The sequence below is a fragment of the Myxocyprinus asiaticus genome, chromosome 1, assembly GCF_019703515.2.
Source record: "Myxocyprinus asiaticus isolate MX2 ecotype Aquarium Trade chromosome 1, UBuf_Myxa_2, whole genome shotgun sequence".
In the NCBI taxonomy this organism is placed as follows: Eukaryota; Metazoa; Chordata; class Actinopteri; order Cypriniformes; family Catostomidae; genus Myxocyprinus; species Myxocyprinus asiaticus.
This window is the reverse complement of record NC_059344.1, coordinates 6590847-6694061: the sequence shown is the minus strand read 5'-3', so window position 1 is coordinate 6694061 and position 103215 is coordinate 6590847. Positions and strand designations below refer to the sequence as shown.

The following is a 103215-nucleotide window of genomic DNA, read 5'->3' as shown; positions in this document are numbered from 1 at the left end:
ACAGAAAGAAGTGAACTATGAGTACCCGGATAATGCACTTCTTCAACCGTCAAAACAGGGTGGATGTTGTTGGACACTTCATGCACTGAGCACTGGAGGCTTACCATCTGTAGTAAATAATGGTGAATGTGGCAACTAGCAAAACTTCAGTAAAGACAGCACCTTACATATGTTAGCTGAATGCTTTACCATCGCCCTGCGCTTAACGAATATGATGATTATTTGAGATATAAGTGTTGAAATGAGGTTTGGCTAACGCGCTAAAGCTAACACATCATGTGCGTTTGAAATGCCATTTCAGTCAGCTGTTAAAAATGCTTCTGTGAAGTAAAAAAAAAAAAAAGTGTACCAACTGGGATGATACACTTTGAAAGTGTATACACTGCATGGCTGAGTGTATTGTGTAAGTGCATAGTGTATAGTGCGTCATTTGGAACACAGCATGCAGCCTTTGGTGTGCTTGGCTCAGTTAATGGCAATATTTGTAAAATATGTGACATGCTATTAATTTCTTTAGGTGTAAACATTTAAGTGGTAAAATTACTTGGGTCACTTGTAAGACTAAGATTATTTGGCGCATTTATGCACGTTTTTACATAGAGGACCGTATGTACTTGTGAGGACATTTTCAAAAATGTGGCCCTCACACATACACACAAAAACACTCCACGCTCTGTTTAGGAGGGCGGGTGTGGTGATGTCAGCGCGCAGGGCTTTCGATTCTGGGAGTAAAACACACACAAACATCAGCCATTTTCAGTTTGCTGTGGTCATCGTCTCTCACTTTTAACACAAAGATCCCACAACTATAGTGCTGAAAGACACAATAATGATGGACGAAGAGAAAGCGGCTCATCGCGCACGCGGGCGTTTGTTTTGTTGAGCGCGTCTCAGACACAAAGGCGCATCATCCGATCAATACTGCGATGCGTCTCCGAGATATCACCTGATTAACGTTTGAAAATTAATTTTATTGGTCGGAATCTTGATTTTTGGACGTGTCCCAAACCATAACGGTAAATTTATAGTCATATATGCACGCTTGGAAGTAAACCAACCCCCAAAACATCCCGAACCGGCATCTGCGGACTAAAAAGGTATATTTCCAGTTTTCGAAAGCAAGTTGCAAGCTATGCAGTATTATCTTAGTTTTTTACACGTTGTTTTTGCATCTAAAAGATACAGTTAAAATAGGCGGATAAATTGATGCCAGCTCCAGTGGAGGAAAGTTTAGCTCATTTGCTAAAAACAGTAGCTGATCAAAGCAGATTTTTTTGTTGTCTTTGAATCGTGTTGAAATGTATTCATGTTATTTTGAAGCATGATCAGATTATGCATTGTTTTGAGCACGTCAGCGAAATAGAAGATGCATGATGGATTTGTGATGCACTTGGTGATATTTGTCCCCTATCCAGACAGTGTTGCATTACAACATATCTGCAATCATAGGGGTTATGAATCTAATGTACATTATTCATACTGCGACATTTTTTCATGAGAATACCAAATGAAGAATGGATGGCACGTTGCATTGTGAAATTAAAGTTTGTGCTATTTTTTACAACTATTTTCTGTTTCATATTGACATCCTTTAAACCAAGGTCTCTCTTTATCTACCAACCAGTGTAGAATAATATCTTAATATATTATTATCTTGTTGTTCTCAAACAGTAAACAGTCATGATGCAGTGCTTGTCCGGCGGATCACCTTAATTAATATTTCCAAGAATTACGTGATTACTCTTTGCAGCTGTCCGTCACTTTGAAAGATGGAATAATCTTGTCCAGGCTTGTGGACATCAGGACGCCGTTTGTGGCTCTTGATCAGATACATTCAGAAACTGAGCATGTCAGTTGGCTTGATGTGGGACATGCTGCTGTTGCTGCATTGCAGTCAGTAGGTGATGATGAATGCTGCAGAGCGCCCTCAGCTGGATGCAGGTGGAAATCCAGGTGCCATACGACTCCAGTGTTTTAATCCAAATCTTCAGAAGCTAAATAATAGGTGTGGGTAAGAAACAGATCCATGTTTAAGTCCTTTTTTTCTATAAATCTCCACCTTCGACCAGCCCTGACCTGTAGGTGGCGAAATGCACGAAGAAAGCAATCACCAAAAATCAAAAGATTTATAGTAATAAAATACTTAAATATTGACCTGTTTCTCACCCACACCTATCATATTGCTTCTGAAGATGTGGATTTAACCACTGAAGATAGGCCTGTCACAATTATTAAATAACCATGTTATCGCAGTTATTTGATCTAACCGCGGTTATTTGAGACAACCGCGATTATTGGGCATTCTAAATCCAATCACATTTTAATGCCCAAATAAGGGAATTTTAAGCAAATATATTGTATAAATGCCATGAGTGTTCCTGGTTCATATACGCTGTGTTAATGACAAGCAGTGATAAAGAGGAGACGCACGCATTAATTCTGTGGGGTGATAAAATGATGAAACTAAATCTCAAAGGTTTGGCTTCATGAGAAACAAGGGCTCGTGGGTTTAATCAAAGAGCATTAAAATAACGTGTGAAAGTGAAGAAATTAGGACAGAAATATTTTACTATTGTATAATATAATAAAATATGTAAATATAATAATTTATATATATTATTATTATTTTTACAAATATATATAATGTAAAATACATGAGTTCAAAAAAGAACAGTGTAAATGTAAAATTGACCGAAACTAGTGACAAATTTTAAGTATTTAGAAATATTTTGATATTTAAAACATTGTTTTTCATGTCATTCATAAGTGAAATCACGTATCCACATTTTATTATTTGTTTTTTTATGTTTCAAGTTAAATGTGTAAAAATGACTTCTTAAGGTGTATGAAGTACACATGCAGAAAAAGCACACCTTATGAAATATGACAATCGTGAAAACTCTTCAAGAGACAATTAATTGTCATAGCCCTAAAATGGACAATTAATCATAATAATCTCAATTAATTGTTTGACAGTTAATCGTCAACCAAATTTCATAATTGTGACATCCCTAACTTGAGAGCTATGAATTACTTTTATGCTGACTTTGTAATTTTTGGGAATTAAAAGTTCTGGTCACCATTCACTTGCATTGTATGGACCTACAGAACTGAGATATTCTAAAAATCCTCATTTGTGTTCTGCAGAAGAAAGAAAGTCATACACATCTGGCTTGAGGATGAGTAAATGATGAGAGAATTGTAATTTTTGGGTGAACTGGGGGCCTGAGTAGCTCAGCGAGTATTGACGTTGACTACCACCACTGGAGTCACGAGTTCAAATCCAGGGTGTGCTGAGTGACTCCAGCCAGGTCTCCTAAGCAACCAAATTGGCCTGGTTGCTAGGGAGGGTAGAGTCACATGGGGTAACCTCGTGGTCACGATTAAGTGGTTCTCGCTCTCACTGTGGCGTGTGGTAAGTTGTGAGTGGATCACGGAGAGTAGCATGAGCCTCCACATGTTGTGAGTCTCCGTGGTGTTATGCACAGCAAGACACGTGATAAGATGCGTGGATTGATTGTCTCACAAGCAGAGGCAACTGAGACTTGTCCTCCGCCACCCGGATTGAGGTGAGTAACTGCGCCACCACGAGGACCTAGTAAGTAGTGGGAATTGGGCATTCCAAATTGGGTGAAAAAAGGGGATAAAAATAAATAAATAATTTTGTTTGAGTGAACTAGCCCTTTAAATACTCCCCCTAATATGTCTTAGGCAAGAAAAAGAAAGACAAAATACTTAAGGTAGTTTGTTGCACCAAAAGCAGCTTGAAAAGAAAACACATTAAATAAAGCTATGTACAGATTTCTTGGAATACAACAGGAGTGCAATGAGCCGATTAAATATTTTAGAGCCAAGCATAACTACAAAAGTATTCCATATTTCAATATAACAATTCCATTATTATTATTATTATTTTAATTAATTTGCATGACTTTTACAGGTCTGGAAAACACTGTTTTAAAATTCCCTGAAATGTCCAGGTTTTCCATGAACAAGGGAACCCTGAATCACTAAAACAATCCAAATATTACATTATTAAAGTAACATCATATGAATACATTCAGTTTCCTCAAGACATCATATACAAATAAGGAAACAAGAAAAACAATACTGACTGATGACTTCAACTTAAATGTTTTTGCCAAGTCCCCAACTAAACAACAATACCAGAAAATGGCACTATTTATCTTATAGAAAATAACTAAGTTTTAGCGCAATGACAGAATTTTATTTCATTAGTGGCTATGCAAAACTTTCTGCCTAATCAGTTAACGGCTTAACCAACAGCGTTTTGAATGAATGGAGCTCTTAAAGAAACTGGTCTCAGCACAGTTTGAAAAGCATCTTATTTTCATCCTACCTGTATACAGCCTCCAAAAGCAGCATTTTCCAGTTTTTGGATACAGCCCATGAGTTGGCATGCTGTACATTGCTTTGAGTGCATTTAACTTGAGACAAGAGCACGAGCTGTCAATTGCTCATGTGATAGTCAGTGGCGCTCGAAAGCTGCTCGGAAAAGGTTTTAATGAGAGTTAAGGCCCAAACATACTCTACGTAATACGTGAATGCAGACGCATCTTGCTACGCAAGCACGATTTCACGTGTTGTTGCATTGCGAAATGTGTCAGAACGCAGTTCATAACATAACGCAAGTACGCACTGTATTCCGAGGGTTGCCACAAGGGGCGCTACAGCAGATTTTCTTTTTTCAATCAACAACTGTCAGCAATTTGAGGAGAGTCTTGCTGAACAAGTTAGAATATACAAACATATTTTTCCGTCGTCTTTTTAGCAAATACAAAAGCGCACTCCTCAACTGTCAACATGTTGACTCCACCACCTAAAAAACTTTTTCGCCCCCTTGTGGTCCAAGGTTTGTAACCGCCAGAGCAACGCACGAGCGCAAGTAATGTATGTACAACGGGACCACGCATTGGCCATGCGTTGACGAAGCGCTCGCGTCTGCGTTTGTGTAATTGCGTGAAGTATGTTTGGGCCCTTACGATCAGGACTGAGAGCGGGCGTTATTCCTATGAAGGCGATAGAAGAGTTCAGCGCACATCTGTGAGGGAGAGTTATGAAGGCGCGCTGGAGAACGATGCCGCATATGTCTCCATTAAAGGGTTAGTTCACCCAAAAAAATTAAGAAAAATAGAAAAATATCTCCGCTCAGGAGGTCCTTAAAATGTAAGTGGATGGAGATTTCTTTTTTGAAGCTCCAGAAATCACAGACAGTCAGCATAAACGTCATCCATCAGATTTTTACTTGCCCTGCCAAAATTTTCACTGCCCCCAACACAAAAATGTACAATAGTTGTTTTTACCATCATGACTTAAAAAAAAATGTGTTCGAAGTTAAATATTTTTTATATATATTTTAAAGTTTTTAAGACAATTTCCCCCAAAATTGTATCACATTTATAATTTGAAAGATAATAATATAATATAAAACATGTAAGCGCTTTATACTGTAGATATACATTCATAAATGTATATTAACCTCAGCTGTCCTGCCATTTACATGTGTTTTTAAGCAAAGAGTTCTGTGGAGCAAATGATGGGTTTTCAGATTTAGTTTGTGTTCTTTACACATTAGTGTGGATTACTAATTTTCACCAACATGTTAAAAACTAAATATAATCATGCTCGCTCATATCTGAGCGCTCGGTTTGGAGACCGTGTTCGCTCCAAGTAATTTTTGTGCTCTATCGCTTGTTGTCTGCTTGCACTAATGTTATAAATGGAGCACTGGCCCGATCAGGCAAGTGACAGTTCTAGCAACTGGCCTGAATTTCTCTCAAACTGGCCCCGGGCCATCGGGCAGTCCTTATTGTCGAGCCCTGTGTTAAATCAGTGTCTTCTAAAGCGACACTATCACTTTTGGTGCGAAAAAGATAAATATTTAAGTACTTTTTTACTCTAAATCATGCTTCCATTCTGCAGCTATATGTGCGTGTGACGTAATCGCATTGTCATTTGAAACACGTGAGAACTGACGCACGTGTGTCACAGCTGGAAGAGCAGCACTGTTTACAAGTGAGGAGGAGGAACGCTGTACAGTAGCTTGGTTGGGTTTTGGTTTATCTGTTTCATTACCCACAATGGTGCATTTGTATGTGTAACGAGCAAGATGGGCAAGGAAGTGGGATACGCCTGAGCAGTCAACGTAAACTTTAATGGTACAAAGGAACTTAAACATAACAAAACACAAAGCGCCCGTGTGTGTCTTGTGAGCTGTGTCTCGTTTCGAAGGCTGCATGCTAGATAGGATGCGTCCTTTGAAGGCTGCAGTATACCGAGTGTCGTCCTTTAAACAAGTCTTGTTTAACGAGATGGCCTTCGTAGGACAAACGGAAACGGAACGTAACATGGTTGCTATGACAGCACGCCACTCTTTGACAAGCGCTAGTGCTTTGAGTGAGAAGGAAACATGCTGAGTGACTCCAGCCAGGTCTCCTTAGCAACCAAATTGGCCCGGTTGCTAGGGAGGGTAGAGTCACATGGGGTAACCTCCTCGTGGCCGCGATTAGGGGTTCTCGCTCTCAGTGGGGCACGTGGTAAGTTGTGCGTTGATTGCGGAGAATAGCACGAGCCTCCCGTGCTGTGAGTCTCCGCGGTGTCATGCACAGCGAGCCACGTGATAAGATGCACGGGTTGTCTCAGAAGCGGAGGCAACTGAGACTTGTCCTCCTCCACCCGGATTGAGGTGAGTAACTGCGCCACCACATGGACCTACTAAATAGTGGGAATTGGGCATTCCAAATTGGGAGAAAAGGGGATAAAATAAACAAAAACTAAATATTTTTTAAGATTCTTTTTATTTTAGTTTTTCAGAGCTATGAAAATGTAGTTTAGTTACAGTTTTTCCAATTATGTTTATTTTTATTTTTATTTCAGTTTTTAAAAATGTTTTTTTACATTTAGTTTTCGTTTTAGTTTAAGATAATAACCTTGATTCAAACTAAACCTCAACAATGTCTTGTTCCTAAATCTGCAGCTTTCTGACATCATTAATTGTGCAACTACTTGTCAGTAAAATCAATAATCACTAGTGAAACTAGTCTGAAATTAATTTAATTATCGATCAGTCGAGTCTATGCACAGAAAACCTACGTAAGGGACTTTACTGTACAGTAGCGAAAATTTGTTTCAATAAAAATGTGGAGCCTGTTATATTAAACGCTTCTAAAAAAAAAAAAAAAAAAAAAACCTGTAACACCAAACCTGTAACATAAGTAATGATATGTTTATAACTTGGGATACAAATGTGCGAAGTCCCATTAACAGGTAGGAAGGAATTACAGTAACATGTTAATATGATCAGAGGAGGGAATATGCTTGTTCCCACCATTTTTTGGTATTCATGGAACAATGTATAGCATAGTCTGTATTAATATATTTATTTGGTTATTCAGTGTCAAATCAAATCAAACAAATTTTTAAAACTTTCCCGGCGTAATTTATTTATTTATTTATTCCTTAGGAAAAATTAACATAAAGATTGATAAAATATCAAATATAGGCTAGTAATCCAATATTTTGTACGTAGAGGTGGGTCAAAAAACCTTTTTGCCTATGTTTTTGCATTATGTAGGCTAGTGTGGTGTGAGTCCAGAAATGGAGTGTTGCACTGTTCAGTTGCAATATCTAGTTTTTGTAGTATCTGCAAAGCTCTTGAATGCATCATTAAAATTTCTGATTTCTGAAATCCAAAAACATAAAAAACTAGGTAGTGCACTAAATGAAGAGCCACATGTGTTGCATAGTCTGAAAAAAAATTGTATATTTGGACCCTTGAAAATCAAGACTTTAACATTATTGTTTAAATGTTAATAAATAAAGCTACCAGAACATTTCTAGTTTTAACATTATACATATTTCAGACATTTGATTTGTTGGACAAAAAAACTAGCTTCACACCATGTGACCCACAATTGGTTTTCAACCTTTGAAAATTGTTCAAATCTAACAAATTAGAGCCAATTTGAGATCCCCATATCTCTAGGATATAACTAGTAGGGCCTTAAAAACAGAGACACAAAAAGAAAATTTTGTTCTGAACTCAAATCTAAAAGCATATTAACCGTATTGGTATTCACGGTCATTTTTGACTGTAAGTGTCAGATGTAGGGGTGGGCGATGTACATGATAAACTGGTAGAAATTTGGCATCCGGTTTACATTTTGGATTATTGTCTGTATTGCGGTTACGCAAAACTGCCACCGCGTGGCAAGAAATGCGCACCTCATTCTATTCACGTAACACGTATGAGGTACACATTCTGTCTGAGAAATGATTACCACTTTTTGAAAACAATCAATGTTTATTTGTTTGTTTGTTTTTTTTACTCTGACCATGTTTTCAAGTTCCAAATAAAGAGGAAGTAGTTTTAATTTATAAAGTATTTAATTCAGTGACTAGATAAAATAAAAAAAAAGGCATTACAACATGGTTATTTTTATATATATATATATATATATATATATATATATATATATATATATATATATATATATATATATATAGTTATCGTGGTAAAAATTGGTGATATCGTGATATAATATTTTGGTCATATTGCCCACCCCTAGTCAGATGTGTAACTCTTTTTTTTCTTATGATGATAATGATAACATTTCTTCTTCCCTGAAGTAAGAACAATAACATTTTGGGATTTTATGCTATTTTGATCTTATTTAAAAGTAAATTTCAAAATTGTACTATTAATTTGCATATACAAATAAGCAAATTGAACAAAAACAAAAAATTCAGAACCTTCACTTCTATAATGTGACATAAACTGGAGACAGATTGCTGCTATCTGGTGAACAAAATATAAATAACATGACTTGAAAACCATTCCATGCCAGTATGAGCAAGCAGATGGCTGAAGCAACCTTATGTGTAGTGTGATGGCTTGTTGTAACCTAATTTTATATTTTATCACAAAATGTGCATTTGGATATACACCGATCAGCCACAACATTAAAACCACCTGCCTAATGTTGTGTAGGTCCCCCTCGTGCCGCCAAAACAGTGCCATCCCGCATCTCAGAATTCTTCTCACCACGATTGTACAGAGCGGTTATCTGAGTTACCGTAGATTTTCAGTTCGAACCAGTCTGGCCATTCTCTGTTGACCTCTCTCATCAACAAGGCATTTTGGTCCACAGAACTGCCACTAACTGGATGTTTTGTGTTTTTGGCACCATTCGGAGTAAATTCTAGAGACTGTTGTGCGTGAAAATCCCAGGAGATCAGCAGTTACAGAAATACTCAAACCAGCCCATCTGGCACCAACAATAATCCATGCAATTATCTTATCAGCCAATCGTGTGGCAGCAGTGCAGTGCATAAAATCATGCAGATATGGGTCAGGAGCTTCAGTTAATGTTCACATCAATTTCAGTGATTTGGACCGTGGCATGATTGTTGATGCCAGATGGGCTGGTGATGGCTGTTGAGCTCCACTGATTGATGCCCTGTGTGTGTGTGTGTGTGTGTGTGTGTGTGTTCTGTTTTGACATGTAAAAAAAAAAAAAAAAATATATATATATATATATATATATATATATATATATATATATATATGTGTGTGTGTGTGTGTGTGTGTGTGTTTGTGTTATAGTCTCACCAGTTCAGTTTTGTGTTTGTGTAGTAGGGCTGGGCGATAGGTCTTAAATTGTATTTCAATATTTTTCAGCCTATTGACGATATTCAATATATATCTCGATAATTATGTATTTGCTCTAAAATGGCTCAAAAGTGTTTTTCTTTTCTTTTTTCTTTTTTTATTAGAGGATCCATCATTTCATCCAAACAGCCATTGTAGCCAAGTAGATTAAATATTTTAAAGACATTAAAAAAAAATCTAATAATTAGCTTTTCATTAAATAAACACAAGGGAGAATTCAATTCAATACTTTTCATTTATATGCACATGCACTTTATATTTATATTTCATACACAATGATACTTAGTAGCTTAATAAAAAGCATTATTTACCTTCAAAAGTTTTTACTGTGCAAAGCTACTTCACTGACTTTTTTTTTAAACCCCTGTTGAACATTGCATAATACTAAATTATTACTGTGGGACACGTTAGGTTGATTATTATAATATAATGCTTCATTATAATTATTATTTTGATTATTAGATTTGCATTATACAAAAGTTATATATTTCTGTCCTGGTTACTTCATCTTCACCTGGGGGCTTTTATTTTGACACCGAAAGTGCTGTCGTATTTACTTCAACTTCACAAGGAGCTTTTAGAATCAGAATCAGCTTTATTGTCAAGTATGCTTACACATACAAGGAATTTGTCTTGGTGACAGGAGCTTCCAGTGTACAATACAAAAACAATACAAAAACAGCAGCAAGACATAGACAATAATAATAAATAGTTATACACATACGTACATACACACATACACATATGTAGTGCACTCTAATATAAATCTGTTATCTGTTATGTACAGTGCAAATACAAATCTGTTATGTACAGTGCAAATGTTTTTTTTTTTTCTTTGTTTTTTTTTTCAGAGGAATGAAATGGCAGAAGAGGTCAGATAAATATAAAAAAGACTAAACTGTGTATTGCACATAGTTATTGCTCAGTGGGGCAATTTAACGGTTCATGAGATGGATAGCCTGAGGGAAAAAAACTGTTCCTGTGCCTGACGGTTCTGGTGCTCAGAGCTCTGAATCGCCGGCCAGAAGGCAACAGTTCAAAAAGGTAACGGGCAGGGTGAGTGGGGTCCAGAGTGATTTTTCCAGCCTTTTTCCTCATTCTGGAAGTGTATAGTTCTTGAACGGGGAACAAGGGGCAACCAATAATCCTCTCAGCAGTCTGAACTGTCTTTTGTAGTCTTCTGATGTCTGATTTCGTAGCTGAACCAAACCAGACAGTTATTGAAGTGCAGAGGACAGACTCAATGACTGCTGAGTAGAACTGTATCAGCAGCACCTGTGGCAGGTTGAACTTCCTAAACTGGTGAAGGAAGTACAACCTCTGCTGGGCCTTTTTCACAATGGAGTCAATGTGTGTCTCCCACTTTAGGTCCTGTGAGATGGTAGTGCCCAGGAACCTGAACGACTCCACTGCTGCCACAGTGCTGTTTAGAATGGTGAGGGGGGTCAGTGTTGGGGTGTTCCTCCTAAAGTCCACAATCATCTCCACCATTTTGAGCATGTTCAGCTCAAGGTTGTTTTGACTGCACCAGACAGCCAGCTGTTCAACCTCCCTTCTGTATGCAGACTCATCGTCATCAGTGGTGTCGTCTGCAAACTTCAGGAGCTTGACAGAGGGGTCCTTGGTGATGCAGTCATTGGTGTAGAGGGAGAAGAGTAGTGGGGAGAGCACACATCCCTGGGGAGCACCAGTGCTGATTGTACAGGTGCTGGAAGTGAGTTTCCCCTGTCTAACAAGCTGCTGCCTGTCTGTCAGAAAGCTGGTATTCCACTGACAGATAGACATGGGAACAGAGAGTTGGTGTAATTTATTCTGGAGTATAGCTGGGATGATGGTGTTGAAAGCCGAACTGAAGTCCACAAAAAGGATCCTTGCATATGTCCCTGGTCTGTCCAGATGTTGCAGGATATGATGCAATCCCATGTTGGCTGCATCATCCACAGACCTGTTTGCTCGATAAGCAAATTGAAAGGGATGTAGAAAGGGTCTAGTGATGTTCTTCAGGTGGGCCAACACCAGTCTCTCAAATGATTTCATGACCACAGACATCAGGGCGACAGGTCTGTAGTCATTAAGTACTGTGATTTTTGGTTTCTATGGAACAGGAATAATGATTGAGCATTTGAAGCAGCATGGGACTTCACACTGCTCCAGTGAGCTGTTGAAGATCTGTGTGAAGATGGGGGCCAGCTGGTTAGCACAGGATCGAAGACACACTGGTGAGACGCCATCTGGGCCTGAAGCTTTCCTCGTCTTTTGTTTCCAAAAGACGCGGCTCACATCATCTTCACAGATCTTAAGTGCAGGTTGAGTAGCAGGAGGGGGGTTGCAGGAGATGTTGGTGTTTGTGTGAAGGTCAGAGTGGGTGTGGGGTGTGAAATTGGGCCTTTCAAATCTGCAGTAGAACACATTCAGGTCATCAGCCAGTTGTTGGTCCACCACAGGGTTGGGGGTAGGAGTCCTGTAATTTGTGAGTTGTTTCATGCCACTCCACACTGATGCAAGGTCGTTAGCTGAAAACTTGTTTTTCAGCTTCTCAGAGTATCTTCTTTTAGCCACTCTGATTTCCTTGTTCAGTGTGTTCCTGGCCTGATTGTACAAGACTTTATCCCCTTGTAAGCATCCTCTCTGGCCTGACAAAGCTGCCTGAGCTCTGCTGTAAACCACGGTTTGTCGTTGTTGAACTTCAAATAAGTCTGAGTAGGAATGCACATATCCTTACAGAAACTTATATATGATGTAACAGTATCTGTGAGCTCATCTAAGTCTGTTGATGCAGCCTCAAAAACACTCCAATCTGTGCAATCGAAGCAGGTTTGTAGTTCCCGCTCTGCCACTTTACAGTCCTTACTACTGGCTTGGTTGATTTTAATTTCTGCCTGTAGGTTGGAAGAAGATGAACCAGACAGTGATCAGAGAGTCCCAAAGCTTCTCTAGGGACAAAGTGATATGCATCCTTTATTGTTGTGTAGCAGTGATCCAATATGTTCCTGTCTCTGGTGGGGCATGTAATGTGCTGTTTGTATTTGGGCAGTTCACGTGTGAGATTTGCTTTGTTAAAATCCCCAAGAATAATAATAACCGAGTCCAGGTATTGTTGTTCCGTGTCTGTGATTTGCAGTGCTGCGTTCATGCACGCTCTTGGCGCGATATACGCACCATAATAAATTAGGAAAACTCCCGCAGCGAGTAGAAAGGCTTACAGTTAATAAAGAGCGCTTCCAAATTTGGACAGCACATCCTCTTTAACGTTGTTACATCTGTACACCAACTTTCATTGATGTAAAAGCATGTTCCACCACCTCTCATTTTCCCCGTTAGCTCCGCAATGCGATCCGCTCTGAACAGCTGAAAGCCCGGCAGATGTAATGCGCTGTCCGGAATGGCTTCACTCAGCCAGGTTTCTGTGAAGCACAAGGCAGCAGAAGTTGAAAAGTCTTTGTGCGGGTGAGGAGATGTAGTTCGTCCGTTTTGTTAGGAAGAGAGCGGAGATTCGCAAGATGAATGCTCGGCAGCGCTGTTCGAAAGCCGCGCCGACGGAGTATGACCATCACACCGGCTCGTCTCCCTCGCCTGTGTCTCCTGAACAACAAAGCCACACCTCCAACTAAAATGTCCAGAAAAATGTCTGAATATTCAAAAACTGGGAGAAGACTGTCTGGTATAAGCTGTTGAATGTTCAGCAGTTCGTCTCTGGTAAAACTGACTGGAAAAAGATTACTAAACACAGGACAAACAAACAGGACAAACAAACAAAAACAACAAAACAATAGGAGCGCTCCACACCGAGGCAGCCATCCGCGGCGCCATCAAGATGTCATTTTTTTTGTGACAGAAAAGGCAATGTGTCAGTTTACAATGTTCTGCATTTCCTGAAAAGCTGTAATCTTCTCATTTTCTGTTATTTTGTGCCATATTTGTAGATTTGTATAATAACTTGTAACTGTTACTAATGTTTGGAATTGCTTGAATGCTTGAACCTGCATTACTTTGATTTCACAATGCACGTGAACTGATCTGAGAGCGCCGCCATGCACGTGCACAGATCAGCGCGCCACTGGTTTGTTCCGAGTCACACACAGACCATGTTTATCTGTCTTTAAATCACAGCCTTTTGTGGATTAATAATCACATATGACCAACTTGCCATTTTTATGTTATTTTGTTTAATTGTGCAGCCCCGAAGGATCGTGAAATTAGTCTACTAATGCGCTCTTTATGAAACTTAATGGCCAAAGTAAAGCACATTAAAATCATCATGATATTTATATATATATCATGATTTTGGTCAATTTTACATCGTCAGCAAAATTATCTAGATTATATTGTTAATATTCGATATATCGCCGAGCCCTATTGTGTAGTAGGTGTTTATGTTTTGCACTGAGGATGTTTTAGAGTCTCACCCTGTATTTTTTTTTGTCTGCTTTTTCTGCATTGTGGCTGATTTATTGATTGTAGTTGACAAAAAAAACAAAAAAACATTAGCTCTGTTTTTTTGATCTTTCCCATTCATTTTCAATTGTCGGTCAATTTTGACCACTGATACCAAAGATGTCGCTTTTTTTTTTTTACGACCACTTAGGCTCAATGAATCAAGCCCAATTTTTTTGTATGTTCAGATGGCAAATGGAGTAAAGTCACCCAGTCATGTACTGCTTAGATAAAGAAAACCATTTTTATTAAATGAGGAAAATGTATTTTGTTAAAAAATGATGGAATACCATAGGAAGTTTAAGGTGTGATTTGAAACCCTAAAAATTAAAACTACTGATAGCAGATGTCCCCAACACTACGGTAAAAAGACAAATCCAAGTATTATTGAAAATAGAGTAACTTTAATAGTGCTGGAGACGGTACCATCTTAATTTTATTTATTTTTTTCATTGTGTTTTTTCTGATTCTTTTATTCTCATCTCTGTCAGTGAGTGCTGTGTCCCGTGGGTGATGTCCACCATGGTGTACCCACAAGAGGAGGCCCTGGAACGGCTTACGCAGGATGAGATCGTGCTGAACACTAAAGCAGTGATGCAGGGTTTGGAGACGTTGCGTGGGGAGCACACCCAGCTCCTCAGCTCCATATTGGACAGCAACCAACCGCCCGTCGCCCAGGAGAAATCAACATTGCTCCGTAAGAGCCTGGAAGATATTGAGCTGGGACTGGGAGAGGCACAGGTATCCACTTATTCGCCATTTTACACTTGCTCTGGAGTCTGAATAACATCAAAGTCCTTTTAAATCTAGTCAGGACACTCAGGGGCCATCTTGGCTGCACCAGTGAGTGCTTTCCCATTTTGTCTTGAATGGGAAAAACTGAAATCTCCAAAACTCAAATAATTAAGTCATTACCCTTACTTAATTGAATTTTAAAAAGTTTTATCAGTAATTTGATGTCTTTCGTTCAGATTGTCAGTTTCATTGAGCCAACATTATTTAGTTGGATTAGGTCAAATGTATGTACTCTAGTAGTTTTAACTCCACTTCATTAGGTTTTTCAAACTCAGTTTACAAAGGTTTATTTAATTAACTTTCTTATGCTGGTCCAACTTAATTTATTTAGTATATGCAGGTGAACGAGTATAAGGACAGTGAAACTGTTGCACTGTCGATTTAATATCAACTGCTTATAGAGCTAAGCAGCACTCAAATCAAATGTCACTTGAAAGTGAAAGTCCATCCTTTACCTAAGCTCAAGTGTCATACTTCATTACAAGATTAACCCCCAAAACTCCAGCAAAACAGACACTATTTTTAAATACCAATAAACAGAATATTAAACATTAACAAATTTGCACCTATTCTCATCTTGCTCAAAAATGCATAAAATAACACTTCATTTCAACACTTGTTCTCCCTATCCAGTCCCATGCAAAGCATGCTGGAAAATGGAAACCCCTGAGCAATTTCATCAATGATACATTAACACCACAAAAAGTGTTCATATAGACCCAACTCAAATGGATTAATTAAACTTCCTTTTTTTTTCACAACTTCCACCCTAATGTTCAAACTGCCCCCTCTGCCCCACCAACCCCCCAAAGTTCTCATAATGCCCCCACCCCAAAAATCTCGTCTTTGTACCGGCCCTGTTATATGTCAATGCTTCCATATGCGCTCGTAGTTAAGAGTATACTTTTGGGAGCCTGGGTATCTCAGCGAATATTGACGCTGACTACCACCCCTGGAGTCGTGAGTTCGAATCCAGGGCGTGTTGAGTGACTCCAGCCAGGTCTCCTAAGCAACCAAATTGGCCCGGTTGCTAGGGAGGGTGGAGTCACATGGGGTAACCTCTTCGTGGTCACGATTAGTGGTTCTCGCTCTCAATGGGGCACGTGGTAAGTTGTGCGTGGATTGTGGAGAGTAGCGTGAGCCTCCACATGCGGAGTCTCCGCGGTGTCATGCACAAAGAGCCACTTGATAAGATGTGCGGATTGACTGTCTCAGAAGCGGAGGCAACTGAGACTTGTCCTCCACCACCTGGATTGAGGTGAGTAACCGCACCACCACGAGGACCTACTAAGTAGTGGGAATTGGGCATTCCAAATTGGGAGAAAAAGGGATAAAAAGAGTATACTTTTGCAAGACAGAACAGCACACGGAAAAAGTATATCCTATGTTATTACCTTATAGTGTTATAGTTACAACTTTGGCTTGGATTGGATCTAACATTATAGTTAAAGCTAAATCGAGGTCTAACATTAAATTTACCGCTAAGGTTTAAGTCTAAATTTGAGGGCATACGCAATGAAAATGTAAAGTCTATGACCAAAGCAAAAGCTCGGGTTAGGGTCTAGGCTTAGTACTAAGGCCGATTTATAAGGCCGTCGAACCTGCGGCGTAGCTTGACGTGCACCTCTTCAAAAATCTAACTGCACGTAGCATCAACATGGACCACAACAACTGTGATTGGTCCAATTTAACCAGAGACCACCCCCCAGGACGATAACAAGGATATCTGAGGTAGTGTTGCATTTTAGCCAAGATTATTTTAATATCTATGCATTATATTACATTGTGTTTGGACTTGGGACCATTAAAATAATTGTCTTAATCTGGAGCACCTGCTGTTTTCTTATTCTGTTTGTGTTTAATGAAGTTACAAGTGACGCGTGCCAAAAGATATCTGTTTACAGCTTATAAACTCAAAAAAGCATTTTTTCTCCAGGCCTTTACTTGATATTAATTTGATATATGAGTGAAATAATGTTTTGTATTCTACTCGCAAACTTTCTGATCGGCGCAATGATTTGACCGTATGTTTGACAGTACAGTAAATAATCATATTTCATAAATTATGTAAATGGAACCCTTCTAATTTGTCAACTAATTAAAAAGCACCTGGGAAGAGTTGGTTGTAAATGACACCCATTTTGTGTTGTTCAGGCGTGTAGTTATTAAATAATTGTATTTCATTTTCAGCATGGAACGTCAAAAGTATAACAAATATTTATGTATTATTATTTAAGCGACTCAAGAGCAAGAATACATTAATTTCCTCATTTATATTCTGCTTGCAATGCAGACAACATGTATAATAAATAATATGTACCTAAATTTCAACATGTTCATATACTTTGAGCTCATTTTTGATGCTACAGTAATTTAATAAATACTTTTGGATCCAGAAATTACATTGTTTGCATGGCTTTTTTTTATGAAACATATTGTTAGCATTTTGGCTATGTACTCACAGAACAACACCGACACACCAATGCAGAACTATAAATGCAAACAAACGCATTGGTCACTGTGGAGCCTACGCCATAGTTTGGACGCATAAGGATAAATCAGCCTTTAGAGTTGCTTTGGATTGAATATAACATTAGTGTAGAGTTGAGAAGGGCGGGGCCGGGCTGGAATGACGCACGCCCAGTCCCCAATCAGCCTGATAGGGCGCGCGAGGGATAAAGGCAGCCGTGGACGATAGTTCAAGAGAGAGAGAATTACAGGCAGCTGCCCTGCGTTTGTTTATGTTTGTGTGTTTTTGTTTAAGTTTATTATTAAACTATTATTTATATTCTCAAGCCGGTTCTCGCCGCCTCCTTTCCCTCCTTTCCCTATATGATTTGTCTTTTTACTTAACTGATTGATCGGACTTATTGTTTTCACCTGGTGGATGACAAAGTGTTCAAAAAACGGGGTGTGGTCTCTTTTGACTTGGGCCAGTAGCAATGCCCTGGCAACCATCCCCAACACCCTAGCATCATGGCAGTGAGTTTTGCACAGGCAAGCAAAGCAGAAAATGTAAAAATCTAGTCTCGAATTGTAATTTGGAAACTTCTTGAAACTAGTTACCGAAGCCACATGTAACATATGTTATGAAGTTGGGTATATCCACATATGAAGCCACATGTAACATGTTATGAACTTTGCTATATCCACATATGAACCTAAAGGTAAAGGAAGACTAACATCATCTGTCTTTTCTCAGGTGATCATCGCTCTGTCTGGTCATCTGAGCGCTGTGGAATCTGAAAAGCAGAAGTTGCGTGCACAGGTGCGTCGGCTCTGTCAAGAGAACCAGTGGTTGCGGGATGAGCTGGCCAGCACTCAGCACAAGCTGCAGAAGAGCGAGCAGAGCGTCGCGCAGCTGGAGGAGGAAAAGAAACATCTGGAGTTCATGAATCAGATCCGCAAGCTGGATGAGGACACCTCGCCCTCAGAGGAGAAACCTGGAGAGAAGGAGAAGGACAATCTCGATGATCTTTTCCCTAATAATGATGACCAGGGGCCAGGTGAGAGACAGAGATACCTTTATCAGGATACATTTGAAAAATGATTATGAAATACAGTATATTTGAGTGCTCTACATGTGGCATGCATGCATTCACAGAGAAAAATAAATAAAAAAGAGGCTTTGTACCAATCCCTATTAAGCTGGCTAGACAGCATTTGAAGACATCGGTGTGCTCTGATGATTTTAGCTCAGTGCTTACATTTACATTTAAATGCAAATAGTACTTTACAAAAGACTTTGTGGTATCAAGATGCAATTGATCTTAAAGCTCAAAGTAACTTAAGTTTTTATGTGTGTGGTAGCGTATGCATACAGTCGAACTCTAGCTTTCAAAGTATTCTCCATTTGACCGTGCGTGCAAACAAAAGCAGTTGATACATGCATGCCAAGACTGCCATGATATACTATTTCTCTTCAGGAGCTAGAGCCATAAAGATGTCTTTATAGTCTTTCAGACTCGAGTTAAACAAAAGTATGTACTTTCTCACCACCAGTGAAGTACATACTTGTAGTGCATAGTAGAAGTATGCAAGGAAGCAGCTATTCATCCTAAAGCATTTTTAATCCAATTTGGAACAAAGCCCTATAGCCATGTTACAGTTGCATCTGAACTTTAACCTCTACATTTAATCCTACCACTCCAGCTCAGCCCAGCGGTGAAGTGGCGGCGCAGCAGGGAGGGTACGAAATCCCAGCTCGCCTCCGAACTCTCCACAACCTGGTGATCCAGTACGCCTCTCAGGGCCGGTACGAGGTGGCTGTGCCACTCTGCAAACAGGCTCTGGAAGACCTGGAGAAAACATCTGGACACGACCACCCAGATGTGGCCACCATGCTCAACATTCTCGCCCTGGTGTACAGGTTAGAGATTACTGCCTGGAAGACACTACAAATAGTTTCAGTAATAAATGATTATGGCTGTCAACTGATTAAAACCTTAATCGAATGGATTACATTATGTGCCAATTTAATAATCAAATTAATCACATATATCAATAATTACTGAGAAAGACCTTAAAGACAATTTAGCATATAATAATTAAATATAATAATTTAAATACATTGCATTATTATAGGAGTATACAAGTAAAGCATTTATTATAAGATAATACAGAAAGGGTCTTTAGCATTTTATTTATTGTTTCTTTTATTCCATATCATTAAACATAAGCAAGTTATTGGCCTACTCTAGAAAGCTATCCATTTTGCAATTGAGTTTGTAAATCTCTCACAGGACATGCGCCGTCTACATCAGAGAGATGCTTTTGGATCGTCTCAATTTGGTTGCATTGCGTCTCACTTGTTTTCATCATCTTGTGGCTTAAATCCCACATTTTAGGACACTGTGTCAAGTTAAACGTAGCTTGAAACTTTGAAAAAAATGTCTCTGGATCCCTGCATTTTGTTGTGCTTGGTCCATCTGCATTTGAGTGCTGTAGGGTCAAATGGGTCTTCCGCTGCCCAGTGCCCAACTCTGCTCCTCTCATTGGTTTGACGAGGCACGTTGTCATTATAACCCTAAGCTATGGCTGCACTGACTGCCCCTTACTGCTCTGGATTCGTAGAAACATCAAGGTGGTACTTCATTTAAATTGCTCAAATGGTTAGAGAATTCCTTATTACGTAATTTACGTACAGTCAGGGGACATTATTAATTGTGTTGATTTTTATTTAATTATCTGCACAGAGTTAACATTTTAAATTGATGCCGTAGTTGTAATATTTAAAGTAACAAGTATTACTATATATATATATATATATATATATATATATATATATATATATATATATATATATACAAACATACACACTACCGTTCAAAAGTTTGGGGTCACTTGTCTGAAATGTTTCTCATGATCTTAAAAACCTTTTGATCTGAAGGCGTATGCTTAAATGTTTGAAATTAGTTTTGTTGCAAAAATATAATTGTGCCAACATAAAACTAAAATTGTATTTAAAAAAAAATGTTTTTGAAATGGATGACTTGAACCGAATAATTAAGAAAAGCAGCCAATAAGTGCCCAGCATATAGATGGGAACTCCTTCAATACTGTTTAAAAAGCATCCCAGGGTGATACCTCAAGAAGCTGGTTAATAAAATGCCAAGAGTACATTTCTGCAAAATCTAGGCAAAGTGTGGCCACTTTGAAGATGCTAAAATATAACACAGTTTTGATTTATTTTGGATTTTTTTATTCACAACATAATTCCCATATTTCCATTTCTATTATTCCATAGTTGTGATGACTTTACTATTATTCTAAAATGTGAAAAAATAAAAATAACGGTAGTGTGTGTGTGTGTGTGTGTGTGTGTGTGTGTGTGTGTATATATATATATATATATATATATATATATATATATATATATATATATATATATATATATATATATACATTAATAATACTTGTTACTTAAATATTACAACTACGGCATCAATTTAAAATGTTATCTCTGTGCAGATAATTAAATAAAAATCAACACACTGGTGGCCAAAAGTTTGGAATAATGTACAGATTTTGCTGTTTTGGAAAGAAATTGGTACTTTAATTCACCAAAGTGGCATTCAACTGATCACAAAGTATAGTCAGGACATCACTGATGTAAAAAAACAGCACCATCACTATTTGAAAAAAGTCATTTTTGATCAAATCTAGACAGGCCCCATTTCCAGCAGCCATCACTCCAACACCTTATCCTTGAGTAATCATGCTAAATTGCAAATTTGGTACTAGAAAATCACATGCCATTATATCAAACACTACTGAAAGCTATTTGGTCCATTAAATGAAGCTTAACATTGTCTTTGTGTTTGTTTTTGAGTTGCCACAGTATGCAATAGACTGGCATGTCTTAAGGTCAATATTAGGTCAAAAAATGCAAAGAAGAAACCGCTTTCTCTAGAAACTCGTCAGTCAATCATTGTTTTGAGGAATGAAGGCTATACAATGCTTGAAATTGCCAAACAATTTCATACAAAGGTGTACACTACAGTCTTCAAAGACAAAGGACAACTGGCTCTAACAAGGACAGAAAGAGATGTGGAAGACCAGATGTACAACTAAACAAGAGGATAAGTATATCAGTGTCTCTAGATTGAGAAATAGATGCCTCACATGTCCTCAGCTGACAGCTTCATTGAATTCTTCCCTTTTAACATCAGTTTCATGTACAACAGTAAAGAGAAGACTCAGGGGTGCAGGCCTTATGGTAAGAATTGCAAAGAAAAAGCCACTTTTGAAACAGAAAAACAAAAGAAAAGGTAAGAGTGGGCAAAGAAACACAGACATTGGACAACAGATAATTGGAAAAGAGTGTTATGGATCTTAACCCCATTGAGCTTTTGTGGGATCAGCAAGACTGTAAGGTGCATGAGAAGTGCCCGACAAGACAGCCACATCTATGGCAAAGTGCTACAGGAAGCGTGGGGTGAAATGTCACCTGAGTATCTGGACAAACTGACAGCTAGAATGCCAAGGATCTGCAAAGATGTCATTGCTGCACATGGAGGATTTTGTGATGAGAACTCTTTGAAGTATTTTTCTAGTGAAGTAAGTTCTGAATTTTTTTTCAAACTGTAATAGTAATTTTTTCACATTATTAATGTACTGACATTGATATCAGTGTATACATTGTGATCAGTTGAATGACACTTTGGTGAATAAAAGTACCAATTTCATTCCATAAGAGCAAAATCTGTACATTATTCCAAACTTTTGGCCGCCAGTGTATATATAAATACAGTTGAAGTCAGAAGATTACATACACTTAGATTGAAGTCATTAAAAATATTTTTTTAACCACTCCACAGATTTAATATTACCAAACTATTGTTTTGGCAAGTCGTTTAGGACATCTACTTTGTGCATGACTCGAGGTAATTTTTCCAACAATTGTTTACAGACAGATTGTTTCACTTTGGGTCAGAAGTTTACATACATGAGGTTAATTGTGCCTTTAAGCATCTTGGAAAATTCCAGAAAATGATGTCAAGCCTTTGGACAATTAGCCAATTAGCTTCTGATAGGAGGTTTACTGAATTGGAGGTGTACCTGTGGATGTATTTTAAGGCCTACCTTCAAAGTCAGTGCCTCTTTGCTTGACATCATGGGAAAATCAAAAGAAATCAGCCAAGACTTCAGAAAAAAATTGTGGACCTCCACAAGTCTGGATCATCCACGCAGCCGTCATACCGCTCAAGAGGGAGACGCGTTCTGTTTCCTAGATATTAACGTAGTTTGGTGCGAAAAGTGCAAATCAATCCCATAACTACAGCAAAGGAGCTTGTGAAGATGCTTGGGGAAACAGGTAGACAAGTATCTACAGTGCATCCGGAAAGTATTCACAGCGCTTCACTTTTTCCACATTTTGTTATGTTACAGCCTTATTCCAAAATGGATTAAATTCATTATTTTCCTCAAAATTCTACAAACAATACCCCATAATGACAATGTGAAAGAAGTTTGTTTGAAATCTTTGCAAATTTATTAAAAATAAAAAACGAAAAAAATCATATGTACATAAGTATTCACAGCCTTTGCCATGACACTCAAAATTGAGCTCAGGTGCATCCTGTTTCCACTGATCATCCTTGAGATGTTTCTACAACTTGATTGGAGTTCACCTGTAGTAAATTCAGTGGATTGGACATGATTTGGAAAGGCACACACCTGTCTATATAAGGTCCCACAGTTAACAGTGCATGTCAGAGCACAAACCAAGCCATGAAGTCCAAGGAATTGTCTGTAGACCTCCGAGACAGGATTGTATCGAGGCACAAATCTGGGGAAGGGTACAGAAAAATGTCTGCAGCATTGAAGGTCCCAATGAGCACAGTGACCTCCATCATCCGTAAATGGAAGAAGTTTGGAACCACCAGGACTCTTCCTAGAGCTGGCCGCCTGGCCAAACTGAGAGATCGGGGGAGAAGGGCCTTGGCCAGGGTCACTCTGACAGAGCTCCAGCATTTCTCTGTGGAGAGAGGAGAACCTTCCAGAAGAACAACCATCTCTGCAGCACTCCACCAATCAGGCCTGTATGGTAGAGTGGCTAGACGGAAGCCACTCCTCAGTAAAAGGCACATGACAGCCCGCCTGGAGTTTGCCAAAAGGCACCTGAAGGACTCTCAGACCATGAGAAACAAAGATTGAACGCTTTGGCCTGAATGGCAAGCGTCATGTCTGGAGGAAACCAGGCACCACTCATCACCTGGCCAATACCATCCCTACAGTGAAGCATGGTGGTGGCAGCATCATGCTGTGGGGATGTTTTTCAGTGGCAGGAACTGGGAGACTAGTCAGGATCGAGGGAAAGATGAATGCAGCAATGTACAGAGATATCCTTGATGAAAACCTGCTCCAGAACACTCTGGACCTCAGACTGGGGTGAAGGTTCATCTTCCAACAGGACAATGACCCTAAGCACACAGCCAAGATAACAAAGGAGTGGCTCCGGGACAACTCTGTGAATGTCCTTGAGTGGCCCAGCCAGAGCCCAGACTTGAACCCGATTGAACATCTCTGGAGACATCTGAAAATGGCTGTGCACTGACGCTCCCCATCTAACTTGATGGAGCTTGAGAGGTCCTGCAAAGAAGAATGGGAGAAACTGCCCAAAAATAGGTGTGCCAAGCTTGTAGCATCATACTCAAAAAGACTTGAGGCTGTATTTGGTGCCAAAGGTGCTTCAACAAAGTATTGAGCAAAGGCTGTGAATACTTATGTAAATGTGATTTTATTCTTTTTTTTTTTTTTTTAAATACATTTGCAAAGATTTCAAACAAACTTCTTTCACGTTGTCATTATGGGGTATTGTTTGTAGAATTTTGAGGAAAATAATGAATTTAATCCATTTTGGAATAAGGCTGTAACATAACAAAATGTGGAAAAAGTGAAGCGCTGTGAATACTTTCCGGATGCACTGTATATCCACAGTAAAACGAGTCCTATAACGACATAGCCTGAAAGGCTGCTCAGTAATGAAGAAGCCACTGCTCCAAAACTGCCATAAAAAGCCAGACTACAGTTTGCAAGTGCACATGGGGACATAGATCTTACTTTTTGGAGAAAAGTCCTCTGGTCTGATGAAACAAAATGGCCATAATGACCTTCATTATGTTTGGAGGAAAAAGGGTGAGGCTTTCAAGCCGAAGAACACCATCCCAACCATGAAGCTTGGGGGTGGCAGCATCATGTTGTGGGGGTGCTTTGCTGCAGGAGGGACTGGTGCACTTGGCAAAATAGATGGCATCATGAGGAAGGGAAATTATGTGGATTTATTGAAGCAAAATCTCAAGACATCAGCCAAGAAGTTAAAGCTCAGTTGCAAATGGGTCTTCCAAATGGACAATAACCCCAGGCATAGCTACAAAGTTGTGGCAAAATGGCTTAAGGACAACAAAGTTAAGGTATTGGAGTGGCCATCACAAAGCCCTGACCTCAATCTGATAGAAAATTTGTGGGCAGAACTGAAAAGGGGTGTGCGTGCAAGGAGGCCTACAAACCTGACTCAGTTACACCAGTTCTGTCTGGAGGAATGGGCCAAAATTCCAGCAACTTATTGTGAAAAGCTTGTGGAAGGCTACCCAAAACATTTGACCCAAGTTAAACAATTTAAAGGCAATGCTACCAAATACTAACAAAGTGTACGTAAACTCCTTACCCACTCGAAATGTGATGAAAGAAATAAAAGCTGAAATAAATCATTCTCTCTACTATTATCCTGACATTTCACATTCTTAAAATAAAGTAGTGATCCTGACTGACCTAAGACAGGGAATGTTTTCTACGATTAAATGTCAGGACTTGTGAAAAACTGAGTTTAAATGTATTTGGCTAAGGTGTATGTAAACTTCTGACTTCAACTGTACATACATTATAGTAACTTTTAGTTTTACATTTATGCAATTGGCTTTATGGATACAGTGCATTTGGGATATACATTTACATTAGTCCATGCGTTCCCTGGGAATTGAATCCATGTCCTTGGCGTTACCACCACCACAGACTACCAGATGTTTTTTGAGACATTGTACTAACATAGTTTTTATATGGTATTCTTATACTAAACTGTTGTATTCTGTGAAGTACCTGGTGAGTACCATGTAAATACCATGCTCCATAACTATGGTTATCATTCCGTATTATGTTATATCATATACCGTTACTGTTCCATGGTACGGCCACACCATTTTTGAATGGAATAGCAGCTGAAATGTGCTAGTGCTCTTATTACATAAAGTGGAGTGAAATTTCTGTTCTTTCTTGCAGGGATCAGAATAAGTATAAAGAAGCGGCGCACCTGTTGAATGACGCTCTGGCCATCAGAGAGAAGACTCTGGGTAAAGATCATCCCGCTGTGGCTGCTACGCTTAATAACCTCGCTGTGCTGTACGGCAAACGTGGAAAACACAAGGAGGCGGAGCCGCTGTGCAAGAGAGCGCTGGAGATCAGAGAGAAGGTTTGCAGACCCTACACCTCAAGCACACTTTAAAAAGAAATGACTTAACATGATTTTCATAGAAATTCAACAGCCTGTGTATGGGTGAATCTCACAAGCCCTGTCAAAAATATATCCAGATCATATAGCACTTCAAAATCATATTGAGAAATCAAATATTTAAGAAATTATATTTTCAATAAAGCAGCCCTTGCATACAGCCCTCGCACCATCTTTTGCGGCCCGCGTTATGATTTCATCATCAGAAAAATTTATCAATAGCCTGTCAAATGCGTATTAATTGAGGTATGCATTTTCAAGACTATTTACAGTAGTTCTCTGTATTGCTGAATCACAGCACAGTTAGAGAGGGAAATAACTGCAAAAGGATGTAACGAATGAAATAAACAACAATGAATATCTGATCGTAGCTGATGTTACATGAGAGCGATGGTAGAAACTATTTAGCAGAGATGGGTCACTTCTATTAAAATGAATGGGAGAAATTGGAATGCACAATGGTTGTAGAAAAGGAAGTCCTGCCTTACAGGTAAAAGAGCCAATCACCTTTTAGATACAGATGTCACCTGTCAATCAACTGGAGAACGCGTATGCGTATTAGTTATACAAGCTGGGAAAATTTTGTTTTTTAGTGTAATCTGAGGTAAAGCATTTAATGGTAAAGTATTTATATACAGTACTGTGCAAAAGTTTTAGGCACTTGTGAAAAATGTTGCATAGTGAGGATGTCTCAAAAATAATTACATAAATAGTTTTCATTTATCACTTAATGTCATACAAAGTCCAGTAAACATAAAAAAGCTAAATCAATATTCGGCGTGACCACCTTTGCCTTTAAAACAGCACCAATTCTCCTAGGTACACCTGGACACAGTTTTTGTTGGTTGTTGGCAGATACGATGTTCCAAGCTTCTTGGAGAATTTGCCGCAGTTCTTCTATCTATATAGGCTGTCTCAATTGCTTCTGTCTCTTCATGTAATCTCACACACTGACACAATGTTTAGTGGGGGGCTTTGTGGGGGCCATGACATCTGTTGCAGGGCTCCCTGTCCTTCTATTCTAATCTTTTCTATTTGCAAAAGTAATGTTTGGGAGTCTAACATTTATATTTCCTATTAACACACTAAAGCTGAAGATATAAATAACCATCTTAAGACAAATGCTTTTGTGAAACATCTTATGTGCCTAAGACTTTTGCACAATAATGTATATCCTGCCAGTATTTGTTTTACTGCCTTTAATTCATACTTATATTAATAATAATAATAAAATGGATTTAAATAAAATACAGTTTAAAAATGTATGTATTACAGTAATAATAATCATCATTAAGAATACTGGGAACTACAAAAAAACTCAAATACTCTTTGGATGTGTAACAGTAATGCAGATATGGAGGGAAATGTGCTTAATTGGCATGATAATAACATCAGAAACTGCAAAAAATCTTTAGGACATGTTTTTTCGAGATTCGCCCATATGATCTTTTAGTACAGACAATATTTTTTATATAGTTTGTGTGTGTGCGTGTGTTTGCAGGTCTTGGGTAAATTCCACCCTGATGTGGCGAAGCAGCTCAATAATCTGGCTCTGTTGTGTCAGAATCAGGGGAAGTATGAGGAAGTGGAATATTATTACCGCAGGGCCCTCGAGATTTATGAGAACAAACTGGGTGCTGACGACCCCAATGTGGCCAAAACCAAAAACAACCTGGTAAGGGGAGATAAACTCACCAGATTCTGTTTATACAACCAATGAAAGAACAACTATGAAGAACAATATATTGGATATTGGTGATTTTGTTGCAGATATACAAAGATTGTGAATATCACAATAGTTTTAAGGGATTCTTTTTTTTTTCCCGCTTGTATAAAGACTGTGCCAGTGGGCTATTTTCACACTAGTTGGCTGTTTTCCTTGTCTTGCTGTCCATGAGTATAAGAGCGTGTTAAGAAAGGGATATTTTAAGAGTTTCTGGAGCAAAAATAACAATAGAGATTTGTTTTCACAAATTAGTTTCATACAACAGTCAAGTTTTTCTTTTATCGTTTAGCAAAAACCAGTCAGTGGAAAACATGCCTTGATTTAAAAAAATAAATAAATGTATGGTATTTTGTTACTTGCATTATGCTTTTAATCTACAGTAGCTTATTGGTGGAAATGGTGGTTTCTTTGACTGGAAAAAAACAATCTTTAAGCCAGTTCAAAGTAATTACATAAATATTTATTTACATTTAGTCATTTAGCAGATGATTTTATCCAAAGAGACTTATGCTGATGCTTTTATCCAAAGCAACTTATAAATGAGCAACATAAGCAGTTTGTCGTACAAAAGTCAACAATATCTGCAGTATCGCACTGCCAAATTCCAAGAGTAGCTAGAATATTATTGAGCTAGCATGTAAGAAAGACAAATACAAGAGAAGTGTATTTTTTATAATTATTAAATAATTGCATTATTGTGGATAGGGTAAGTGCTCGCGATATAAATAAGTTCTCAGCTGTGTCTTGAATGTTGAGATGGTTTCCACAGATCGGGTTATTGGGAGTGGATTTCCCTACAGAGGAACAGAGAAAGTCAGTGACTGTGTAACGGACTTTGTGCCTCATTGTGATTTGACCACCAGGCACTGCTTTTTCACTGATCGTAAAGAGCGAGTGAGGACAGAGCAGGAGGAGTGAGTTGAAGTATGAGAGTCCTGTTTCATTGGCTGTCCTGAAGGCCAAAGTCAAAGCCTTGAATATGTTGCTGGCAGCTACAGGTTGCCAGTGGAATAAAATTCAGAGGGGTGGTGACATGAGTGCTCCTTTATTGAATACCAGATGCGCCACCATGTTGTGAACCATCAGTAGCGGCTAAATCGTGCTAGCTAGGAAGCTGGTCAGCAGAGCATTGCAGTAGTCCAGTCTTGAAATGACAAGAGCTTGGACCATGAGCTGCGGGACCAGGAGCTGTGCAGCATATTCAGACAGGAAAGTTCTGTTTTTCCTGATGTTGTAAAGTGTGAACCTGCAAGACCGGGCTGTTGACTAGATGTGGGCTAGACAGGTCAAGGAGGATGAGGACAGATGATTTGAAGTTAGCTCTTGCCAGTCGCAGGGTTTCAGCGACTGACAGGAGGGCTGTCTCTGTTGAGTGTCCTTTTTTGATGCCAAACTGATTTCTTTTTTTTTTCTTTTATCCCCTTTTCTCCCCAATTTGTCATGCCCCATTCCCACTGCTTACTAAGTCCTCACGGTGGCACGGTTACTCACCTCAATCCGGGTGGCGGAGAACAACTCTCAGTTGCCTTCGCTTCTGAGATAGTCAGCCCACGCATCTTGTCACATGTTTCACTGTGCATGACACCGTGGAGACTCATAGCATGTGGAGGCTCATGCTATTCTCCGCGATCCACGCACAACTTACCATGTGCCTCACTGAGAGCGAGAACCACTAATCGCAACCACGAGGAGGTTACTAGGGGTGTAATGATTCATCGATCTGGATCGATGCATTGATCCAATAACCAACGATCCAGTGTTATCGATACAACGCGTAAATATCGCTATAGAACTTTTTTTAAGATGTACCTTTTATTTAATACTCTCATGCCAGCAACGTCCCTACGCATTTCCGTCAGGCGATGAAGCAACCTTATTACATTAATTTCACTTTATGAGCGCTAAATACGCTTTTCATGTGGGACATGGATGTGCGCGGGGTCTTTGAAGCCAAATTGTGCTCTGCTATCCATGCGGCGTGCACAAGCATCAACTGGGCTTCCCCTGAAATGCGAGCTCCAGTGACGGGATCAGTGTGAGCACATCAACCGGGTGCTCCTTAAAATGCGAGCTCTCGTGACAGACGCAGAGCGGCTCACATGCACGATTAATTCGGGCTTCCATCGATATCGTTGTGCATGCGACCCATTTAAATTTTACATGAGAATTTGCTATTTTAAAGTACTATGGAGCAGTTCAACCATCATGTGAAATGTCTTGACAACGACGACCTTCTGAACAGGACTAACGAGGGAAAGAGAAATCACCTGCTCAGCACTAGCATCAGTTACAAGACTTTACACATCTACACATCAACACTCTTAATAACATTTATCCTAGTTAACTGTAACAGAATTTTTCATTACAACTGTGGAAGCTGTAGCTAAGAAAACCGCAGATACGTAGCAGCGATAGTTGGAAACAAGTCATGGGTATGTAAGTACTTCGAATGGGATTAACTGGAAAAATAAACTGTAATCAGAATCAGCTTTATTGTCAAGTATGCTTACACACACAAGGAATTTGTCTTGGTGACAGGAGCTTCCAGTGTACAACAATACAAAAACAATACAAAAACAGCAAGACATAGATAATCATAAAAAATAAAACGAATTATACACATACGTACAGATACACACATACATACATACACACATACACATGGGTAGTGCAAATCTAATACAATCTGTTATGTACAGTGCAAATACAAATCTGTTATGAACAGTGCAAACTTTTTTTTTTTTTTTTTGCAGAGGAATGAAATGACAGAAGAGGCTGGATGTGTTGGATAAATATAAGAAAGACTAAACTGTGTATTGCTCATAGTTATTGCTCAATGGGGCAATTTAACTGTTCATGAGATGGATAGCCTGAGGGAAAAACTGTTCCTGTGCCTGATGGTTCTGGTGCTCAGAGCTCTGAAGCGTCGGCCAGAAGGCAACAGTTCAAAAAGGTAGTGGGCAGGGTGAGTGGGGTCCAGAGTGATTTTTCCAGCCTTTTTCCTCACTCTGGAAGTGTATAGTTCTTGTAGGGGGGGCAGGGGGCAACCAATAATCCTCTCAGCAGTCCGAACTGTCCTTTGTAGTCATCAGATTTCGTAGCTGAACCAAACCAGACAGTTATTGAAGTGCAGAGGACAGACTCAATGACTGCTGAGTAGAACTGTATCAGCAGCGCCTGTGGCAGGTTGAATTTCCTCAGCTGGCGAAGGAAGTACAACCTCTGCTGGGCCTTTTTCACAGTGGAGTCAATATGGGTCTCCCACTTCAGGTTCTGTGAGATGGTAGTGCCCAGGAACATGAATGACTCCACTGCTGCCACAGTGCTGTTTAGAATGGTGAGGGGGGTCAGTGTTGGGGTGTTCTCCACCGTTTTGAGCGTGTTCAGCTCAAGGTTGTTTTGACTGCACCAGACAGCCAGCTGTTCAACCTCCCTTCTGTATGCAGACTCATCGTCATCTTGGATGAGGCCGATGACAGTGGTGTCATCTGCAAACTTCAGGAGCTTGACAGAGGGGTCCTTGGCGATGCAGTCATTGGTGTAGAATTAGAAGTGTAGAAGATTGGTGGAGAAGAGTAGTGGGGAGAGCACACATCCCTGGGGGGCACCATTGCTGATTGTACAGGTGCTAGAAGTGAGTTTTCTCTGTCTCACAAGCTGCTGCCTGTCTGTCAGAAAGCTGGTAATCCATTGACAGATAGACATGGGAACAGAGAATTGGTGTAATTTATTCTGGAGTATAGCTGGGATGATGGTGTTGAAAGCTGAACTGAAGTCCACAAAAAGGATCCTTGCATATGTCCCTGGTCTGTCCAGATGTTGCAGGATATGATGCAATCCTATGTTGACTGCATCATCCACAGACCTGTTTGCTCGATAAGCAAATTGAAGGGGATTCAGGGTGACAGGTCTGTAGTCATTAAGTCCTGTGATTTTTGGTTTCTTTGGGACGGGAATAATGATTGAGCATTTGAAGCAGCATGGGACTTCACACTTCTCCAGTGATCTATTGAAGATCTGTGTGAAGATGGGGGCCAGCTGGTTAGTACAGGATCACACTGACACACTGGTGAGACGCCATCTGGGCCTGAAGCCTTCCTCGTCTTTTGTTTCCAAAAGACGCAGCTCACATCATCTTCACAGATCTCAAGTGCAGGTTGAGTAGGAGGAGGGGGGTTGCAGGAGATGTTGGTGTTTGTGTGAAGTGAAGGTCAGAGTGGGTGTGGGGTGTGAGATTGGGCCTTTAAATCTGCAGTAGAACACATTCAGGTCATCAGCCAGTTGTTGGTTCCCTACAGGGTTGGGGGTAGGAGTCCTGTAATTTATAAGTTGTTTCATGCCACTCCACACTGATGCAGGGTCGTTAGCTGAAAACTTGTTTTTCAGCTTCTCAGAGTATCTTCTTTTAGCCACTCTGATTTCCCTGTTCAGTGTGTTCCTGGCCTGATTGTGCAAGACTTTATCCCCACCCCTGTAAGCATCCTCTCTGGCCTGACGAAGCTGCCTGAGCTCTGCTGTAAACCACGGTTTGTCATTGTTGAACTTTAAATAAGTCCTAGTAGGAATACACATATCCTTACAGAAACTGATATATGATGTAACAGTATCTGTGAACTCGTCCAGGTCTGTGGCTGCAGCCTCAAAAACACTCCGATCCGTGCAGTCGAAGCAGGCTTGTAGTTCCCGCTCTGCTTCATTGGTCCATCTCTTAACAATCCTTACTACTGGCTTGGTTGATTTTAATTTTTGCCTGTAGGTTGGAAGAAGATGAACCAGACAGTGATCAGAGAGTCCCAAAGCTGCTCTAGGGACAGAGCGATATGCATCCTTTATTGTTGTGTAACAATGATCCAGTATGTTCCTGTCTCTGGTGGGGCATGTGATGTGCTGTTTGTATTTGGGCAGTTCACGTGTGAGATATGCTTTGTTAAAACCCCCAAGAATAATAATAACTGAGTCCGGGTATTGTTGTTCCATGTCTGTGATTTGATCAGCCAGCTGTTGCAGCGCTGTGTTCAAACACGCATTTGGTGGGATATACACACTCACCAGAATAAACCTGGAAAACTCCCGCGGCAAGTAGAAAGGCTTACAGTTAATGAAGAGCTCTTCCAAATTAGGACAGCACATCCTCTTTAACGTTGTTACATCTGTACACCAACTTTCATTGATATAAAAGTATGTTCCACCGCCTCTCGTTTTCCCCGTTTGGAGATTTGCTAAGTGAATACTCGGCAGCGCTGTTCGAAGTCTGTGCTGACGGAGTTTGACCAGCGCACCGGCTTGTCTCCCTCGTCTGCATCTCTTGAACAGCAGAGCTGCGCCTCCAACTAAAATGTCTAGCAAAACGTCTGAATATTCGAAAACTGGGAAAAGATTGTCTGGTACATGCTGTCGAATATTCAGCAGTTCGTCTCTGTTAAAACTGACTGGAAAAAATTACTAAACACAGGACACACAAAAACAACAAAAGAACTGAGGTGCTCCACACCGAGGCAGCCATCCGCGGTGCCATCATGATGAAATAATCAAACGATTGATGATCACTGGTGTGTGATGTTATTTTTTATATTATTATCTGTATAATTTTTTTCAACATCTGAAGTACCATATTTTGTTGTGGATTCTCAATGTGGATACTAAATTTGCACTTTTCAGAGAGCTCAACAAAATATTCAAATTATATTTTGGTTGCATTTGAGGGCAAAACATTTTTTTATTGATTGTGTAAAATAGGCACATAATATCGGAATATCGATCGCAGGGCCCTGAATCAAATCGAAATTGTATCGCGGCAGACTTCGAAGTATCGGCAAATATCGGATCGCAGGCCAAGAGAATCAATATAAGATTGTATCGTGATGAAACGTCCGATTTACACCCCTAGAGGTTATCCCATGTGACTCTACCCTCCCTAGCAACTGGGTCAATTTGGTTGCTTAGGAGACCTGGCTGGAGTCAGTAGGTTGTTCTATGAAAGAAAGGCAGACAACTGGTTGAACACAACCCTCTCGAGTTTTATCCAGGAGAAGTAGGAGAAAGACTGGTCTGTAGTTATAGACTACTTTGGGGTTATGTGTTGGTCTTCTGAGCAGTGGGATTACCAGAGCCTGCTTAAATGTATTGGGAAAGCCGTTTCCAGTTGTAAGACATGAGCTGATGATGTGTCAATTTTGTGGTCTGACTGGGAGGGGATAGGGTCAAGGGGACAATGGGTAGTATGGTTAGAAAAAAGCATTGTGGAAATCTCAGTCTCTGAGAGAGGAATAAAAGTGGAGGGCAGAGGGTGGGATGTGGGTAGAGAGCGGTTGTGTGGTGTAGAGAACTGGCCCCTGATGGTTGCCACATTTTTAGTGGAAAAAAGTGACAAAGTCATCAGCAGTCAGAGAAGTAGTCGGGGAGGATGGAGATAAGGAAGTTATAGTTGATGGGAATCTTAAGTGTTACTGATATTATTCTGGTAATAGGCAACTTTAGCAGCAGAAACACTAGAGGAGAGAAGAGATTGATACTTGCTCAGGTCAGCAGGGACTTGCGCCACTTCCTCTCCGCAGCCCTGAGCTTAGTACGGTGGTCGCGAAGTGTCTTCAACAGCCAGGTGCTGGAGGTAATAGGACAGACAGTGTCAAGACAAGAAGTTAATGTTTAGCAAAAAGCATTTGTAGTTTCATTTACATCAAGTAAAGAGAAGTGTTTAGTGGAGGGAAGAGATGCAGAGACCAGAGAGAGAAGTGAGTAGGGGAGAGAGAACAGATGTTACGGCAGAAAACCAAGTGGTAGGGAAGAAGGGAGAGTAACAGAGGCAAGAGGAGAAACGAGGATTATTTGTGATGCAGTTACAGGTAAGAATGAGATCTAGCTGTTTTCCTGCTCTGTGTTTTGCAGGAGTGTGCATTCTCGTAAGGTCAAACGAGGTCAGAAGAGCTAGAAAGACTGCCGCTTGAGGTTTGTCCAGGTGGATGTTAAAGTCCCCAAGGACCACCAGCTAAGTGCCATCTTCATGGAATTAAGACAGCAGCACATGTACAATAGGTCTTTGATGAAGTTGCCTAGTTGACCTGGAGGACAGTAGATGACCAAAACATGAATTTAAGCAGGTGGCAGTAGTTTAAGTTTAATTAGTGGCAGCAATGGCATGATATTCGAAATATGCATTATTGCAGAGCGATGGGAGAGTGGTGAATTTCCAGGAGTTGGAAATTAGCTAAATTATAATAGGCAGTGAATAGAGTGAACAACAGGAATCTACTGAAAGCACATTTTACCAGCATGACAATGAAACAGAAGCTAAAGCAACGTGGGGAAATTAAGTTGCTGTGAAGAAAGCTGCTTACTGACTGAAGGCCCGGGCATACTTTCCGCGTTCCGAATCTGATCGCGCCCGGCCGACTGTGTTGCCTTTCAAAGTACACTTTTTTGACCGTGAGCGAATAAGAACATGTTCTACGCATGTGAAATACAACTGCTTTGTGATATGCTTTTAGGACATCCAATAACCGGCACATGCCGCGACAATGCACACAGATGAGGGCCGCGTCCGCAGGTTGAAAAAATCTGGGCCACGCAGAGTCAGGCCACGTGGACTGTGCTGTTGACGAAATTTGTGTCACGCATACTGTTCGCTTAGCGTTCATTAACGCGGACAAACCAGCAATGTGAAAAAACTAAATATCCCCAGGCCTTGAGTTGTATGTATATGGAAGAGTACGGCGCTTCTACAGTGCATGTAAACTGGAACGTCACTTTATCGCAACAAGTCGCTTTCTCGCAATAAGCCGCTTTCTCGCAATAAGCCGCTTTCTGCTGTACATGTAAATGTAATAAGTGACTAAAAGTGTAAAGTGTATATCGCTCAGCCCTTTACACCAATTAGCTTCAATTTTAGAGCAGGACAAATCTGAACTTCCTGTTTATGTTGTCAGTGTACTCTGGGCTTAAGCTCCGTACGTCTCTTAAAAAAGTAATTACTCAAGGTTAATAAACACCATTGGTATCTTTTGTCTGGATGAAATTGCAGATACAGTCAGCAAAAAATAAGCGCTCCATGTGAATTTTGATATGAAACATGAACCTTTGGCTGAAACTCATTTGTCATGATGTTCTTTCCTCAACAGGCAACGTGTTATCTGAAACAGGGCAAGTTCAAAGATGCAGAGACACTTTACAAGGAGATTCTGACCCGCGCACATGAGAAGGAGTTTGGATCGGTCAACAGTACGTAGTCATCTTAAAATCTTAAAGTAATTTATTTTAAAAAGATTTTTACTAATAACACATGATAGAGAAGAGCCTGCAGTGGGTACATGACCTTAATGACAAGTCACAACAGGCCATGCATTACAGTGATTCCAGTTTGCATTATGCATAACATCTCCCCTTAACCAACGTAAAATCAGTGTAATGCATGGCTTTAAGTGGCAACTAGGGATGTCCCGATACCTTTACTGGTATCGTAATCAGGTCAGATATCACACTCATGTACTTGTACACGTGCTCGCAAAAATGCTTTGATACCAAAAACGATACCATTTCAAGTACAAAAGCACACAAATTAAAATCACATTATGTCATAGTGAGATTATTTAACCCCAAAAGCTGTGACTTAATGAGATAAATCTATAATTTGCATGTGCTGCCCACTTCAAATGTGAGCGCTTGTGAATGTGTGGAGCCGGTGTTGTGCAGACATAAAGACACAAAGGGCTCATACACGAAAAAAAACCCATCATGAGCATCGCACGCGGTTTGTAGCAGATGACAGCGAGCAGAGCACTAATTCACTTTTTAGCGTGAGGCACATACAGACTAAATATGTTTATTTAATTAAATAACAGCCTTCTGTGGTTTAATAATCGAGTCACGTAGCAACCAGCTTTTCCGGATTGAGAAGCTACCATCACAAAAAAAAAAAACACTTCAGAATAAAAGCTCAGCCAAAATAATAGCTGAACTTAAATAGAAAAAAGTACGACAGAAATAGATCTCTACTGTATAGTTATACTACTAATAATAAATCAGTAGAAATTGTATTATATTTTAGCTATATCTCACATCTGTGTTGCTCTGTTATGCAGCACTTTAATTGGCAAAAATAACTCCAATGTTGGATTGTGCTATGAGGCTCTTTTATAAAAGCAGTTCATTTTATAAAAATATTACATTATGATGTTGAAAATTATTATATTTTCATTTGATTAACGTTTAATTAATGTATTTATTTAAACACCATTTTGATGATAAAATTGACATGAACTGTTGATATGGATTTCAGGAAGAAAAAAATACTGCATTGCTGAGTACCAAAAGGAAGTATCGGTACTCGTTCTAAAAAAATGGCATCAGCATATCCTTAGTGGCAACAGTGTTTTAATAAAATAAATCAATGTTCAATAAATAATTTTTTAATGATAATAAACAGAATGTGACTTTGATTTTACAGCTGGAACTATGTTTTAAAATTAATTTATAGTTTTTTACATAACGCATTCCCCTATATATGCATATATTTGTTACATTTGTTATGTCAGTTACATGACATTGAATATAATTTATAAAGCTGTATGTGTAAATCAGTGTTTTTCCTGCATTAAGTATTTGATGATATTCCAGCAAATGTAATTACATTCATGTTGCGTTTGTCGCTTTATTAGCACTAAATATGCGTTCCATGTGAAATTCTTGTCTGCGCATGGGCAATTGAAGCCTGTTATACGCGTGCGTGTCGCTTGATCCAATGCAGAACCATTTGCACCTGTGATCCACTTTGCAAAATCCTTCTTTTTCTGGAGCACACAGGTGTGTGTGCGTCAACCAGGCTTTCCTCAATATGCACTCTTTCTACTTTAATGTGTTTTGGAGGTGAATCAAACATTGCAAATGCCTAGACATCTTCGACATGAAACATCCTGATCTTCTGCATCCTGATTAAAGGAAAACAATAGACATATCTGGTATGGAGTTTGAAACAAACATTTTCACTAGAAGCACAGTCCCAAAACAGGGGTCTGCTCATGAGTATAGTTAGAAAGTTATAAGTAGTCCTATACAATTAAGGTGTAAATTACATTTACGTTAGTTTAATTTGATTTCCCATAGCAATATGAAGTAAAAAAAAAAAAAGTTACAGATGCTTAGATGATGAAACATAACTCATATCCAATACAAACATGAAATGCAAGTATGTAATTATGTTAATCTACATTTTAATTATGCAAAAAAGAAAACATCAAACACCACCAGAGACCGAATTTGACCCAGGGCTGTCTTGTGCTTTGACTGGACACATTTTTTTATTTGCATCGTCATGGTTTTTCCAGCAGAGACAGTAAGGGAGAGAGCGAGTAAGGTAGATGTGGAGATGTCTGGTAGTCTTTCAGGGGTCATGGTTAATCTCATTTACTGTCATGCACACAAGGCTATTAAACCCTTTTGTGACATCACATCCCTTTAAACCAGTCAGACTCTTACAGGATCATGGCAAAGATCCACCTGCAGTTTCCAAGAGCTTCTACAAGCTCATTACGATAAAAATCAAGTCAGTACCTGATACCATGTAGAGTGAAACGCTAGAAATGCACAACTTGTAGTGCAAACAGTAACAAATCAGAATTATTCATATCTACAATGCCAAAGCAATACTGCCATGTTTATTTTTAATTTTTATTTTTTCCAGATGACAACAAGCCTATCTGGATGCATGCAGAGGAAAGAGAAGAGAGCAAGGTATCACTTGTTGTGTCTGGATCTGCAGGAAAAAGCAGTCCTTGCAAGGCAGCAAAATAATTATGTTAAACTGACATCAGCAGCTGAAGCAGACAGACCAATATGACAATTAATTACAGTTAGATTTTAAATGATGGACATCAGTGTATGTTTATGGGAGATTTTCACATTTTTAATGACATTTTTCAAAAAATAATATAGTTTACCAAACACAAAATTACAAATGTACATCGATAACAATATATGTAATAAGACATATATTTTTTGGTCTCAGATTTTTGGACCCAGTGTATTTACAGTATATTGCATGAAATGCTGTGATCACAAAAAACAAAATAGAATGTTATCAATGCTGTAACTTGTTTGTTTTTTGCTCACATTTCATTGGTAACACTTTATAATAAGGTTGTATTTGTTATTAATGTAAATGCATTAGGTATCATGAACTTACAATGAACAATATTTTTTAACATCATTAAATAATATTGGTTAATGTTCATTTATTAAAATTATTTTTTGTTAGTCAGTTTTAGTTCATTATGCATTAACTAATGTAATGTATATAACTTTTAATGAAAAACTGTATTGGTATATGTAGAAATTAACATCAACTAAGATTAATAAGTGCTATAATAGTATTGTTCATTGTTTGTTCATGTTAACTATTGTACGTAGTTAAAACATTAATCAACCTTATTGTAGTGTTACCATTACTGTTTTTATTTACTAATTGTAACATTTCAAGATAGATTCAAATTATTTCATAATCAATTTATAGCATATATTTAATTTTGACAGTTATCATTCCTTACACCTGATGCTCAAATTAATCTGTCTGTATGTCAAGAGGTTTGAGCTAAATTAAAGAGCCTTGCAAACACTGCCTTGTGAAAATGTAGAACAAAATTCATTGTGGATCAGTTTAATAGAGGAAGTGATGGTTTTTCCAGGGCAAGAGGAAGGACTCAGGCCCTTACGGAGAGTACGGAAGCTGGTACAAGGCCTGCAAAGTGGACAGGTGAGTGTGCAGGATTCTGGGTGTCAGAGAGTGGAGGACTCAATGTTTTGCCCTGATTAGTGGAGTCATTCGTTCTTTCATTCATTCGATGTGCTCTCCATATGTTTATTGGTAAATCGTTCTTGATGTTTCTCTTCCCTGCTCTGCGTAGCCCCACTGTTAATACCACACTGAAGAGCCTGGGGGCGCTGTACCGCAGACAGGGCAAACTGGAGGCAGCGGAAACGCTCGAGGACTGTGCATCTAAGACTCGCAAACAGGTATGAAACTCACACACTGATTTCCTACCTGATGGTTTGACCTATAAAATTACAGATCGACTTCCTGTGCAAATGACTGAGACAGAAAAGAGACAATGAAGTAATGAGGGTTATTTAATAAATCCCCCACTGTCTTCTTTTATGCTCTCTCTCATTGTATCTTTTTCTATCTCCATTTTCAATTGAATTTCTCACCAAATACTGTTGTTGTTGTTTATAAGGTCCGGGCTAGTAAAGGCTAGAAAAAAAGATGTTGTCAAATATATCATGAAAAGAGGATGAATACATTTGAGAAGCATTTAAAAATGGACTTTCCAGGAAGTTATTTGAAAGAGGAAGTTCAAATAAATAAACATGATTTGAATTATTTTTTTTAAATAAAGGTGATAGTGGATACAACAGGGCTAAAGATTGAAATTAACATGAAATGTTGCACCTTTTTCTGAAGTGGTTATTTTGAAGAAGCATCATCTTAATTTGTTACTCAAAAAAGTATCATGGTGTTTCAAAAGTATATGCATTAGTTGACAAATTTTGCCCTATAACTTTTGTTCCCATATCTTCACGATATCACTATAAATCACCTGGGGGCCTTTTACCCCAAATTAGGGGCAAAAGGCCCCCTCATCACCTTTAAAAAAAAAAAAAAATTATTATTATTATTCTTTTCACACAAATTGTTGCTCCATCATTATTCAGTAAAAATAAATTATTTTAAAGGCACACTCAGTAATTATTTGAAGTATGTCGAAGTGGCTTACATTGGCTTACGTGTCCTGGAAGCTGCATCATTCAAACACAGTAGTTTTCAGTTACTAATGCCATTGTAGAAATTGCACAGTAAGCCAGGATTAATTTAATCCATGAATGAAAGTGTCCAATTACAGGGCAGTTACTGATATTTATTGAGTAGAATTCAGCTGGTCATGTGATGCTAACATGGTCGCCCCCATGAGGGCACCCCTGCCCCATGTAGAATAAAAGAGCTTTTATAGGGTTACTGATTTGACTGAGCTCTTCATCTCACATGAGTGGTCATAAATTCACATGTATGTTTCAATATTACTGTTAATTTCTTTAGAAGTAAAACTTTTTAAATGAGGAGAGAATTACTGAGTGCAGCTTTAAGGTGTGCCTTTAGCCCCATTGTACCCTATGTAATAAGTCAATGGAAAAGGTAAATTTGTAATGGGACAAATTTATAAAATACTTCTGGAAATTAATGTTGAAATTGCATAAAATCAGAGAATAATGGCAAATGGAACTGGATACAAATGTAACAGATTGCGGATGGAGTTTTAAATTTTTTATTTACATTTTTACATTTAATTTGATTTCTAACCTCCATTCTGGCAGGAATATGCTCGGAAAATAAATATGACATCTTATATAACACCTAAGATCAATGCTAGAGATAGGAAAAATCTCTGAATGAGGTTTTGGAAATATTGTATCCTGTGTTGTAATAACTAATAATGCTAAAGTAATCGACAAATATGGCTTTTATTTCTCCATAAATGTGCCATAAAATAGTTAAACCACAAAACCACATACGAGAACTTTAAGCCTAAATAAATGTGATTGATCGGCATACATTTGCTGACTCCGAAATCACTCACTTGTTCGTTCATTTGCTATTCCACATATAGTGAGTACCACATAGTGCACTATATAGGCAATATGTAGCGATTTCAGACTGTTCTGGAGAAAACTAACTGTATAAATCTACATGCCGGTTGATTCAAATCCCCTGATTGATCAATGATATTTGGCAACCATAAAAAGATCAAATATACTTTTATCTTGTGTCTCAAAGAGGCAGAATTCTCTTGAACGAACGAATGTTAAATGTCCACATGCCGAAAATCATAATTCCAATTGCTTAGAGAAGTAAAAGCAAACCTGTCCCTTACAAGCTGCATGATTCGCACTCGTGTCCGTAGCACGAACGGTGCAGGATGAGTTTTACATTAAGTTTAATAAGAATAGGGATCTGAAAACAAACTTCTGACCCTAAGTATGAACAACAGGAATAGTGATGCTTGCCTTGGCAAAGACCCAAAATAATGGTGCAAATGGAGAAAACAAGTATTATTAACAAATAAAATAATACAATGGCAGTGCAAAATAGAACATGAGATATATCCCCTCTTTCTTTCAGGGCATTGATGCGATTAATCAAAGTAAGGTGGTGGAGTTGCTGAAGGACGGGGGTTGTGGTGGAGGGGACAGACGTCAGAGCAGGGATGGGGTAAACGGTCCCGGAGGCCCCCGTGGGGATTGTGATGGTGATGAGGCTGAGTGGAGCGGGGTCAGTGTCAAATGCTTCAACACCTTCATGTTTGACCACTTTGTGTTGTTAAAGGAGTTCACCGAAAAATGTAAATAGTTAAACCTGTATTACTTACTTCTGTGCGACACAAAAGGTGAATTTTTTTTAAGAATATCCTGGTCACTCTTAATCAGTAATCAAAGTTAATGCGGACTGTGTCTGTTGAGCTCCAAAAAGGTCATTAAAGTAGTCCATACATGTGCACTATATTCCAAGCCTTTAAGTCATTCAGAAATAAAAACATTTTTTATATTCAAATCTTCCCCTCCGTCAATGATCTGAAATGGACAAGAGGTAGACCGATATATGTATTTTTGCAGATAGTTGCTGATATTTAATTAAATTTTTTTCCCTAATATTATTTTATTCCATATCAACAAACCTCATCTGGTGAAATATATATATATAAAAACTCTTCATCTGGTGAATATATAGGCTATAAAAAGCTTCATTTGATAAATACTTATGTATAGAGCATTGTAAGGTACTCAAGTCTTTTTTTTTTTTCTTCTTCTTCTGATTAACAGTTTTTATACAATTAACAAAGAAAAGGAAAACATATATTCACAGAATCAACATTTAACCCCCACTATTACCCCTTCCCAATCCCCAACCCCACCCTGACCCCCAACAAACATCCCTGTGGTCACACATGAGTATACACACACATAAAAAAAATAAAATATATATATATATATATATATATATATATATATATATATATATATATATATATATATATATAATGTAACAAGGAAGGACACCGGGAACTGGATTCTTCAAACACAGGTAGGGAACTTTTAATTGACCACTTCTCTGGTGTACAGCTTCACACAAACACATTAGCTTTACGCTCACAAATCAGCTTCACAATAACACATCAGCTTCACAGTAAGTCTCTCTCTCTCCTGATCTGGCGCTGGCATGGTCCTTTTATGCCGCTCTCCCCAATCTCACTACAATTAGAGACAGGTGTTAGTCATAATTTGGCTCAGGTGTATGCACCCTTACTGCTCTCTCTCTCTCTCCCGATGGATGCTCGACCACGCCCCCACTGCCACATATCCCCACCGCCCGACTCAGGCCGGGAGACATCCGGACTGCCTATCACTCCCCCCTATTTCTGGACAGGAAGTCAGCGACATCCATCTGCGCTCCTGGTCTGTGGACCACCTTGAATTTAAAGGGCTGGAGTGCCAGATACCACCGGGCGATCTGCGCGTTGGTATCCTTCATGCGGTGGAGCCATTGGAGTGGGGCGTGATCTGAGCAGAAATTGAAGGCCTGCCCCAGCAAGTAGTAACGGAGAGTGAGGACCGCCCACTTGATGGCCAGACACTCCTTTTCCACGGTGCTGTACTTTGTTTCCCTCAAGGAGAAATTGCGGCTGATGTACGTCCGTCTGTAATACAAAAGGGAGAGAGAAATTAGGTGCATGTAAAAGCGGCCCCCTGCAAAGTGCGGCTTTAACCTGCGTAAATGCCTGTTGGCACTGCTCCATCCACTGGACTGGGTCTGGAGCTCCCTTTTTAGGGAGATCAGTCAGCGGGCTGGTGACATCCGAATAGTTAGGTACAAATCTCCTATAATAGCCAGCCAGCCAGCCAGCACCAGGAACTGTCTCACCCCCTTTTTGGTCTTGGGTCTCGGGAAGGTCACAATCACTGCCGTCTTGTCAATTTGGGGACGCACCTGCCCATGGTCCAAGTTGAAACCCAGTTACCGTACCTCCACCCGCCCAGTCGCACACTTCTTAGGGTTTGTTGTGAGCCCCGCCCGTCGCAGTGACATCAGAACCTCCCTCAGATGCTGCATATGCCGCTGCCAATCATTGCTATAAATTATGTTGTCATCCAAATAGGCAGCTGCATAAGCCGAATGCGGTCTGAGGTTTTGGACCATGAGGCACTGAAATGTGGCCGGAGCCCCAAACAAACCGAACGGAAGTGTCACAAATTGGTGTAATCCGAACGGTGTGGAGAGCCATTTTTTCACAGGAAATTGGTGTCAAGGGGATCTGCCAATAACCCTTTGTCAAATCCAATGTCAAGTAAAAATGAGCAGTGCCCAACCGATCGAGCAACTCATCAATACAAGGCATTGGGTAGGCATCAAATTTAGACATTGCGTTGACTTTTCTATAATCCACACTGAACCGTACAGACCCGTCGCGCTTAGGCATTAGAACAACCGGGCTGGACCAGTCACTGTGCGATTCCTCTATTACTCCCATATTGAGCACTGCATCCAATTCTTCCCAAAATATTTCTTTTATGTTTGGTAGGGACGGGTACGTACCACCACCCCCGGCTCGGTCTCGATGTGGTGTTGGATGAGGTTTGTGCGACCTGGTAGGGAAAACACATCTGCGAATTCTTGTTGTAGTTTGGCAACCTCTGCGAATTGGCATGGTGAGAGGTGGTCTCCACAAGTGACCGGGGTGACGTGATTGTGTTTTGTAATTAAGGCCCGAGCTCCGCCCTCTCCGGAACTACCGTAGCCAACGTCACCGGGGCCGCCTCCCTCCACAATTTCAGGAGGTTGAGGTGATAAATTTTGACGTATGCCCCCCTCTATCAGTTCGCTTTACCTCATAATCGAGTTCCCCCACTCATCGTGTGACCTCAAAGGTCCTTTCCACTTGGCGAGTAATTTGGAGCTTGATGTAGGGAGAAATATGAGTACCATATCTCCCGTTGCAAATTCCCTTAGCCGAGTTCCCCTGTTATACAGTCGGCTCTGTCGTTCTTGAGCTTGGAGCAAATTCTCCTGTGTTAGTTGCCACAAGGTGTGGAGTTTTGCTCTAAGATCAAGAACGTATTGAATTTCATTCTTACTGTTCGAAGATCCCTCCTCCCAAGCTTGACATCAAGCACGCCGCGCAGGCGCCGCCCATACAGCAGCTCGAATGGGGAAAACCCAGTGGAGGCTTGCGGGACCTCTCGTACTGCGAATAATGGGGGATCAAGCCATTTGTCCCAATTTCTAGCATCCTTGTGCACAAACTTATGAATCATGATTTTAAGGGTTTTATTAAATCATTCCACCAGGCCATCTGTTTGTGGATGGTAAACGCTGGTGCGGATCGATTTAATGCCCAATAATTCGTAAAGCTCGCGTAGTGTTCGTGACCATAAAGGTTGTGCCCTGATCGGTGAGGATTTATTTCGGAATTCCCACCCGGGAGATTATTTTGAAGAGTGCCTTCTGCAACACTTCATGCTGAGATGTTGCACAGAGGCACTGCTTCCGGATATCACATTGCATAGTCCACTAGGACCAATACAAAGTGATATCCACGTGCTGACCGCTCTAACGCATCGGGGATCTGGACTACAGTTCCCAGCTCCATCACAAGACACTGATCCCTGAAGTGTTCCGGATACCCGCAACACCAGCAGGCCAGCCCAGGCGCTGCACTCACACATGTGGGGTGGGTACATCCATCTGAGGGGGAGAGCAGGTAGACCCTGAAGTCGCCAGGAAAGGGATAAACCGGTGCAAGCGAGGAGCCGGCTTCGGCGGCGGGTTTCCACGCCTCCGGGGTGCAGGAACAAGGCCTGGAGAGAGGACGAGTGAGAGGGGAGTGGAAAGAGACGGGAGAAAATACAGAAGAGGGGAGAGCGAGAGAGTGCTCTTCCGCGTTTGGGCACACTGCCATATGGTCCTCCGCTAGCTGGACCGCTTCCTCCAGCGACACCCAGCGATGGCAATGGACCCACTCCGCCATCCCTTCTGGAAGCCGGCGGATCAGCTGCTCCAGCACCACTTGGTCGACCACTCCCTTGACGTCGTGGTCCCCCGCCCGCAGCCATTTCCGGCAGGTATTATGGAGCCGCTGAGAAAAGGCAAACGGGTGACCGGACCCTTCCATCTCCATTGAGTAGAACAGTTGATGGTATTGCTCTGGGCTCCGGCTGACCCGCTGCAGGACGGTCTTCAGGTTGCCGTAGACCAGGAGGTTAGCCGCTGGCAGTTGTTGTGCTGCAAGCTGGGCTTCCCTGGACAGCAGAGGGATGAGTCGGGCCACCCACCAAGCATGCGGTCAGCCCCAGATTTCAGCGGTACGCTCAAACATGTTCAGGAAGGCTTCAGGGTCGTCTTCTACCCCCATCTTCAACAGCATGGGTGGGGGCAGGGGGCTGCTGTTGTCCGGGGTCGCTGCTGGGGCTTTCTCCTGGGTGAGGAGGCTCCGAATGAACTGCCGGTCCTCTGCCTGAACTCTAAGGACCTCATGGAAGCGTGACCTCTTGATCCTGGCGGAGTTCAAGCAGAGCCTGTTGGTGGGTGTAATGTAGGATGGCGAGGGACTTGATGTCAGACAGTGGGAAGGACTCCATGGGGCGTGCAGTCTTCAAATCAGATCCCGGGTTTCGGCACCAGTGTAAAAATAAGGACACTGGGAACTGGATTCTTCAAACACAGGTAGGGAACTTTGAATTGACCACTTCTCTGGTTTATAGCTTCACAATAGCACATCAGCTTTACAGTAAGGCTCTCGACCCAGTCTCTCTCTCCCGATCTGGCGCTGGCATGGTCCTTTTATGCCGCTCTCCCCAATCTCACTACAATTAGAGAAGGGTGTTAGTCATAATTTGGCTCAGGTGTATGCACCCTTACCGCTTTCTCTCTCCCGACAGACACTCGACCATGCCCCCGCTGCCACACTATACTTCTCTCGCCACTGCCCCTCCAAGAATGCCAAATAGCTGCCCCATTTCCCATCAAACGAATCCAAGTTCCCCAGCCTTCTACATAACACTTCCTCGAAAGCCGCCACCCTCCTCATCTCCGTGCACCACTCTTGAAATGAGCGCGCTCCAGCCAACTTCCATCCCCTTAAAACAATCTGTTTGCCAATCATAACACTGGTTAGGACCCAATTTTTCATGTGTTTATCCCCTATATTGATGACTGCCACATCGCCTAAAATACAGAGTCTGGGGCAAAATAACATTTGATTGCCCAATACACCACACATAAACTCTGAACCTTCAACCAAAATTCTTGGATCTTAACACACCACCAAAAAACATGGGTTGTGTCTCCAGCTTCTGACTGGCATCGCCAGCAGGTGGGTGTGTTTTTAAGACCAAGCCTATACAATCTAGAGGGGGTCCAATAGAATCTATGTAAAATCTTGAATTGCATAAGGTGCACCCTTGCATCTCTAGATGCAGACTTGATGTTTTTTAGAATCCTAGCCCACACTCCCTCCTCCAATACCAAGTTTAAATCTTTCTCCAATAATCTCTTGAGAGAAGTTGAAGCTCCGTCCCCCAGACTCTGAATTAACAGGGAGTAATGCACTGATGCCTCATGACCTTTTCCAAAAGCAGTAATCACCACTCCCAGAGTATCTGCCATTTAGGGGGGTGTATGCTACTCCCAAAAATAGTACAGAGCAGATGGCGCAGCTGTAAATACCTAAAGAACTGAGATCTGGGAATCCCAAAATGTTGAACCAAATATTCAAAGGATCTCAACACTCCACTCTCATATAGGTCACCAAGTGTATTAACCTCCCTCACAATCCACTCTGACCATCAGAAAGGGGACTTATTAATACATAATTTTGGGTTCAGCCATATGCTCGAGGCAACATTTAAATAAATGTCAGAATTAAACACTCTGGACACTTTTGTCCATACCGAGTGCAAATGCGAGATAATGGGGTGTAACATAACTTCTCCAATTAGTTTGATAGAAAGGCTTTGCAATGGCGAAATAGGGGCTAGGACTTCCTGTTCAATACAAAACCAGGGAGGGCCTCTCTCAGGTGGAAGTGACTAATGAGTCAAATGTCTGAGACCAAATGCATAATAATAAAACAAAATCTTGGGTAGGCCTAGCCCACCTTTGTCAATTGGCCTGTGCAACTTACTGAAATGTAATCGGGGACGTTTACCATTCCAAATGAAGGACATCACTATGCTATCAAATTGCTTGAAATAAGAGAGGGGGACATCTATAGGGAGAGACTGTAGCAGGTAGTTGAATTTTGGAATACAATTCATTTTAAGAACATTAACCTTCCCAATCATAGATAAATGTAATGAAGCCCACCTGCCCACATCGCTCAAACCTTTTTATTTAAGGGTCAAAATTAACTCTAACTAAATCACACACATTTGCTGGGAATAAAATGCCCAAATACTTAATGCCCTGTTTGGGCCACTGGAAGGCGCCCGGCTGAAAAGCCATTACTGGACAGTACGCTGTCAGAGCCAAAGCTTTGAATTTAGACCAATTAACTCTTATTATTAATTTAGAAAAGGAATTAATAATTCTGTGGGGGCAAGGTGTAGATCTAGTAGGGTCGGAAACAATAATAAAATATCATCTGCATAAAGCAAAAGCTTTTGCGCCACACCTCCCGCCACCACCCCTGGAGAATCATCATCATCCTTTATCGCGGCTGCTAATGGTTCCATGGCAAGACAGAACAAGAATGAGGAAAGAGGGCAACATTGCCGGGTGCCCCTATACAGAGTAAAATAATCTGAAATTAATCCATTCGTACCACCGCTACCGGGTGTCTATCAAGTAACTTAATCCAACCAAGAAAAGTATTCCCAAACCTGTACATTTCCCAAATCTTTAAAAACACACACACACACACACACACACACACACACACACACACACACACACACACACATATACATATATATATATATATATATATATATATATATATATATTTTTTTTTTTTTATTTTTTATCCCCTTTTCTCCCCAATTTGGAATGCCCAATTCCCACTACTTAGTAGGTCCGCGTGGTGGCGCGGTTACTCACCTCAATCCAGGTGGCGGAGGACAAGTCTCAGTTGCCTCCGCTTCTGAGACAGTCAATCCTTCACTTGGCTCATTGTGCATGACACCGCGGAGAATCCCAGCATGTGGAGATTCATGCTACTCTCCGTGCCCCATTGAGAGTGAGAACCACTAATCACAACCTCGAAGAGGTTACCCCTTGCGACTCTATCCTCCCTAGCAACCGGGCCAATTTGGTTGCTTAGGAGACCTGGCTGCAGTCACTCAGCACACCCTGAATTTGAACTCGCGACTTCAGGGGTGGTAGTCAGCGTTAATACTCGCTGAGCTACCCAGGCCCCCACATTTCCAAAATCTTAAAAAGATAATCCCATTCTACCATGTCAAATGCCTTTTCGGCATCAAGTGAGATGGCAGCGACTGATCATTCGCCTATGACCACATGATATTGATGAAATGCCTAATGTTATCAGAAGATCTACGGCCCCAAATAAACCCCACTTGATCTATATGTATAAGAGATACATAACTTAATCAGTTAGCCAACATTTATGACAATATTTTTACGTCTAGCTGGATATGGGAAATTGGACGTTAACTCTTACACTCGCTTGGATCTTTGTACTTTTTAAGAATCAGACTGATCCGGGCTTGCGTCATGGTTGGCGGAAGCTTTACATTCTTTAATGATTCCGTGTAAACTTCTAGCAAAAGTGGAGCTAATTCTGTAGCATAAGATCTAAATAACTCAGCGACACAGCCATCTGGCCCCGGAGCCTTGCCTGTTAGCAAGGCCTTAATTACCTCGCCAAGCTCCTCCAAGTTTATTTCAGAATCAAGAGAATTTTTTTACTCAGCCAGCAGTTTAGGAAGTTCTAATGATTCCACAATTTTTCCAATATCCTCCTCAGTATATACAATAGAGATCAAGATAGAATTCTTTAAAAGCATTATTAATATAAATGGCTGAGGTAAATATTTCACCACCAGCAGATTTCACTGAGGGAATGGTAGAAAAAGACTCTCTCTGTTTTATATATCTATCCTGAAGTTTTCCTGCCTTGTCCCCCGACTCAAAGTATGACTGTCTTGCCCTGAATAGCCAAAACTCCACCTTCCGTGACAAAATAGTATTATATCTGTATTTCAATCGGGTCAGTTGTCTGAGGCCATCAGACGACATTCGGCACTTCAGCTCTGCCTTGGCACTTTTAATATTCCCTTCCAACTCCACGAGTTCTTGTGCTTTGGATTTTTTGGTTAATGAGGCATACTGTATGATCTGGCCCCTAAGAACCGTCTTAAGTGCCTCCCAAGCCATGCCCACAGAGGATACTGAGGACCAGTTGGTCTCCATATAAACACTGATTTCAGCCTTTAACATTTGTTAGAATTCAGGATTTTGCAAAAGGGATACATTAAAGTGCCAACTATATGATTTTCTTTTCTCCATATGTGGCAACACCTCTAAACACACCAGGGTGTGATCTGAGACTAAAATGTTTCCAATTGAGCAATCAACACCAGATGAAATGAGGGATATAAAAAAAAAAAATCTATTCTAGAGTAAATCTTATGGACTGATGGAAAAAAATGTATAGTCCCTACCAGATGGGTTCAAAAGTCTCCAAATATCTGTAAGACCAAGATTTTACACATCCTGTGAAGCGTCAATGTTACTCTAGGGGGCTTACACACTTGCTTCACTATGATCAAGGACCATCAAAAGTCCAAAAAAGATTAAAGTCTCCTCCCAAGATTATATCATGAGGGGTGACAGAGGCTTGCAACATCCCTTCAGGATATATTAAAAAAACCATGATCATCAACGTTAGGTGCGTAAATATTAGCCAAGATAAGGCACTGCCCCTGAATTTCTGCAAAAACAATAATGACTTTTCCTAATTTATCTTTAATCTGTTAGAGACATTTGAATTTTAGGTGCTTACTTATCAGTGTAATGACTCCCCTGCTCTTACTTGAGCCAGGACTAATGAAAAGATGTCCACCCCATATCTTCCCAAATTTTTCAGCTTCCTGCGGGAAAAGATGTGTTTCTTGAAGAAACACTATATCATATTTCTTACACTTAATAAGAGAAATAACCTTCCTTCTTTTTATGGGGTGCCCCAACCCATTCACATTCCACATGGAGAGAGACAATCCACTCATATTAACATTTGACATTTTAACATATTAGAAAAAATAGATTTTGTGTCAAAAACAAAATTATAAAGACCACATTCCAACATTATTATATCATGAGGGGTGCCAGGGGCTTGCAACATCCCTTCAGGATCTATAAAAAAAACCCTGATCATCAACGTTAGGTGCGTAAATATTAGCCAAAATAAGACACTGCCCCTGAATTTCTGCAAAAACAGTAATGACTCTTCCTAATTTATCTTTAATCTGTTTGAGACATTTGAATTGTAGGTGCTTACTTATCAGTGTAATGACTCCTCTGCTCTTACTTGAGCCAGCACTAAAGAAAACATGTCCACCCCATATCTTCCCAAATTTTTCATACAGGACTCAAGATGGCGCCGAGTATGGCTGCTGCATTGCGAGCTCCGAAACAACATTGTAGTTTTTTGTTTGTTTACAATTCTTATGTTTTTTTGTCTTGGATGTTGCCTGCCTTATTGTCTACGACAGACAAACACTTTTGGACATTGGTTCTGCAATTACACACCATAAACCGGACTTCAAATTCCTCAATGCCGACCCACTGTTTTCAAACACACCAGCGGAGCGCTTTGTCTGGGCTGCCCGGCCGCGAAAACGCAGAAGGAAAAGGGGAAACAGAGTCTGCGTTCTCATCACAGTAAGACGTCGCACAAATCGACCCCCGCTACCCAGTATTCTACTGGCAAATGTTCAGTCTCTGGACAACAAGCTCTGCGAGCTGAAAGCGTGGATCTCTTTCCAACGAGGGACTGCTGCATTATCTGCCTTACAGAAACTTGGATGTCTGCGGAGATTTCAGACTCAGCCATTGAACCCGCAGGGTTCTCCGTGCACCAAGCGGACAGAGCGAAAGACCTCTCAGATAAAAGCAGAGGTGGTAATGTATTTTTTATGATCAACAAATCCTGGTGTGATCAGAGGAACGTACATTCTATCAAGTCTTTCTGTTCTCCTGATATGGAATTTCTCATGCTTCTGTGTCCACCATTCTGGCTACCGAGGGAATTCACAGCGGTCTTTATAACAGCTGTGTACACCCCCCCACAAGCCGACACAGACCGGGCACTCAAGGAAATGTAAGGGATTATAAGCAAGCAGGAAACCGCACACCCTGAGGCCTAATGGTTCCAGGGCAAGACAGAACAAGAATGAGGAAAGAGGGCAACATTGCCGGGTGCCCCTATACAGAGTAAAATAATCTGAAATTAATCCATTCGTACCACCGCTACCGGGTGTCTATCAAGTAACTTAATCCAACCAAGAAAAGTATTCCCAAACCTGTACATTTCCCAAATCTTTAAAAAAAAAAAAAAAAACACACACACACACACACTCGCTTGGATCTTTGTACTTTTTAAGAATCAGACTGATCCGGGCTTGCGTCATGGTTGGCGGAAGCTTTACATTCTTTAATGATTCCGTGTAAACTTCTAGCAAAAGTGGAGCTAATTCTGTAGCATAAGATCTAAATAACTCAGCAACACAGCCATCTGGCCCCGGAGTGACCGGGGACTTTAACAAAGCCAATTTTAAATCAATTGCACTAAAATACCACCAACACATCAGTTTTAACACACGAGGGGACTGGGTTTTGGACCATTGCTACTCTCCCTTCCGGGATGGCTACAAATCCCTCCCCCGCCCACCATTTGGCAAATTGGACCACTCTTCCATTCTGCTTCTGCCCGCTTACAGGCAGAAACTGAAACAGGAAGCACCCACCCTCAGAACGATCCAGTGTTGGTCGGACCAATCAGACTCTATGCTACAAGACTGTTTTGATCACACGGACTGGGAGATGTTCCACGACATCGAGGTGTACACTGATAGCGTAACGTGTTTCATCAGAAAGTGCGTAGAGGATGTTGTTCCATCCAAAACAATACGGATCTACCCGAACCAGAAACCTTGGATTAATAGCGATGTTCGTGCGGCACTCCGCTTTTAATTCCGGGAATGCGGAGGAGCATAAACAAGCCAGTTATGCCCTCTGAAAAACTATCAGAGCAGCAAAATGCCAGTACAGGAACAAGATTGAAGGATAGTTTAACACCACCAACTCTAGAAGTATGTGGCAGGGAATTAATATCATTACGGACTTTAAAGAGAATAAAAACTCTGCCGTGAACACCGCTGCCTCTCTACCGGATCAGCTAAATATTTATATGCATGGTTCGAGGGAAATAACACAGCCCTCGCAGAGAGAGAGCTCTCGCGGCCGAACCTACAGAGGTTAGTTTACTCTCCGTCTCTGTAGCGGATGTAACACGATCCTTCCAACGGGTGAATATCCGTCCAGACGGCATTCCGGGCCGCATCATCAGAGTGTGCACGAACCAACTGGCTGGTGTTTTTACGGACATTTTCAACCTTCCCTCTCTTTGTCTGTAGTCCCCACATGCTTTAAAACATCCACCATTGTGCCTGTATCAAAGCAATCCAAAATCACTTGCTTAAATGACTGGCGCCCTGTTGCTCTGACCCCCATCATCAGCAAATGCTTTGAGAGACTAATCAGAGATTACATCTGCTCTGTGCTGCCTCCATCACTGGACCAACTGCAGTTTGCTTACCACAACAACCGCTCCACTGATGATGCCATTGCATCTACAATACACACTGCTCTCTCCCACCTGGAAAAAAGGAACACTTATGTGAGAATGCTGTTTGTAGACTACAGCTCAGCATTCAACACCATAGTGCCCTCCAAGCTTGATGAGAAACTCCAGGCTCTGGGCTTATACAGCTCGCTGTGCAGCTGGATCCTGGATTTCCTGTCAAGCAGACGCCAGGTGGTTAGAATGGGCAGTAACATCTCATCACTGACCCTCAACACTGGAGCCCCGCAGGGCTGTGCTTAGCTGTGTGGCAACACATAGCTCCAATGCCATCATTAAGTTTGCTGATGATACGACGGTGGTAGGTCTGATCACTGACAATGATGAAACAGCCTACAGAGAGGAGGTGCACACTCTGACACGCTGGTGTCAGGAGCACAACCTCTCCCTCAATGTCAGTAAGACAAAGGAGCTTGTGGTGGACTTCAGGAGAAGAGAAAGAGAACACAGCCCCATCACCATAAATGGAGCACCAGTGGAGAGTGTCAGCAGCTTCAAGGTCCTGGGTGTCCACATCACTGAGGAACTCACATGGTCCATCCACACTGAAGCCGTTGTGAAGAAGGCTCATCAGCGCCTCTTCTTCCTGAGACGGCTGAGGAAGTTTGGAATGAACTGCCAGATCCTCACATGGTTCTACACCAGCTCTGTAGAGAGCATCCTGACTGGCTGCATCTCCGCCTGATACAGCAATAGCACCGCCCACAACCGCGAAGCCCTGCAAAGGGTGGTGCGAACTGCCAGACACATCATCGGAGGTGAGCTTCCCTCCCTCCAGGACATATACACCAGGCGGTGTGTGAAAAAAGTTCGGAGGATCATCAGAGACTCCAGCCACCCGAGCCATGGGCTGCTCTCACTGCTACCATCAGGCAGGCGGTATCGCAGCATCAGGACCCGTCCCAGCCGACTTCATGACAGCTTCTTCCCCCAAGCAATCAGACTTTTGAACTCTTGATCTCTTACGATCAATATACATCAGCACTGCACTTTATTAATCTTATTATCTCACACTGGACTGTCATAAATTATTTTCTCTTAACAACACACTGGCAACTGACTTTCAACTGACAGCCTGAATGTCAATACAGTACAATACAACCTACTGTACATTTTATATATACTATATATACTTTTTTATTGTATAATGTGTATTCTATATTGTGTGTATTGTATACTGTACATTGTATGTTATTATTTGTATATTGTGTTGTGTGTAATTGTGTATATTAGATTTTAAATTGTGTTGTGTAAATTTGATGTTTATTGTAGATTGGTATTTGTCTCATCACTGTCATGACTGCTATGTTGCTCAGAACTGCACTCAAGAATTTCACACACTATTGCACTTGTGTATATGGTTGTGTGACAATAAAAGTGATTTGATTTGATTTGATTTGACATTAGTGGAACAATCAAACCCCAAACTTCCCCCAGAACCAAACAAACAGAAAAAAGGAAAATGTGCGCATTAACCCCACGCATGACAGCGCCAACTGGCGTCTATCCCTCTAAACTCAAACAGTCCATGTACCCCTATGAGAGCCCCCGCGACAACCTTGCCACCGGATTGCTTAAGTACGGTGTTTTTAGAAGATAATCTATAAAACAAACTCCAGCCAGTAGGCGGAATAAACACAGAGTGTGTAGATTCATCCACAAAACTGTCCCGAAGGAGTGTTACTCCACAAAACAAACTCCAGCCCCTAGGCAGAACCAGCACAAAAAGAAACAAAAAGGTGCTCAGTTTCCTCAAACAGTCAAGTGAATGTTCATTGAGTTGGTCCACTCGGCTGCAATGTGAGTACCACAAAATAACTTACTCCATTGACTTTATGAAGGACATCGCTTGCTGTGGGCATGTGAATGTTTTACGGCCATCCTTAGCATCTATTCTCAATTTCGCCAGGAATATCAGTGCAAAAGCGAGCTTCCGTTGATGTAAGAGTTTCTTGCATTCCTTGAATCGATCATGTTTCACTCTTGTCGAATTTGCAAAATCTGGGAACAAGAAAATGCTGTGGTTCTTCCAAAAAAGCCTTCATTTACTCCTCACCTCATGTAACATGATCTTTATTGGATAATCTCAGAAATTTGGCCAGAATTGATCGGGCCTGTCTCCCTCAGCGGACTGGCGAGGTGGAACTCTGTGAACTCGCTCGATTTCCAGCTTATGGCCTGTTATGTCAAGCAGATTTGGAAAGAGCCCATCCAGGAATTTCACCATATCCTTACCCTCTTCGGCCTCAGGAATTCCGAAGATTCGGACGTTATTCCACCGGCTACGGTTCTCCATGTTCTCCAACTTCTCCCAGACACACTCCAAATCCACCTTGGTGGATCCGTTTCTCGACATCCCCCACTCTTGTAACCATCTCAGAGAATTTTGTCTCCATGGCAGTGATCGAACGACTTATTACAGCATGATCTTCCAAGTCAGCAACGACCATCATCAGCATTGCCAATATGTTCAGCATCTCTTGCCGAATTTCCCTCATTTCTCTGACCAAATCAGCTCACTGGCTCGGGGCCTTCTCGGGGGTGTCAGCTTGAGCACGTAAGTGTCTTTTAATGTCTTCAGAGCCCGAGGATTTTGAATTCTTTGACACATTGTCCTCCTAGAACAGTTATGGAACAGAGTGTATCGAATCTCACCGGTTTATGACATTAATAGAGTTAAAACTAGCAAAGTGCGCAGAGCTTTCCATTCACACGTCCGAACCTCAAATAGCGTCACGTGACCTAGATACTCAAGTCTTTATCATTTCAAAATAAGAGTCCCAAGGCTTGTTTATAGTAAAAAAAAAAAAAAAAAAAGTCCCGCCTTATGCACCAAATCCTCATGTTTCTGGTTCTTATTGGGATTTTGGTTGCATAGTATACTGCTTTTGGGATTTTATTCATTTTGGGCTCTTTTAGCCTCAATGTCAGTAGTAATGACATAGTAAGGAAAGACTAAGATTTTTTATTATTATTATTCTATGAATCGATTTTTAAAAAAGTATCGGCCGATTAAGCAGTTATAGGTTTCGGCAAAATCCACTATCGGACGACCTCTAAAATGGACTACAAAAGTTGTACAACAAATGCCATTGGTTCTCAAGTGTCTCATGAACAAATGTAGCCAACATCAAACCTGATGCAGCACATGTAATGGCAGCATATTTGATTTGAGAGCAACAATGGAGGTGAACATTTTCAGTGAGTAATGACTTAAATTAGACCTGTTCCTCACACAGAGCTTTCGGATGACTTCAGAATATCTGGCATATAGCCATAAGTCAAATGGTCTTCTTTTATGATACTATAAAGGGTCCCCATTCACTTTCATTGAATGGAAAAGAGTGGCCACCTTTTTTGTGTTTCATGGAAGAAAGTCAGTCAGTCATATGAGTTTGAAACAATGTAAGGGTGAGTAAAATAATGACAACATTTTTGTTGATCTTTAATTTGTTGAGTTGATCTTCTGTGCACAGGATGGGAATGGCAGCCTGCGCAGGAGTGGCTCATTTGGGAAGATTCGTGAAGCCCTGCGGCGCAGCAGTGAGATGCTGGTGAAAAAACTGCAGGGCAGCAGCCCTCAGGAGCCAAGCAACCCCGGGTGAGATTACACCACAACACAACCGAGATGACGGTTTTAACCTGTACCTTCTCCAAAGACTTGAAAACCAGGATACCTCTAAATCAAACCACAAACAGTTTCAGTATGATGCTGTAACTGATTTTTTTTTATTCTTTGAAAGGTTGAAGAGGGCAAGCTCCTTAAATTTCCTCAATAAGAGCACAGAAGAAACCTCACAGGTGGGTTTTCAAACACACACAAACACACTCTTCAGGCATAATTACACAAAGAACAATAGAAAGCTCTCCTGAGGTAAATATACCATTAATATAGGTGAAAGTTGTTGATATCATTGATATCTTCCCACAGTTGAAACACTGATTTGCCGATTACATGAGATGATTATTTCAGCCATCTGCATTTTATCTTTCAACATCCTCTCTGATGTTAATTCATGTTTTTTTTTCTTGCTGTAATTTGTAGTCAAGAGAAGATGCAATGCAGCGCTTCTGTTTGAACTGACAGCAGCTACAGCGATTTGACTCATTGAAGAGCATAAAAACAATTATAGTTTGAATTTCATGATAACATTGACATAATTTGAAAGCTAAGAGTCAAAAATCAAGTCTTTGCGGCCAGATCTCATGAATATTACGTGACCGTTGCAACACTTTTGCTAAACAAAATTAAGAGTAAAATGGACCTCTGTAATCTAAAACTTTAACCTAAACCTAACTGATATTATTCTAAAAGCAAATGAGAGGTGAACAAAACAGACATCCTTACCATAAACCAACACCTAAACCTAACCGATAGTGTCCTAAAAGCAAATGTAGGTCTTTCAAGGTGGCCTGGAGAGGTGAGGTGTCCAAGTCACATCAGCTACTTGCTGGGGTACCTCAGGGCTCAGTGCTTGGGCCAGTTCTCTTCTCTATATACACAACATCACTGGGACCCATCATTCAGGCATATCTCTTCATCATTGGGACCCATCATTCAGGTTTCTCTTACCATTGCTACGCAGATGACACATAGCTCTACTTGTCTTTCCAGCCCAATGACACCACAGTGACTGCTTGAATCTCTGCCTGTTTGGCAGACATCTCGGCCTGGATGAAGGAACACCACCTGCAACTTAACCCAGCCAAGGCTGAGCTCCTTGTCTTTCCAGCCAACCCTGCTGTTGAACACATCACAATGCAGCTGGGTTCAACTACAGTAACACCTTCCAAAACGGTCAGAAATCTAGGAGTAACCATCGATAACCAGCTAAATTTCACAGATCACATCTCAAAGGCAGCATGATCGTGTAGATTTACACTCTACAATATCAGGAAAATGAGACCCTTCCTCTCTGAACATGCCACACAACTTCTTGTTCAGTCACTTGTCATAACTAGACTGGACTACTGTAATGCTTTCATCGCAGGCCTCCCTGCATGCGCAATTTGACCCCTGCAAATGTTCCAGAATGCAGCAGCACGTTTGGTCTTTAATGAACCAAAGAGAGCGCATGTTACACCACTCCTTGTCTCTCTTCACTGGCTGCCGGTTGATGCACGTATCAAATTCAAGCCTCTGATGCTGGCATACAGAACAGTCACTGTGTCTGCTCCAGCATACCTAAAATCATTTCTGCAGAGCTGCGTTCCTAACAGAAGCCTGAAGTCAGCTAAGGAATGGCACCTTGTTGTACAAACACAAAGAGGCACCAAAACACTTTCCCGGACTTTCGGTTTCATCATACCACATTGGTGGAATGACCTTCCCAACTCCATCCGTGAAGCTGACTCACTTTCTGTCTTCAAAAAATGGCTAAAAACACATCTTTTCCATGTGTACTTAACCAGTCACTAAAAAAAAAAAAATTCTTGTTGCACTTTAATCTGTCTTGAATACTACTATTCTGATGCTAGTGAAACTTTGTAATACAGCACTTTTCATACCACTGTCTCCTTAAGATGAGTCGCTTATAATGTATTCCTCTTTCGTAAGTCGCTTTGGATAAAAGCATCTGCCAAATGAATAATTGTGAATGTATAAATGTAAAAGCACATTTTCTGAAGCAACCCCATCATTTTGTCTCACCTCTGACACTTTCGTCTCACGTGTCAGCTTGTATGCTTGGCTGGGCTCGATCTGCAGTCTGCCGAGTCCAAAGTCCAACAATCTGGTGAGTTACCACAGAAGCTAATCACGTTGGAATAAGTTTGTAAATGTACAGTAGGTGTGTCTGTAACTCAAGCGTTAATATGTATCTTTTTTTGTTGTTGTTGAAACAATTATACAGCAATACATTTTAATAACAATAATAGAGGTAATAGACAAAAATATGTCCATAAGAATGTATTATTTCAATTCAAAAGACTTGCTCACAGTGAATATTTTCTCTCAGTGTGTATAGGCCTTTACATTAATTATGTTAAAGGGATAGTTCACCCAAAAAGGAAAATTCTCTCGCCATCCCAGATGTGTATTTCTTCAGCAGAGCACAAATTATGATTTTTAGAAGAAAATATCTCAGTTCAGTAGGTCCATACAGTGCAAGAGAATGGTGATCAGACCTTTGTAGCTCCAAAAATCACATAAAAGAAAAAAGTAATTCATAACACACCAGTGGTTAAATCCATATCTTCAGAAGTGATATGATAGGTGTGGGTGAGAAACAGAACAATATTTATGTCCTTTTTAACTCTAAATCTCAACTAACTTTCACTTTCAGATGTGAAAGTGAAACTAAACAGGCACCACATGTGACTTTCAGATGTAAAAGTGAAAGTGGAGATTTAGGAAAGAAAAAAAGATTGTTTGGTCAGTTTCTCACCCACACCTATTATATTGCTTCTTAAGTTATGGATTTAACCATTATTTTTGGGTGAACTATCCCTTTAAATGATTGAAAACGTAATCCTTTTCTCTCTCTCTTATCAGGAATCTAACAGCGGTTTGTCAGAATCCAGAGGACTGAGCGCTAGTAACGTGGACTTGACCAGACGCAGCTCTATGATCAGTTAGAAAAAGACATCTGGACTTAGCGGGGCCAAATGGAGTGGCTTTTTGCTGCTTACTTGAAATAAAAGATCATTAAATTATCCTTATTCATAATTTTCACAACAAAATGATCTTGAAAGTAAAAATGTCTTTCGTTGTGCATCGGCACATCGTAATTTGAGCTAGGCCTGTTAGCTTTGCCGTTAGCGACCCCATTTAAAGTCACAATAAAAATGCTAATTAAAAAGATCACTGCTAAACGGCAGGCCGCCGAACCATATACAGACAATCTGCTCTAGAGACATCTAGTGGTGAAATTACATCATAGCATTGCATAAAAATGGCTAGAGTGGCTTAGCATACTTCCATCAACTTGTACTGTCTGTACAAAGCATACAATTTCAATGGGTTCGCTATTTAGAAAATGAAAAGTTCAAAACATTGCATATATAGTAGATGCATAGACACTGCGAATGCTAACTCCTTCCACAAAAAGACCTCAAAGTTGGAATGGTGCAACAATTTATATCGTAAATGCACTTACGAAAATAAATGTCTGGATTTTTAGAATGTTTAAAAAAATGTTTCGTTGAGAGCACTGATTGGTACGACCTCACGTTTGCCTTCTGAGTTGTATGTATATACTGGTTTAAATTATTTGAATTCTTTTTGTTTTGCAAAATTAGTGCACAAGGATTTTGTTTACACTGTAGGAGTGACTGGAAATCATTTGAATGGTACATTGAAGGATTTTGATTTATGATTTAAACACTAACTTAAGCTCTATTTTTATTAAGTGTTGGGATTCTATGAATCTAGATTCATCGTTCAGCCTCATGCAGATCTTTTGAAAATGTGCGTTTATCTCATATGTCTGAGTTTGATTTACAGGACATGAACCAACACAAAGGCCTGATGAGGGGTAGAAAATGTATGCTTGGTTGGTGGAAAAGTCTTAAAATATAGCACTGGGATATACCATCAGTTTAAAATGTAGCATGTTTTTTTTTGTTTTTTTATATATGTGCATGCTAACAACATGGATGTCAAGAACACCATATTAAAGCATAACTGTAAAGAGCCAAATCCTCCTTTTGTTGTTTTAATATTTCATCGGTTTCATATTAATTAATTGTTAAATATCCGTTTAATGTGCAGATTTTGTAAAGAGCTCATATCTATTAGGAATTACAAATGTCATAGTCTCCTACTTGCTCATACAGCTACGTAAGCGTTCCTTATTGAAACCTTTCTCATGTTTGCACCTTTATGTAAGTCATTATCCTTATTTTCATGATGACAGAACATGTATTTGATATTGGGTTTATTTGAATGTTTTGAATTAATTGCTTCTGTGTTCATCAGAGATGGCTGATAAATTGTTTCTGTCAGTGCATGCGAAGGTCACAAACTTTTGCTTTCAGCCATACAAATAGGTTAATCCCACAAAGTAATGACGGTCGTATTTCACCTCTAAAACCCGCATTCGACCTCGCCATGGGCCCAGCCTGTGCTAGGTACAGCCCTGTATTGCATAAAGAAATTGAAGCATATTTTTTAGGATAATTGTCATGAAATTGTCTAGTTTTAAAACTCAAAGATTTAGTAATCAGAAATTGTTGTGACCTAGAAAAAGAGAAGTATAGCTGCAGGTATTGTTCCAAAAAGGGGCAGGAGCTCCAAATTGCCAGAATAGATAATGGGAACCCCTTACCTAACCCTAACCATTTCTGGAGGTGTTGCCCCCTTTTCGAGTAACCCCACCCCCTTCTGGAGAAACCACGCCCCATTTTGGAGATTTCACCCCCATAGCCTGCTGCTAAACCTGCTTGTAGGAAAAGGCTGCATTTTTTTATGCAGAACATTATTTGTTTCTTTTGATTTGGGGGTGAGATATGACATGGGCATTTCTTGACCGTTGTTGTGAGATTCATCCAAACAGAATTTACCACAAAGAGTTACTGATGCGTTCATTTTAATGTTGTGTTTTAATGTAGTTTAATGTTTTGCTGAAGATAAATGAAGGCACTAGAAATTTCTTGAGAGAAACATGACAAAATAATGTGATCAAAATAAAAATATCAGGAGACATAAATGTTGAAATAGCAGTCGCAACAAAACATTGTTAGAGAAATACAAACATCACTGTCACTCACGACCACAAAAGCACACACTTGTGTAAACTCCTCAAGCTTTGTCCTAGCACAAAGTGTGTAGTTTCTAACAACTCTGATTAATGCTGTTTATACACAAAAATTGAATGTGAACCAACCTTTGGCTTTGTCCTATCTGTCATTATTACCTATGTGTGACAACTGTCTTGCCACATAATCTTTATAAATGTTTGTTTGACAGGTTAGATTGTGCTGCAGGTACCCAAGTTGCTCTTGGGCACTGATCTTGGAACAGCGCCCCAGTTCTTTAGTGGAAACCCTTTGCGAGCACTCAGATTGGTTGTAAAGGGTAACTTCTTCCAGCCCTGTAGAATGTAGCCATGCTGGTACTCTAGGGTTCAGCCTAGATGGATTTCACTTGTGAAGAGGCCAACCTCATGTTTGTTTTAATAAAATGTTCGAAATAAATTCATTCTGCTTTTCAAACCAAATTAACTTGTCGATGTGTGTCTTTATTACACCACTGGAGCAACTGAAGTATCTAAGGGCTTTAAAGGGTTATAAAATAATCAGTTCTGCAGGTCTGAACTAAATTTGTATTGCTGGCCTCCCAGCCTGGTTGGGTTTTAGAGGATTTTGGACACTCGACTTGTCAGGCTGGGAAATGGTTAGCAGATCAGTTAAACTGGCTGAGTACCTGTTTGGCCAGGCTGACAGAGCCTAGGGTGATGCAGTATCCACCAGCCCCCATCCAACACCCTCCTACCAAGACAGCGATTACTACCAAGGGGCCCCGTCCAGGCTTAGGACGGTTCTTGGGCCAGTATGCTGAGACATGGTAAACTGTGCATTTGGATTTTAGATGTGTGCTAAGCACTGCTTCTTACTCTCTTTTATGCATATCACAGTATAAGGAACTGTTCACACGTAACTGTTTTCTGTGCTCCTGTGCACTTTTTTCATGGTTTTTCAATGTAAACATGTTAAACGGATCTCTTTGACTGTTGCTCCTCATCCTGCTGTTTTTTTTGCCCATGATAGAAAGGTGTCAGAACACACAGTGCATCGCAGCTTGCTGTGTATGGGGCTGCGTAGCCGCAGACCGGTCAGAGTGCCCTTGTCCACCGCCGAAAGCACCTATAGAGGTCTTGCGGAGTCCATGCCTCAACGGGTCAGAGCTGTTTTGGTGGCATGAAGGGGACCTACACAATATTAGGCAGGTGGTTTTAATGTTGTGGCTGATCAGTGTATATTAGGGTGACCATATGTCCTCTTTTTCCCGGACATGTCCTATTTTCCGGACCTTAAAAAAGCGTCTGGCCGGGATTTCTAAATTTGCGAAAATGTCCGGGATTCGGCTTTAGTTGCATTATGATGTGCATCTGGTCTAACACTTCATTGTGTGTATGCACATTTTTAATTGCTTTAACCCCTCTTTGTATGTCCCGCCTTCTCGCACACCAATTGGTCGATTATAAGAGGCTTGCAGCAACTATTGGCCAAATACCTGCCTGTCAATCTCTCCGCGAACGCGTGAAGCGCTGTTGTGTTTGGCATCAAACAGTTGCTTGACCGTAGCAGCAAATGACAGCTGAGTGGGAACAATGCCCAAACGAAAGTGCATATTTACAGAAGATTTGCACAAAAAATGTCTGCTTTCGTCCAGGTCGAGATCCGTGGGAAGCAGAATGTATGACATGTAAAGCTGGCACTTAAGTGTCAGTTGCTAATAAAGGTTCAAGTGATTTAGAAGCACACATTAGCTGTACGAAGCATAAAGGGTCAGCAAAAAGTGAAAGTTCATCAGCGAAATTAACGGACTACTTTTTGCGACCAGGTAAAATTGTTATCACATTGCTTCATTTTCCATGGCCATTCAAAATAATAGTAATAATAAATGAAGATACACTCATGGCATCAAATATTTTATTTTAGTACATGGACATTCAAAAGAAGGTTGGAAATTTTTATTTATTTATATATATGTTATGCTAATAGAGTGTCTTTTTCACTGTATTAAAGTTTGCATTCATAGTAACACTGTTTAGAACCCTATTATTCCACCCCACCCCAATACTCCCACCCCGGTGAAAAAACTGGTGTCCTCTTTTTGGAAAACCAGAATATGTTCACCCTACATGAGGGTGAGTAACTGATGAGAGAACTTTCATTTTTGGGTGAACTATCCCTTTAAGTGACTTATTTTCTGTCAGTTTTAGTTGACATATTTCACTAGTGCCTTCCTCTATTACTTGCTCTCACAATTTTATCTCCTCTCTTTATCTTCTCATTAACAGCGGTTCGCAAATTTGTAAGTGCATTTACCTTCACTTCCTGTTTGCATGGATCAGAGACTGCCCTCCCTCTCTACCTTCTCTTCCCATACCCCACCCCCTTCAGATCAGCCAGGACCCCGACTTCCACCGGCGCAGCGTGTTCTATATCTCCTCTCATAGTTGGCTAGGGACTCTTATTTTATTATTCAGTAGCCTCAGATCGCGACTTTTATTTTGAAATGTTCTCTAAGCGCTTAATTTCCGCCTACGTCACTGTCGGCGTGCAGACCAGAGATGGACACAAACAGGACAGCAAAGGTGTGAAAATGACTCATGTAATTCTTATGGTGTTCTGCAGTCATGATTATTAAGGGCATGAGTTATATATTAATTATGGGTTAAATATTGTGGTAGTGTCAAATAAATTGATGTAATGTAAGAGCGAAATAGCAGCAATAACGTCATTCAAGTCATTTTGGTGAACATATTATTGATTCAGTCAGTATAATCATATAATTTGCACGATTCATACGCGTTTATATGTTATGGATGGATAATACAAGTAATTTACCTCTGTATTTTAACCTGTTGTTGCAGTCTTGCTCTTGCCGGACACTTGTGAAACTCGTTAAACAGGTTCTCATGTTAAATGTTTATATTTATTTATATAAAGTTTTGTCATTTTAAATATAATGTATATACATATTTTTTTTTATTTTTATTATGTTCTCATATTATTATTTCGTGTTGTTTATTATTCATGTTATTATAATGTCTGGAATGTAAGACTCATTAAACTCAATTATGATTTTCATTAGTTTTTTTATATTGTAAATAAGTAATGTAAATAATCCGATCCGGACCCTTTTATATCTTTTTATTTATAAAAATCATGGATTAAAGGCTTTATTAAAAATAATGCTAATTAAATATTTTATGTAATTACTACATCATAAGTTATTTTAAGATGTAATTATTATGTATTTATTTATTTATTTTTCATTTTAAGTAATAAGAATTGGAGTGATATGTGCTCAACTGTCATAAAAAAAATATAACAGTGCTAAAAGTAGGCTTCATATTCTTTATGAGAAACATAAATAATATATATATATATATATATATATATATATATATATATATATATATATATATATATATAATAGTTGTGCTCAAAAGTTTGCGTACCCTTGGAGAATTGGTAATATATGTACCATTTTTAAAGAAAACATGAGTGAGCAGGCAAAACACATTTCTTTTATTTCTTATGGGATTCATATTCAACTGTAGGTTGTTTTATGAATGGCACAATCACAAAACAAAACATGGCAACAAAGAAAAAAATGAAATGACCCCTGTTCAAAAGTCTGCATACCCTTAGTTCTTAATACTGTGTATTGCCCCCTTTAGCATCAATGACAGCGTGCAGTCTTTTGTAATAGTTGTCTATGAGGCCCCAAATTCTTGCAGGTGGTATAGCTACCCATTCGTTTTGGCAATATGCCTCCAGGTCATGCAAAATCTTTGGTCGCCTTGCATGAACCGCACGTTTGAGATCTCCCCAGAGTGGCTCGATGATATTAAGGTCAGGAGACTGTGATGGCCACTCCAGAACCTTCACCTTTTTCTGCTGTAACCACTGGAGGGTCAACTTGGCCTTGTGCTTAGGGTCATTGTCATGCTGGAAAGTCCAAGAGCGTCCCATGCGCAGCTTTCCTGCAGAAGAATGCAAATTGTTTGCCAGTATTTTCTGATAACATGCTGCATTCATCTTGCCATCAATTTTCACTAGATTCCCCGTGCCTTTAGAGCTCACACACCCCCAAAACATAAGTGAGCCACCACCATGCTTCACAGTGGGGATGGTATTCTTTTCACTATAGGCCTTGTTGACCCCTCTCCAAACATAGTGCTTATGGTTGTGACCATAAAGCTTTATTTTGGTCTCGTCACTCCAAATTACAGTGTGCCAGAAGCTGCGAGGCGTGTCAAGGTGTTGTCGGGCATATTGTAACCAGGCTTTTTTGTGGCATTGGCTCAGTAAAGTCTTCTTTCTGGCAACTCGACCATGCAGCTCATTTTTGTTCAAGTATCATCGTATTGTGCTCCTTGAAACAACCACACCGTCTTTTTCCAAAGCAGCCTGTATTTCTCCTGAGGTTACCTGTGGGTTTTTCTTTATAATCTGGACAGTTCGTCTGGCAGTTGTGGCTGAAATCTTTCTTGGTCTACATGACCTTGGCTTGGTATCAAGAGATCCCAGAATTTTCCACTTCTTAATAAGTGATTGAACAGTACTGACTGGCATTTTCAAGGCTTTGGTTATCTTTTTATAGCCTTTTCCATCTTTATAAAGTTCCATTACCTTGTTACACAGGTCTTTTGACAGTTCTTTTCTGCTCCCCATGGCTCAGTATCTAGCCGGCTCAGTTCATCCATGTGAGAGCTAACAAACTCATTGACTATTTATACACAGATACTAAGTGCAATTTAAAAAGCCACAGGAGTGGGAAATTAACCTTTAATTGCCATTTAAACCTGTGTGTGTCACCATGTGTGTCTGTAACAAGGCCAGACGTTCAAGGATATGTAAACTTTTGATCAGGGCCATTTGGGTGATTTCTGTTATCATTATGATTTAAAAAGGAGCCAAACAACTATGTGATAATAAATGGCTTCATATGATCACTACCCTTAAATAAAAGACAGTTTTTTTGCATGATTAGTCATATTTTCAAAATCAATGCCAAAATTTCACAATTTCTGCCAGGGTATGCAAACTTTTGAGCACAACTGTGTGTGTGTGTGTATGTATGTATGTATATATATATATATATATATATATATATATATATATATATATATATTCCTTTTGATTTTGTGATGAGAAATAGACATATTCTTGATAGGTTTTTAAGAGATTCACTAATTTGTGTGTTTGCGCAGCTTGAGTTTGCAGTACAGATGTCATGTGACTGCTGTGTGAATGCAGTGAAGGGTGTCTTGGAGAAAGAGCCAGGTGAGTTAAGACAACACTAAACACTCTTGACTCTGTGTCAAGGGTATTAACTCGTATATACCAGAGGTGGAAAACACTAAACACTGTTTGAAATGTTTATTTTTGCCTTTTTTTTGTTTTTTTTTTTGCCTTTTTTTTATTCATTTGGCATGTAGGATTTGATGACAGTTAGCTTAATAGTCTCATTCCATATCTGGATAATTGCTGCAATATCATAGAGGATAAATTTCCTTCTCTATGATATTGCATTATATTCGTTTGTAGAGTATGTTAACTTAATAGCCAAAATACTTGGATATATGTGAATGGGAATAAACCTGAAATGCACATTATGTTGTTTAGAGATGATTTAGAGACATTTAGAATGTTACAAATGGCTGTTTCTATTTAAATAAATGGTGTATTCTTAAAATGCTCTGTTTGTCCAAAAATCCTCTTGCAGCAATGCAGGTCTTTGGCATTTAGAAGCTGCTAGTTTAGGACCTGTTAGGAGTCTGTTTCTCAAACTAGAGACTGTGATTTACTTGTCTTTTTGTTGTGCATCTGGCCATCCACTTCCCTCTCTATAGTGGTTAGAGATTTTTTTTTCAAAACAGTAATGCATGGAATAGCCTTCATCTCTCTAAAACAATAGACTTATGGAGAAATGTGTTTCTTTTTGCCTATTTTTAAAACCAAAATTTGACTTTCAAGTGTAAAGCAACTTGTAAGAACTCAATACCTCAGCAAATGGGGAAAAAACCCACTGTATTGTGATTTCCGCATGGTAGCACAAAACCGTTTTCAATTGTTCTAATAATAAGAACATTTTCTTGAGTACCAAATTATCACTTTAGAATGCTTTTGTAAGGAATAGGTGACACAGTATATATTTGCCATCATGGGTAAAGAAAAACATTAATAAATATAACTTAAAACAGTTATTTCAAACCGTAAAGATAATTTGCAATTAATGATTTAGGCAGTATTTTTGACCAATTTAATGCATTCTTGGTGAAAGGAAGCATCAATTTCTTTCAAGAACAAAAATGTCTTTGTGTCCTAAAAATGGAAGCATATATACTATATATAATATATATAATTTTCATAAATTAGCAAACTACTTATTTACTCTTACTTGAGTCATAATAATTCTCAGTACTTCAACTTGTACTCAAGTGAATTATTTCTTCAGTAGCAATTCTTTTAAAATCTGTACTCTTTCCACCACTGATATATACATATACATACCCTCAGTGACCACTTTATTAGGTAAACCTGCACACCTATTTATTCAGGCGATTATCTAGTCAGCCAATCTTGTGGCAGCAGTGCAATGCATAAAATGCAGATATGGGTCAGGAACTTCAGTTAATGTTCACATCAACCATCAGAATGGATAAAAATGTGATCTAAGTGATTTAGACCATGGCGTGATTGTTGGTGCCAGACGGGCTGGTTTGAGTGTTTCTGTAACTGCTGATCTCATGGGATTTTCACACACAACAGTCTCATATAATATACATGTGTGTATATGTTTTGTGTGTGTTTTGTGTTTTTAGGTGTGCAGTCAGTGTATATAGACTTGGCTAAGGAGGAAGTGTTGGTTGAAACTGTACTCACCTCTCTGCAGGTCCAGAACCTCATTGAAAGCACAGGCAAAAGAGCTGTGCTGAAGGGAATGGGCAGCTCAGAAACAGGTAAATTATGTGAAGTCACATCTCTATGCACTTGTTTTGGTCTTGTTGTGGCACACAGTTACTGAAAATAATGACTAAAGTGGTTGGATGCTGACATGGTGAACAAAGGTGAAGTGTTTTATCAGTTTAACTAAAAAAGTACATCACAATGTGGCACATTTCTGATGGTTCTGGATTGCTTCTGGTTCAGTTCAGCTGAGGTTTACATTTGTTGTTGTCAGTATTTGATGAAACGCTTCACTGTGTCACTGCTGTTAGTACTGAGCACATTGACCATGTTTAGAATAGTCCTCTTTTAGTTAGAATTTGCTCATATTCCCATTACGTCTGCATCATTTTAATGCATAAAACAATATACAGACAGGTGGAGCAACTTAAGAGTCTTTTGGCTTACATTTTGTGTTTGTATATGCTGTTGTCAATTATATTATTGAGTGATTAAACTGATAGTTCACCCAAAAAATGAAAATTCAGTGGTTAAATCCATGTCTTCACAAGTAATTTTTTAGATGTGGGTGAGAAACAGATCAAAATGTAAGTCTTTTTTTACTGTAAATCTCCACTTTCGACCAGCCCTCCTATGCGTTTTCACAAGAGAACAGAGTTCTTCTTCTTTTGTTTTTTGGGGATTCACATTCTTCGCCACCTACTGGCCAGGAAGGAGAAAGAGAAAAAAGAGAGGGATGAAGGAAAGTAAAAGAATAAATAAATCAGATTTGCACAACAGCCCACTAGGTGGTTCTGCAGAAGAAAAAAGTCATACACATCTGGGATGGCATGAGGGTGAGTAAATGATGAGAGAATTTTCATTTTTGGGTGAACTATCCATTCAGTGTTGAGTAAAGACCAGAACACACAGTTTAATCAGAAAATGTTGTGCATGTTAATGTGGTCATTATTAGTAGTGTATCACAGGAGAAACATAATGATATCTGTGTGCATTCAACATGTGTGTGTGTGTGTGTGTGTGTTGCAGACTTGGGCGCTGCCGTGGCCATGTTGAATGGGGCGGGGCTAGTGCAGGGCATTGTCCGTTTCCTGCAGCTGTCACAGGATCGTTGTTTGATTGACGGGACGATTGATGGGCTGGCACCTGGAGCACATGGCCTGCATGTGCATGAACTGGGGGACCTCACACAGGATTGCATAAGGTCTGTGACGTGCACAGAATGGGGGCAGCAGGGGCGCGAGCTATTATTAAAACATTTTAATAATTAAATTAAAATAGTTAAATAAAACAAAATTAAAAATCTCATAATAATCTCACAATAACAGTAATAATGTTTTATTATGAGGTTTCTATGTAAATCGTGGGGGTATTAAAGAAAATTAAGCATAGGTGCCTTTAACAGCGCACTACAGCAGATCAGGGGCGGATTCTAATGGCAAGTGATTCGTCCCTGTTCCCTACTCACTCCAAAGTGCAGAGCCCTTGAAGTGGGTACTCTGAAGGGAACATGGAACACTTCGTCTTGTGGAAGGGCCCATTCATTTTCTCACTTTTGTTTGGAACGAGCTTTCACGTGGCATCCCTCCCGCAGCAGTGTCCTTTGAGGGAGCAAAAATTTTGTTTTGAATTTGCCCCGGAACATCGAAGTGCTGTCACGGAGCATCAGCTTTTTTTTCTGTTTGTGTTTAATGAATTAACATGCAAAATGCGACAGAAAATATCTGTTTACAGCATATAAACTCTAAAAGCTTTTTTTGTCCTGGCCTTTACTTGATATTAATTTAATATGTGAGTGAAATAATGTGTTGTTTTCTACTTGCAAACTTTTTGATCAGCACAATGATTTGACCGTATGTTTGACTGTTTGTGTAGAGTAAAATGATTTCATAAGTTATGGAAACGGAACACTTCTAATTTGTCAGCAAATTAAAAAGCACCTGGTAAGAGTTGGTTATATTGCCTGAATGCATTGTAAAGTCTTTAAAACAACACCAATTTTGTGTTATTGAGGCGAGTAGTTATTAATTATTTTGATGATTTCTTTTTCAGCACAGAATGTCAAAAGTATGCCAAAACATGTTTATGTATTATTATTTAAGCGACTGAAGAGCAAGCATACAATAATTTCCTCATTTATTTTCTGCCTGCAATGCAAGCAACATGAATAATAAATAATATGTAATTAAACATGTTTACATATAGTTGAAGTCAGAAGTTTACACACAGCTTAGTCAAATACATTTAAACTCAGTTTTTCACAATTATTGGCATTTAATCGTAGAAAAAATTCACTACTAAAGATCACTACTTTATTTTAAGAATGTGAAATGTCAGAATAATAGTAGAGAGAATGATTTATTTCAGCTTTTATTTCTTTCATCACATTCCCAGTGGGTCAGAAGTTTACATACACTTTGTTAGTATTTGGTAGCATTGCCTTTAAATTGTTTAACTTGGGTCAAACGTTTTGGGTAGCCTTCCACAAGCTTACAATAAGCTGCTGGAATTTTGGCCCATTCCTCCAGACAGAACTGGTGTAACTGAGTCAGGTTTGTAGGCCTCCTTGCTCGCACAGCCGTTATTTCAGTTTTTTCAGTTCGGACTGAGGTCAGGGCTTTGTGATGGCCACTCCAATACCTTGACTTTGTTGTGCTTAAGCCATTTTGCCACAAATTTGGAGGTATTCTTGAGGTCATTGTCCATTTGGAAGACACTTTTGCGACCTAGCTATAACTTCCTGGCTGATGTCTTGAGATGTTGCTTCAATATATCCACATAATTATCCTCCCTCATGATGCCATCTATTTTGCGAAGTGCACCAGTCCCTCCTGCAGCAAAGCACCCCCACAGCATTGTTGGGCCTCATGTATTCAGATAGAAGACAAAGGCAGGCCTAACACAGTCGTAAAAACCTAACTCAAGCCCCCACATTCCAAGTCGTAAATCTTACTGATAAAAATCGCGCCAAAATCAAACAAAGGGAGTCCAAAAAAGACTACAAATCCCATGAAGCCTTGCTCACTAAAGGATCGAACTCTCAACTCCTATTGGATGAGGCACACAACAGAACGTCACCTCAAACCATGACATCATCAGGAGTCGAAATACCTCTGAAATGCTTTCGTGATTTGCTTCCAGCGACTTTGCTTGCAGTGTGTGGACGCAGTTCAACGCTGCTCTCATGTGCAACCTCGTGGCATAAGGAAGTAACGTCCGACTTGAAACTGTGGCCATACAATCTCCATCTCGCTGGACGAGTTGAGATTACTCTGTGTTCAACCGAACACTCTAACGCATCCGAAGGAGACCGCCGAGCAGTTCGCATCTTCATCCGTTTGCCTACAGAAGTGAAGAGATTAAAGATTTCTCTTCCATCTTCAATCAAGTCAACATTTCTGAGTTCTCCGCCAGCACGCCGAGAATCAACAGCCGTACCGCCCGCCGACAGAGCGAGGAAATGGCCTCCCGTCATCACCCGAGCCTCAAGGAACCGGTTCAGAGTTAAAGGACGGAGGAAAACACATTCTACCTGTGTCCTCATGCGTTTCAAGTAAGAGGTTTACGTCTGGGCAGAGATAGAATATTATTGTGTTATTCTTGTGTTTCAAGGTTTTTGCTTTTACGGACTGCCATGTCCGCTCATTATTAATACACAGGGTATTAATTATCACAAATTTGTTTTGCTGTATTGTGGTCCAACCAAATTGGATTGTTGTGCAATTTCGCCATCGCGGGTGAGACAGCAACTGAGTTCATCCATTAAGAGTCAAATAACGCGGGACTGTTTACGAGCCGTCCACCGCGTCTCTGAGCGATGAACTAACAGCTGTTTTCTCTCCCACGATCGCGAAATCGGCTTTAGGGCTGTCACTTCTCTCTCTTGTACTAACCACACACGCACACATACACGCACGCGACCCCTCACAAACATTCTGGCACACATTTTTGGCTCGTAGATAGCTTAAATGCTAAAGCCCAGCTTTGTCCCTAAGCTATCGTACAAGCGGATAAACGCGGTAACTGGTAGAGGCCATCTCCGCCCCCATTCGCGGTCATATTCCCTGGCGAGAAGTCTCGCGTGACACACTCTCCACGAGAGTCATGTCCGCCATTTTGTGCACGTCCCTCCTTACACACACACACACACACTGTCACACACACACCTTATGTATTATAGGATTATTTTATTTCCATATCTAATCATATCACTGTTTAGTTTGTAGTTGTAAGTCGGAAGTTTATTGACTGCATTGTATTAATTATTAATTGATATTACTGCATAAATAAACTTTGTTTATATTATGTGTTTTGGTTTGTTTTGCATACGTCTGTGTCATGCTGACGGGATGTCAGTGCTCGGATTCAAACCTTCATTCACTTTTTTTTTTTTTTCGAAAATCGATATTCTTCGGATGTCGATTTTCCTAAGAAAACAATCTAATATTGAGACTGTTTTACTATTTGGTTATTAGTCCCTGATTCCAGGGTGGTGCCCCGTCAATGTTAATCCTTATTAATATTCTATTGATTTTTGATAATTGATAATTATCTTTGATGGTTGTTGAATTTGAATGATCAATAAGCTAGTGTTAATTTTAATTAATGTTTCATCGATGTTAACAATTAACGATTATCTTTGATAATTGTTGATTTTTAAAGGATTAAAAAAAAAGCTAACATTGATTCTCATCAATGTTCTATTGATTTTAATAATTAATAATTATCTTTGATAAGTATTAATTATTGCTAATAACCAAACGTGCTAAATTTAGCACACTACATTTATTGGAGCCCCATATGAGGTTTTAATGAGTTAGATTTAATTGATTAATTCAAATATTAATTAATAACTACAGAAATAATTATTAATTATTTCTGATAGTAACACTGATCTAAACAACCAGTAAAGCCCTACAGCATGATGCTGCCACCCCCATGCTTCATGGTTGGGATGGTGTTCTTTGGTTTGCAAGCCTCACCCTTTTTCCTCCAAACATAACAATGGTCATTATGGCCAAGCAGTAAAAAAAAATAATTAGACCAGAGGACATTTCTCCAAAAAGTAAGATCTTTGTCCCCATGTGCACTTGCAAACTGTAGTCTGTCTTTTTTATGGCGGTTTCGGAGCAATGTCTTCTTCCTTGCTGAGCAGCCTTTCAGGTTATGTCAATATAGGACTCGTTTTACTGTGGATATAGATACTTGTCTACCTGTTTCTTCCAGCATCTTCACAAGGTCCTTTGCTGTTGTTCTGGGATTGATTTGCACTTTTCGCACCAAACTACGTTCATCTGTAGGAGAATGCGTCTCCTTCCTGAGCGGTATGATGGCTGCGTGGTCCAATGGTGTTTATACTTGCATATACAAGACTTTGATTATAACTTAACATCAAACTGATCTGGAACATAATAAATAACATCGATGACACACACACACACACACACAGCTCAGATTTGAAAGTGAAACTAAACAGGCACCACAGGTGACTTTCAGATATTAAAGTGAAAGTGGAGATTTATAGCTCAGATATTTTTCTAAAAATCTTAATTTGTGTTCAGCAGATGAAATAAAGTCATACACATCTGGGATGGCATGAGGGTGAGAAAATGATGAGAACATTTTCATTTTTGGGTGAACTATCCCTTTAAGTAGCATGAAATCCAAGATCTCTAAGATGGTCTGATGGTCAGTGGTCTGAAGACATGTGTCAAACTAAAATCATGTGACATTAGACATGGTCGCACATGGATTATATAGAAAAAAACTTTTCAGAAAAATGTAATGAAACACGTTAGATGTTAGGAATAGTTCACCCAAAAATGAACATTCTGTCATAATTTACCTACCCTCATGTCGTTCCAAACCCATATGATTTTCTTCTGTGGAACACAAAAGGAGATGTTTGGCAGAATGTTAGTCACCATTCACTTTCATTGTTTGGAAAAAAAGATGCAGTGAAAGTGAATGGTGACTGGGGCTAACATTGACCCCATTTACACCTGGTATTAAGATGCATCTCGGGTGATCCAATCACATGTGGTCAGGTGAGAACCCACTGTTTACACCTGGTCGCTTAAATGCGTCTCTTGTGATCGGATTTCGTGGGTAGGAACTCTGTTCCTGACATACATCAGTCACCATGTCAGTGTGTTACTGCATGATTATAAACCGTGAACAAACAAAACCTGCGTGCTGTTTCTCCCAGATGCAGCTGAAATTTAATCTAAGCACAAATGCAACATTTCTAGCAGAATTATAAGTCATTTTAAGGGATTACCAGTATTAAAAAAGCTTTAGATGTGTGTTGATATCAAACACACTGAAGAAGATCCATGAAGTTCTCATGTTTGTGTATGTATCCACTTTTTTTAATTTTCCGAGCGGACCGTTATTTCCTTTTTAAACCGCTCGTAACCGACAAAGTTTAAACTCTTGTTTTAGCACAGTGGTTGATTGACAGGTGAGGGGTGGTGCTTCGCTGCTACCGGGACACAGTCACGGCGGATAAGCATTTACACCTCAAATGTGATGCACCACCTTCATATGTGGTTTTTGTGGTCTGATCACAAAACGTTTTAGACCCCATTTAGACCTGTATTTAACACTGACCACATGTGATCGGACCACCTGATACACATTTTAATACCAGGTGTAAACATGATCATTGTGCCTAACATCTCCTTTTGTGTTCCACAACATGAGGTTGAGTAATCATGACATATTTTTGGGTAAACAATCCTTTTAACTACCCATTTAAGGATTTGTTAAAGGTATTTGCCAAGATCAACAATAGAAATGTAAGTCAGCACGTTTGCATGTCTTGCTGGTAAATAATTTAATGTAAATAAAACTAGAGGTAAGAATTAATAAAAGTGGACCCTCGTGAGATTTAGGTGAGATTGTCCCCCCATATGAGACATATCAATCCCCTCCCCAAAAAAACGGAGGGGAGGAAGGACAAAAAAGCACCATAATTGTACTCCATATGACTCAAGCACTATATTCCAAGTCTTCTGAAGAGCAGGCCAAAATTGAAGTTGTTATTTACTGATAATCTTTATCTCTATCTCAGATGTCAAATCCCATTTGGGTATGTGTGTATTCTTCAGTTACACCAAAACACCACTTATTCCCTTGTGTCTGATCATGACATGTCAAGTTAAGGCCTGCTCACACCAAGAACGAATGTTTGTTCCGAATGAGCTTTTACATGGTTACAATGCATTCCTGTGGTGCTATGCACATCGTGTCTGACAAATTGTCCGCCGACAATCCGACGTTTTTTTCTACGGAGAATGTTCTGATTTTTTTTCTTCAGAATGCGATGAAAACTGACTGACCAATGAGATTAAAGCTTTTTTTCAGCGCTGCAGCTGCTCAATTCAGCGTGTTGGTGGTGCTAATCAACTGGCAAACACCGGCATACGTGCTGCTGATACACCCCCCTGAAAATTATATAATTAAAAATAAATAGTTGCAGTTCATGAACCCTTTGTACTGCAAACATAAATCCGGTCTGTTTTTGAAAGCCTGCTTATGGTTGGTTTTTTGTTGTCTTAATGTACATTATTTAATATGTACATCACTGTGCCTGTTATACTCTCATGGCATTAAAAATAGCAGCGAGGTTCGGTAATTTGTTTGCACTAAGCTTGTTGAAAATCCCAGAAAAAGACTCTTTACATGCTATATTTTACTGTAGACAAACACATTGCAGAACCACACTGCTATTTTTTATTGCAAGTGTGATATAACAAAGTATTGCAATAATTTCAATAAAAACAGAGAGTCAGGGTATTCTTTTTATATTCTTTTATTTTGCATATTTTATAATATACCTGTTATTCTTAATGTACATTATTCCACGTGTATTTATATCACTGTATCTTGTGTTATATTATCCAGGCATAAACGCAGGCATTATAAAAAGAGAAGTTGGATTCAGGTGTCTATTTGTAATATACTTGTAGAAAAATACATGTGCAAATAAATATCCAACAGCACTCTTTACTCATGTCCCTTGCATAAAAAACACAGATTATATACCCCTCAAAATGCATCAACACCATGGAAAGAACATAATGTAACAGTTATACCATTAGGTACATAAATGATTTAACAGCGTTCATTATATTGATCTCTAACAGCTGAAGGTGCGGACAGGAGACTGGTGTAACAACAGCGTTACTACTGTACAGGAGTGAAATAGTTTTTAGTTTCACTTTTTACGGACTCTGTGAGAATAGACCTATGTGAATAGTACTATGGTACCAAGTCAGTACTAAAATAAAAAATCACTGATCACAAATCCGTTTCTGTAGTACCGAGCACCGACTCAATTTGATACCTCCTAGCTGTCTGACTGACACAGGACTGCTTCCAAATTTGACATAGTTTGGGGAAAAAATAAATGCACAACGTCTTGTGGGATGCCAAAGACTCAGAAGACGTGGTTTATAACCAATTCAGCAGTTTCTTTAGCGGTGGGTAGTTTGGGCAGAGGAATAAATCGGGCGGCCTTGGAGAATCTGTCAACTATGACCATGATAGTGGTGTTGCCTCGTGATAGCGGAAGTCCAGTGATAAAATCCATAGAAAGATGAGACCAAGGTCTATGAGGTATGGAGAGAGGATGCAATAGCCCCTGTGGAGAGCGGTGAGGGATCTTATTTTGGTTGCACGTGGGACATGCGTTTACAAATGTTGTCACATCCTCCTTGATAGTTGGCCAAATACTCGGGACAAAGCATCAGGTTTTAGGTTCTTAGAGCCGGGGCGGTAGGATAAGATGAACTGGAAACGGTTGAAGAATAAGGACCAACGTGCCTGGCGGGGGTTGAGTCGCTTTGCCTGCTGAATGTATTCCAGATTTTTGTGGTCCGTGAATACTTGGAATGGATGTTTAGCCCCCTCAAGCCAATGCCTCCACTCTTCAAGCGCTAGCTTAACTGCCAGTAACTCTCGATCCCCTACATGATAGTTCGTCTCAGTCCGTGTAAGGCAGTGGGAAAGGAATGCACATGGATGCAACTTGTTGTCCTCCCCTCTTTGGGACAGCACAGCTCCAACCCCTACATCCGAAGCATCGACCTCCATGATGAAGGGTTTATCTGGGTTAGGGAGAATGAGAATAGGTGCAGAGGTAAAATGGCTTTTGAGTTTGCTGAAGGCCAACTCTGCTTCATGTCCCCAATTAAAGCTGGTTGTGTTCCCCTTGGTGAGGGCAGATAAAGGAGCCGCCACAGTACTGAAGTTCCGGATGAACTTGCGATAAAAATTGGCGAAACCAAGGAAACACTGTACTTCCTTTACCGACGAGGGGGAGGGCCAATCCACAACTGCTTGAACCTTTTGAGGGTCCATTTGTATCTGGCCAGGCTTGATAATGAACCCTAGGAACTGAACTTTGGTTACATGGAACTCGCATTTCTTAGGTTTAACATAAAGATGTTTATCAAGAAGATGTCTGAGAACCTTACTGATGTGTTTTACATGTTCTTGGAGGGAACTCAAGAAGATGAGGATATCGTCCAAGTAGACAAACACAAATTGGTTGAGCATGTCTCTGATAACATCATTAATGAGAGCTTGAAATACTGCAGGAGCATTGGTGAGACCGAAGGGCATAACCAAATATTCATAGTGCCCAGTGGGCGTGTTGAAGGTGGTCTTCCATTCATCTCCTTGCCTGATGCGCACGAGATGGTAGGCATTGCACAAGTCAAGCTTAGTGAAGATGGAGGCTTCTTGCAGAATTTCAAAAGCAGTGGTCATTAATGGCAAGGGATAGCGGTTTCGAACAGTGATCTTATTAAGGCCCTTGTAATCAATACATGGCCGGAGTCCGCCATCCTTCTTCCCAACGAAAAAGAATCCAGCTCCAGCAGGGGAAGTGGATGGTTGGATGATACCTTCCGCAAGGGATTCGTTAATGTATTTGTCCATAGCAGTTTGTTCGGGTGGAGACAAAGAGAATATACGACCTCTGGGGGGGGCAGGTTCCTCAATGGCGCAATCATAGGGGCGATGAGGAGGTAAGGAGGTGGCCTTCCTTTTGCTGAACACTACCTTGAGGTGGTGGTACTGAGCAGGGACTTGAGACAGATCTAGGGTTTCTTGGGACTCGAGAACAAGATCAGGGGAATTCTGGGCCAAGCATGTAGTCTGACAGGTGGGACCCCAACTGAGAACAGCGCCAGTAGACCAGTCAAAGTGTGGGTTATGCTGGAGGAGCCAGGGGTGACCGAGGATAATAGGAAACTCTGGAGTCTGTATAAGGTGAAAGCACATTCTCTCCTGGTGCTGGTAAGTGACGAGACCAAGGAGAGAGGTAAGGTGGGTTATTTTCCCTGGAGCTAACGGTCTTCCATCCAAGGCTGTCGCAGTCAGGGGAGCAGGAAGGGAATTAATAGGAATCTGGAGACTTTTGGCAAAGGAAATATCCATGAAATTCCCGGCAGCACCAGAATCAATCAATGCCTGGAGGTGGTGTTTTTGATCTCCCCAAGTGAGTGTGATGGGAAGGAACAATCCAGAGTTAGAAGGTGAAGCTGTGCGTGTAACTCCCATTACAGTCCTTCCTTGCCTGTACGGGACTGGGCGTTTTCCGAAAGCTCGGGGCAGGCAGAGCGAAAATGACCATACACTCCACAATATAGACAACAGCGCTCTCTCATGTGATGGTCTCGTTCTGATGGGGAAAGCCTTGTCCTTCCCAACTGCATGGGTTCCGAAGACTCGTGGGGAACTGGTAGCATTGGAGCTAGTGCTGGACTGGCAGACAATGTGGAAACAGATGGCCGGTTCAGGCTTCTCTCCCTCAGGCGATTATCCAGCCAGATTGCTTGGTCCATGAGGGTCTCGAGATCACGAGCAGGTTCTCTGGTAGCCATATCATCCTTGATTGCCTCAGACAGACCATTCAGGAAGCACACAATGAGGGCCTCGTCGTTCCAGCCGCTCCTTGCTGCAACTGTCCGAAACTGTATGGCATATTCAGCCGCGCTGTGATTACCTTGTCGGAGGGTGAGAAGTCTCTTAGAGGCTTGCCGGCCACTGAGGGGGTGGTCAAAGACTCGCTTGAACTCCTTTTCAAATACAGAATAACTTGAACAGAAGGGTGCCTGTGCCTTCCAGACCGCTGTTGCCCAAGAAAGAGCCTTGCCATAAAGGAGGGTGATAACATGCGATCTTGGCCCGATCTGAGGGGAAGGAAGATGGTTGTAATTCAAATGTGAGAGAACATTGAGTCAGGAACCCATCACATGCACTGGGATCACCTGAGAAATGTTGTGGTGGAAGTAGGCGAGGTTCAATCAGGGGAGAGAGTACTTGAGAATCCGGAAGGGGTACCGAGGCAGCAGTAGCTGAGGTAGAGGGCAGCCAGTCCAGGATCTGACGAACAAAAATCATGAGATCTGACAGCACTTGTGAGTGTTTAGCCATCACAGTCTTCTGCTGGACTAGTGCTGACTCATGGCGTTGGATTGTGGACTCCTGCTGAGCAATTGTGGCCAGGAGTTCTTGAGTGTTAGGCATCTCTGGGTTCATAGTGTGGCTTGGTTATTCTGTCAGAGCTGGGAATCGAACTTGGGTCTCTGGCGCAAGAGTCTTAATTTCTACCACTGAGCCACAGAAGGGAGTTGAACCCAATAGTCAGACGCGCTCTTAAAAGAACTCAGAAGAGTTTATTAACAAAAATAGCAAAAAACAAACATGGGGAAAGAACAAACCAAAAGGCTTACAAAGTTTAGTACTTGGAACTAGAGCAAACTTACGGCAGTAACTGGCTAGGAACATCAATAACCAAGCAAAGAAACAAAGGAAGTGAACAACTTAAATACGCAGTCCGGAACGAGGCACAGGTGAAAACAATAACACATGATAAAATGGCGGGAAACTGAAATGAAATACAATGAGGGCCTCTAGTGGCCAAAATAAAACATTAAAGCAGAAAACTCTGACAGTGACATGTCCATGTGTGATTGTTAAACGACAAGACTGCAAGCTTAGTCTGCATGAGCTTAAAGGTGATTGTGTGAATCGGACCACTCAAATCTCTGAACTCCAGATAATCATGCGCGCTGTGTTACATGAGATGACAGATTAGAGTGCTAAACCACTGTCAAGTGCGCAGCACAATCAAACTATATATTTCTATAATTAAATCACAGCATTTGCGCTTTAATGATAACCCTAGGCTATACAGTGAACTGTTTATCCAGACAAGTGAAGCTTCTGTCAAAAAGACACGTCAAAATAAAAGCTAGATGCCTGAAATTGAAGAAATTGCGACAGAAATATATTACAACTGTATAATAAAATGTAACTTTTTGTGGTATCGGTACCGACTATTGAAATTTCGGTATTGTGACAACACTTTGCCAAGTTTGATTGAACCTGTGGATGCATAAATGGGATTTCAATGACATGATTACATTTTGGGTGAATTATCCATTTAGTTTTTAACAAACTGCAAATTCTTTTATTTATTATTATATTGTTATATGTCTAAATCGGAAATAATTAAAATAAATAAATACATTAAAAAAAAAATCCAGATGTAAAGAAAGACTTCAAAGACTTTATGTAATTTGCAGGCATATGATTTTGTCTTTGTATAAGTTTTTGCTAAATAATCATTTATGTGTGTTCTCTCTCTGTGTCTCAGCTGTGGAGATCACTTCAACCCTTTCAGGAAACAGCATGGAGCTCCTCAAGACTCAGAGAGGGTATAATGTTCATTTAAAATGATTTATGTACTTAAACATTTCAATTCAAGATCTTCATTAACAGACATTCTATTTATTAATAGTGCATAAAGTAAGCTTAATGTAACAGTTACCACTGGAGAAAGAACAATTGGGAAAACCAATGGCAATGCTGTACCAAAACTGAAAATGGTCCATAAACTTTATTTTTTTTCATCTAAATATGAATTAAATTAATATTTCTTTAATTAATTAAAATGAGTATACATTTAGAACTCCTACAAACTCAAATTGAGTGAGTCATTATCATTTATCCTTTAATATTACTCTTAAAAGCCCAACTCATCCTCTCTTTCTTGCAGTTTCAGTAGAATAACTTTTGATGAAACATAATTCATATTTAAACTCAATTATACAGTGCATCCGGAAAGTATTCACAGCGCTTCACTTTTTCCACATTGTGTTATGTTACAGCCTTATTCCAAAATGGATTAAATTCATTATTTTCCTCAAAATTCTACAAACAATACCCCATAATGACAACGTGAAAGAAGTTTGTTTGAAATCTTTGCAAATTTATTAAAAATAAAAAATGAAAAAAAATCACATGTACATAAGTATTCACAGCCTTTGCTCAATACTTTGTTGAAGCACCTTTGGCACCAATTACAGCCTCAAGTCTTTTTGAGTATGATGCTACAAGCTTGGCACACATATTTTTGGGCAGTTTCTCCCATTCTTCTTTGCAGGACCTCTCAAGCTCCATCAGGTTGGATGGGGAGCGTCAGTGCACAGCCATTTTCAGATGTCTCCAGAGATGTTCAATCGGGTTCAAGCCTGGGCTCTGTCTGGGCCACTCAAGGACATTCACAGAGTTGTCCCGGAGCCACTTCTTTGTTATCTTGGCTGTGTGCTTAGGGTCGTTGTCCTGTTGGAAGAAGAACCTTCACCCCAGTCTGAGGTCCAGAGTGTTCTGGAGCAGGTTTTCATCAAGGATGTCTCTGTACATTGCTGCATTCATCTTTCCCTCGATCCTGACTTATCTCCCAGTTCCTGCCGCTGAAGTACATCCCCACAGCGTGATGTTGCCACCACCATGCTTCACTGTAGGGATGGTATTGGCCAGGTGATGAGCGGTGCCTGGTTCCCTCCAGACATGACGCTTGCCATTCAGGCCATAGAGTTCAATCTTTTTTTCTCATGGTCTGAGAGTCCTTCAGGTGCCTTTTGGCAAACTCCAGGCGGGCTGTCATGTGCCTTTTACTGAGGAGTGGCTTCCGTCTAGCCACTCTACCATACAGGCCTGATTGGTGGAGTGCTGCAGAGATGGTTGTTCTTCTGGAAGGTTCTCCACTCTCCACAGAGAAATGCTGGAGCTCTGTCAGAGTGACCATCGGGTTCTTGGTCACCTCCCAGACTAAGGCCCTTCTCCCCCGATCGCTCAGTTTGGCCAGGTGGCCAGCTCTAGGAAGAGTCCTGGTGGTTCCAAACTTCTTCCATTTACGGATGATGGAGGTCACTGTGCTCATTGGGACCTTCAATGCTGCAGAAATTTTTCTGTACTCTTTCCCAGATCTGTGCCTCGATACATTCCTGTCTTTGAGGTCTACAGACAATTCCTTGGACTTCATGGCTTGGTTTGTGCTCTGACATGCACTGTTAACTGTGGGACCTTATATAGACAGGTGTGTGCCTTTCCGAATCATGTCCAATCAACTTAATTTACCACAGGTGGACTCCAATCAAGTTGTAGAAACATCTCAAGGATGATCAGTGGAAACAGGATGCACCTGAGCTCAATTTTGAGTGTCATGGCAAAGGCTGTGAATACTTATGTACATGTGATTTTTTTTTTGTTTTGTTTTTTATTTTTAATAAATTTGCAAAGATTTCAAACAAACTTCTTTCATGTTGTCATTATGGTGTATTGTTTGTAGAATTTTGAGGAAAATAATGAATTTAATCCATTTTGGAATAAGGCTGTAACATAACAAAATGTGGAAAAAGTGAAGCACTGTGAATAATTTCCGGATGCACTGTATCACTGTAAACACTTCCAAGTAAATAAGTAATGACAGTAATATAATTGATGTCATTATCTTTAAAAAATTGACAATGGGGAAATGCATTCCCCATTACAGTATTTCCATTATGGTACAGAATTGCCATATGACAACCTGGCTATTTTGTTGATCTGTGAACTACTCAACTTATCAAAGATGCAGGACAAATAAACAAGAAAACAAAAAAATTCCATATGTAGAAGAAATATTCAGAAATGGAATATGATGAGCACTGTTGCTTGTGTCTTACAGTCATGGAGAGTTTTTTTCTGAAACGCAAGAAAGTGAAGGGAAACAATATGTGGTCTTTGGGTACTCTATACCATACAGAAGGGAAGGAAGGAAACTGATGTGTTATCAGAATGAGCTTTATTGCCAAGTCTCAGTTGCCTTCGCTTCTGAGACTGTCAATCCGTGCATCTTATCATGTGGCTCGCTGTGCATGAGACTCACTGCATGTGGAGGCTCATGCTACTCTCCGCGATCCACGCACAACTTACCACGCGCCCCATTATGAGCAAGTACCCCTAATCGTGACCACGAGGAGGTTACCCCATGTTACTCTACCCTCCCTAGCAACCGGGCCAATTTGGTTGCTTAGGAGACCTGGCTGGAGTCACTCAGCACGCCCTGGATTCAAACTCAGGACTCCAGGGGTAGTAGTCTCAATGGGGCAGTATTAATTATTCATGAGATGGATAGCCTGAGGGAAAAAACTGTTCTTGTGCCTAATGGTTCTGGTGCTCAGTGCTCTGAAGGCGCTGTTCCAAAAGGTAGTGGGCTGCGTGAGTGGGGTCCAGAGTGATTATTCCAGCCCTTTTCCTCACTCTGGAAGTGTACAGTTCTTGAAGGGAGGGCAGGGGGCAACCAATAATCTGCTCAGCAGTCCAAACTGTCCTTTGTAGTCTTCTGATGTCCGATTTCATTGCTGAACCAAACCAGACAGTTATTGAAGTGCAGAGGACAGACTCAATGACTGCTGAGTAGAACTATATTAGCAGTGCCTGTGGCAGGTTGAACTTCTTCAACTGGCGAAGGAAGTACAACCTCTGCCAGGCCTTTTTCACAATGGAGTCAGTGTGGGTCTCCCACTTCAGGTCCTGTGAGATGGTAGAGCCCAGGAACCTGAATGACTCCACTGCTGCCACAGTGCTGTTTAGAATGGTGAGCGGGGTCAATGTTGGGGTTTTCCTACTAAAGTCACTATTATCTCCACTGTTTTGATCGTGTTCAGCTCCAGGTTGTTTTGACTTCATCAGTGAGCCAGCCGTTCAACCTCCCCTCTGTATACAGACTCATCATTATCTTTCGGGTAGAGATGATTGCTGGTTTATGGTAATGCTGCGTAATAATGACTTTACTAATGTCTGTCTGGTCTGCAGCATGTGGGAGATCTGGGAAATATCACAGCTGGTCCTGATGGCAGAGCTTCATTCAGATTAGAAGACTCTCAGATAAAGGTAATTCAGTTTGCATTGTAAAAAGGACTTCAAAAAGCAGTCCTGTGTTGCTGAGAGGTGTGTATTTGCAAACCCTGCTGTGACGAATTTGGAGTAACCTTTCTAACTATCCAAAGTCTCTGTTTTTAAAAGTAAATTACACTTTACTTACACACTTCCCTCTTAATCACTACATCTGCATCATGATTATACTTCTCTTTTTCCCTCTTATATCATTCATTGTCATCTGAAAGTTTTCATGGACAGATCTGCTTTATGTAAACTTTATTTTACAGTGTCCATGTTACTATTTTGAATTGTTACAGTAGTAACAATAACATTATGTAAGTATAAGCAGCTCTACAAACTAATTGCACATGTAGTTCATTAGTATTAATCAGCAATTACCTATGTAAACACACAGTAACAAGAACACTGTAAAATAAAGTGTGACCCTACTTTTTTTGCTGGAATAATATTAAGCCTGAAAGGAGACACAGTTTACTCAGGCCTGTGTAGTGTTGTATTCATTGTCCAAAATGAACTTTTTGACAGGTGTGGGATGTGATTGGTCGATCTCTGGTGGTAGATTCAGGAGAGGATGATTTGGGCCGTGGGAGTCACCCACTGTCCAAAATAACAGGAAACTCAGGAGAAAGGTAAAAACTGTTTGTCACCCAGACAAAACATTATTAAAAAAAAAAAAAAAAAAAAAAAAAAAATATATATATATATATATATATATATATATATATATATATATATATATACACACACACACAGTTGTGCTCAAAAGTTTGCATACCCTGGCAGAAATTTTGGCTTTGATTTTGAAAATATGACTGATCATGCAAAAAAAAACTGTCTGTTATTTAAGGATAGTGGTCATATCAAGCCATTTATTATCACACAGTTGTTTGGCTCCTTTTTAAATCATAATGATAACAGAAATCACCCAAATGGCCCTGATCAAAAGTTTACATACCCTTGAATGTTTGGCCTTGTTACAGACACACAAGGTGACACACACAGGTTTAAATGGCAATTAAAGGTTAAATTCCCACACCTGTGGCTTTTTAAATTGCAATTAGTATCTGTGTATAAATAGTCAATGAGTTTGATAGCTCTCACGTGGATACACTGAACAGGCTAGATACTGAGCCATGGGGAGCAGAAAAGAACTGTCAAAAAACCTGTGTTACAAGGTAATGGAAATTTATAAAGATGGAAAAGGATATAAAAAGATATCCAAAGCCTTGAAAATGCCAGTCAGTACTGTTCAATCACTTATTAAGAAGGGGAAAATTCTGGGATCTCTTGATACCAAGCCAAGGTCAGGTAGACCAAGAAAGATTTCAGCCACAACTGCCAGAAGAATTGTTTGGGATACAAAGGAAAACCCACAGGTAACCTCAGGAGAAATACAGGCTGCTCTGGAAAAAGACGGTGTGGTTGCTTCAAGGAGCACAATACGACGATACTTGAACAAAAATTAGCTGCATGGTCGAGTTGCCAGAAAGTAGACTTTACTGCGCCAATGCCACAAAAAAGCCCGGTTACAATATGCACGACAACGCCTTGACACGCCTCACAGCTTCTGGCACACTGTATTGGAGTGACGAGACAAAAATAGATCTTTATGGTCACAACCATAAGCGCTGTGTTTGGAGAGGGGTCAACAAGGCCTATAGTGAAAAGAATACCATCCCCACTGTGAAGCATGGTGGTGGCTCACTGATGTTTTGGGGGCGTGTGAGCACTAAAGGCACGGGGAATCTAGTGAAAATTGATGGCAAGATGAATGCAGCATGTTATCAGAAAATACTGGCAAACAATTTGCATTCTTCTGCAGGAAAGCTGCGCATGGGACGCTCTTGGACTTTCCAGCACGACAATGACCCTAAGCACAAGGCCAAGTTGACCCTCCAGTGGTTACAGCAGAAAAAGGTGAAGGTTCTGGAGTGGCCATCACAGTCTCCTGACCTTAATATCATCGAGCCACTCTGGGGAGATCTCAAACGTGCAGTTCATGCAAGACGACCAAAGATTTTGCATGACCTGGAGGCATATTGCCAAGACGAATGGGCAGCTATACCACCTGCAAGAATTTGGGGCCTCATAGACAACTATTACAAAAGACTGCACGCTGTCATTGATGCTAAAGGGGGCAATACACAGTATTAAGAACTAAGGGTATTCAGACTTTTGAACAGGGGTCATTTTTTTTGTTTTTTTTTTTGTTTTTTTTGCCATGTTCTGTTTTATGATTGTGCCATTCTGTTATAACCTACAGTTTAATATAAATCCCATAAGAAATAAAAGAAATGTGTTTTGCCTGTTCACTCATGTTTTCTTTAAAAATGGTACATGTATTACCAATTCTCCAAGGGTATGCAAATATTTTAGCACAAAATATAATATATATATATAATTTTTTATTACATTTTTTGCTCTTCTTGTAGAAACTTTGTGTGTTTAATATAATCAGCCTGATCTGATTTAACCCCGTGAGACCCCATGTCCACATGCGTGGACATTACGTTTTGGCTTCGTTATAGGCTATGCTTAATTTAATTTCTTTAAAACCAACTGATCTCAGTTCAGGAGACTCTAGGCTGTCAGTAAAACTTTCAGCACACCGAGTCATGTGACAAAACAACATGTGCCAATCTCAACCGAGTTTGTCTTTGGGAGAAAAGCCAACAAAACTACATCTGGTAAGAAACCAGGTTATGTTTACACATCAAAACCTTTTTGAGTCAAAAGAGTAGTCTCTAGTTTCATCCGATATGCCATTTTAAAAATTGCATCAAACACACAATGTCCAGGACTAACTTTCCAAAAAATCCTATGTTCACTGTGCATTATCACATTAAGAATCAATGAATGCATCCAAACGCTGGAAAATTTTGCCTTCAGAGGCTGTATACAGAGTTAGGATGAAAATAAGGTGTATTTAAAACTGTTCTGAGACCAGTGAAGACAGACAGCACACTGGAGGCTTAGTCATTGTCTAATTAGGGAGCAAGGGAGCATCCTATAGCTTTCCTATGCAGCCAAGTGCATTCACTTCTAACATCTGGTCAAAAGTTCAGTTTCATGCTGTAGATGATGTTTGCATACATCAACATGGTTGGCAGACATGGTAATCAGAACATAGATTTAATCATTTTTCATGCAAAATATTTTAACATGATTGGCAGTGATTGGACATTGCTGACCATTACTTTCAAATATAATTATGCTAATTTCTGATTGTTAAAATGCTTCAGCACTGGCTATCACTTGTTTGTTTGACAGAGCAAAGACAGAACATTGAGATTTTGTTGAAAAAGTTGAAGTTGAAAAAACATTGTAACATAAAAGTAGAATCAAGTCAAATCATTTTTATTTGTATAATTTTTGTATTTGTGCTTTTCCCAAAACACATTGTTCCAAAGCAGCTTTACAGAAAATCAGCTGTAATGTCTGTAACATCTCAAAAACATGAATAACCAACACTCCTGGAAACATAATTAACAATTAGATAAACAAAATCTGACTTTCTATAGCTTGGTATTATTTAAAATTTCATAACTTAGTCCCGCTGTCCACATATGTGGACATCAGTGTTTAGGAAATCAACTATGCTTTTTTGCATGTATCATAGGGGCTACTGGTTCCAAATAAAAAAAGGGGAATAGAAATTGCAAACAGCAGTCAAGTGAATCTGCCTTTTTTGTATTTATTCTTTACAGAAATCACAATCCCACACAGAGCCCACATGTTTCACAATACTCAGTGGACCGTGTGTGTTTGGTTTTCTTGTGACTGGTTCCCCTCTCCCTCTTTTCTCAGGCTGGCATGTGGAATCATTGCACGCTGTGCCGGGTTGTTTCAGAACCCCAAACAGATTTGTGCCTGTGATGGTGTCACTCTGTGGGAGGAGAGAGATCGGCCGATAGCTGGGAAAGGACGTAAAGTCACTGACGCACCAGCAGCTAATTTGTAATGGGGTGAGGATGTGACCTTCCAATGTGTTAAGGACTGCAGATGGATGTGAGCTGCACAGAAGAAAGGAACGAAAGGTAGATGATCAAAGAGAAACCAAAATGTGCCTGTGTGAAGCTGCCCAGAATGTCCATTCAAGTTGTAGCATGTAAGATCGAGCCAGTTCTTGAAGTTCGGATGTACTCACTTGACACAAATACAATATCGAACCATGTATAAATATGTAAATTGGTTGTGTGAATGCAGAACCTGTTCTCATCGATTTCTCTTAAATCATCACAGTAATTCTGTTATTCTTAAGTATGTCTGATATTACATACTGCAGCTTAAACTAAAGAGGTCATTCTCACAAGATGTAAAGGACTGCTTTTTTTAGCCATATGAAATTAACAAATAATTTAAAGTCTTCAAAGTCATGCTGTCCTGAAAATAACTGTTGCTGACATATGTAAATGAACTCATTTATGTAGTCTACCATACAACTGAAGTTATCTAAAATTTGTGAATATCTGACCTTAAAGGAATAGTTCACCCAAAAATGAAAATTCTCTCATCATTTACTCACCCTCATGCCATCCCAGATGTGTGACTTTTTGTCTTCTGCAGAACTCAGAAGAAGATTTTTAGAAGAGTATCTCAGCTCTGTGGGTCCATACAATGCAAGTGAGTGGTGGTAAGAATTTTGAAGCTCCAAAATGGACATAAAGGAAACATAAAAGTAATCCATACTACTCCAGTAATCCATGTCTTCCAAAGCAATATGATAGCTGTGGGTGAGAAATAGATAAATATTTTATCTGAAAAAATACTTTTTATTTTATTATAAACCACTTTCAAACCAGCCCTCCTTTGCACGTTCACAAGATGATCAAGTTAATCTTCTTGTGTTTTTGCCAATTTGCGTTGTTTGTGCATATCGCCACCTACGGGGCAGTGAGTAGAATGAAAAAAGAAGGGAGGGATTAAAGAAAGGAAATTAATAAATAAATCATACAGTATTTGCACAACAGCCCAGTAGGTGGTGATTTCGATATGCATGAAGAATGCAAATCTGCAAAAACAGAAGACCTCTTGTGAATGCACCTAGGAGAGCTGTTTGAAAGTAAATTTACAGTAAAAAAGGACTTAAATATTGATCTGTGTCTCACCCACACCTATCATATCGCTTCTGAAGACATGGATTTAACCACTGGAGTCATATGGATTACTTTTATGCTGCCTTTATATGCATTTTGGAGCTTCAAATTTCTGATCACCATTCACTTGCATTGTATGGACCTACAGAGCGGAGATATTCTTCTAAAAATCTTCATTTGTGTTCAGCAGAAGATAAAGTAATTCACATCTGGGATGGCATGAGGGTGGTAAATGATGAGAGGATTTTCATTCTGGGGTGAACTATCCCTTTAAAAACATACTTATATCTATTATGTAAAATTGAAGTCCCTATTGCAAATAATTTAAATTTGAAAGAAAAGTAAGTTTAGGTGATCATGGGTGATGAACACTGGAACATGATTGTGTTTTGTATGGGGCGTTTGTAAACATTTTCAATGTAAAGTGTTATCAAATGTGCTCGAATTATTGAAAAAGCTCTCTTGGAACAAAAAGCTCTTCTGTACTCACTCTTTAACGCTCTTAACATCTGATTGAGATCAATCTAATCATTTCCCTTCAGCTGTATCCTTATGAACCAGCTCTTGAGCGCTAAGCCATAGTGTCTTTATTTACAAAAAGCCATTTTTCTGTCAGTTGTAATTTATAATGTTTGTGATTATTATACAGATAATGGTATTTTTATTTTTAATAAAATGAACCGTAACAAATTCTTTTTATTTGTTCTGTTTTTCATTTGTAATGGTTTATGGTGTTTTGGGACAATTATCATGATGATGGAAGGTGTATATCATGTTATCTGGACATGCAGCATGGTAGTAACATTGCATTCTAAGGTGCATGAATATGGTAATCATTCTGTACTATGGTATCAAAGTCCTACCTTTACTGCACCATGGTACCGCTATAGTTCTGATTCAGGGGTTTCTAGTTGGTTTTGTGCGTTTTGTCAAATGTACGTTTAGTTACATTTTTGAAATGCAAATTTATGCATGGTGTAGAAGCAGCTGAGAGACACTCTCAGCCCCCAGTCTCAATTTGCATGAGTTACTGAGTGAACGCATCAGCATGCGTTCATTCCTCACTGCTGAAGAATGAGAGCGTTTCTGAAGAACGGAAGTGGACCGACCATTTTGAAATCCCGCACCGCTAAGGTAAGATGGAAGATTTTTTCCCTCTCTTTATACTTATGTTTCAAACAATCCAATCCTCCTAAACCATCCTATATAGATCAATAACTAACAATTGCCAATGAAACACGCTATGGCATACTTACGCCTGCAGTGTGATTTATGGAGAAACGCGGAGGGTTTGGAGGAGCGGGGACACCCCAAAATCCCAACAAAATGAGTCATCTATTGAGTTCTGTTGGAAAGAATGAATATGCGCTAATGCTTAATGAAAATATGACAATAGATTGTGTCACTGCAGTCCTTTGCGCTGTAATTCACGTCAGATATCGGGAGTGTTTTGTAAACATCTGGTGTCAGAACTGTAACATTCAGTGTAAAATCACTCGACACGCGTTACTCATGTTGTTGACGCCAGACTGTTATAAAGGGAGCGTCAAGTCAGCGTTTTCTCATATTTATAGGCCTGAGCGGTCGTTAAAAACAGATGAATTAGATTTTTTATTTTTATTTTGGAACGCTAGAAGAATATAGTTATCCTATGTTCATGAGTGTGTTCGTACGCCGGAACATTGAGGAAGTGAACGTGTTTACTCCGCGTGCACTGCGTCACCAGATTGCTGTGGTTTTGTGCCTGCTCTTATTTCATTGTCTGTACTATTAAATAAATATTTTAATTTATGATCAGCCTTGAACAATGTGTTAAGTAATTTTAATGCATGTATGTTGTGTGCTAGCTAGCTTAACCTAAGTTTCATTTAGCATGATAATATTTTTTTCAAGACATTGTTATGAAAAGATTAAAGGAATATTTCCCCCCAAAATGATAATTCTATCATCATTTGCTCACTCTTATGTCGTCTCAAACTCGTATGACTTTCTTCCTTCTGCAGAACACAAACGAAGATATATTAATGGAAAAATTATGTCTGTTTGTCTATACAGTGAAAGTGAACGGTGACCAAAACTTTGAAGCACCAAAAATGACAAAATTAATCCATAAGACTCCAGTGGTATAATCCATGCATTCTGCAGCGATTCAGTTTGTTTAACCAATCAAAATTTAACTCATTTTTGCTGTACAGCCTCTAGGAACGATCATGATTTCAAGCTCGATTACAATTCCTAGTGTTTCTTGACGCATGAGCTAGATAGAGCTAGAATATGTAATCAAGAAATCATCAAGGAGACTTCTGATGTCAAGCTTTATAGTGAAAAGGGAGATTCGATTGGATTGCTTCAGAAGACGTGCTAAAACACTGGAGTGTTATGGATTACTTTTAAGCGGCCTTTGTTTGCTTTTTGTATGGACAATCAGACATAATATCTCCATTAAAATATTTGCGTTTGTGTTCAACGGTAGACAGAGAGTCTTACAAGTTTGTTACTATGATGAGCACAGACATAGAAGTAACAAGAGTCTAAAACGAATAAAATCCCAGATGCAGTTTATTGTTCAACCAAAATCCAAGTTATAACCAGAATTTTTTTCTTTATTTGGTACATAACGTGGGACTTTTAACTATAAACAAGCCCAAAACACATAAGGGACTCTTATTTTGAAATAACTAAGACTTGGCTCTGTTACAATGATCTGCATTTAAGTATTTACCAAATTAAGCTTTTTATATATATTCACCAGATGAAGGGTTTTGTTTAGATATAATGTATACATAACCAGATGAGGTTTAATGAGGAATGTGGTTTATTATTATTCACAAGAATTGAAGTTAGAGACAGGATGTAACTGCTGATGGGGCACATTTCCATATAGTCGCATTTTTCTTTGCATGTCCTCGCTTCAAATTAGAACACTTAATTATCAGATCAAAATAATTTATCTTACCTCTGGAGGCCACTGTTATACTGTAAAAACTAGAGTTTCTAACTGTAGATTCCTCCAGCGCCGGCAACATTGGAACCAGGAGGAATAAAAAACAAAACAAAAAAGCAACTATCTGCACCGATTATCCGGTTAAACCGACATATCGGTCCACCACTAGTACCTCCACAGTACTTTATTTTAAGTGAATCGCTAGTTTTCAGAGACCTTTTCCCTAATAAGCCCCACCCACGTTGTAAAATATTCTGACACCACTGCTTTTACTTCTGAAATCTTTACAGCACAATGGATAAGGGCCACACGGTTAAGCTCTTTGTTGGGAACCTGGCCCTGGACACTACGCAAGAAGAATTGTCAGCCATCTTTGAATCATACGGACAGGTGGTTAGCTGCAGCGTCTTGAGGCAGTTCGCTTTTGTCCACCTACAAGGAGAGGGTGCTGCCGAACGTGCAATTAGGGAGCTCAGTGGCAGAGAGTTCAAAGGCCGTAACCTAGTGGTCGAGGAGTCCCGGGGACGCCCACTCCATTCCACAAAGGTTTTTGTGGGTAATCTGAGCAGTATGTGCACCACAGAAGACCTCCAGGAGCTGTTTCAGACTTTTGGCAAAGTTTTGGAGTGTGACAAGGTGAAAGGTGAGAGCTTACAGAAAAATTATCACAAGTAGTTAAAAGTATCTTTCTGTTCTTATGTGCCTTCCACATGACTCGCAGCGGGGCGTCAATGCTCAGCTCATTGCAGGGCTCCAGATTAATATTTGAAAGTGGTGGCACCATTATCTAATTTGGTAGCGCCTGTGAAAAAATTATTTTTAATTTCCTTTTTAAGGAGAGAAAATATTCATAGTAATATTATTAGTGTATTATATGATATTATTGTATATATGATATGATTGGACAAAACATACATTTTATCATAGTAAACTCCACACACAGTTCATTCCAAATGGATTGTTTAGTGTAAAACATGTTGAAGATTAGCGGACAGGCGATCAGTTCATTAAGTGATGAGCTGTTTCCTCACAAAAGCAGTTTATTCAGCACACTGAAGCATCTCCTCCATAGACATCCATAAAAAGTGTACCACCATAGAATGTCTGTGGGAGCACCACGTTATGCTATTTTATGCTCAGCTTGTAGGCCTAGCATAGAAAGGCTCTGATATGCGCCACGCTCATTCAACCGTAAGCATGTGCTTGCGGAGTTGCCGATTCGCTTAAAGAAAAAGTAACAATTTATGTTATACATATCAATGTAAACTCAATGTAAACTGCACAAGTGCATATAAAAAAAACATGTAATGTAGGAAGTGTAATAAATGTGTAAATACATACATATTTTAAGGCACAATCATATGTAATGAAATATTTTAACTTCAGAAGTTAAAATATTCTAAAAAATTTAACCTGCCATAGTTGTAACAAAAACGAATTAGCATATATTCCCCTACTCCGCTAATGTATTTAATAGAGCTATATAAATAATAATATTTAGAATAAATATCACATTTCTGCCAAAAAAAATTACAATACCGTTAGTTATTATAGTAAATCCATGGTACATTTTTGTTTGGGTGGAAAGCCTTCAAATGTATGTCTGTGTATGGCACAATGTTCCCTCCCGTTTTCTTCATCAATGCTGTTTAGAATGGTGGGGCAGTTATATAATGTTTTGAATTAGTTTAATCATGAGCCATTTGGGGTTTTCATAATGGTTTGTAATAGGGACGCTCCAATACTGATGTTTTTAGACTGATCGGGTATTGGCCCGACAAGCCTGATCCAGATCCGATACTGTGTTTTAGTCATGTTCATTACTGTCAAGTAGACCCCGACCGACATGGGATTTTTGAGACCGATACTGATTTTAGAGAGGGACCAATTACCGATATGGTGGCCGATATATTTAATTTTTGAGCTGGAATGAAAACAGACCTTTTCTATGTGGATTTTTCACCGATTTTGCACTGATATGACTATGCAAAGGTACTCAGAAGGCTGATTTCTTAAATATTTTTTATCAAAGAATATTTTACATTATTATTATACATTGTCAACAAATTCTAGAAATGAACACTAAGAAAATAAAGAATAAATAGAAATACAATAAATAGCTAAATAAACATCAGCACTGTTTAGTATCAGGCAAATGCTGACTATTAAAATAAAGAATAAATAGAAATACAATAAATAGCTAAATAAACATCAGCACTGTTTAGTATCAGTCAAATGCTGACTATATTAATACTGCTGAGTCAAGATAAACAGATAAGCAGCAGTGTTACACCGTATTCTGCTATACAAGTTCAGGGGAAACTTTCATCGGTGGAAAACCAGACTTTTAAATATTACATTTTATAAATGCAATGACTGGAATTGTTCGGTTGAAGGGGGTAACAAACTGTGACTCCTGAACAAAACAGTTTGGTGAATACATGTTTACAACTTAGCTTCCACTCAGCTGACAACTATAGCCTAGTTTTTATCCACTTTTCACGCTATTTTGGTGAAAAGTGAAAATGCGTAAAACATTTTTTGTGAAATTTGCCGTCTTCTGCCTTTCCATTCAAATGGTCTTTTATCGATAAAAATGGTTTGCGTTATGACGTCATGCCTAAAAAACACTTTGTCGCACAAGTTTTGGTTTATTTCCATACAGAAATGTGTGTTTATCGCTAATTTGCTTTCCAGATGTCCCTAATTTTTTTCCTCCGAAGTTTTGGTAAAATGGGGAGAGTACTGAGACAATTCATTGAAATTAGACAGCTTACTGTCATTTTAATTTCACAAATAAATGCAATTAGAAGAGGAGGAATTGCAATCAAAAGGGAGCAGTTGCCCTTCTGATAGGGCTGTAATATTGGTCCTGATGTTGCGCCTATTGCAGGTTGCCACCGGTTCTGACCCAAAAGCGAATCGCCATGGCCCTGTTCAAGCTGGCAACCTGCACCAAGTAATGGGGAAATTTTCGGTCTTAGTATAAGGACCATCCGTCGATGTGTATATGCTGTGTGCACAGCTATTAAAGAAAAACTGATGCAGTGTAATATCAGGGTTTACATATTATACATTCCTGATATTCAGTAGGCTATTTTGAACAATTATCTAATCTAAAGCATCGCCATCTCAACTGCATTTTGTCCCGTATATTTGTCCCACAACTTTTAACGACCAACTGAACTTGATTATCATCTAAAATTAATTTTAGCGTCATAATGCAATTTACATTTTCTGAAGAAGCTCAGCAAATGTGATCCGAGGTAAAGAGGATTAGATTTAAAATATTTAAAAGTTTTAAAAGGTTCAAAAGCTCGTTTTCTGAAAGTGAACTCCGCATTGGACAAATGTCATTCAGCCGATTTTATTCGTCTACAGACCAGGGTACGGGTCATTTAAGTTTGTGTAAAGAAAAGGCCTATATAGGCCTAAAAATATAACTTGTTTCGTTTGATAATTTATTTGTTTAATTTAATGCGTTTTTCGTTTGGTAATTAATTTAATACAGGGAATTTTGCCAGCATTTTTTCAAAAGTAAGCTAAATAATAATTTAATATAATTGGGCTATGTTAGTGTTTCAAAAAAGCACACTGAAGCTTTTCTTCTAGTAGTGTGTATTTATTTTTAATTTAAAACATAATTTCTGTGCACAAAGATATGTTTTTTGTATTATGGGCTAATTCCGTGACTGCTGTCTATTATTTTGAATGGTGTGTAAAAGCAACTTTAATAAATAAACGGATGTCTACCGCGATTAAATTAATCGCAAAGAGTGGCCACTCATTTGTTCTCCGTGCACTTGTCAATGTGCATGTCTTGATGCGAGATATTTGTGTTGGCACTCCTGGAAGTGTCGTGTGCGGCATCAGAACTATATGCCGTTAAGATCAATCCATAATCACGTACAATAAATTGGCTTTCAGGAATGTATTCCTTATCGTCATGATTAACACAGGTTAACGATTGGGGTAAATTCTGTCATTTGACAATACATTTTTGCGTTAATGACAATTTTCTCGACAAAAAGTGTTTCCAAATCAGTTTTTCGCGACATTTGATGTATCGACATAATTTATGCGCTAGAGTTAAATGGAAAAATATTATGTCGACACTTGTGAAATTTTAGTGATTATTTGCGTATCTATCAACTTTATTTTGATGCGCTAAAACTTTTTTCGCAAAAAATCCTTGGATGGAAACGTAGTTACTGAAAGTAGCTACGTGATTAGCTAGTTAGCTATAAGCTCGTTGTCACGGAGAGTAAAAGATGGACGTTGTTTATTTTACTTTCCAGCATTGTGTCTCACCAACTACATAACAACATAGCATGAAATCAACACTCATCAGACACAATCCACCACCGCACTGTTGTCTGCTGAGCTGCAAAAAGATGCTCGCTTAACTTTCAGTCTGCTACATTACTTACTGCACTGACAAACTATAGCTGGCTAACAGCAAACAGACATGAGTGATATGCTTGTCAGGGACAAGGTTAATGTTATATTAGTTATATTGAAAAGGGAAAATGATGGGGTCATTTTTTATTAAGTTTCCATTATGTATTTCACAAACTAGTTAACTTACCGAGACATGGCTTAACTCCGCCCTGTCTGTAGAGCCACCGTCAGCTCAGAGTCAGCTCTGTAAACAATGGAGTCGGAGCACACTCTGCTGGACAAACTACGCTATGACACCAATTCTAAAGCATTGTTTTCTGCATTATATGTTCTGAAAAAAGTTTTCATATCGGTAAAATATACGCCGATACATTATATGAAAGGCTAATATCGGCCGATAAATCGGTTGGGCACTACTGTCAAGCTCCAAAAATTACATAATAGAACCATAAAAGCACAAGTAAAGTAGTCCATATGACTCGTGCATTTTATTCTCAGCCTCTTATAGACATGCAATAGCTTTGTGTATCACAGAAGGCTAATATATAGCATGCATGCCCAGCGTGTGAATGGAGCGGCTCTGTTGACACACACGTAAGTATGCACAGGCTGGTGATGCATTCGCTGCTATTTGAGTGCACCACACGAACAACATCTTAGATGTAAATGCCCAGTAGTTTGGTTCGCTTATAACATGCATTGAGAACAGCACCAGAAAAGCATTTCACCAGATTATGAATAAGAAATGAACTAAACTACTGTGAACAAGCCTACATACAGACACTTAAAGGACTTCCTGGAGCGATCCGACCTTCAAAATATAAGCTTGAAGGTTTTGCCCAATTCCCAATGTGCTTGAAGTCCCCGTGGTGGCGTAGTGACTCACCTCAATCCGGGTGGCGGAGGACGAATCTCAGTTGCCTCGGTGTCTGAGACCATCAGTCCGTGCATTTTATCACGTGGCTTGTTGAGTGCGTTACTGCGGAGACGTAGCGCATGTGGAGGCTCATGCTGTTCTCCGTGGCATCCATGCACAACTCACCACGCACTCCACAGAGAGCAAGAACCACATTATAGCGACCACGAGGAGGTTAACCCAGCGTGACTCACCCTAGCAACCAGGCCAGTTGGTTTTTTAGGAAGCCTGACTGGAGTCACTCAGCATGCCCTGGATTCTAACTTGCGACTCCAGGTGTGGAAGTCAAGCTTGAGGATTTTAAAGTTAAAGGTTCATGACTGAAATATATTACTCTTGTATTATAAAATGATAAATGTCAATAATTAATAATTAATAATTGTCAATATATATTATAGGCTATACATTTATATTGAAATAATTTGTAGTTAGAGGGTTGCGTTTCTTTATATATAATAGAGTACCCCCAATTAATATCATACTGTGAGGTATAGATATTCTACACTGATTAAGAAACAACAACACTGGTATCGGATTGGGATCGGTATCGGCCGATATTGAGATTTCAGGTATCACAATCGGGTTGGGAGAGAAAAAGTTGTATCAGTGCATCTCTTGTTTGTATGTATGGCAAATTCTGTGGCAAATTCAAATGGGTTCAGCAACCTGTGCTGTGTGTGTGTGTGTGTGTGTGTGTGTGTGTGTGTATATATATATATATATATATATATATATATATATATATATATATTTGCTTTATACTTTAAGGCATCATTAGTGAGGTAAAAAAGTATGAAAATCAACCTGTCATTGCAAAGATAGACTGGTAATCATTGGCTGCCACTTTGAAATAAAACCTCAGAGTTGAAATTGTTAGAACTTTACGAGCCACGTTACAATGCTTGACAGAAGCGCAATGTGGTGCCAGAGGTAAAGCTGAATGAAGCTGATGCTTCAGTCCGTAGAGTTCAATGTATTTATTAATGCTCATGTGAAGCCTCCTTATGGATTAGAGTGCATACAGGGTTCCATGTGGTTCTGATTGGTTCTCACTTACTAGTTGGATTCCTTAACAAAAAGGCTGTCTTCTTCTGCAGGTTATGCCTTTGTACATATGGAAAACAAGGAAGACGCCCTGCAGGCTATCGAGGCTTTGCATGGGACCTCCTTCAAAGGCCGGCCACTATCAGTGGAGCTCTCCAAAGTTCAGCCAAGTAAGCAGGCCCCTACTGGAAAGATCCCATGCGTAAGCTGCGGCAAACAGGGTCACTACGCAGGTGAATGCCCTGCTGGGAAGCCCACCCTGGAGCAATATCAGAGCCAAGCAGCCGTGCTAGCCGCTGCGGCTGCTGCAGCTGCTGGCCTGCCGTTGCAGGTTCAACAGAGTGTCCACAATTCTGTGTACAACACCTCTACCTTTGACCCCACTTACGCTGCTCTGACTGGACTTACAGCTGGTGCGAGGGCAGAGGGAGGAACAGCGGTGGCTCCAGCCGTCTATGGAGCACTAGCCAGTCAAGTGTATGGAACAGTTGCCAATCAGTTCTACAGTGGGACAGTTGCAAATCAGGCACTCAGCACCGGTGCTGCTGCTGCTGCGCAGATGTATGGCTCTGTTAACCCAGCTCTTTATGGACAGATGACGAGTGGTGCAGTTGCAGCTGCCGCTGCTGCCGCTGCGTATGGTCCACAGGTTTATGCGTCGGCGGTTGCTAATCCAGTGTTCCTAGCCGCGGCGCACAGCATGGAGGCTGCTGCTACTGCTGTTAACCCAGCCTATACAGTAGCACCAGCTCTCTACAGTGCTACCCCAGCTTACGGGGCTCTGGGGGCAGCTGATCCAGCAGCTTTCTTCGAGGCAGCAAGGGCACACTACTTTGCACAAGGACAGCAAATGCTAGCTGAACAGCAACATACCAGCTCCAAGTCAGGAGAGAGAGACCGGAGTCCACTAAGAAGATCAGCCCCTTTGCTGCCAGACCCTGTTATGAAGCCATTTATGTACCAGAGGGCCAAACGCAGAGCCTTGTTACCTACTCCAGCTGGTCGAGAGGAAGCTTCTGCACAGGAAGACGACCCTATAGCCAGGTAAATTGACTAGCAATAAACTTTGGAATAAGAGAGAGATAATGAATGATAACATTTATTTGATTTAGTTAATCTTGTAGTAAATTTAGTGAAGACCTGTCATGGAATATTTTATCAATACTGGCTGTTTTAGTACTAATTTACTATGGGGGTGATCTGTGTATGTGTGTCTGTGCGCAAATGTGTTTGTGTCTTTTATGTTTTTCCTCCCTGTCTAATGGTGTGTGTGTGTGTGTGTGTGTGTGTATATATATATATATATATATATATATATATGTATATATGTATATATATATATGTATATATGTGTGCGTGCGTGCGTGTGTGTGTTTCGGCATGTTTGTCTATGTGATTTCTGTCTCTCTTTCCCTGTCTGTGTGGATGTGCACGTGCGTTTCCTCTCCTCTGTTTCTCTCAGATACTACGCCGAATACTACCAGCAGTACCAGCAGCTGCAGCACTTCCCACAGTACCAGTATGCCTACCCATCTCACAACCCCCTTGCGGCGATGCCTGGACTATCCACCCTGTCTGGTGTGCCCGCTCAACAAGTAGCAACGCTCGACACTCTCAGGCCAGTGCTGCCCGCCGCCCCCGTGCCTGCCGCCATCGCAATGGCAACACCCCGCGTGTATGAGCCTCCGCCGATTCCGCCGTCGCACAAGGAGCCCCTCCTCCGCCGCCCCGAACTCGCCCTACACACCCCTGAAACACCCTTCCGATAGTGTGCTCCACGTCCTTTCTGCCTCTCCTTTCCTTGTGCTGCCTGTGTGTGTGTCAGAAAAACAAACAGAGGTGTGTGTGTGTGTGTGTGTGTGTGTGTGTGTGTGTGTGTGTGTGTGTGTGTGTGTGTGTGTGTGTTTGGGTTTAAGATGGTGGGTGTGTTGGTTTTACTTATAGACTGGAATCTCTAACCTTGGTTCTGATCACACACCGGTGCAGTCGGGGCTGAAAAAGGGAAACTGCATGCTCTCATTCCTGCACACTTTACCAATGAAACACATCAGTGGTCTGTTTAAGAAATGTCCACTGACCTTAAATCTATTGCCAGTTAGGTGTAGATTAGGGGTAGGGGGTAGATTAGGCATTAGCCATGATGATTTTAAACTTTTATATTCATAAGTGTTTGTAGTCTATGAATGATACTGTACTTGATATTTTTAAACATTGCTTGAAATTGTTATATGAACGTAACCAGTTTACATATTCATATAGTTATTGAGAAATTAGATTTCGAAACATTTCAATAAGTTTGAATGTATGTTTACTCCAAAGGGGTGTGAAGTGTAGGACCAGGGTTGGACAGTGTTTTACATGTCTTTGTGAGTGTTTCTTGTTTTTCTCTGGGACTGTGGCGTAGCTTGTATGCTTTCCGTTGGTTGTCACAATAGGACATGTACACGTGCACAGGGAAGCAACCTCGATCCACACGCACATACGTACACATCCCTTACATCCCAGATGGGGGAAACCTTAGTGATGACCTTTAACCCCTCCCTTCCATCCCTGTCCACCCATCCTGAAAGCTGAAAGACACTGTGACTTCTCTCCCCTCCTACTTTATGTAGCTACTTCCATAAATATGGGGATGTATGGGAAATACCTAATCATGAAGGTGTAGCTAGGCATTTGCTGGGATTGGCCCTCCGGCCTGTCTGTCTTATAGGAGCGTCTCTACGTTCACCGACTTACTGCCACAAAATTAATCGTAGAATCTGTTTTTTTAATGCTATCATGTTTTTTTATATATAAAAGTAGTTATAAGGGACTCAATATTCATTTAAAGAAACATACTCCTTTTAATTTTTTTACTTTTGTTTACAGCTGCAAGCGAGATATACTTCGTTTTTTTTACGCAATGATTGTTTATAGCCAAAAAAAGAAAGCCTGCCAAAATCATGTTTTTCAGTGGCCTATGATTCTTATGCCTTAGTAGTGAAATGTATTAAAGATTTGCTTTTTTTTATTTTTTTTATCTGTAGTCTTATAATGTGAAACTGGATTAAGGCTACACTTAAGTGCTGTATATTTTGTGGTGCTGTGATTTGGAATTAAATGCATTGGGAGATTCCTATCAGTTTCTTTCAGTCTTCCTGCTCTTTTCGCTGCTGAAACTCCATAGTTGACCCTCACTGCATCTCTCTTCATCTCTCATTGCATCTGCCTCTCATTTAGTGCCAGTATGTCATTCGTTTACCAAGCCCCTATTCAAACCTACAGTATGTGATGAGGATGTCAATGTGTGAATGTGAATCTTACTAAATGTTTTGCATCGACATTCACGTTTGTAGTTTCTATCATGGTAATTATTTTTGCCACAAGTGTTCTCAGAAGTGAAGACTATACACAATCTATACTGACTATATAACA

The 103215-nt window shown here is 40.0% G+C and overlaps 3 protein-coding genes across 5 annotated transcripts; all 3 read left to right on the top strand.

Annotated features, from left to right (window-relative positions):
* The first annotated feature begins 696 nt into the window (after nucleotides 1–696).
* LOC127448882 (kinesin light chain 2-like) lies at nucleotides 697–62725 on the top strand. Of its 2 annotated transcripts, none has more exons than XM_051711789.1 (14): nucleotides 697–1097; nucleotides 14617–14866; nucleotides 18123–18426; nucleotides 19073–19289; nucleotides 25697–25886; nucleotides 27427–27600; nucleotides 35766–35865; nucleotides 38324–38373; nucleotides 39324–39391; nucleotides 39543–39651; nucleotides 41813–41962; nucleotides 57044–57168; nucleotides 57311–57368; nucleotides 60061–62725. In XM_051711789.1, exons 2-14 carry the CDS (start codon nucleotides 14639–14641, stop codon nucleotides 60142–60144), a joined length of 1857 nt encoding a protein of 618 aa, XP_051567749.1. In that variant the 5' UTR covers nucleotides 697–1097; nucleotides 14617–14638; the 3' UTR covers nucleotides 60145–62725. The 2 variants fall into 2 exon arrangements, with proteins under 2 accessions (XP_051567749.1, XP_051567757.1); XM_051711797.1 differs by lacking the exon at nucleotides 697–1097 and adding an exon at nucleotides 11106–11126.
* A 2033-nt stretch (nucleotides 62726–64758) lies between these two features.
* Nucleotides 64759–89639, top strand: LOC127449062 (copper chaperone for superoxide dismutase-like). 2 transcript variants are annotated; one of them, XM_051712197.1, is made up of 9 exons: nucleotides 64797–64828; nucleotides 65108–65146; nucleotides 67457–67529; nucleotides 69071–69208; nucleotides 70185–70359; nucleotides 81829–81889; nucleotides 85314–85391; nucleotides 85926–86029; nucleotides 89208–89639. In XM_051712197.1, exons 1-9 carry the CDS (start codon nucleotides 64805–64807, stop codon nucleotides 89359–89361), a joined length of 846 nt encoding a protein of 281 aa, XP_051568157.1. In that variant the 5' UTR covers nucleotides 64797–64804; the 3' UTR covers nucleotides 89362–89639. The 2 variants fall into 2 exon arrangements, with proteins under 2 accessions (XP_051568165.1, XP_051568157.1); XM_051712205.1 differs by lacking the exon at nucleotides 65108–65146 and having other exon boundaries at nucleotides 64759–64828.
* Nucleotides 89640–91544: 1905 nt separating this feature from the next.
* rbm14b (RNA binding motif protein 14b) lies at nucleotides 91545–102919 on the top strand. Its single transcript, XM_051711812.1, has 4 exons — nucleotides 91545–91630; nucleotides 93731–94083; nucleotides 99855–100845; nucleotides 101264–102919. Exons 2-4 carry the CDS (start codon nucleotides 93735–93737, stop codon nucleotides 101568–101570), a joined length of 1647 nt encoding a protein of 548 aa, XP_051567772.1. The 5' UTR covers nucleotides 91545–91630; nucleotides 93731–93734; the 3' UTR covers nucleotides 101571–102919.
* Nucleotides 102920–103215: the final 296 nt, after the last annotated feature.

Excerpts from the sequence above, each read along its gene's own strand:
- LOC127448882 (XM_051711789.1), top strand. The coding sequence starts at position 14,639 with ATGTCCACCATGGTGTACCCACAAGAGGAGGCCCTGGAACGGCTTACG. Across the intron at positions 14,867-18,122 it reads TGGGACTGGGAGAGGCACAG|GTGATCATCGCTCTGTCTGG; the intron begins GTATCCACTTAT and ends GTCTTTTCTCAG. Across the intron at positions 18,427-19,072 it reads TAATGATGACCAGGGGCCAG|CTCAGCCCAGCGGTGAAGTG; the intron begins GTGAGAGACAGA and ends CTACCACTCCAG.
- rbm14b (XM_051711812.1), top strand. The coding sequence starts at position 93,735 with ATGGATAAGGGCCACACGGTTAAGCTCTTTGTTGGGAACCTGGCCCTG. Across the intron at positions 94,084-99,854 it reads GGAGTGTGACAAGGTGAAAG|GTTATGCCTTTGTACATATG; the intron begins GTGAGAGCTTAC and ends CTTCTTCTGCAG. Across the intron at positions 100,846-101,263 it reads GAAGACGACCCTATAGCCAG|ATACTACGCCGAATACTACC; the intron begins GTAAATTGACTA and ends TGTTTCTCTCAG.
- LOC127449062 (XM_051712197.1), top strand. The coding sequence starts at position 64,805 with ATGGACACAAACAGGACAGCAAAG. Across the intron at positions 70,360-81,828 it reads CTCACACAGGATTGCATAAG|CTGTGGAGATCACTTCAACC; the intron begins GTCTGTGACGTG and ends TCTGTGTCTCAG. Across the intron at positions 86,030-89,207 it reads ACAGGAAACTCAGGAGAAAG|GCTGGCATGTGGAATCATTG; the intron begins GTAAAAACTGTT and ends CTCTTTTCTCAG.